At 41.5% G+C, this 144,179-nt stretch overlaps 1 protein-coding gene and 1 pseudogene across 1 annotated transcript; one reads left to right on the forward strand and one right to left on the reverse strand.

Moving 5' to 3' along the window:
- Positions 1-7,197: 7,197 nt before the first annotated feature.
- LOC148033397 (uncharacterized) lies at positions 7,198-118,542 on the forward strand. The gene is made up of 18 exons (XM_087681306.1): positions 7,198-7,392; positions 50,876-51,112; positions 51,343-51,438; positions 52,060-52,112; positions 53,768-53,864; positions 53,991-54,064; positions 54,219-54,291; positions 54,399-54,515; positions 55,228-55,304; positions 58,246-58,312; positions 58,664-58,729; positions 58,834-58,941; positions 59,057-59,187; positions 59,317-59,383; positions 87,706-87,781; positions 87,882-87,964; positions 89,516-89,586; positions 117,570-118,542. The coding sequence occupies exons 1-18, from the start codon at positions 7,246-7,248 to the stop codon at positions 117,922-117,924; spliced, it is 1,995 nt and encodes a 664-aa protein (XP_087537432.1). The 5' UTR covers positions 7,198-7,245; the 3' UTR covers positions 117,925-118,542.
- Positions 110,888-111,460, reverse strand: LOC148033398 (uncharacterized; annotated as a pseudogene).
- Positions 118,543-144,179: the final 25,637 nt, after the last annotated feature.

Genomic DNA, 144,179 nt, shown 5'->3' on the forward strand with positions numbered 1-144,179 from the left:
GAAAAACTGTTCTAGCATTCATTAGTCAGTTTGATGACTATTTCCATGAGGAAACCTATGCAGAAAAAGATAAAATCAAGTGTGTTACTAATCATTTGGTAGACAGAGCATCACTTTGGTGGACTGTAGTACACAAGTCCATAGAATGTCATGCTACTTGGGAAGATTTCAAGAAGAAGTTCATGCAGAATTTCCTTCCACCGCAATTTCATGAGAAAGCTATCAAGCAATGGGATCTACTCCAGCAACAGGATCGTGAGCCTATATTTCAGTATACAGAGCGTTTTTGGAATGCACTCCTACAGTTACGCATGCTTGAAGACGTACCAGAGGCGACACATAAGCGGAAGTATATGTCTGGACTCCTTGGGCATTACTACACTGAAGTTAACATGTTCAAGCCTGCTACTCTTGAAGACGCCATTTCACTAGCTCACGACACTGAAGATAAGCTACACGGTAGAGACAGACGATCACAGCAATTCCAAGCCAATGGTAATTATGGATCTAAACAATTCAATTTCAATTTTAGAAGATTTAATCTAGGTTGTTTTTCTTCATCATCTTTCCGTAAGAATTGGGCAAAACCACCTACATTACCATCCAATGTAAATCAAAATCCTAAGCCTATTCCACAGCCAAATCCAAATGTACCTCGACTTCCTGCCATTGCAAACAATGTAACCAAAGCCAAGCCAATAGTATGCTATAAATGCCACCAGCCTGGACATTTAGCAACAAATTGTCATTCAAAGAAGCCACTAACTCATATCAACTACCTTGGAGCCATGGACGAAGACGAACAGGAGGATATGCCTGATTTCACTGAAGATGAGGACGATACTACTACTACTTCCGATACTTTACTAGGTTTGCCTACTCCACATTCATTATTGACTATGAAATGTTTGGTGCATGGAAAGAAAAAGACTATCTTGTATGATGACGGTAGTACTCATGATTTTATTTCAGCAAAATTGGTAAAGGAATTGAAATTACAGACTGTACCTACGCATTATCGCATAAAAGCTGCATTTTTAGGCACTAGGTATAATGGTACACAGGAAGTACAAGACTTAGAGATTCAAATTGGTTCGTACACTGAAAGAAGAAATTTCTTAGTTGTTCCATTACAGTTGAGTGACATTATTTTAGGTATGCCTTGGCGACACCAGCATAACCCATATATAGATTATTCCACACACACAATGAATATTAATTTTCAAGGAAAATCTATTACATTTTATGGTATGCATGCATCTAATGTTTTTCCACTGCTTTCGCATACTCAAGTTAAACGTGCATTACGCAAGAGTAGTAAATCCTATCTCATTTGGGTGAATGAATTGCAAGTAAAGGAAAATCATATACACCCTAGGCATAAAGAATTTCTTGCATATTTTAAGGACTGTTTTGCAGAAGACCTACCACCAGGTTTACCTCCTTCACGTCCAGAAGACCATAAGATAGATTTGATCCCTGGCACACAACCACCTTGCAAAGCACCATATAGGCAAATAACCAGATAGAGCAAAAAGAAATCCAGAGTCAAGTTGAGGAATTACTAAATAGAGGTTCGATTCGACCTAGCAGTTCTCCATTCGGTGCACCTGTATTGTTAGTCAAGAAAAAGAATAATACCTATCGTATGTGCATTGACTATCGAGCTTTAAATAAGATCACTGTAAAGAATAGGTATCCTATTCCTAGAGTTGATGACCTTATGGACAAACTGCAAGGATCTGCTATATTTAGTAAAATTGACCGTAAGTCTGGTTATCATCAGGTGAGACTAGATAAGTCTGACATATTCAAGACTGCATTTAGAACACAGTTTGGTCATTACGAATTTTTAGTCATGCCATTTGGATTGACTAATGCACCTGCTACCTTTAGTAGAATGATGAACCGTATCTTTTTGAAATATCAGTATTGTGTAATTGTTTTCTTTGATGATATTTTGGTGTTTAGTCAAAATGAGAAAGAACATTATGAGCATTTGTCATTGGTTTTTCAGTTATTGAAAGAAAATCAACTGTATGCAAATCCTGAAAAGAGTGAATTCTTTAAAACAGAAATTGAGTATTTAGGTCATATTGTATCATCTAATGGAATTAAAGTTGATCCTAAGAAAATTGATGCAATATTGAATTGGCCTGTACCTAAAAACGTGCATGAGTTACGCTCATTCCTTGGTCTTGCTAGTTTCTATAGGAAGTTTGTATGTAATTTTTCATTACTTGCTTTACCATTAACCAAACTTCTGAAGAAAGGAATTGTTTATCAATGGACCGAAAATCAACAGAAATCCTTTGACTTACTGAAACATGCATTAACCCATGCCCCTGTTTTACAGTTGCCTGACTTTAATAGACCGTTCTTTCTAGTAGTGACCGATGCTAGTGGATCAGGAATAGGAGCCGTACTTATGCAAGACAATCATCCTATAGCATATTCTAGTTGTAAGCTGAAACCCTCTGAGCTAAAATATTCCACATATGACAAAGAACTATTAGCAGTTGTACAAGCATTAAGACAGTGGAAACACTACTTAATGGGTTCAGAATTTATGATAAAGACCGGTCAGCAAAGTATTAGACATTTACTTAGCCAACCTCAAATCTCTGACCGTCATATCAAATGGGCTTCCTTTATTCAAAGTTTTCATCCTATCATTCAATACCAACCTGGAAAAGAAAATGTAGTGGCTGATGCATTGAGTAGAAGACCTGCCATTCATAATATTTATGTCGTATCTTTTGATTCTTTGATTGCTATGAAAGATACATATCACCAGGATATTACTTTTCATTCTGATTGGAATAAATTAGTTCAAAATAGTTTCATTCCTGTTGATTCATTGTCATATAATGATGGATTTATGTTTTATGAAAAGAGATTGTGTGTTACAATTCCATTTCGATCTTTTGTTTTAAATGAAATTCATTGTCCCCCATATCAAGGTCATAGAGGTATCATATCTACCTTACGTATGTTAACTGAAGATTTTTATTGGGCGCATATGGATGCTGATGTATCTAACTTTGTTTCTGAATGTTTGATTTGTCAAAGAGTTAAGAGATATCATGGTAAACAGTATGGATTACTTATGCCTTTGTCTATTCCATCTAAACCTTGGAAACAAATTTCTATGGATTTCATTACTGGTTTACCAAATACTAAATCTAACCATGATATGATTTGGACAGTTGTAGATAGATTTAGTAAACAAGCATATTTCATTCCATGTAAGAAAACTTTAACAGCATCACAAGCAGCACAATTGTTTTTGAAAACTGTTTTTACTAACCATGGATTGCCAAAAGTTATTATTTCAGATCGTGATTCTAGATTTTGTAACAACTTTTGGATTACTCTGTTTGCTAACCTAGGCACAAAGATTGATTTTTCATCTGCATTTTATCTGAAAACTAATGGACAAACAGAAGCCACAAACAACACAATTCTAGATCTTTTATGTGCATATACTATCTCTAAACCTCAGACATGGGACACTCATTTGCATTTATTACAGTTTGCATATAACAATACACCGCACACATCTACAAAGAAAGCACCGTTTGAAGTCATTTATGGATATAGATTATCTACACCTGTTGCATCTTTGTCTAATAGAATTCAGAGTGCTGATGATATTGCTAGTATGCATAACAATATATTTGATGAAGTTAAAGATATGATTGCTAAAGCCCAGCAATCATATACCAAACAAGCCAACAAGAAAAGACAAGCTATGAATTTCAAAGTTGATGATTATGTTTGGCTGAGAATAGAAAAACATAGACTGCAAAGTGTAGATAGACATCCAGTTGTCAAATTAACTCCCAGATTCTATGGACCATTTAGGATCATTCATAAAATTAATGACAATGCATTCAAGTTAGAATTACCATCTCATTGGAAAATTCACAATACATTTCACATTAGTTTATTGAGACCATTTAGAGGCCAATTACCTGTACATCCTGTTTATGAAAACCCACCTTTATTAGAGGAAGAGACTGAAATACTTGAACCAGAAGCTATTATAGACACTGACTTTATGACCACTAGAACTGGTCGAAGGTATTCTAGATATCTAGTTAAATTTAAGAACCATCCTGTAGAAGAAGCACAATGGATGCACGCTAGAGACTTAAATGCTTTCCCTACTCTACTAGCTCCACATTGAGCTAATAGCAATTGAGGTCAATTGCTATCCCACCCCGGGGGTATGATGCTAGGAGGCATATTTCACGGTGGATTCCATGTCACGGTGGATTCCGTGAGGTTTTATGGTGGATTCCGTAAACTTTGATGACCGGGGCTCATACACAAAGTGGATTCTTTGTGCGAGAAGTTGATGGGGACACCTGTCCTTTTTTGGCGTTTCATTAATTTAGTGTGTACGTGGGTGATTCCATAGCGGGTGATTTCGCAAAATACATATTAAATTAATAAACGTTTATGAGTTTAGAGTGCGCACTCGTAATAAATTAAGGTTAGGATTTATTTCTAACCAGTTGATTTATTTATGTAGCTGAAGACTGCTAGGTATTCACTTTTGTCGGTTTAATTGTATTATTTTACTAACGGTTGTGAATGCTTCAGTTGATGTGTAGAGATAGCAGCAGTGGCGGAGGAAAGCATTGGAGTTTAGCGAGTATTCGATCTATGGATTATATTTTGATAGGCGCCACGCCTATATTTTGTTATGTCTATTGAGTCATCGATTATTTATTATTATTTTGTATGTGCCTATGCGCACGGATATGTTATTTCTATTTAGACATTGTATTGGGCATGCCAGACTCTTTGGGCACCGTCCATTAGCTTTATCTCCTATTTTTGTAAAAGCAAACTCAAAAGCTAAAAGCTTGATATATTTTTGTAAATTGGGCTATTATTGAGCATGAAGATGGAATATACATAAAATACATGCTTTGTGAAGCGCTCACACAAGGCATGGGGGGAGATTGAACCCAATTGGTCTCTTGCTCTTGTCGTTCATGCTTTTTACCTTGTAACTTGTGCAAAAAGTAGAGTTCATTGTTCTTGGGGACCTTCCGGGATTCACTACGCGAGCATACAGCGACCGATCTGCGCACCAACATACCTAAAAGCACTTCAAAATGTACTAATATTGCAAATTGACATTATGTTTACATGCATATTGTCTTTAATAATAGAAAATTGATGGAGTGAGCAACAAAGATTTGCAAGTGTATGTTTGCAGACATGTTGATATAAGATGCACTATTTTTTATGGAACAAAAGGATTAATTATCTTAATGAATCAAACTGCAAGTCTTTTAGTCATAGTAGCATGGGACTCTGAAACATCCATTCCCCTTTGGACCTAGCAACATAGTTCACGAAACTCTAGCGTGACACTAAGCTAAGTTAGTATGGTGCCAAGCATGTGTTGATTAGGGATTTTGACCATGTCACTGATGCGAGCAATGCTTCGAATATGGTGGATACACATAAGCTCTATGGCAATGACATGGAGGTCTTGAAGTCACCAATGCATGACATTGTCTATGGTGACCCTTTGTTCTTTTTGTCGAAAAGAGAGAGTGCATTTTCTCAATAAACAAGTTTTAATTAAAATCATGTCATCACTTAATATATCTATACTAATCTATTATTTTCAATGGAGGTTACCCTCCACAAGCCTCCCTGAACTTGACAAATTTCAAATTTGGATTGACTTATTGTACTAGGACAATATAATGATATTTTGGGAATATCAAAAGGCTTTTTCTTGGTCTACTATAGGGTATTTTACGAATGTATGAGCTGAACAAGTGTAGGGCTGTTCTAATACATGAACATGATTGTTTTTGTTCCATGAAAGCATTGTTTGCTATCCAACACTTGTGTAGTTTTCATATACATGTTGGATTGATTATAGGTAAAATTATGTTAAACAAAGGTATCCAAAGCTTATGTATATGTTGTACATGTATTGGATGCTTGGCTTTATGGAATAGAAGAGGCTACATTCATGCTTTGAACCTTTTCTGAAACCTCTTTCTAATCTCTTGTAGCACAATGGAGGGGGGAACAAATAGGGATCCCGACCGCACCCCCCCCCCCCCCCCCCCCCTCTCTCTCTCTCTCTCTCTCAAAGGCCTAGTTGGATTGCAAAGTAGGGTTGAAGGGCAGGAGGTAGCCAATTCTCTCTCTCTCTCTCTCTCTCTCTCTCTCTCTCTCAGAGGCCTAGTTGGATTGCAAAGTAGGGTTGAAGGGCAGGAGGTAGCCAATTGTCTCTCTCTCTCTCTCTCTCTCTCTCTCTAAGGCCCTTGGCAAAAGGCCAAGAGACAATAGGGCAATAGGCCAAGTTGGAGGGGAGGGAGCTAGTTGTGGTGAGTTCTCTCCCTCTCTCTCTCTCTCTCTCTCTCTCTCTCTCTCAGTTGTGTGAATGTGTGCGGACAATGTGGTGGAGTGTTGGTGACATGGCGGAGCTTGGGTGACATGGGAGAGCAGGGTGATTGTACGAGAGAGAGGAAGAAAAAGAGAGAAAAGAGAAAATTGGAGAGTGCGAGAGAAAAGAAAAGAAAAAAGAGGAGAGATAAGACAAGAAACAAAGACCATGAGAGAGAGAGAGAGAGAGAGAGAGAGAGAGAGAGAGAGAGAGGGAGAGAAAATAGGAGAGAGAAAAGAAAGGAAGAAGAGAGAGAGAGAGAGAGAGAGAGAGAGAGAGAGAGAGGGAGGGAGGGAGGGAGGGAGAGCAACTTTTAACATCCATTACGAAAAAAAAAGAGAGCGCAACTTCACTTGTTGCTTCACGGCAACTTCATGTGACAAAGCTAAGAGACCACATAGCAACTTCGCTTATCGCGTCTCAGCAACTTCACGCGTCACAAAGCGGCCTAACGTTTTGTACGCTAGTGTAATTATGTTGAAACTTGGTTGAGAGAGAGAGCCTCCCCACAAAAGCGGCAAAAGCATTTCAAATGAAGAGCATCATCAAGCATTCTCGTTGTTGTTGTAAGAAAATGAAAAGAAAAAAAGAAAATGCATTTTCTTGGCCAAGGAAATCAAGGGCACCTCAAATAAGGGATTGAGCATTATATTGGTTATTCTAGGCCAAGAAAATCAAGGGCACCTCAAATGAGGGATTAAGGAGCATCATTATTGGTTAATCAAGGATTAAGGTTAAGAAGGTCGACGACTTCACTCCAGTTTCTAAATTTGCGTGGTTTGTTTGTCCATTCACTCTGTGTGCGCGACGCTGCAATGTCCTGGTTAAGATCGGCCATCACCAAGGCTGCGGAGGTCGGGGGCAAGAACATCGGCCCCAACCTCTCTCGCACTGTCAGGAATGTCGCTCAGCAGGCAGGCCACGCCGTCGCTGGTGGCGCCAAACTCGTCCAAGATCGCCTGGTGAGAGGTCTTCCCTGCCTACTTGCTTGCCTAATCCCCATTTTTGAGACATAATCTCACAGAATGAATAGTTAAGAGCGAAAATTTCGGCCAACTTTCTGGAAAAGTTCGACGAATGGCACCAATTTCGCCAGGAGAGGCAGAACGGCGATCAGAATGCTTCAATTTTGACACGAGAGGCAGGATGACGATCAGTAATGGCACATTAAGTTGTTCAATGGAATTACTAACTGTAATCAGGCTGAACGACGATCCATCGTAATCGTCCTTTGCTTGTGCTTAAATTAGGACTCTCAGCTAACAGACTGGGCAAACTTTTATGCAAATGAAACAGAGACACATAGGTTCTCATTCTTGGAATGGCTTGGACCTATAATCTTTGGGATTTCAACATCCATTTTAAGGGGCTCAGAGAAAGCAAAAGCTTGGTTATCACAAATCTCGGCACCAAGAATTGCATGCTGTGCTTCAATAAACGACAATGTAGACACAATCTTTGTTCTCCAGATGTCAGAGGGTACAAAGACATTCTCTTGGGCAGCAAGGCTGATCTAGGGAGCAGCAACAACATTCCACTTCTAACGAGGTTAGGAATGGATAAGACGTGGTGTGGCAGCAGGGTGGTCAAGAGTGGCTCCCCTTGGCTCCCATTAAATAGAGTTGGTAGAGACAAGTATCAACAATTTGCAAAACAGGATTGGGCTGAGCCGTTGAGTGGTGGGCAGCCTGCCTATTTATAGATGTATGGATTCTCCCAAATTAGGGTTTGGCTTATGGGACATGTATGCTCTCTAGGAGTCACGTTTCTTTTTAATAAAGGTTTAGTAATTTTGAGTTTTGGGGTTGTAATTAAGAGCTAATTAAATAATAATATATTAGCTCAACAATCTGAGCGGGATTAGTCATCTCAAAAGTAGTGCTAAATTGGGCCTTTATATATGCTATGATAGCAAAATTTGAGTGTGCGATAAACAAGTCATTAACATAAAAAAAGATTCAGTTGACCCTTTTTGAGGTGGATGTCACATACAAATTTGGGTCATAAGGATTAGAATGGTAGCCATTAGTTCAAAGGAACTCATAGATCTTATGGAACGAGGATTGTAGTACCTGTTTCAAGCCATAAAGAGCTTTGTGTAAATGAAAGACCTTATCTTTATGGTCTACAGGAGAAAATTAGGGAGGTTGCTCCATGTAGACTTCCTCCTTAAAATAACCATTTAAAAAAGTGCTTTTGATACCCTTCTGATAGAATGACCAACCATGGTGAGAGTGGCTAGGGCAATTAGCATGTGGAATGATGTCAATTGTGTTGTGGGGGCAAAGATCTCTTCATAGTCAATACCTTGCTTCTCTTAAAACCCTTGCACGACAAGGCGAGCCTTATATTTATCCAAAGTCCCATTGGCTTTCATTTTGATTCTAAAAATCCACTTAGTCCCAATGACCTTATTGTGGCTTGGATGGTCCATTGAGGTCCAAGTTCTGTTCTGGTCAATGCTCTGAAACTTTTTTACCATGGCCTCATGTCATTGAGGTGCATTAGAGCCTCACAGTAACTCTTCAGCTTAGAGTGCGCTACATAATTTGCTATAAAGACAAACACAAATTTAGCAGTATGTGCTAATTGGGTAGATCTTTTAGATCCCTTTGAGATGTAGTCCTGTGGAAACATCCCTGAATCTTGCATGGTCTGTTGGTACCAGCCTCTAGGTTACGGGTCCCTAGGAGGGGGCTTGGGAGGTAAAGACTCTGCAGGTGGGTCAGGAGTGGGAATTAGACTTGGCTTGGGTGACACTATATCTAATGGAGTAGGTTGAGGAATCCGTTTGAAGGCCGATGTAGTGGACTGCACTATATCCTTCTTATCTAAAACTACATCTCTTTGTGTGATCACCTTATTTGTCCGAGGATAAAATAAGCGATAGGCTTTTGCCTTGAAGGAGTATCCTATAAAAATCAAGAGATCAGCTCAAGGATTGAGCTTTTCTATTTTATCATTAGGAGTATGATGTAAGCACGAGACCTAAAGACTTTGAAGTGGGAAATGAGAGGCCTAGTGTCGCAAAATGCCTTGAAGGAGGCCTTGTGAGTGCTAGGAGTCATGATTTTCATGCCTTCTCATCTCTTGCTTGTGGGCCTTAGTCCAAGTCAGACGAGGAATTTAGTTTGGAGCTATATATAGCTCACCCTATATAGACTAGGTTTCATCTATATATATGTAGATTTTGATCAATATGATATAGTCTTTGGGAGTGTACATGGTGTGTCTCTATATATATTCGCTCTCTACATCTCAACATGATATCAAAGCTATCACGATCGACTACAACCAATTCCTTGAAGAAGACAATCAAGAAGTATACCTATGTAGTATCTCTTCAATTGTTGATTCATGTTCTTTTCATGCTTAAATTTGATGTATTGTGTATGTTATGAGCATCTTATGTTTTGAATTTTAAGCATAGAAGAAGTTCACTCTATCATCATTTAGATTGCAAATATGTTGAGTTGTAGATATGCCTTGCTTGGACACCCTAAAAGTTTCTATTTGGGAAACTCTTAAGGCAATGCCTTTTTTAAGAAAACCAGTTTTTATGATGTGCTAAGACTCACAAGCTTTCTTCATAGTAGCAAATCTGTGCTCAATTTGGAGTTCTGTATCAAAAGTTATGTCAGTTCAGGTAAAATGGACTTGAAAAAGAAAAACAATTAGGACAATAGCTTTTCGTGCAGGCTTCTACGACACAGGTTTTATCACGATTGCTCACTTTGAGTTTGTGCCAAAATTAGCTAGATCATTATCTATTTTGTCAAAAAGTAAAGTGATAATATTTTAAATGTTGTTTATATTTCTTGTCTATGTTGGGCCGATTTATTTTTGCATATGTTTTATCTATTTTGGGTTGTTTTATTCTTAGTTCACTTGTGGCCCTTACGGGATTAGCTCAACTCTAGAGCTTGATCTTTTCTCTTTATGAGCTTACATGATTTTGTCCTAGTGTATGTGTACCGGCCCAGAAAGCAGTGGAGGTGTGGACAAAGCTTGCTTATTTGTACCATCAGAAGAGATTTGCCCACTAGATTACTCTTGAGAAGAAATTACAAATGCTCATTGTTAATGACTCTCCTTCCCAGAAGAATCATATCGACAGGTTGGAGGATATGAGAGATAATCTTGCATCCCTTGGCATGATGATCTCTTTAGAGGATATGGCCATGATTCTTTTGGCTTAGCTGCCATCTCCTCAGTTTGATGTCTTCTATACCAGCCTTCTTACATCAAGGACCCGAGAAAAGCTTCTATGGGAGGAGCTTGTCCCTCTTGTTTTGGAGTATGATGAGAGCGCCAAAGAGGTGGCTGGTGGATCCACCTCCACCAAAGCTTTTGTTGCAAGTTCGAGACGAGAGAAGAAGAAGAAATGGAAGACAAAGGCTAAATGATAGGAGAGTTCTTCAGGCTTTCACTTGGACTCGGAGAAGCCCGAATGCCCATACTGTGGGAAGGGACACAACCAAAGGAGAAATGTGTCGGGATAAAGGCCCGTTTGACCTCCGTGTAAAGTACACACACACCATTTAGGTATACATGTGAATGCACCCTTACGTGCCCTAAGTATAAATACATTTTATTCTTTGTGTACCAACACATTGTTGGTACACTCATATCGAATCGTACTTTCACCCTGCTCTCTCGCTCTCTCTCTCTTTCTCACCAGTCGACACTCATGCTCACTCCTCAAATTTCTATTGTATCCAGCTGAGCTCCAACAACTGGTATCAGAGCTTAAGGTTTTGTGTACGCTTCCCAGTTGACAGACACAACTGATAGGCGATAAGCAGTCAACAAGTGAAGAAGACCAGCAGGCGAGCAGCTGAAGATGGTAGAAAACTACTCATGGCAACCAGGCGGGACCAGTCCAGCAGGTGACGGCAGTATAGCAGGCGGGACGAACTTGAGTCTAGGGCCTGAACTAGCGACGGGAATCTGCAACAGGCGGCGTAAAGGCGGGCAGTTGATGTGACGGGTCCATCGGGTAGGCGTAGCGGTTGCGTGACGGGCAATAGGCAGCGGGCGACGCCGGTGGGCAAGTGATGTGACGTGACAAGGGAGGGTCAATGGACCCCCCCGTCAGTTCCTTTTAATTTTTTTTAAAAAAAATCTCTTCATTACTACTTGTCTTGGCGAGGGTTCACGCGCTGGAGACACAGATCTCAGATTTGTGCAAATTCGAGCTCGAAAATTTAGGGCTTTTCCTAGATTTGACCTCGTTTATGCCTAGCAGTGATTTTCAAGTCAGAAATTGCAGACATTGCTTGTGGTGACCTCAATTAATTTGGGGATTTTGCCAAATTAGTCAGAATTTTACTCTCTTGAGTAAAGTTTCTTGACATTGGATCCTAGAAAATTGGGGCTTTTTATGTATTGATAAAATTCTGCTTAGCTAGGTTAGATTGGTTGACATTTATGCAATTTTGGACCTGAAATTTTGGGGGTTTGTGCAGAATTTGGTAAATTTCTCCATTTTTGCCCGTGTGGTGGCTGGTTCATGTACAAGAGACGCCCTTCGCGGTGTAGCAAGATGGCAATATATGCTACGGGAGATGGTTTTAGCCCTTGGTTACTCTATTTTTTTGATTTGAGGCCATTTTGGGGCCTGCTTTGGAGGCGGAAGTTTTTTGCACGCACTCAGGAAAATGCCCTGTTTTATGCTGTGCGACCACTGTTCTACAGGTCGGTGAAAAGTTACCGTAGAAATTGCATCGTATGCTTGTGTGCAGAGACATTGGGAGTTACAGAATCATCCTTGTTGCCTGTTGATGCAAAATCGTCACTAGGAAGTGACTGTGTGGTCAAATACCACATTCGTTAGTTTTGCAGATTTGTCCTTGTGAGGTTGAAGCTGTGTTTTTTACAGTGACAGAATTTTTTGCAGTGTTCTGTAATGGCGTCTGATTCTCTTTCGCAGATTGTCACTGAAAAGCTTGACAAGAACAACTTTCAAGCATGGAAGTTTAGAATGAGGAGTTTCCTTATGGGAAAAGGATATTGGGAATTTGTTACAGGAAATGAAGAAGAACCAGTTCTTCCTGATGTTCCCAATCAACAACAAATGCAAGCATTTAAAGGATGGCATGAGAGAGCCAGAAAAGTTATGTACTGGCTGTCTATCAGTATTTCAGACTCTATGATTGTTCCAAGAACCTGGTTTCTGTTGGTCAAATGGTTGAGCAGGGCTTGCAGGTCGGATTTAATCCTCATGGATGCTTTGTTGAGGATATGAAAAATAAAGGTCGCTTGATAGCAAAAGGAAAGAAGAAGGGCAGAATGTTTACGTTGGATACAGACATGTCTGAATTGAGTGCAGCAATGTTTGCACATGGGACCGGTGTAGTTGCAGATATTGATATCTAGCATAAATGTATTGGTCATGTTAATGTACAATGACTTAAATGAATGCAGGTCCAAAATATTGTCGCAGGATTGCCTAAATTCAAGGTTGCAGAAATGCATAAGGTATGTGAAGCCTGTCAATTTGAAAAACAGGCAAGGAAATCATTTCCTAGACATTTTCAAGAGAGTAAGAAGCCATTGGAATTAATCCACTCTGATGTGTGGACTACTAAAGTTGCATTTATTGGAGGCTGTCATTATTTTATCACTTTTATTGATGATTATAGTAGAAAAGTTTTGGTGTATTTTATGAAAAAGAAAAGTGAAGTGCTTGGGCATTTCAAAACTCTTAAAGCTATGGTTGAAAAAGAAACAGGCCTGCAAATAAAATGCCTAAGGTCAGATGGAGGGGGAGAGTACCTCTTAAATGAGTTTGCAAGGTTCTTGCCGGAGCATGGCATAAAGCAGCAATATTCATGTAGTCATACCCCACAACAAAATGGAATTGCAGAAAGAAAAAACAGGCATATTGGAGAGGTATCTCGTGCCATGCTCAATGAAAAAGGCATACCAGATTTTTACTGGGCTGAGGTAGTTGCTACAGTAGTCTACATAATGAAGAGGACTCCCACTGCAGCAATATATGGCATAACTCCAGAGGAGAGGTATACTGGTAGGAAACCAGATATTTCTCATTTGAAATTTTTTGGTTGCATTGCCTATGTTCATGTGCCAGATGAGTTGAGATCCAAGTTGGATCCAAAAGCTGAGAAGTGCATCTTTATTGGTTACTCTCTGCAGCAGAAAGGGTATAGATGCTATAACCCTTCTACTCGTAAGTTTACAGTGAGCAGAGATGTTTTTGATGAGATGAGTAGCTGGTATAAACCAGTAAATGTGATTGATAATGTAGATGCACAAAATGGTAATGCTACACAGAATTCACAGCAGCAGTCACAAGATATTAGTGGACTTGGAATGTCCTCTAGCAGTGGTTTACATTCTTCGCCATGGACAGGCAGATTGAGATCATGAAAATCTTCTCAAAGCAATGCAGATAGTGGTATGTAAGTATCACGAAAAGGAAAAGAGAAGGTAGATCAGCCCATGTTTGATGTGAATGCAGGTCACTCTTATGTGGATGGTGAATCCAGTGGCTCAGAACAGAGCATTGATGATGAGTTGGGTATTCCTTCTGTTGTTACACCTGGAGTAAGGAAGACCAGGGATGTTTTGAGAGCATCTGGAAGTGAGCCTACTTTGCGCATGTCTACCAGAGCTAGGTATCCTGTGGATAGACTGAAATATGATGGATTTACAGCCATTCACTATGCCTATATAGTCAAAGTGATACAGGAATCAGAACCCACTTCTTTTGAGCAAGCCATGGAAAAAGAAAAATGGGAGAAAGCCATGGATGAAGAAATGGATGCTTTGGAAGCAAATGCTACATGGGAATTGGTACCTTTGCCTAAAGATAAGAATGCAATTGGTTGTAAATGGGTTTATAAGGTGAAGCACAATGTAGATGGTTTTGTGAACAGATACAAGGCAAGATTAGTAGTCAAGGGGTATGCACAAACATATGGCATTGATTATGAAGAAACATTCAGTCCGGTTGCAAGGATGGCAACCGTAAGAGCAATCATTGCTATGGCTATATCAAAGGGATGGTCTTTACATCAGATGGATGTAAAGAATGCCTTCTTGCATGGTGATTTGCAAGAAGAGGTCTATATGGAGCAGCCACCAGGTTATGTGCATGCTGTTCATCCTGAGTTTGTTTGTAGGTTGAAGAAAGCCTTGTATGGCTTGAAGCAAGCACCTAGAGCATGGTCTGACAAGATAGCACAATATCTTGTCACTATTGGCTTTCAGATTTCCAAGGCAGATTTTTCACTTTATGTGAGAAAAACAGAGAAATGTATTATGCTGCTTGTCATTTATGTTGATGATTTGATTATCATAGGTGATAGTGATGAAGATATCCTTCATGTGAAAATGCTATTGAAGCAGAAGTTTGAGATGAAGGATTTACGAGAGCTGTGTTATTTCTTGGGCATTGAGGTGATTAGATCACCAAGTGGGATATGGCTCTTGCAGAGGCAGTATGGATTGGACATGTTGTCCAAATATGGGATGACAGGCTGTAAGCCTATTTCAGTTCCTTTGGAGCAGAATGTGAAGTTGAGCGCAGATGCAGGTGAGCTTTTCGAAGACCCTACTATGTACAGATGCATAGTAGGAAGTTTGATTTATATGACTATTACCAGGCCAAATTTGAGCTTTGCTGTTGGATTGATAAGTCAGTTTATGCAGGGCTCCAAGGAAACCACATTTGGATGCGGCTAGACGTATACTGAGGTATGTGAAGTCCACATTGCAGTATGGACTATTTTATGAGACTGGGGTTCAGATACAGTTGCATGGATACACTGATGCTAATTGGGCTGGTAGTATTTCTGATAGATGATCTACCAGTGGATATGTGTTCTCTTTTGGAAGTGCTGCAGTCACTTGGAGCAGCAAGAAACAGCCTACAGTTACCTTGTCGAGCATAGAGGCTGAGTACAGTGGGTGTAGCAATGGCTGCATGTGAGGTAGCTTGGTTGCATAAGCTACTTTATGATATGCATCAGCCCTACAGATGGGCCAGTTGTTATTTATTGTGACAACATGAGTAGTATACACTTGGCAAATAACCCAGTCTATCATGCTAGAACAAAGCACATTGAGGTGCATTATCGTTATGTGTGGGAGAGGGTTTTAGTAGGTCTTATTGATCTAGTTTATATCAGCACAGAGGAGACAGGTAGATGACATATTTACGAAGGCATTGGGCGCAGAGAAGCTGCGCAAGTTCAAAGATCTGCTTGGTGTGCAGGAATTGGGATTGAGCTCGAGGGGGAGTGTTGAGATATCGAGCTTCACTCGTGATATGCCAGGGTGACCGTTGTGCATTTATGTCACCGACTTGTTAGTTGCAGATGCGGTTGGTACACCGCCCATGAATAATAGCTAGATGACAGCTATCCTTATCTACTCTAGTTCGTGGCTCAGTTAGTATGCCACCTTAGTTAGTTGAGTTTGGTTTGAGACCCATATATAGGGTTCTTCTATTTCTTTGTATGAGAGTTCTTTTGGCTTACACAATTAAGAAGAGAAAAACTGTTTTCAGCCTCCACCTGTGTGTGTATTCCCCTATTGTGCAAGCAAGAAAGCTACAAGTGAGACTCCTTCCTTCTCTCCCACAATCTTGACATCTGCTAACACCCTCTCTCAGATCAGGGGTGATCTGATACAATACAATAGTACAATGATGGGAAATCATAAACTATACAACATAGAATCACAAGAAGAACGATGGATATCCAAGTAGTGAGTGGCCAGCCCACCACCAAGATGCCTCGGAGAGTATCTGACGTCGATGTCGATCATAATAGCACCACGTGAAAACAGAGAATAATCATAGCAGCTCTTTGTGTTATGTCATATATATCACTCAGGACATACAAGACCAATGTGCCAAACATGTCTCTGAACATGTGACCATGGAATTCTCGCCTTTGGCCAAAACTGCCAAAGTGTCCCCTCATCTGAGCTCAGAGGAAAGCCTCCTCTCTCTGTCAAGTAACGAGCCCATTATGAACCTGGATGTTAATCCCAGCTCTAGGATTTGTCCCTGCCAGACTTCGGTCGATGTATCAGGTATCAAGATTGTGGGAGAGAAGGAAGGAGTCTCACTCGTAGCTTTCTTGCTTGCACAATGGGGGAATACACACAAAGGTGGAGGCTGAAAACAGTTTTCCTCTTCTTAGTTGTGTAAGCAAAAAAGAAGTCAAGTACAAAGAAATAGAAGAACCCTATATATGGGTCTCAAACCAAACTCAACTAACTAAGGTGGCATACTAACTGAGCACGAACTAGAGTAGATAAGGATAGCTGTCATCTAGCTATTATTCATGGGCGGTGTACCAACCACATTTGCAACTGACAAGTCGGTGACATAAATGCACAACGGTCACCCTGGCATATCACGAGTAGAGCTCGATATCTCAACACTCCCCCTCGAGCTCAATCCCAATTCCTGCACACCAAGCAGGTCTCTGAACTTGCGCAGCTTCTCTGCGCCCAATGCCTTCGTAAATATGTCAGCTACCTGATCCTCTGTGCTGACATAAACTAGATCAATAAGACCTAGTAAAACCCTCTCCCGCACATAGTGATAATACATCTGAATGTGCTTTGTTCTAGCATGATAGACTGGGTTATTTGCCAAGTGTATACTACTCATGTTGTCACAATAAATGACAACTAGTCCATCTGTAGGCTGATGCATATCATAAAGTAGCTTATGCAACCAAGCTACCTCACATGCAGCCATTGCTGCACCCCTGTTCTCAGCCTTTGTGCTCGACAAGGCAACTGTAGGCTGTTTCTTGCTGCTCCAAGTGACTGCAGCCCTTCCAAAAGAGAACACATATCCACTGGTAGATCGTCTATCAGAAATACTACCAGCCCAATCAGCCCAATCAGCATCAGTGTATCCATGCAACTGTATCTGAACCCCAGTCTCATAAAATAGTCCATACTGCAATGTGGACTTCACATACCTGAGTATGCGTCTAGCCGCATCTAAATGCGATTTCCTTGGAGCCTGCATAAACTGACTTACCAATCCAACAGCATAGCTCAAATCTGGCCTGGTAATTGTCATATAAATCAAACTTCCTACTATGCGTCTGCACATAGTAGGGTCTTCCAAAAGCTCACCTGCATCTGCGCTCAGCTTCACATTCTGCTCCAAAGGAACTGAAATAGGCTTACAGCTTGTCATCCCATATTTGGACAGCATGTCTAGTCCATACTGCCTCTGCAAGAGCTGTATCCCACTTGGTGATCTAATCACCTCAATGCCCAAGAAATAACGCAGCTCTTCCAAATCCTTCATCTCAAACTTCTGCTTCAATAGCATTTTCACATGAAAGATATCTTCATCACTGTCACCTGTCATAATCAAATCATCAACATAAATGACAAGTAGCATAATACCTTTATCTGTTTTTCTCACATAAAGTGAGAAATCTGCCTTGGAAATCTGAAAGCCAATAGTGACAAGATACTGTTCTATCTTGTCAGACCATGTTTTAGGTGCTTGCTTCAAGCCATACAATGCTTTCTTCAACCTGCAAACAAACTCAGGATGAACAGCATGCACATAACCTGGTGGCTGCTCCATATAGACCTCTTCTTGCAAATCACCATGCAAGAAGGCATTCTTTACATCCATCTGATGTAAAGACCATTCCTTTGATGCAGCCATAGCAATGACTGCTCTTACGGTTGCCATCCTTGTAACCGGATTGAATGTTTCTTCATAATCAATGCCATATGTTTGTGCATATCCCTTGACTACTAATCTTGCCTTGTATCTGCTCACAGAACCATCTGCGTTGTGCTTCACCTTATAAACCCACTTACAGCCAATTGCATTCTTATCTTTAGGCAAAGGTACCAACTCCCATGTAGCATTTGCTTCCAAGGCATCCATTTTTTCATCCATGGCTTTCTCCCATTTTTCTTTTCCCATGGCTTGCTCAAAAGAAGTGGGTTCTGGTTCCTGTATCACTTTGACCATATAGGCATAGTGAATGGCTGTAAATCCATCATATTTCAGCCTATTCACAGGATACCTAGCTCTCATAGACTTGCGCAAAGTAGGTTCACTCCCAGGTGCTCTCAAAACATCCCTCGTCTTCCTTACTCCAGGTGTAACAATAGAAGGAATACCCAACTCATCATCAATGCTCTGTTCTGAGCCACTGGATTCACCATTTACATAAGAGTGACCTGCATTCACATCAAACATGGGCTGATCTACCTTCTCTTTTCCTTTTCGTGAAACCTGCATACCACTATCTGCATTGTTTTGAGGAGATTCTCTTGATCTCAATTTGCCTATTCATGGCGAAGAATATGAACCACTGCTAGAGGACACTCCAAGTCCACTAATATTTTGTGACTGCTATTGTGAATTCTGTGCAGCATTACCATTTTGTGCATCTACATCATCAATCACATTTACTAGTTTATACCAGCTACTCATCTCATCAAAAACATCTCTGCTCACTGTAAACTTACGAGTAGAAGGATTATAGCATCTATACCCTTTCTGCTGCAGAGAGTAACCAATAAAGATGCACTTCTCAGCTTTTGGATCCAACTTGGATCTCAACTCATCTGGCACATGAACATAGGCAATGCAACAAAAAATCTTCAAATAAGAAATATCTGGTTTCCTACCAGTATACCTCTTCTCTGGAGTCATTGCATGTATTGCTATAGTGGGAGTCCTATTCATTATGTAGACTGCTGTAGCAACTGCTTCAGCCCAGTAAAAATCTGGCAAGTCTTTTTCATTGAGCATGGCACGAGATACCTCTTCAATATGTCTGTTTTTCCTTTCTGTAATTCCATTTTGTTATGGGGTATGACTACATGAATATTGCTGCTTTATGCCATGCTCCTGCAAGAACCTTGCAAACTCATTTGAGAGGTACTCTCCCTCTCCATCTGACCTTAGGTATTTTATTTGCAGGCCTGTTTTTTTTTCACCATAGCTTTAAGAGTTTTGAAATGCCCAAGCACTTCACTTTTCTTTTTCATAAAATACACCTAAACTTTTCTGCTATAGTCATCAATAAAAGTGACAAAATAATGATAGTCTCCAAGAGATGCAACTTTAGTAGTCCACACATCACAGTGGATTAATTCCAATGGCTTCTCACTCTCTTGAATATGTCTAGGAAATAGTTTCCTTGCCTGTTTTCCAAATTGGCAGGCTTCACATACCTTATGCATTTCTGCAACCTTGAATTTAGGCAATCCTGCAACAATATTTTGGGCCTGCATTGATTTAAGTCGTTGTACATTAACATGACCAATGCGTTTATGCCAGATATCAATATCTACAACTACACCGGTTCCATGTGCAAACATTGCTGCACTCAATTCAGACATGTCTGTATCCAACATAAACATTCTGCCATTCTTATTTCCTTTTGCTATCAAGCGACCTTTATTTTTCATATCCTCAACAAAGCATCCATGAGGATTAAATCTGACCTGCAAGCCCTGCTCAACCATTTGACCAACAGAAACCAGATTCTTGGTGATATTCGGGACATGAAATACATCCGACAGGTATTTCTTTTTTCCATCCTGCATAGACAAAGGAATTTTTCCAATTTGCACAATAGGATGTGCAGTATCATCACCAGTCTCCACAAATCCTGGTTTTTTCATTTTCCTTGCATCCTCCATCCATTCTGCATGACCTGTCATGTGGTTTGATGCACCTGAGTCAACATACCACACATCGTTGCTTTCTTCTGCACTTGTCACAGAATTGTTCATGTACTGCACCATAAACAAATGCTCATTTCTGTCATCACCTTGTTTACTAGAAGATGCATAATTCCCTTGTTGCAATTTCCCATTCATGATGTCATTCTGCTTTTTATAGCAGTCTTTAGCCATATGGCCCATTTTACCACAGTAGTAGCATTCAACATTGCTGTTTGCATTTTGGCCTCTTTGCCATCCACCACGACCTCTTTGGCTCCCCCTGCCTCTAGAGTTACCACGTCCTCCTCCATAAGACTGGTTTTCTTGAGTTTGCTGCATATTCTGATTTCTACCACGGCCTCCAGATCGGCCTTCTCTACCTTTGCCTCTACCTCTTCCAGCATTTGAGTAGAAGACAGCTTCTTTTGAAGTTCCTCCTGAAGAAGATGCACCACCATTTCTCTGCTCCTCAGAAATTAGAAGAGCAATCAACTCCTCAAAATCAGGAAATCTTTCACGGACGGAAATGGATGTTCGGAACTGTGCATAATCGTTTCCTAGACCATTCAAGGTCACAGAAACTAAATCATCATCTTCCACTGGCGACCCAATGGAAGCAAGTGCATCTGCAATCTTCTTCACCTTCATGTGGTAGTCATTGATGCTCATATTTTCTCTTTGCACATTGTGCAACTCTTGCTTGAGCTGCATTTTCCTGGCTTGCGTATTTGTGCTATACATTTTTGACAAAGTATCCCATGTCTCCTTTGGCGTACTTGCATCTTGAATATACACAATCATAGAGTCTGAAATGCTGATAGACAGCCAGTACATAACTTTCCTGGCTCTCTCATGCCATGCTTTAAATGCCTGCATTTGCTGTTGATTGGGAACATCAGGAAGAACTGGTTCTTCTTCATTTCCTGTAACAAATTCCCAATATCCTTTTCCCATAAGGAAATTCGTCATTCTAAACTTCCATGCTTGGAAGTTGTTCTTGTCAAGCTTTTCAGTGACAATCTGTGAAAGAGAATCAGACGCCATTACAGAACACTGCAAAAAATTCTGTCACTGCAAAGAACACAGCTTCAGCCTCACAAGGGCAAATCTGCAAAACTGACGAAAGTGGTATTTGACCACACAGTCACTTCCTAGTGACGATTTTGCATCAATAGGCAACAAGGATGATTCTGTAACTCCCAATGTCCCTGCGCACAGGCATACGCTGCAATTTCTACAGTAACTTTTCACCGACCTGTAGAACAGTGGCTGCACAGCATAAAACTGTGCCTTTTTCTGAGTGCGTGCAGAAAACTTCCGCCTCCAAAACAGGCCCCGAAATGGCCTTAAATAAAAAAAACAGGGTCACCAAGGGCTAAAGCCCTTTCCCGCAGCATATACTGCCCTCTTGCTTCACCACGAAGGGCGTCTCAACCTCAGACAATGCACTCTTGCAATTTCTGGCTGTGCTACCTGCAGAGATCTGCTCCCAAAATAGAAAATGAAAGCAACACTACTCCTCTTATCAGAACACTGCGAGCTTGGCTTGCTTTCTTGAGCTCCTTATCACGAACAAGGCTCTGATACCATGTCAAGATTGTGGGAGAGAAGGAAGGAGTCTCACTTGTAGTTTTCTTGCTTGCACAATGGGGGAATACACACAAAGGTGGAGGCTGAAAACAGTTTTCCTCTTCTTAGTTGTGTAAGCTAAAAAGAAGTGAAGTATAAAGAAATAGAAGAACCCTATGTATGGGTCTCAATTAAACTCAACTAACTAAGGTGGCATACTAACTGAGCCACGAACTAGAGTAGATAAGGATAGCTGTCATGTAGCTATTATTCATGGGCGTTGTACCAACCGCATCTGCAACTGACAAGTCGGTGACATAAATGCACGACGGTCACCCTGGCATATGACGAGTGGAGCTCGATATCTCAACATCAGGGATGTCTCTCTCTGGATCCTATGCATCTGTATAGACATATAGATGAGCAAGGCTGCCCCATCTCACCACCCTCTCACACTCCCTCTCTAGCACTGGAGAGTCGTGAGGGATATCCTCATTACCACCACTAGAAAGCAGCTGAGGAAGGGGCCACCAAGCCCTTCCCACGATCTGGGAAGAAGAGGAGTCCTTTTGTGCCTTGGACTTCGCCTTGGCCGGAGGATCGAAATCGGAATCTGAGGCAGAGGAGGATTCGCCGGAGGAGTCCACATGCCGCTTCGTCTTCTGCTCTTGTTTCTTCCTGGAGGTCGCTTATTCTTTGCAGTCCTTCCTTAAACGACCCTTCTTGCCACAGTGGTAACACTGGGTCTTCGACTTCTTCTTCGAATCCCTCTCTGAAGTTGCAAGAGCCTCACATGAACCTCCATAATGTGACGGAAGCCTCTCCTGTAGTCACAAAGCAACCTCATGCTCAAGTAGCATGGAGGACATGTGAAGAAAATTGACAGGAGTTGTAGATGTCTGCACCCGTAAAGCATTCGCCACTCCATCAAACTCCCGAGGAAGCTTGTAGAGTACCGTACGAACAAGATGTGCCTCTGATAGGCAGACTGCATAGTGCGAAACTGGTCCTGGAGTTGGGTAACACGAAGTAGGAAGGATTGAATCGTATCTTTGGATTGCTGGAGCTAGCCATAGAGAGTAACGACCCTCATGGTGGAAGGAGCCTTGTACATCAACTGTAACTTCGACCATACGTCTGAAGTGGTCGTGTAGGAGGTGACCACCGGTAGGATTTCTTTGGAAATACACCGAAGCAATGCCGAAGAAGCACGGGCATCATCCAAATCCCATGTAAGCACTGCCTCCTCATGGTTGTCTTCATCAAAAGCAGATGGAATAGGAGAAGGTTGTCGAGGACGTGCCACAACTCTGTTAACCACGTACCATAACCGCTTCTGAATAAACCAAGCCTTCATCACCGCACTCCACGTCTAATAATCAGGTCCATGGAGCTTGCCATCAGTGGATGTGCATCGAGGAGCTATTTGGAGAGGATTTAGAAAAGAAGTAGAGAATAGAAAGGATTGGGAGAGGGAACACAGCCAAACCACGAGCACAGACTGCAAAAAGCAAGAGTTCACATGTAGTATAACCCAAAATCTAATTAAAATAAGACAAAAACTGCTGTAAAAAGTCAAGAAGTTAGTAAAAAACTATCAAAAACAGCAAAAACAGCCTGATGATGTAAGTACGCAGCCAGGAGGAGATGCAGAAACACCAAAATGCAGGCTGAAACAGATGCGCAGGCTGTACGGAGGCTGACATCAGCAAAAAACGCAGGCAAAACTGGTCGCCTGAGTGGAGCAGCAACTGCCTGATCAGCAAGAGGGAAAACAGTTCCATCAGCAAGAAAACACAGCAGAAACACAAATCTTGAAATTTAATACCATGTCAGAAGTGGTGCAGCAATGGAAGCATAAACAACATGCTGAAATAAACTGTTGAAATACAAGACGAGAAAGAATGAATGAATGAACACAAATGCAGATGAGAACTCAGATGTATGTTCGGGAAACGGAATCCATATCGAACATGAGACAGCAGCATACAACAGTGAATCACTGGCTGTGTGGGGACCTTGGCACCGGCTCCTCTCCCCCCTGAAGAATCCACAAGTGATGGTTGAAGTACACAAAGAGGAGGAGGAGCCCAACAATATATAGGCCTAAAATGGGGGGAGTAATAAATGCAGTCGGCGAGCATTTAATGTTGGTTGGCCAGCATTAAATGCTCCCCAGCCCTAGATAGCACTCCAAAAAATACAAGATAAATTCTACATAAAATGATGTAGCCTCTGCAGCACAGACTCACACCTAAGTTGACTAATCTGAAAACGGGGGGAGAGACAACAGCACGGGTATAGCGGGGACAGCAGGGCGGGTATGGCGGGGACAGCAGAGCGGGCGGGGGGAGGGGGGGAAGAGCAGGGCGGGTATGGTGGGGACAGCAGGGCGGGGGGGCGAAACTGTCGGGGTGGGCGGAGGGGATGGAGTAGGTGGAGATAGGTGGCCAAATCCGTTTGGGGGGGGGGGGGGGGGCGAAACTATTGGGGAAGGGGGGGAAAGACGGATAGGTGGGGCGCTGGGCTGTCGCGAGCCATCGAGGCGTGGGGGGGTGAGCTGATGTGGCGGCGCGATCGATTTGGGCGGGCACGATCAGACGTGACGGGGGGGAGCTTGCGACGTGACGGGCGTGAGCCGTTCTTTGACGAGAAAACATAACACATCCTTATTGTGACAATGACATTGTTGTGATGGTTGTTTACCAAATATGGTTGAGATTTGCTCCAAATGGCTAAGAAATATTGAGATCTTTTGAGGAATTACTGGAGAGGGTGAGAGAAAGCCAAGATGAGAGAGAGATCTGATTTTCTTCACAAGAAAATCCTAAAATTTGCTTGCTGTGTGCTCCAGCCTACATTGAATGCAGTCACTTACTATTGAGTACCTCCAAAATGCTATCACCTGATCAACAATGCCATTGCCAGCCCTTGGAAGGTGTCTCCTTGTTGTCCCCTACCTGTTGAGCCTCCCAGATGGCTATCTTCTGTAGCAAATTTCAGTTCTTTGATTAGAAAATGGACCAACTCCTCCCTATCTTTGACCCCTAGTCTGTAAACTAATTGAATGACTGAGACCTAGCCCCCAAAAATGTTTTCTCAGTTTGCATGGGCATTTTCGCTATGAGGTAGCCTTTTTAACCTATTTTTCAGCATTATCCGGCTATTTAATTAATTTTCAAAATTAAATAATCATGAAAAGTGTTTTTAGCCCTTCTGACCTTGCTCAAAATTAAATATGCCCATACATAATTAAATTGGCTAGGCCATTTGCAACTTGGAGTGGTCCCCAACATTTGTTGATCCTTAGACTGACATTAATTAACTAATTAATACTAGTTTCTAGTGTCACCGTTGATATTTATTGGCCAAATAACTGTCCTAGGGTGAAAATTGACACCAACTGAGCCCGAAAGCCTAGCTAGCATAACTTATCAAAACTTTTGCCTTTGACACCCACTACATCCTGGGGGTCTTTGGCCTATTACCATGAAATAATTGCCATGTGCATCACATGTGCTAAACAACCTTGCACATTTGATTAATAACTTAAAAGTTAATCAAATGTTAGCGGCAAGATTGAAGCATCTTAAAATTTCACATCCCAATGATAGGTATCTTCTTCAGATCCTATGATACCCTATCATGCTTCTCTATCATTGGAGGCTTTGAAAAGGCATTATGGTCTCGAGGAGGAGGTAGACACACCTTTACCTTTATCTTTACCATCTTCTTCTTCTTGTTTTAGTCACCTTATAGATGCAAAGTTTGAGGAGTACTTGTGCATCACATATAGTTCGGTTTACACATCTCCAACGAGTGCTGCCACTACATCTGGACCGATCGGTGAGACTGGCCACCTCTTTGATCTTGGAGGAACCACGACATTCGGCACGTTTGGCGATTCATCTCCTTTATCTCAGCTAGGCCTTGTGTCAAGTTTGTATAAGCCAAAACTCTCTCTTGTTTCTTCCTTTGTTGTGCAAGATTTGGATGATTTTCAGTATGTTAACTTTAATCAAGGAGGCTCTTGAAGTAGATACCCTTCATTAGGTATATCTTTGCCATGTGTTTCATTTGAGCAAGTAAACCATACTTCTCAACTCCCTTGCATCCCACCACTATCTTTTCTAGATTTTGATTTACTCACATCTTCATTTCAAAATCTTGGATTATATTCTACTTCCTCTCAAAGCATAGTAGGGGTTGGATCTTCCTTCTCTGCTCCTAACACTTTCTCTTTCTCCATCCTGTTGGGTGTAAAGGTCCTTTACGCACTCTCCCGTGTATATATTACTTCACACATGTGAACCCACCCTAACAGGTGTAAGTGTACCGTACCATAAGTATAAATACATTCTTTTATTCTTTGTGTATACCACATTGGTACACACCTATCCGACGACTCACTCTCACACTATCACTGTCAAACACTGTTCAGCTTTGAGTCATTGAACTCCTCGATTACTGTGCCTGCTCTTAGCTCTCTTTCTCTATTTGCTTCCGCTTCGACTCTACAAACTGGTATCAGAGCCAATGGCTCTCGCAAGTAGGCAATCGGTCTGTTAGGCTGTTGAGGAGTAGACGAGCAGGCATCAGGCAACTAACTGGTTGGGTGCAGCTAATGGGCCAGGCGTCAACAGTTGAACGGTGCAGGCGTAACGGTTAGGGGATTGGTTGGGTACAATCGACGGATCGACGGACATGCGACTACTGCACAACGGAAGATTGCCGCGTGATAGTTGACAAGTCATCACGTCGCACGAATGACGGGTAGAAGGTCAACGGCCCATTTTTCCTTATTTTACTTCATCTTATTTTCCCCTCTCTACTGTGTGTTCACACATACAAGCACAGAGTGCAAATCTGTGCAAATTTGTTTCTTAAAATTTGGGGCTTTTCCTAAATTTGGTGCCTGACACATATTGCAGTGACCTTTGGACCATAAATTGCAGACATTGAGTGCACATGCCTCAGAAATTTTTGGAGATTCTCAAATGCAAGCGAAAATTTTTGCTTGGTTGAGCCAATTTCTTGGAAATTGTGCACTCTTGGACCCTGAAATTTGGGGCTTTTGCAGAAATTCTGAAATTTCTGCAACATTAGCCCACACTTGATGCTCGGGAAGATGCATTTATGCAATTGGAACAGATTCACTGCAGAAATTTTGGGGCTTTTCACATTGGTGATGTATTTTTGAGCCGTTTGAGACTGGACAGTGAAATTTGCAGCAGATTCACTGCTGAGTGGGAGTCTTTAGAGTTTTGGATGCTTCAAATGTTGAAAAAGGGCAGCTTCCCTTGGGACATGTATTGCTGAATACTCGTTATGCAGCGAAACAGTGGTTTTGGGTCATTGCATTTGGGAATTTTGGTGATGTATTACTGAAGTGGGAGGTATCCTTAATGCAAATGTATCAGATTTGATTCGTGCATATGCTGTAATCAGTACTTGCGACTGAAATTTGCAGCTAAACAGCTGCTTCTCGGACACTTGGGACGTACAAGAGTGTGTACCATTTTTACAATTCAGAAATCTTGCTATTGGCTGAAAGCATTCAGCCCTTTATTGCAGTTGTGTATTGCTGAAGATGGCTGGTAGTGCATCTATATCTGACGCAAGGAATCTCTTTGAGATTCGTAAATTTGATGCAAATGGTTTTGATCTTTGGAAAGATCGTATGCAGGTTATACTCTTTTTAAAGGATTGTGATGATACTTTAGAAGAACATAAGCTTGCTGCTTTGTCAGATGAAGATTGGGCTAAAATGAATAAAAAGGCCATTACTTACATTAAAATGGCCGTCACAAATGATATCTTGGTTGATATAAAGGGGTTTGATATTGCCTATGTAGTTTGGGAGGAACTCAAGGCTACTTATGAGAATACAACTCCTGTCAATCAGGTACATCTCATGCGGAAGTTGGTCAACTTGAACGTTGATGAGTCCAAATATGTCTCAGAGCATTTGAATGCTTTCACTGGTATTTTGAGTCAGTTACAGGATGTAGGTTTGCCAGCTTTTGATCCTAAATTGAGGGCTATCTTCTTGCTCATTGTTGGGTATTTCACTTACGTCTCACGCCTATGCTAACATAGGAGTGTCGGTGATCAGTAGGACATTGGGGCACTTTTTACTCTCGGCACGAGAGGTTTTTCCCCCCAGACTTATAGTCTTATTTCGTATGTGCTTATGTCACACACTTACGGACACTTATCATGTTCGGGTGTGAACACCCCTTACAACCCTAAGGTTTAAGTATTGTACCTTGTACTTTCAAATTACACTATTTCAGTCTATTGCATTGGGTGTCGTGCTTCACACTCACACTGTCTACTGCACTTTGTGTTGAGCTTCGATCCTGTCTCCATTTCACATTTGGTATCAGAGCATCGGCTCTGTTCAGCTTAGCTCAGGTTCTGCTTAGCTCCGCTCAGCCTCCGGGAGCTTCTTGCTCTAGTTCAACTCTGCCTTTGCTTTGTTCAGTCAGTGGCAGCTCCTGTCCTTACCCTGCCAGCCAGTGCTAGGTCGTCCACCAGAGCAGCGCCAGATTCACCACGACCTGCAACCTGCTAGGCTTTGTGCTGCGCCACACTAGCTGCCCTGCCAGACTGTTGAACGCCCCGCCAATGCCTACTGAGCATTGCTCGTAAGCAGCGCCACCTGCGTCTGTTGTACGTCACCACCTGTGGCAAACGCCGCTTGCACTTGAGAGCCGCCCCTTGCGCCGCCCGTCATCTGGACTCTGCTATTGCCCACCATGACCTCCTTCAGCGCTTGTACCTGCGCCTGCGATTGTCGCCAGCTCGTCAGGAGTTGCCGCCTGTGCTTGAGCCCACCACACCCTGTGCGACGCTAGCAAGGAGTGCCGTCTGCACCTATACTTGGTCGACTGACATTTCAAAGATATTTAATTTAAAAAAAAAGCCTTTTCATTCCAGAATACATCTCTGGACAAGAGGGCTTTAGGTACAGAATTCTAGACACATGTCAAAGACACAGTTGATGTAAATTTATGAGCAAAATTATCAGAAATTTTGGGGCTTTTGTGTTTTTTTAGGACATTGGCACATGTACTGCAGTCTCAGTCATTAATAGACTGTTTTGGACAAAATTGGGACATGAAATTTTGGGGATTTTGCTAATATAGTGTTGTTGAACACTGAATGCACCTTGGATTTTGTGCATCATAGACAGTTTTGACAGAGTGCACCTGAGTGTACTAATTGCAGCAAGTTATTTGCCGTAATTTTTGGAAATTTTGAGATTTCCAGTTTGGTCCAACTTGGACATTGCTTTTTTGCTTCTTTTGGTCATTGATTACCATGGCAAATCAGGGAGGAGATGCCTTTACCTATTTATCCAAGGAGGACAGATTGGATGGTAACAACTACTCACTTTGGTCCTTCATGATGAAGAATGTGCTTGTGGCGAAAAATCTTTGGGATTATGTCAGTGGAGAAGAAGTTAGGCTCGGAGTTGTGGCTCGAGCTACTCCTCCTCCCTCCAGGAGGACATGGACAACAGGCACCTCAGCCTGCTTCACTTCAGCCACTTCCCCAAAGATCCGCTGCTCAAAAAGCATGGGATATACGGGATGCACAGGCTTTGCCGATGATTGCATTGGCAATTCAGCGGTCCATCATCCCCCACATTCGTTCAACAGCTTCTTCACGAGAAGCTTGGCTAACTTTGGAGCAAATATTTGCAGGCAAGAATGAGACTCGCATCTCTTTCTCAAAGAAAGAGCTAGAGACATTGAAGATGGATGAGGGTGATTCTATTCAAGATCACTTGAATAAAATTCAGGACTTGCGTGAGCAATTTATGAATGTTGATGAGTACTATTCAGACACACAGATGATATCTACTACATTGAACTCATTATCTCCTTCGTACTTGGCTTTTTATACGGCCTTAAACCTTACCATGAGGATTGCTGCACAGTCGATCACTTTTCTTCAGTTAGTCAATTTGCTTCTAGAGGAGGAGCAAACAAGAAGAAATAGTAGTGTGGATGCCATAGCCGCTGAGCAGGCTTTTATGGCTAGATAGAAGGGAATAGGTAGCCAAGTAAAGAATGCTTCACTGAGCTTTGGGACTTCTGGCACTTCACAGCAAAGTAAAAATCAAGGGGGCACGCAAGCCAAAAAAGGTAAATGCCATTATTGTAAGAAGCCAGGCCACTACATCATTGAGTGCAGAAAGCGCATCGCCAAGGAGGAGAAGAAGGAGTCAAGAATGTCTATTTTTGATGCTCCTTCCACTGCTACTGAGTCTGCGTCCTTTGTTGTAGATAGGGACTATTGCTCTTACACATGCAGTTATGACACTTCTTGGGCTGATCGAACATTTAGCTCTATTGAGGATGCAGGCACTTGGTTTTTTGACAGTGGTGCTTCTAGGCATATTACACCTCGCAGAGATTTATTTGCTTTTGTTGGTGTAGCTCCAGTTGGCAAGTTTGTACAGCGTGCCAACAATGCATCATACCGTGTTAGAGGTATTGGGGAGATTGTGCTCACAGCTATTGATGGCTCTATTCTTCGCTTACAGGATTCCTTGTTTGTGCCAGGCATAAAGAAGAATCTGCTCTCTATTTCTTCTTTGGCACATTGTGGATTGTAGGTCACATTTGATGATGAAAGATGCATGGTGAGAGACAAAGAACACATTACTTTGGTCTTGACTAGCACTTTTATGTCATGGGTTATACGAGTTGGATGCTCTTTCAATTGATCAGTCAGCCTAAATGGCATCCATCTTACTCCTGCTATGATACAAACAGAGTTATGGCATGCTCGGATGGGGCATGTGAACTTTGGTAGCTTGATGCTCTTACAGTGTACACAGATGCTAGATGGATTACCTCTTCTGGAGAGACTTCTTGAGCACTTGTGCGAAGGATGTATTTTGGGGAAAATGCATCGGTTTTTGTTTCTTCGTGATGTTTCTTTTAGAGCAAAAACCAGGTTGCATTTAGTGCATTTAGATGTTTGTGGGCCTATGCAGATAAAGTCATTGGTAGAATGTTACTATTTTGTGACTTTTCTTGATGACTTTACATGGTTCTGCTAGGTCTATTCTTTGGTAAAAAAGTCAAAAGTGTATGATGCATTCTTGGCTTTTGTTGGACTTGTTGAGAACCAATCTGGTTGTAAAATTAAGAGTCTTCGTTCGGACTGGGGGGGGGGGTACATGTCCTCCATGCTGAATTCTTTTTTGAAGCAAAAGGGCATTGTCCATCAGTACACTACTGCTTATACTCCACAGTAGAATGGGGTTGCAGAGAGGAAGAATCGGTCACTCATGGAGATGGCCAGATGCATGCTGAAAGCAAAGAGCAAGCTTGCCACACAGTTTTGGGATGGAAGCCGTCATGTGTGCTTGCCATGTTTTGAACAGATGCCCCACCAAAGCATTGAAGAAAATTACACATTTTGAGGCTTGGAACAGCCGGAAACCTTCTGTTGGACACTTTCGTACCTTTGGGTGTCTTGCATATGCACACATTCCACGGGTACTCAGAAAAAAGTTGGATAACAAGGCTGTCAAATGCATGTTTGTGGGATATAGTAGTGAAAGCAAAGGCTACAGACTATATGATCCTGTCTCTAAAAAGGTGTTTGTCAGTAGGGATGTACTATTTGATGAAAAATCAGAATTGTCCCTTTCTGGTTTAGACACATATCAGGCTGCCCATGATGTATTTGAAGGGCTGTTGCCCATTACATTTGGTGATTCAATTGGAGTTTCAGCAAGTGAACTCAATGTTCAGCCAGTTGCTCCATTGGAAAATGCAGAAAATCAGACATTGGCTGATTTGAATATTCAGCAAAGTGCTGAAACTGAAATTCAGCAAGAGCTTATGCACAGTCAGGAGGTAAGACAAATGCCTAGATGGTATTTACAGACTATGAAAGATAGTCATCTGAATGCACCCATGACTGGTCATACTAGAAGGCAAGCTCGTATGCATGATACTGCACATACCATGGCGTTTGTTATGGCAGCAAGCACACTTGATGATGAGGAGCCTGAATGTTTTGAGGATGCACAAAAGAGTGTGCATTGGATGGCAGCAATGCAAGTTGAATTGGATTCTATAACTAAGAATCAAACATGGGATTTAGCGTCTTTGCCATTTGGGAAGAAAGCCATTGGAACAAAATGGGTCTACAAGGTGAAATGAAATGCAGATGGATCCATTGACAAATATAAGGCAAGGCTTGTAGCTAAAGGCTATGCACAAAAGAAAGGCATTAACTACGAGGAGACATTTTCTCATACCTCTCGAATGATGACCATCAGGTCTATGGTTGCTTTGGCTGCCCATTATAGATGGATTGTGCATCAGTTGGATATTAAAACTGCATTTTTACATGGGGAAAATCATGAGGAAGTATATGTACAGCAGCCCATTGGTTTTGCAGTTGAAGGATCGGAACACTTGGTTTGCAAGCTGAAAAAAGCTTTATATGGTTTGAAACAAGCTCCTAGAGCTTGGTATGCAAAGATAGATGCTTTCTTGCTTAGCCAAGGGTTCATAAACAGCTCATCTGAGTCTACCCTTTACGTATGTAAAGAGGGGGGATCCATGTTGATCATTTGTCTATTTGTTGATGATCTCTTGCTTACAGGGACACATGCTGATCAGATTTCAGCATTCAAACAAAATTTGCAGCAAACTTTTGACATGTTAGACTTGGGATCTTTGCATTATTAGTTGGGCATTCAGTCTATACATGATGCTAGAGGTATTGATTTATCACAGTCAAGATACATTGGTAAACTTCTTGAGAAGTTTGGCTTACAGGATTGCAAGCCAGTTTGTACACCAATGGAACGTGGACTAAAACTGTCATTACATGATGAGAGTGATTTGTTTGATATGCATACATATGCTCCAGCAGTTGGATGTCTTATTTACCTATGCAACACTAGGTCGGACATATAGTTTGCAGTTTTAGCTCTGAGCAGATATATGCATCAGCCACGCATGTCACATTGGCAAGTTGTTAAGCGTGTCTTTCGTTACTTGCATGATATTAGATCTCTTGGATTGCTTTATGCCAAGGGGGGACCATTGCAATTACATGCTTACAGTGATTCTGATTGGGCTGGTGATTATGATTCACGTCACTCCACTAGTGGCAATTGTTTTTTTCTTGGCTCATCTTGCATATCTTGGCTTAGCAAGAAACAATCCACTGTTGCCACATCTTCATGTGAAGCTGAATACAAGGCAGCTTTCACTACCATAGTTGAATGCATATGGATTAGACGCTTGCTAGCTTATCTGGATGTATCTGTTACGGCGCCTACTCCTTTGTTCACTGACAGTCAGAGTGCCATTGCAGTGGCACAGAACCCAGTGTTTCATGCACGCACGGAACACACTGAGATACATTATCACTTTGTCAGAGAGAGGCTACATGTAGGTGATATCAGCCTTGTCTATTGTTCTACCACCAGTAATGTGACCAACATTTTTACCAAAGCTCTTCCTCATGAAAAATTTGAAGCATTTCGCAATGCTTTAAATTTGATCTTCTTTGGTGGTGGATGATCCTTGTACTCTTGATTGCTCTTCACTCTAGGGGGGTTTGTGGGTATTTCACTTACGCCTACACTTACATAGAAGTGTCAGTAATCAGTAGGACATTGGGACACTTTTTACTATTGGTACGAGAGGTTTTATTCTCTAGACTTATGGTCTTATTTCGTATGTGCTTATGTTACACATTTACGGGCACTTATCATGTTCGGGTGTGAACATCCCCTATAACCCTAAGGTTTAAGGATTGTACCTTGTACTTTTGGATTACACTATGTCAGTCTATTGCATTGAGTGTCGTGCTTCACACTCACACTATCTATTGCACTTTGTGCTGAGCTTCGATCCTGTCTCCATCTCACACTCATGACCTTGCCCGATTCATGGGAAGCATTGGTTTGTGCCATTGAGCAATAACTCGAACTTGACATTTGATGGTGTGCGTGGTTCTATTTTGAATGAAGAGATTAGATGCAAGGCAAGTAGGAAAAATAGTGGATTAGTCTACAATGTAAGAGGAATAACTAAAAAAAGGTATAATGTTGTAAATTAAAACAAAAATTGCATAAGGAAAAACAACAAGATGTAACTTGTTATCAATGTGGTTGCAAAGGGCATAAAAAGCCCGATTGTAGGTACTTTAAAAGGGAACAAGAATGTAAGAAGTAGGCTAATGCGAAAGGCAAAAAGAATGATAAGGATGGCAGCTCTACCCCTAAGAGATAGAAAAATCAAATGTGGTATCTAGTGTTGTTATTGAGGAAATAGAAGATGATAAAGATACTGGTTTGCTGGTTGCATTTTCAGATCCGCTTGCTATGACAGTGGAGGACATGAATATCACTAAAATAGATGTGATAGATGCTTTGTTGTCAGCTCATGATGGTTTGTCACAATCATGGATTGTTGACAGCAGTGCTTCTTTTCATGTAACTCCATTTTTGGAGTTTTTTTCTACTTATGCAGAAGATAATCTTGGAAAAGTCTACCTTGGCAACAATCATGCATGTGATCCTAGCTCTAGAAGATGGTTAGGAATTGATTCTTCATGATGTTAGGTATGTTCCTAGCATCAAGAAGAGCTTGCTTTCTGTTGGATAACTAGACAACAAAGGTTACTTCACTACTTTTGGTGGTGGTATGTGTAAAATCCAGAAAGGATCTATGCTAGTCACTAGAGGTGGTAAAAAGGGGACTCTATATTATCTCTACTACAAGGCACTGCCTAGAAAGTTTGTTGCAATTGTTGAAGTGCAGTTACACATGGAGTTATGGCACAAGCGTCTTGGACGTATGAGCCAAAAGGGTTTGCTGGCACTCTCTTCACTTGGAAGAGTTGATGTGAAAAGCTCAAAGCTTGACTTTTGTGATGATTGTGTTCTTGGTAAACATGTAAAGATTCCATACTCTCATGGAGTCTCTAGGAAGGCATGTATCTTGGATTTAGTTCATTCTGATGTTTGCACCATGCCAATAAAAACTCATAGTGGTTTCCGTTATTTTGTGTCTTTTATTGATGACCATTCTAGGAAGCTATGGGTCTACTTGCTTAAGCAGAAAAGTGAGTCATTGGATGCTTTAAAAGGTTTTATGCGTTGGTTAATACTAAAAAAGGCTTAAAGTTAAAATGCATAAGAACAAATAATGGGGGAGAGTATGTATCTAAAGAATTCAATAAGTTTTGTGATGACAATGGGATTAAACGAGAGCTTACAGCTGCTTGCAATCCATCATCTAATGGTATGGTTGAGTGAATGAATCGCATGTTATGTGAGAAGATTTGGTGCATGTTGTCCACAACTAATCTCTCACAATCGTTTTGGGTAGAGGCACTTTAAACTGTGGTGCATATTTGCAACCGATCTCCACATCATGCACTTGAAAGTGGCATCCCTAACGAGGTTTGGTTTGGCAAACTTGCTTCATATGACCACTTAAGAGTCTTTGGCTGCGAATGGTATGTACATGTACCTGTTGATAGCAGAACCAAACTTGACATGAAATCTCATAGAGGCATCTTCATGGGTTATGGAGATGAAGGTGAAATGGGCTATCGAGTTTGGGTTTCAAGCATAAAAAAGGTGCTACGCAGCCGGGATGTGGTGGTATTCAATGAGTCCAAGCTGCTGAAAAATGTCACATCTAATGACTCAAATAAAAAGAAAGTTAAATTTCAGCACGATCAGTTACTTGAGCAGCTTTCAGCCACTAAAAATTCAGCTCCTTTTGATGCTGATTATGACAATTAGCGTATCATTATTGAGCCAAATGAAAATGGGCAGCAAGGGGATGCTAAACATTAGCTTGAGCATCAAAATCAGCATGCTGTAAATGAATTACAGCAGCCTGAAATTGTGTTACAGCAACCTGAACATGCAGTTCAGCAGCCAAACAATGAGGTCATTGACATTCCCTTGGATGTGGATCCATTACATGATAACATAGATCATTGGGTAAGAAGGTCTACATGTGTCAGAAGACCTATAGAAAGAATTTGAACCTTCCTTGGATTGCATTTTGCTCACAGATGAAGGTAAGCCTCTTACGTATAAAGAGGCCTTATCATGTGAGTTAAAGAAAAAGTGGAAGCTAGCCATGCAAGAAGAAATTAAATCATTGTATCAGAATGATACTTGGGATTTGGTTACATTGCCCAAGGATAGAAAAGCCATTTCTAACAAATGGGTCTATAAAATCAAATGTGTGGATGGCAAAACCAAATACAAAGCCTTGTGGCTAAGGGCTATACACAAAAGGAGGGCATTGATTTTCAGGAAGTGTTTTCTCCTGTTGTCAAAATGACCACTCTTCGAGTGTTATTTGCCATTGTAGCATCTATGGATCTTGAACTTGATTAGATGGATGTTAGAACTGCATTTCTGCATGGTGATCTAGAAGAAGAGCTGTATATGAAACAATCCGAAGGCTTTGTTATACATGGAAAGGAGCATTTGGTATGTAAGCTTAAGAGAAGTTTGTATGGTTTGAAACAGGCTCCTAGACAATGGTATAAAAAGTTTGATGCCTTCATGCTCTCACATGGTTTTAAAAGGAGTAGTGCAGATCACTGCTTATATATTAAGAAGGCTGATGATGGAAGTCTTATTATACTTGTGCTTTATGTGGATGATATGCTTATTTCTAGTAAGCATAAAAGCCAGATTAATGCATTGAAAAGGCAGCTGAATTCAGCCTTTTCTATGAAGGATTTGGATGCAGTTGAACTATCACAACTCTATAGAAACAGAATTTGTATCATTTTTCATTAATTTGTCTATATAATGATTTATTAAATTTGTTTCCTTTGCACTAGTTAGATATAAAGAAAAGTGCATTGGAGCTGGCCACTGATGAGTGGTCACAGGTTATAGTGGACCCACGCGGTGGGTTAGAGAAAAGATAGTTCACACTTCCACGTATATGGCCCGATTAGGCGCCTGTGACAAGAATTCACGCATATCAGGGTTAGACTCACACACAGAAAGGATTGATGCCTTGAAGTGTGGGTTAGATCCACCAGAACAAACAGCTACAATCAACAAGATGGCATGATCATGAAATGCTTGTACAATGTGCACATGTGGGCTGAAAGCTTGAAATGCACATTTCTTTACATAGGAAAGTCACATGAAGTTTCTGATACCGTTTTCGCGGTGTACACGGAAAAAGCTTTCATATGACACCCATATTGGGGGGTCCCTAAATTTTAGGAGGTCCCTAAATTTTAGGAGCCTCGAATTAGCTTAAAAATGCTAGTCCTAAAAAATAGGGATGTCATTCTAAAAATAGTAAATTCTGTACTCTGACTGTGTTACTAAATTTGGTTGTTTCTATTCTTGACAGTATTCAGCCCAAAAAGGAAGGCCATAGAGAAGAGACAAGTGTCTTGACACTTGTCACACAAGTTTCCAAGTGTCCCACCACTTGTCACATCTCATGACATGTGGCTGGACACTTGTCTTGTGCTACTCGACTTTCCCCTTTTGTACTAGCTCTTCCCTCTCCTATAAATAAGAGCTCGTTTTTTTTCATTCAGCATCATTTTTCTTTGCTATAAACTCATGTACAGCACCCACAGATAGCCAGAAACTGGTCCCATCCATCCCCATCATTATCCCCGACTTCTCCATTATCAAATTCCTCCATATTTCCTCTTCTATTACTGCTGTTTTACAGGACAACAAGCCTGTAAATTCATTACAGTACCTCCTTCTTGAGCTATTTCTTCCATTTTAGCAACAAGAAGCAAGCCCTATCCATGTATTGCCGATCAACGATGGAGAAAGACTGATTTTCCCTCTTTCTTTTCTCATACTGTAAAGAAATCAGTTCTTATCATTGCATAATAGATAATGCATGTGTGTTTGTACATCTTTGCATGATCTTGTGAGAGTGAGAATTACTTCTCCTCACTCTCAGGTTGATTGTAACTAAGCTCTTCCCTAAGGGACTTGGGTTGAGCAGAAATACATTCCTATTTTTTAGGACTAGCATTTTTAGGCTAATTCGAGGCTCCTAAAATTTAGGGACCTCCTAAAATTTAGGGACCCCCCAATATGGGTGTCATATGAAAGCTTTTTCTATGTACATCGCAAAAACGGTATCAGAATCTTCATGTGACTTTCCTATGCAAAGAAATGTGCATTTCAAGCTTTCAGCCCACACATGCACATTGTATAAGCATTTCATGATCATGCCATCTTGTTGATTGTAACTGTCTGTTCTGGCAGATCTAGCCCACACTTCTAGGCATCAATCCTTTCTGTGTGCGAGTCTAACCCTGATATGCGTGAATTCTGGTCACAAGCGCCCAATCGGGCCATATAGGTGGAAGTGTGAACTATCTTTTCTCTAACCCACCGCGTGGGTCCACCATAACCTGTGACTACTCATCAGTGGCCAGCTCCAATGCAGTTTTCTTTACATCTAATTAGTGCAAAGGAAACAAATTTAATAAATCATTATATAGATAAATTAATGAAAAGGGATACAAACTCTGTTTCTATAGAGTTGTGAAATGAACATATTTTGGGCATGCGTGTAACATGTGATAGAGAGCAACAACTCTTATTTCTCTCACAAGAAAAGTACATCAGCAAAGTATTTGATCGTTTTTCTATGGCTAATGCTAAGCCTCTTGGTGTACCTTTTCCACCCTATCTTAAGCTTAGCAAAGCAGATTGCCCAAAAGATGATAAGGTAGCTAGTACTATGAAGGGTGTTCCTTATGCTTTAGCTTGTGGTTCACTCATGTATGCTATAATTGCCACTAGACCTGACATTGCTTATGCAGTGGGAGTTGTAAGCATGTTCATGTCAAATCCTAGCAAAGCACATTGAAAAGCAGTGAAATGTATCTTACGGTACCTTAAGGGCACACCATAGAAACATGAAACATGAAACAGGAATGGGGAACGGGGACGGGGACGGGAATGCCAAACCTAGGGAACCGGGACGTGGGAACGGGAACAACATTTAAAAAATTAAAATGCATGAAAAAAAATTAATATTTCACTCATAATCCATGTGGACTCTGGAGTGTTAAAACCAAGGCATATAATCCACAAGGACAAATCATTTTAAGTTTTAACTTTAAGATATCATGCATCATTCTAAAACTACTCATTAGAAATTGAATTGCAACTTACAAGGCTCAAGAGGTAAGCTATTCAATTAAAAATAATAAAATACATAATACATATATCATAAATGATAAAACAATGAGCAATGAACTAAACTTTAAAGTCTAAGCTGAAAGAACATGTCTATGGTTCCATTGCCAAAAAACTTAAAAGATTACAAATATGAAATTGAAGTCTAATCTTTGAAAGAACATGCTCATTGCCCCAAAAAAGACTACAAATATAAAGTCTAATCTCTAGACTGAAGCAAAATGCGGCATGCCAAAATAGCCCAAAGGGCAACTGCAAGACTGTAAGAAGTACAAATATAATATCGGCATGGCACAACTGTCAACAGCCCAAGTGTCACACTGTCATCAATGATCATAATATCATATACAATGTATATGTGTCATGTATCATGAGACTCATGATAAGTAAACTAAATCAAAGATCATGATCATGATCTGAGGCTGCTCTAGCTACTCCTGAAGTGCCAGCCTCATCATCATGTGTACCATGAATTGCTTCATCTTCCTCAATATCAACATGTGTCTTCTCTTCTTGCTACATCTCCCACTCTGTGAATGGATCGGGCTTTGTTGTCATACTGTTACATAACATCCTCAAATTAGCACTAACGAATACTAGATCGTTTGCCCTCTCCATACAAAGACGGTTCCTCTTCATTAAAGCAATGTGAGAGTATGTACTACACAATTGCTCCAAACAAGAGGAGTAACTGGCTGACTCAAAATACGGATGGCTAGTTGCTGCAACTCAGGACCATCCGAACCATAGTCCTCCCACCACAAAGCTGCCCCAATCTTATAGCGATCCTCCTGTGCATTCCTACAACCAAAAGAACCCCAAAAGGTCCTATAACATGAAAGCTAATCTCTGATCCTTCGTCTAGTGCCATGATCAGGCACTAGACGAGACAATATAAGTCTGGATGTATCCATAACCTCAGTGTCATTCTCCTGACCCTTGCCTTGGAACTCAGGATCCACAATAAATGCAGTTGCATATAGGGTGAGCTATAGGAGTTCCGCTTGTCACAACTAAATGGCGTATCTCCTTATACGCCTCATCATTTGGTGCCAACTCTTGCAACTTTTCATTCAGCCTATCCACAGCCTCAACGCGTCCCATGACGGCTTCGTGCCGGGGACGGCGATTCCGCGTGCCGGGGAGACCGTTGCCGTTTCCTGTCGCTATTGGGCACACAAACAAAATGTACTTTCTATGGCAAGGGTATGTTGGATCTGCAGGGGTATTGTGATGCAAACATGGCATGTGACTTGGATACTCGCAAGTCTACTAGCGGGTATATCTTTACCTTGACAAGTGGCGCCGTTTCTTGGTGCTCTAGATTGCAAAAAATAGTAGCACTCTCTACCACTGAGGCTGAATATATTTCAGCCACTGAAGCTTCAAAATAAGTAGTTTGGCTTGGTCGTTTGGTCAAGGATTTTGGGCTGCCCACCAAGACAATTGTACTTGGATGTGATAGCCAGAGCACTGGATGCCTGGCTAAGAATGCCATGCTTCATGCACATACCAAACATATTGATGTTCAGTATCATTTTATCAGATAGGTTTTGGATGATGGTCTAGTCACCCTGACTAAGATCAAATCATAGGATGTTCTCATTAAAAACCTTGCAAAGGCTCAACATGAGCATTGCATTAGACTTGTGGGAGTTGGTTAAAGGTTCGCTTAGGACCTTTAAGTGGGAGGTTGTTGGGTGTAAAGGTCCTTTATGTGCTCTCGCGTGTATATTACTTCACACATGTAAACCCACCCTAACGGGTGTAAGTGTACCGTACCCTAAGTATAAATACATTCGTTTATTCTTTGTGTGTACCACACTGGTACACATCTATCCGACGACTCACTCTCACACTGTCACTGTCAAACATTATTCAGCTCTGAGTCATTGAACTCCTCGATTACTGTGCCTGCTCTCAACTCTCTTTCTCTATTTGCTTCTGCTTCGACTCTGCACATCCCACCATCTACCTACCCTCCATTCACTACACCTCGTGGTGTATCGTTAGGGGGAATGCCACCCTTTACATTGTACCTTCCATATACTCCCACTTTACCACATTCTTTCACTTTGGGCCGATTGTGATAGGTATTCCCCTTACTACCCTAGGATACTCAGAAGCTATCAGACGACCTTTTAGACGCAAGGATATCCATCCTTTGCTTAGGGACTGTCACCACACGTCTCTTGGGTCACTCCTATGCAGGGATTTCTTTCCTCTGCTCCTTGTGTCCATATCCCTCCACCTTGGGCTCCACAAGTAATTACCATGCCCATACCTAGTCCGTCCTTGTCCACATTTGGATCCGCTAAGCATACTTCCCATATGCATGGTGGCACTTTGGGATTCCTTTCCAAGTGTACTCTACTCCCCCACCCTATTCCCCCTATTCACCCCACCCCCATTACATACCTTCTCCATCTCCTAGTACTACCACTCTTGTTGCCATGACAAAAAATGCCTTTACATATAAGACACGTTTTAACATGTTGAAATTCACCACTTGGTCGAACTCCATATAACAAGTGCTTGAATCTCAAGGATTTTGGAACCTCGTCATTGGTACTGATGTTGGACCCTCGATTAGCTCACCCTGATCACATCCGTCAATGGAGATCCTGCAATGCCACAGCTAATGCTGAGTTAATGCAGGGATTGCTTCTTGAATTTCACTCTCAATTATAACATTTCCCCCTTGCAACTTGAGTGTTGGAGTCATCTCATTGACCACTATGCGGCTCGAGATCGAGCTCCATGTATCAATCTCGATTTTGAGCTCCAAGAGTTTTTCATTAAGGAAGGGGATGATCTGAAAGTCAAGCTAGGTGAATATCGGTGGTTCCTTGCCAAGTTGTCTAGCAAGCCATCTATATCAGCAAACACCTTTCCTATTGTCACTTGATAGTTCTCTACCTTGTGTGATCAGTTTCAGCCTTCCTCTGGTGGCACATTGCTGAGTTTACTAGATTCCAGCCTTCAATTGCTGTGTTTTGGTGACCAGCCTAGTGTCCTTCATTATTCAGCACTCTCTCATCTCCAACTGGTGGTACTGCACTTCGGATCTGTCTCTGACATATGTCACTCTCTGACACTGCATTGCTCTGCCCTTGGGCATTTTGTACTCTCTTACATTCATATACTTTACAGTTTCTTCTCTCTGTATTAATCTCTATGTTTAAGTTTTGAGTTTTTGTGTTTTGTGTTTTGCATTTTGCATTTAGGGTTTGAGTTTTGCTTGTCTACATGATATGTTTCCTTAGTGCAAAACCTAGCATATCTTCATATTTATCTTTGCTATAGCAGTAGAATCAGAGTTGGTGATAAGTAAATAATCTACATAGAGTAGGATGTAGCTGATCCCCTCTAAAGTAGTACAGAAATATAAAGTTCGGGTTGTAAGGTGTAGAATGATATTCGTGAGTCTTATAAGGAACTCATCTATCCTCTAGAACCAAGACCGCGGTGCTTGCTTCAGCCCATAAAGAGTTTTCCACAAACGAAAGGCCATATCCTTCCGGTCAGCAAAAGAAAATCCGAGAGGCTGCTCCACATAGACTTCCTCCTTCAAATAATTGTTTAGAAAGGCACTCTTGATGTTCATCTGATAGATCAATCAACCATGGTGAGCAGCTAGCGCAACCAATAGACGAAATGAAGTCAACCGCGCGGTAGAAGCAAAGGTCTCTTCATAGTCAATACCTTGCTTCAAGGGAAACCCTTGCACCACAAGGCAATCCTTGTATTTGTCTAAAGTCCCATCAGCTTTTAGCTTAGTTCTAAAAATCCACCTTGTCTTGATGACTTTCTTGTGGCTCAGATGATGCACCAAGGTCCAAGTCTCATTTGGGTCAATAGTTTTAAGCTCCTTTTTCATGGCTACTTGCCATTGGGAGTGTTGAAGAGCCTCTTGTCAACTATTTGGCTCAGAATGCACTATATAATCAGTTTTGTAAACGATGACGTAAATGAGGCCTGAGGTATAAGTTGGACAGATCTTCTAGGGCCCGCTAGAGTGGAATCCGGTGTAAGGATCCTTGAATCTTGCATGGTCTGCTTGTACTAGTGAGGTAACAGGTCTCATGAAGGGGGCCAGGGAGGTGAAGAATTTGCAGGTGGGTCAGGAGTGAGTAGTAGATCCGGCTTAGAAGTCACTATCTCAGTAGGAACAATGTGAGGAAAGGGCACAAAATTTGGTATAGAAGACTGCATAATGTCTCTCTCATCAAACACGACTCCCGAAATCAAGAGATCAATCTGTTTGAGTTTTTGTCATTAGGGGTGTGTGTGTAAGCTACAGTTGAGAGCCAAAGAATACCTCATACAGAGCTCTTTGAGAAATGGTCGCATTCAAGCATCGGTTGAGGATGTACATTGAAGTGTTAATAGCCTTGACTCAAAGACGCCCAGGGAGCTGTGTTATGAATAGCATAGAGTGTGCCATGTTTGTGATGATCTGGCTCCTATGCTCTACGATTCTATTCTAGGAGGGGGAGTTATAGAGATGAGTTGGCGAGAAACATCATGCTATTGTAGAAACTTGGAAAACTCGTGGGAGGCGAACTTGCATCCACTATCACTCCTTATGCATCCGACACGATGATGAGTCTGGTTATGTACCAATACCACCTAAGTAGAAAAATATGTGAATATAATGAACTTATGCCTGAGAAAGTATACCCATATGTAATGAGAATGATCATCCACTATAAAAAAGTAGTACAATGCACCGTTCAAGGCATTGGTGGATGTCGAACCACAAAGATCAATCTAAGAGGTGTTGAGAAACCCTTCGCCCGCAGTTTGCGTTTTTGCGTTTAGGGTTTGCAGCCCCAAAAGGGGCGCCACCCTAGACTGACTTTGCCTGTTTATAGGCCACTCTCTCATTTATTCCTCATGACTGATTCATTCAGTCTGTCACCTCTTCTCTTCAGTCTCTCCACTATCCTCACACCCCTTCACGAGGACATTGCGGTTCGTGGTTCATAGCTGTCTTCATCATCTTCCTTGTGCTACAACACCCTTGTTCCCTTGTATCACAATCATTCCATTAATCAAAGTTTCTTCTCTCTTCTCTTCTCTTCTCAGTGTTTACCGAGTTCACTCCGTGTTCCTCTCTGCAAACCATACTGTCTTGTTGGTATGTCATCTTTTGACATGGTATCAGAGTTGGATCTGCTCAAATAGTGGCAAAGATCCTCTACTCCAGTGATGGCAAAGACCAGTGGCAGGTTTGGCATCCACTTTTATTCTTCCACTGCATCAAAATCTCGTTTTTGCAGGTTTCAGGTGTTTTCAGCTTTTTGTCCACACCCCTTTCGCAAAGGACATCGCAGTCTCAGCTATCCCTTGCTGTCATCTACAGTCTGGTGCCTGTTTCCAGCCTTCCACCCGCAGTTTGCAGCTGTTTATAGCAGAGTGGCTGTTGCTGATCATTCTCCATTCAAAAAAACAATCTCATTTTTGCAGATTTTAGGTATTTTAGCTTGCTGCCCACACCCGGGACGCAGAGGACATCGCGGTCCAAGCCGGCCATTGTTGTCTACAACAGTTTGGTGCCTGTTTCCAGCCTATCACACACTGTTCGGAGTTGATTTCAGCATATTGACTGCTGCTGTTGGTTTTTTCTGCGTTTTTGCCTTTCTCTCTCAGATTGGGATTCAGAGGGGGATTTTCTTACTTCACCCTCGGAGGGGTTCTTCCAATTCTTCTTTGGTTTCAAAGGGGGCCCTTGCTTCTACTCCTTCCAATTCAGAGAGGGACCCTATGTGCCATGAAGTTCTTCACACACCACCATCTTTCACTTTCGAGGAGTGCTCTCCTTTGAGCAGTCATTTCCTCTACTCATACCCAAGATCTAGAGGATCTACCTAGATTGAGGCCCTTGGGTCTTCAGCAACGACTTGGTGGCTAGGCCTTCATATTCCTTCCAACATGGAGTCAGGGAGCTAGTACCTTCTTTCCTAAGGTTGAGTTTTGGGTTCTACTACTCCTGTCTCTTGACTATCTTCAAAGGTCTCCTTTCAAGTGGTATTCTCAAATTACAGGGTGGATCTTCTTCGTTCCTTGGTCAGCATGGAGCCAACTCCCGAGATCGAGTACGGGCATATCCTTATGGTTCTCGGCACCACACAAAGTCTAACATTCCTCTTATGTATTGCATGATTTCATCATCTTTGTACTAGGGCGCTTGGGCAAGTGAACAATTTTCCCACGAGGGATACTGTCCAAGTGGCACCTGCTGCTGCATGAGCATTCTTTAGCATATAGCATTGCATCTCCACCTCACTCTTCTCTTGTTCCCCTTTTTGGGCTTGAGAGGGAGTGTTAAGAAACCCTTCGCCCGCACTTTACTTTTTTGCATTTCTGTGTTTTGCATTTAGGATTTGCGTTTAGGGTTTGCAGCCCAAAAAAGGGGTGCCACCCTAGACTGACTCTGCCTATTTATAGGCCACTCTCTCATTCATTCCTCATGGCTGATTCATTCACTCTATCACCTCTTCTCTCTAGCCTCTCCACTACCCTCACACCCCTTCAAGAGGACATTGCGGTTCGTGGTTCGTGATTGTCTTCATCATCTTCCTTGTGCTACAACACCCTTGTTCTCTCGTATCACAATCATTCCATTCATCAGAGTTTCTTCTCTCTTTTCTTCTCTTCTCTTCTCAGTGTTTACCGAGTTTACTCTGTGTTCCTCTCTGCAAACTCTACTGTCTCGCTGGTACATCATCTTTTGATAAGAGGTGCCTCAGCTCTATGTATAGACTGTTGAGGAAATGGGGTATAATGTTGTTTCTTGAGTTGATAGGCTTTATAGACATCCCGCGATAGCTTCAAGTAGGGGAGGCCATTAGCCATCTGTTGACGTGGCAACTCACAAAGAGAGTTGTATTCGAGGTGTCTTAAGCAAAAATGCTAAAGACGCTAAGTGTTTATAGGCTCTCGTGTATCAGCTAAAGTTTGGAAGCGGTGGATCTCAGAGTCCTTGGCAATTGGCTTAGAAAGAAATTGTGTCATAGGCCACTAGGCTGTGTCTCACCGTGAGCAATTACTAAACATGTTAGAGAGTCAAGGACCTTGACTGTGATCACTATGAAGAAGATTGCTTGACCCAACCAGTAAAGTTGCTAAACAGATAACAAGTTTACCTCGAGTTGGGGGACATAGTATACATCATCCGACATAGCTCGATCCAGGTCCTAGTTAGTGGGAAAACTGACATGACTATGAGTATGAATCGTGATTGAGGAGTTGTTCCCAACTCGGACATGCTCGGCTGCTGGGGCTCAGGAAATGAAAATGTTCACGATGGGGGTCATATGATGAGTAGCTCCACTCTCAACAATCCAAGGGGTAGCTGAAGTACTTGGCTGTGACGAGTGGGCCCTTGAGGGTCATCTTGTTAGGAGGCAACTCGCAAATGTGGACGAGACTCGTATCCTCAAATGTCTCCATGGAGACGATGTGAGCATTTGTAGACCAGATAGACAAGCCCTATGGCATTGAGAATGTTGTGAGCTGTGATGGTTGACCAATAGTAGTGTGGGTTTGGCCTTGCCACTGCCAATGTTGAAGGTTGCCACTACCCTACCTCCCTTATTGGGGGTTATCCGACTAAGGGGCGGAGGTCTAATTTTTAGCTTTTGGTGTTGTACCTCTTGCCTTGGTTCAACACTCCTCATAAAAATGACTAGCCTTGCGACAATATTGATAATATTGATTTTTATGTGGCCAATACTTAGCCAACTTGACTTTCAAGTTACCACAGTCCGTGATTTTAAAGTTTTGGAGCTCATGATGCAAATTGATGCAATGGGTTCTATCTTGAGCCACATAGTGGTCAGTCAAGTGTGTCCAACGCTCACATGCTAAGTCAAAATGCTAAAGCCGTGGATGAAATTCAGGTAATAGATCTTGCATTAGCTTGACAATAGCAAAGGCATTTCTAGCCTTCTATGAGTGGACAACCTCGTATGGGATAAGTGCGGGATTAGTTTGGGGTTCCAACCCTTGTACAAGATCCCATAGGTTCTCGGAGTCAAGGACATGCTTCATAAGATTTGACCAAGTACTGAAGTTCGACTCATTAAAACGAGTCTCATCATTAAACACATGTTTAGCCAATGAGGACGAAGAACCATGAGGTGTTGGATAAGCGGAATAGATAGGAGGTGGAGGAGGATAAGTAGGAGGTGAGATGGGTAGGTAAAAATAGAATAATAGTGTCCAATGGGTGCCGATTGATGCGGAGGCATTGGAACATGAGTGTTTCCATAAAGTACTGGTGAAGGTGGAGGCACTGGGACATGAAAGCCTTGTTGAGTAAATGGCTGGGACATAGCAATATGACTAGAAGGCTCACTAGGTAATGTCATGGAGGTAAACTATGGTACCAATTGGTACACACTCAGTGGTGGTTGGGTGGCATTTCCAAGCCATGAAAAACCCGAAAGTTGAGGATGGAAGGACGAATCTCCATCATGGAGACACCACGCGGTTGGGGAAAAGACGAGGTCCAAAGAGGCATGCCTATGGGTGAAGGACCTTCCGATGTGTTGTGAGAAGACGTGTGGTGTACTTAATATAGGCTGAAAGGAAGATGCAGTTGAACTAATGGGTGGGAGATTAAAAGGATTTGTCATGTGAGTTGTTGTAAGAAAAGTGTTAGGTTTCTTTTGTCCCTTAAATGCAAATGAAGAAATAATTGGATCACCAAATTCATATTGACCGTGAGATGGAAAAATTGAAGAAAAGATGAAGGAGCACTCACCATAGATTCTTGCAAATTTTGTTTACCTTTTCTTGAGTGCAATTTGAAAGCCTATCTTGTTCATGGCTAATGTACTAAAACTTTGTGTAAATAGTTCCTTTATCATGAGCATCTCCAATATCTTGCAGAAAAGAGGGAGTAAAATTAAAAGATTGAGAAGTATCATGCATACCTAACATGGGAGTGAATGAAGGTGGAACAGAAACTGGCTTAGACTCCATGCTAGTTTCCACGTAAGGGTGATTAGTCCTTTGTGGAACTTGCATCCTTTCTACAAAATTTATAGACCGGTGCACTGAATCTAAAGGGAAAATCTAAGATTTACCTTCAATTTGCTATTTAGCTCAATACATGAGAATGAGGTCATATTTGGCTCATGAAATCTTGTATGATCTGTGGAGTCCATGGTAGTCCGGTCATGTTGGATGGAGGAGCAAGTTGTGAAGCCCACTCCGTTGCATGTCTTGATGTGCTAGGCTCGAGAGCATCATGATGATGTGGTGAATTTGTGTTTGAAGTCATCTTGCCCTCTTGTTGTTCTTGCTTCTTGCAAAGGGCTTCACAATCAAAGGCCGAGGTTTTGTGGAAGAGAACCTTGCTTTGATACTATGGGAAGAAATACCCTAATGCAAAAAGATAAACTAAAGTGTACGACAAAGCATAAACTCAGAAGAACACAATTAGGGATAGGGTAACACAGAGACAATGAACACAATGGATTGGAATGAATGAATGACTACTACATATACAATGCTCATGTAGCAAGCAAACTGTGTAGGAATGAAAACTGTACCTTGAACGCTTATGTCTCAAGGACCGGGGTAGAGGTGCTGAGTGGGAGAGTGTGTCGTACTCTTGACGGATCTCGAAATGTAGCAAAGGCGGCCTCTAAGAGCCAAACACTAGCTAATGCAGCCATAGAAGACTGGATTTGTAGACATGTAGTGAGGATAGAGAAAGACAAAAAACGCAGGTACCTGAGGAGAGAGAAAACCTGGGCGATAGTTGGAGATTGAAGGGGATTGTGTAGGGAGTGTAGGTGAGAGCTGGAGGAGAGAGAAACTCAACAAATGCAAAATCTAGATGATGGCGATAGTGTCTAGATGATGGCAATAGCTCCGGTAGGTGAGGTTAGCAATAAACACAGCTCTAGAGGACTAGGAGACAGCTCTAGGGTAATGGCGACAACCAACAGGGGGAGACAGAGACGAATCAAGCACCGGATTATGGCATGCAGCAAGGGGAAGGTTTGACCCTGATGTCCTTTGTGAATGGGGTGTGGGCAGCGATACATCACCTGAAACCTACAAAGACGAGATTGAGGCTGAATGGAGGGTAGGCGACCTATTTATAGGAAGTTTCGAGACCTCATACCACGCACCATTTTAAATCTTAGTTTGAAAATATGGATTAGAAAATCACTAGTTCATGATGTCAATCACAAGAGCATGTGCCCTTTGCCCAAAAAGTAAATCCCTCAGAGAAGCCAAACTATCTACATTCCTAGAAATAGAAGCAAAACTACAAAGAGGGTCTGCTGAAAGAAACACCTAGGCTAGCCAGGTCCACGCCAAGACCTAGAGAACCGCTTGCTTGCCATTCCTAGAAAGGCACAATATTTTTAGTACATTGTTTGACATACAATGCAAAGGCAAGTTCTTTCAGACTAAAATGCATTGACTTATGCATGTAGGTTTCTACACATATACATGCTCTATTATTGAATGCGTATTTGTGAAAATAGACATTACCCAGTGCACTCCAACATTCTCATTTTAGGATAACACGATCCATTTTCATGCACCAAATTAGAGATTTAATTAATTAACCATTATTGGGGTTGTTTAAGAGGCTAATCTCGACTAATTTGCCTGGTGGTGAGTCTTTAGTGTCTTGTGATGATGGCTCTAATCAGGCTATGGTGTGGCCTCCTAAGACGTTGTCCTAGTAGACAAGGTCATGGTGCTTGGCAAAGCAAAATGACTTTGTCCAATGTGACTCTACGGCGTGGAGTGGAAGGTGTCTGGCAAGGTGGCTTTGTCTTTGCTAGGCTAGTAGTATCGATAGGGTTTGATTATGAAAATAGTTGATACTACTCTGTGTGTGGGTCCCTTTGGGTGAGCTGGCCTCTAGAGAGAGACAGAGGACTCTTGCAAGTACACAAATTGAAATAATAAATTGATAAGATACATGAAAGCACAAGAACTAGGGCCTCCTTTAAAGGTCAAGCATTTCCCCCAAACCTTTGACCCTTGTTTAATTCTAGGTGGTATAAAAGGTCTTCACATCAACACACACACTTATATACCCAAGGTGTTTTCATACATAGGATGAATAACTAACAAATCTCCCTTCGGTTCATGGGCAATTAAACTCATGACATGAAACAGAAAGAAAGGAAATATGGGAAGGTCTTACCTTGAAGAGGTAGTGTGTAATCCCATACAATTGATTTTGGAAAGGAGATATACATGATGGGAAGATATTTGCAACTAATGCTAGAAGATGGTGTATTGGAGACATGGGCAGCAAAGGTCCAAGCCCATGTGGCAAAATCCCATCAAAATTCTCGATCCTTTGTATTTGTCTAGTCCCGGGGTGCCTCTTGCACTCTTGTCCTTTTGTATTGACTGAATCTATTGTATCTCATTCATATTTGATGGTCTAGAGTCACTTTGCATTTTGCAATCTTGCTATTGTATACTTTTTTCGTAATTAATATAATTACCCATTATGAGAGAGAGAGAGAGAGAGAGAGAGAGAGAGAGAGAGAGAGAGAGAGAGAATGTGTGTGTGTGTGTGTGTGTTTTCCTCCAAATCTTTGACCCTAACTGACAGAACCCAGATTGTCTAACTCATTATTATCTTGTTTCAAGCTGATCTCACAATATTCCCTCAATTTCTGTTTGTACTTGCTGGTGAGGGAAGTTTAGGCTGTTGCCTTTAATTTTGTCTAGAGAATTCAGGTCAAGAAGATCAATAGTATGAGCTGAAAAGCATGCATTGTGTGATTGGAGAGTTTGATGATTTTCTTAATGTTTTTCCCTTGGTTCCTTAACCATGCTATCAATCTTGTTTATGCTGGTTGTAATGATTGTGTGAAAATTAACTCCTGTTTCATCAATAATTATCGAACATGGGCTCCTAAGCTTATGTGCATTATGTTCAGGTTGGTCGTAATCTCAACAACTCTAGGGTTGCAATCAAGAGGCTCAATGAAGTTGCCTTAAATGCTCGAGGCAGTGAAAGAGTTCAAGCTTTGACTAGATGGCTTGGTGCTCTCAAAGAGATTGGCAAGGAGACCAAACCTGCATGGATAGTAGAAGAGCCGCATAATGGAGGAAGTGAAGAAATTCAGGTCCCTTCATCTCAAGATGATCTCTCTTCACCCAGAAAAATATCAAAGGTATCTCAATGTGCTTCCTTTTACTTTTGACCCAGCTCCTCAAAATAAGTATGGTTCTTACTGAGAAGAGAACATATGCTGCATGTTGTAACGTGTGTTTTGGGTAACTCTCTTAAAGATCAGTTGTTCATATGTATGCTCAGGAGAAACTCTTTAGAAGACTTAGTAGACTGCATTCTGATCTAAATTTCTATTTTCATTTTCTTTCTAACTTCAACACTTCATTACAGGTCCTGTTTTATGACTTTGAGGGTGATGGAGAACCCATGAACTTTCGGGAGATATTTCTACGCAGTCGTGCAATTGAAAATATAGTATTGTCAATGGTATGCACAGATTAAGATTTCTTTGATGGGAGCTTTATTGTATGATTGCCATGCAATTAATTGAATGCTTTCTAGATGTGAGTTGTTTTCAACCACTACTAGTTAGCTTCATGGCTCAGTTTTTCTAAAGAATAAAGGCATTTGCAGTGCCTCCTTCCCCCCAGTGCAACAAACCAAGAAAAGGCATTTGCAGTTTCTCTTCAGTTTGTTTGGAATGTGTTACTCTTTTACTTTTCTGAAAACATCTTCAGTTTGTTTGGAATGTGTGCAGTGTATGTGGTGAACCATCTGCTTGTTGGAGTTTCTACATTGTGCTCGTGTGGTCATCAATGCATGCATCCATTTACTTAGCTGTAAAATCCAGCTGTGACTTGAGTTTCTATGCTCTGCTTTGTGTTTTTTAATATAAGTATTAGTTAATTTATATGTGTTCATGCATATTTGCATGCTGGTGCTTGTCTTTAGATGTGGCTAGTAAGTAGCTATGAACCTCTGTCTTGGCATAACAAATAAATGTTGACTTTGCTTCATCTACATTTGATGTTTTGCTCTTCTGTTTCTCACACTTTGTGCAAATTCCCCCTTTTTTTGGGGGGGGGGGGGGGGGGGAATAAAATTCAGATTCTGGAAGCTCCAGCAGACGAGGAAGTTAGTCTCTTGCTAGATATTTTTGGGTAGGTTTTTCCTTTCACTGCTCTTTGATATACTGTTTGTGCTGTTACTTTCCAAGATGTCTCAACATTGCTTTTGGTCTGCATCTTGCTTTGTGTGGTTGCTGAAGAATGATGCTCTATGTTTTTCTGGTATGTTTAATGATACACTCTTTTTATGGATGTGAACTTTTCATGGATAGTGTTCTACATTGTGATGACATTCTGATTATTTTGTTGAATTATAGTCTCGTTCAGTTGTCCCACTTGTTGTATAAGCTGTTGTATATGAAGTTGATGTGTAGTGATCACATCATGATAATTTTTTATGATTGATTGGTAGGTTGGAAACACTTTGAATACCCCATCATTGAGCCGCTCAGTGTAATTGAGAAACCCATTATTACCCTCACACACATACTTCAAAAAATTTGTAATTCTTGAGAAAGGTGGAGGTTTATTGGTTAGGGGATCAATTGGGTAGATTCTCCCATCAACCCACAAGTTTACGTGCTTCAATCCCATTTGTCTGTAACTCTGTAGAACTTGAGGGTTGTCACTGGTATGCGGGGTCCTTTTAAACAATGGGACATATTCGACCTCTACCTTGAGATATGCAACTCCTTTTTTCTAGTATTTATTTTACTTATTGCTTGTGCCCCAATTGTAGGTATATGAATTGATTCCATAGAGATGCTATTTTTATTAAATTTGATTTTACTTTCAAAAACATCTCCAAAAAAGGAAAAAATTGACCAACATGTTTGAAATATCAATTACTTCATATCCACTAATCATCTTGTATTGAAAACTAAGCACCACACTTCTGTAGCTAACTCTTTTCTTAATATAAGATTTGGTTGAAAAAGGGTCCGTGAATGAGGAGAGAGAAGGAATTAGAGCAAATTATTTGTGAATAACATAAAAAAGGCAAAACAAGATTGCAAAAGTGGAGAAAAAAGAGGATTATTGTACTATTCTTCTCTCCTTTTTCCTTATTTTAAAGAGAAGAGAGGGGGTGCTAAAAGGCTCATTTTTGAGTTCATTTTTTAATGGGTGGAAGTTTGCTTTCAGCCTCATTCAACCTGGTTTTTTCTTATTACAATGGGTTGATGATAATGACTTAGGCAAAGTTTAATGTGTTCAATTTGGTTTTCTCTAATTACAATGAGTTGATCATAACAACTTAGGCAAAATTTAATCTGTTGTGGAATCTGGAATGGTATTTACCGCCTTTTGCAAGCACTGGAACAGTTGTTTTTCTAGGATGTGCTATGTTTGCATCGTCAGCTCTTGCTATGTTTGTTGCCTTGCTTGCCTTGATGATGCTTCCGGTTTGGATTTTTCTAGCCTTCATAATGTTGAAGATAGGGCAAAGATGATGGCAGAAAACTATGCACTTTGTTGATTTGTGTTGTCAAACAGATGCATTATGGTATTATAAAGTCAATTGAATGGCTTAGCTTCATGTGAATGGGTTGTGAAGCCTTAATAGCAGAAACTAAAGCCAGTCATATTTTCTGAAGTTCATATCAGGTGGCCCGTGGGAGGGCTGTAGCTGTTTACACACTGTTCTTTTGTGTTTTTTCTGTCCAAGCATTTTTCAAATAGTAGCATTAACCTCTTTTGTCTCTGACTAAGAATGTAGCTGTCCCTTGAATCTCATTTGTGAGTTACAGATTGTGTTTGACTGGAGGCAAAGAACTACATATTGCCATTATCAGCAGCATCCAGGACTTGGCAAAGGCCTTTTCGAATTATCCTGAGGATATAATGGTGTATTAACTGTCTTGATCATTGTTGCATTTTTGTTCTGCAATTCTTAAGTTTAGTATTATGAGCTGTATAGCCTGCTAAGTGCATTTCACTAGCCATGTTTTAGTGACATGACAATCCTTTCAGGGCAAAAGGGAGGACTTACTTGGATATGCTCAGAATGCTATAGGTGATCTAAAACTGAATGCGGAATTTGAAAGGTATGTCATGTTCTTAATCCGTGTGGTATAGTACAGTGCATAAGGTCCATCATTAACGAGAATACACAAATCTTACCAGCAGCAGGACATGCATGTAGATTTCAATATTCTGAACATCCTAAGAAGTAGTACTATGTTGGACTGATGTAAACAGGTTAGAAGTTGATATTACCACCCTCATGCAGCTTACTCATGAAAAGCAAGGTCGTGTGGCTGTAAAGGAAGATGTAAGAATTCTAATCAAATGACCCTTTTTTATGTTGTTCCTGTTTTATTTGAAGAACTTATTGCAAGTGCAAAACCTGCAAAACGTTGTTGTCATTGAAATTCTTAGGGATTGAACAAGACAAAGGAGCTTATTCAGTTGGACATTCAACTTCGCAATCTGCTGCAAAGAAAGGCAACAGTTATTTCTCAAGCAGTGAATGGGCAAGCAGCTAGAACAGAGAAGGTTGTGCAACAGTTCTGGAACACTTTGTATCATGTTTTAAGTGTGGAGTTGCTTTTCTTTACCAATTATGGGTCTAGTGAATCAATCATCTTGGCTGACTAAAAAAGATACTGGCCAAATCCAGGTTTTTCTATGGGGAACATTTTGGTGAAGGAGGTTGGGCAAAGTGTATAACATAACTCGTGTGTTAGTGGGTGTAAGAACAAATTCCAAGTGCTGGCCCAAAACCAGTTTCATTAGTTCAGATTGTGAAACTTCTGAATTACCAGTTTTCTGGTATCTATATATCTTTTGTAGGATTGGAACTCATTAAGGTTGGTTTCTGTAGGTGAGGATATGTTCTAAAAAGTCTGCAGGGTTGGTCAAAACTTGTCTTTATCTAGGGAGGACTGTTCTGGAAAGAGAGAGATGATCATCTTTTAAGTTTTAGCTCCCTGTTGACCATTAACGAGCAGTCCAAAAAGAATTGGATCTGTTCTTTCAACTTATTGTTTTACAGGATCACAGTAGAAGTAAGAGTGCTTACTTAGCATGGTAAAAGACTCTGGTTGACTTTGTTGATTGTCTTGTTTTACTGTCTTACACAAATGCTGTGGAAATAAGAACGCTTACTTCTTGCACTAAATGAGGACTCTTGTTGACTCTGTCAATTGTCATGTAGATCTGCATGACATTAATATCACATTCATGCCATATTTTTTGTGTTGAAAAGGTTGAACAATTAAGAAACCTTTCAAAGTCCTTGGAGCAAGCAGTGATGGTTGCAGAGCAGCAGATTAGTGAGAACAGGTCTTTTCTCACTCCTGAAACATGATTTGTCTCTAAACACGATCTGTACATATATGTGAATATCTGCATATATATATCTAGGGCATCACAAGTGTAGTAATGTACAAGCATATCACTACTAGTTTATATATATGTCTAAACATGATCTGTACAAAATGGATATCTAGGGCATCACAAGTTTAGTAATGTGCAAGCATAGCGGTACTAGTCTATGTATATGTACATGGCTTTTCCAAGCTGTCATGTAAATAATTTGAGCTTCATTGTAAGCTGTACAAAGCAATGGGCTCCGAAGGAAATTATTTGCTAGATTGTGATGGCCTGTAATGAATTGCTTTTGTCTTTCCTACTTTAGCATCTAGGTTCCAACTTCCCTTACTTGAAGTGTGGAGCTTGAGAGGGTCCATCTGTTTGTTGCTGGCTTCCAGGTTCTCGGATTGTTTAATTAGTTTCCAGAATTAATAATTCTGAAAATTAATTTAACCCTTTTTCCCTGCTGAAAAATTAAAAGTGCCCATCCGCAATCAAATTGGTCCTTGAATTAGCATTAATTAATTAATCACCGTAGTTCCTAATGTCGCCACTTACATTTATTGATCAAGTAAATGCCCTAGGCCGAAATAGACACTAGGCATCCACCAATACCTGACGAGTATCACTTATTACAAATTTTGTGTTTGACACCCAATGCAAACTTAGGGTCCTTGGCCTGCCATTATGACTTAATTGAGTTACACACCACATGTGCACCTTTGTGCACATTTGATGCATGCCTAAGCCAAATGCTAAGCAAAGCATTAAAAATACATGGCCTTGTGACATAAGGTGGCCATGAATGGAGCCACATAGCTTTGTGAAGCTAGGCAATCCTGCCTTCCCAGTGGCATTTGCCATTTGTGAGACTATTTGAGGGTCTAGGCTATCATATCCTGGTCATTTTTGGACGTTCTTAAGGACGCTCACTTCAAGACTTGACACACACTGCCTTAGATGTGCTAAGATCCCTCTAGCATAACCCAATGCTAGATCTTTTAGGATAGTAGCAGAGCTATGTCCTATTGTACACATATACGATAATACTTCTTTTCCTTATTTTATCTAGCCATGATATGTCTATTTTATCTAGCCATGTCAAGACATATCATGGATTACTTGTGTTCACCATTTCGGTCTCACAGGGCTTTAGTAGATGTTAATATGACTTTCTTTCTTTCTTTCTTTTTTTTAAAGTGTTTTATTTTCTTGCCTTAATGGGCACTTTTCTTCTTAGACTTTCCCTTTATAGGGAGGAGGATGGTGAATTGTGATCTAGAGTATTTTATGAGAAAAAGCAAAAAACAGGAAGGAAGGAACATACCCTCAAAATTAACAAGGCAAAACATAGAAGTCAAGGGGAGATGTGAAATGCAGAAGACACAAAACCAATTGTATGACAAAGCACAAACTGATAACATAGAACACTGTTAGGGTTAGGGTAACTCAAAGACAATGAACACAATGAATAATGAAGTGAATGACTATTGAATATATAGTGCTCATGCAACAAACACACTATGTAGTGAATATTGAACCTCGAACTCTTGTATCTCTGGGATCAAGGCAGAGGTTATGAGCAGGAGAGTGTGTCATACTCCAAACGGATCCCAAAATGCAGCAAGGCAGCCTCCGTATGTTGAACACCAGCAAACGTAGCCACAAAAAACTAAATTTGATGCAGCAAGTAGTAGGAGAGAGAATATGCAGCAAATGCAAATTGCAAAGAAGAGAGAAAACTTGGTGATTGTGCGAAATAGGCAAACACAAGCTAACTGATACTGGGCGACATATGGAAATTGATGGCGATAGTGCAGATGTTGATGACGATTGTTGGAGGAGAAAGATTGATTGCAAACGCAAGCAGGATGATGATGGCGATAGTGAGTGAAGGCCTTGATAGCAGCAAACACAAGTTTCTTGATGATGCCGACAACTCCAGGAGGTAGGCGATAGGTGGAAGAGGTTGGAATCGGTGCCAAATAGGTGCAGTCTGCGATGGGAAGCTTTGACCACAATGTCCTCTATGAACGGGGTGTGGGCAATAGAGATATGGCTCTTGAAACTTGCAAAAACAAGATTGAGGGAGAGTGATGGGCTGCATGCCTATTTATAGAAAGTTTGGGGTACCCAAATGAGGGTTTTGCATGTGGGACACAATAATTCTCTAGGATCGCATTTCTTTGTAAAATTATAAGGTTTCTTCATTAATTAAACGTGTTTTGGGGCTGTTTTAAGTTAGGCAAATGCAAGTTTAGCTCAACAAGATGGGCAATCAAATAATGGTGAGATGAGAATAGTTTGCATTGTTGGCATTTATGCACAATCAGGGCACAACTACTATTGGGGTAGAACTTTGTGGTGTGCATGTGCTAGGCTAGATGTCATGTTGAGTCACCAACCGGTACCCACTTAGGGTTTTGCACTCCTTCAAGATGAAAGAAAGGGGAAAAGGAAGTTTTTTTTTGGGGGGTGGGGTTTTTGTGGGGGCGCGCTGCAGTGAGTATCGACCCCGTGCTTTTGAGTAGTTTATCAACTATGCACTCATTGTGCTTTAGCTTTGCTGTTCCAAAAGTGTGCTTGGAAGCAAAGTAATTAGGCAAAATAATTTATGTGTATATGCTGGTCACACTTTTCTCCACTAAAGCTGCAGTTATCCTCACATGTACACCTCCACCTAAGAATTGATCATACTGGAAACCACATCCTGATGTAAATATTTGAACACTCCAGCAAACTCAAAATCTTGATACATGATTATCAATCTTGTGTACTTCAAAAATCTGACAGTTGACTCCCGCATTCAGCTTTTGCTAAATCCATGCATGAATGTGACCAAGTATTTGACAATTGAGAAACATGGCACCCTTTATAGGTCCTTTTTGATGTCTGATGTTTTGACCTGCAGGAATCAAAAAGAAGAAGCCCTCAAATACCGTGTAACAAAGGCTCAGGAAGTGAGTGAACTTGAGAAGGTAAGAAGTTCTGTGAGCTAGGATCCAAAGTACTCCAAATATTTCAAGGCACACAGTGCAATCTTAGTTACAATTTCCCTGCTTTCCATAGATTTGTCGTTCTCTCTTTAGAGTGCATAGGAGTATATTTGTTGTAGAACTGTCAGTATGTAAATATGAGCAGAGGGTTCTAGAGGTAGAATGGCAGGTAACACCTCAAATTCACATGCATTTTTAATTTTAAAAACAGAAAAATTTACACTTTGTTTTAGCCTGTTAGTCTTAGTTGAGAGGATTATAGATCTATTAGAGGTCCCATATAGCAGTGTCAAAAATTTTTCATCCCTCAATAAGTATGTAAAGCTGATGCAGGCGGTTGCTGCTGAAGTGAAAGTATTGGAGCAGAAACGAAGTGAACTTGAGGCTCAACTCAAAGAGGTGTCAGTCCTTGGTACATTTATATGGTTTTTGTGACTTCAGATTGCATATTGACCTTTTCTCACATAGTTTTTTTTGGCATTTTTCTGTTACACTATCTGCAGGTCAAAGCATCTCTAGTTGCTGCAATGAATCGACACATAAACATACAAGAAGAAAAAGAGCAATTTGATGAGGCCAGTACGAAACTCGTAGCACACCTGGCAATTCAGGTCTGCGTGGAGATTTACCAATGTTTTTCTTTTTGGAGCGTTGTGGAACTTTGTAACACCAATCCTGAAAGAACGATGATGTCATCTGTGATAAGACACTGGCTTGCAATTGCAGGAGGAAGACTTAACCCGATCAGTGGTCAGTCACAGAGCTGAAGTTAGTGTTTTGGGGACATGGATTAGTTTTCTTGAAGACACATGGCAGCTTAAAGCTTCATGTACTCAACAGCATGACAAAAATATCTGGTAGATGAAATGTTCTCAAGGCTTTTGAAACCAACTACTACTGTGTTTGTAATTTGACTATTATATATATGCAATTCATTTTCTTTGAAACTAAGTAATTGACTGCTTATGGTGCACTGATATGTCAAGGGATGCACTAAATGGGCTTAAGGAGCAGTTTTTTCATACTATTGTCACAAATCTCTCCTATCATCATGTAAGTCTTTCAAACAGTACTCAACATAAATCTCTTAGATGTTGCAGAAGTTTATGTGGTACAGAGAGAGGTTCCTTTTACAGTTGTCACCAGAAATCTAGTACATGAAGTGTAAATAAGTTCAATAGCAGTTTCAGCTAGTTCAAGAAATGTTCTTTTCCCAGTCTACAAAATTATCGTGGTCTGCCTTGGTTGATTTTTATTTCTTAAAGATTTGTAAGACACTCAATAGAATTACTTACTTGAATATATTTGTTGTCTATAAAAGATTAAATGCATTGATCATATTAATGGCAGTCTTAATCTGTAGCTGGTGTGAAGAGGTGTGCAGGTAGCCAATAACACATCTGATCTGGTAAGAAAGGTGGGCATCCATTTATCTCAGGTGAACAATAAAGCCATTGTCTGTAGTGTGGAGAAGATGCTTTCAATAGAAAGCTTTCGTTGTCCCCAAGTCATATCTACTGGTGTTGGCCATGTCCTCCTAGTATCCAGCTGAATAAGATCCTATTTGATGATATTGCCAATCTCTTAGTGGCTCAATGTGAGAGATTGTGCATCAAGGGAATATTGAAAGGGTGGTAGTGTGTCCATGCTAAAGCGATGTAACTCAAACATAGATGTGGGAAATGCCCCGAAATGCCTCTCAGGAGTACCCAAAATGCTGAAACATAAGGAGATGGCCCGAAACGTGATTCTCCAGTCGAAATGTTTTCCCTTTGGGGAAACATCTGCCATGTGGTGTTTCGGCTTGGGGGAGAGACCACCCAGTTTTGTATACCTTGGTAACAAGCTTGTCTATTTTAGTCATGTCAATTAGTCATCTCTTGGTTATGAGCCATAGCCACATGGAACGGGGAATGGGAAATGGTAATTGGAACGGGAAACGTGGTTGGAATGGGGGAGGCCCATTCTAGGAACGGGGGGAACGGGAAATTAAAATATAGATAAATTTTAACATTTTTTAAACAATTATGCATTAAACAACTTCACGAGTGTTCAAAGACACCTTAAAGCACACTTTAAACATCATATTGCATGAATGGTGTGAGATATGTTAAGACCAATCAATGCTGCAAATAAGACTTGAGCACACTGTACAGAACCAACAAAGTTAAAACTCTAATGATTAAACTTTAAAGACTCAACAGCCATAATTTATAAAATTTTGAAGGTTGAGTAACATATAAGCATCATGAAAGAATGAATGCTCAAATGGCAAGGCCAATTGTCATGGGGACGTGAAATTTTGAGATGCTTTAATCTTGCTAGTAACATTTGATTAAGTTATTAATAAAATGTGCAAGGTTGTTTAGCACATGTGATGCACATTGCAGTTATTTCATGGGAACGGGCCAAGGACCCCGAGGATGCAGTGGGTGTTAAAGGCAAAAGTTGTGTTAAGTTATGCCAACTGGGTTTTGGTGGTCAGTTGGTGCCAAGTTGGACCCTAGGACAATTGTTTGGCCATTAAGTGTCAGTGGTGACACTAGGGACTAGCATTAATTAATTAATTAATGCTAGTCTAAGGGTCAACAGAGGTTGGGAACCACTCCAAGTTGCAAATGGCCTAGCCAATTTCATTACAGATGGGCATGTTTAATTTTGGGCAGGGTCTAAAGGGCTGAAATTAATTTTCAGAATTAATTAATTCTGAAAAATTAATTTAATGGCTGAAAATGCATTAGGAAGGCTGCCTCTTGGCAAAGCTTTTCCATGCAACTAGGGAGAAGGTTGTTGGAGGGTGGTGGAAGTGGAATTGCAGCGGTTCGGAGCTTGGTAGAGAGAAGAGGAGGTGATCAGATTGAAATCTGAGAGGCGACGATGACTGATCGTGCGCCGCGACAAGACAGGGGGCAGTAGGATTTCTCTTCCGCCTCAAGAGAGGCGGCGGCAGAAGAGGAGGGCTCCCTAGCTGAGCTAAGCTGGTGTTTTACCTCCCTTTTGAAGCTGTTGGTGCCATCAGATTTGTCATTAGAGCTACGAATCAAAAGATACATTTCAGCTGATTTTCTCTCTCTCTATAACATTCTCTCATCTCCTCTAGTCTATGCTCAAGCATTCTCAGTAATTCTCAGCCATTGGTAGCAGAGTACAGTCAAATTTGGTGGACAGCAGAGAGTTTACTGCTGTAAACCCTAAATTACAGCAGTAATTAGGGTTTAGCAGCCACCTTGGGACCCATGCCATCAGTCAAAGGCATTGTACACTGAAATCAGCACCGGAAATTCGTGGAATTGTGAGGATTTCAGATGCCAGCCCATCTATTGTGAATTTGGGGCAGCATTTGACCAGTTGGGGTTCCATTAGAGCAAGTCCTGGGTGAAAATCAAGGGGCAATTTGCCCGAATGCTTTGCTGATTGTTGGAACAGCAAGGGGCTTTTGAATCAGCCAAGGAGATCGTGAAATCTCGGCTTGTAATTTATCCATCAGCAATTGAAATTAAAGAAATACCGAAAGGGGCGCCAGTTTTGGGGCCAACAGGGTGTCCACTGTCCACGTTTATGAAAGTAAGTGAGCATTTCAGTTTATGTTCATTTGCTAATTGCTGTAATTAAGTGCTTAATGAGGTTAAATCACCCTATCCGAGAAGGAATGTTGGTTTCATGGTTTCATTGCCCGGATAATCACTCAATCTCTTGATTTGGTGAGCCCGAGGCACCTGATTGCAAGGCAAAGCTTTGTGCTAGTGCTGATTTTTGTGCTCAGCTGAGAAATTACAGTAACATGCCTTCATACAGTGAGATGGAATCAAGCAATGATGATGCCTCTTAGTATGGATATTCTCATGGGAATGAAGGAAATGCAATGCCTAATCTTGGACAAGGCTCTCATGATGGACAACAAGCTAAAAATGTTGCTGTTGGACAAGATGCAGGGACTTCAAGCCGTCATGAGGTAGATGACCAGCAAAGTGAAGAGGAATTTGATGACCAGTTCAAGAATCGGATGAGAACAGCAGCAAATCTCTTTGCTGAATTGGCAAAGGATCCTTAGTTCACCCGATTTTTGAATGCTCTGAAGAAGGACAACAAGGGCAAGAAGAAAAAGTCAATTTCTACACCTTCGGGACAGCAAGGTGCACCAAAGCTAGTGCCGAATCCTTCACTTGAAGCTCCTAAAGAGGCCGATGAAGCTAAATAGTTGGTACCTATGGGGCAACAAATGCAAATGCAAGGCCATTATGGAAGTGCCAATCCAATGGATTTTGGACAGCCGGGCATGCATGCTATGATGGAGCAGCCAGGATACTTTGGTGGTAGTACGATTTTTCATGCAATGGTTGGTCAAGGGCTGCATACGGGAATGCATGGCACAAATCCCTATGGTATGCAGCAGCCAATGCATGGTATGCAAGGCCCATTGTATTCGGGTATGGCTGGAAATGTGCAAAACCCTATGTATGGTAGCATTGGCTTGATGCCTGGGGCACAAAGTGGAATGTTTGGCAATGCATCTGCACCCCCGAATGCTTATGGGGCTCAAGGAATGGCTGCTGGTCATCCAAATGCTTCATTTGGGCTTGGTCATGATGTAAATACAACAAATGCACCCTTTTTGCAGCAGCCAGTGTATGACGACTTGACTCCCAAAGGGGAAGCAAAGGACTATGATGAGGGTGGAAAAGCAGTGAAGTTTGAGTCCTTCGGTGGTGCACAAGATAGGTTGAAAGCTTTGACCTTCATTCAGTAGTTTGATGCAGCCTATTGAGAGAGAAACTTCACCGAATCCTCTAAGATTCGAAAGGCAGCCACTTTCTTGAAGGGGAATGCATTGCAGTGGTGGTTCACGCTCTTGATGCAAGGTAGAGCACCGTCAACATGGGAACAATTCAAGCAAATGTTTGCATCGAATTGGTTGACTAGTACCTTTGAGGTGGACATCATGACAGCTTGGAACAAGCTTGATGCAAAGGAATGCAATAATTTAGATCAATACAATAAGAAGTTTTGGGATGCATTGCTGCCCGTCACTTCTTATCGTGCCATACCCCTTCATGAGCAAGTGGAAAAATATGTGTGTGGGCTGCTCAAAGGAATCAGGGATTTTTGCATAAAATCCACTGTGTTTAGCATGTCTTAGCTCATAGAGACTGCTGCTACAGCCGATGCTTTGCTGCGTGGAAAGGATTCGGGCTTCCAAGAGAGCGGGAAGAAGCCGAATAAAAAGTTGTTTAAGACTGAGAAAAGGGGCATATCTGAAAACCAGCCTGAAAAGAGGCTAAAACAACAAAGGAAGGGCTCGAAAACATTGGCACAATGTAGGGAATTGATGGCTGTAAATAAATACTTTATTTGTGAATAGGAGGGTCATATTGCAAAGAACTGTCCCAATAGGCAGCAAGCTACAAAATTAGAAAATCAGGGAGATCCTAAGGGTAAAAGGCCCAAAACATCAGTGGGATTGGTGCTCGATGTTGTTAGTGATCAACCCAACGATGATGCTACTGAGTTGTGTAGAGCATGGGGCAAAATTAGAGATCAACATGCATTGATCTTCTTTGATAATGGTGCACGAGCCAACTTCATCTCTACTGACATGGCAGCCCGTCTAGGCATCAAAGAGGATGAGATGGGAGCCATGGGGGAAGTTGGAATGGCATGTAAGGGTCATGCAGAACCTGTCACACCACTCATTGGAAAGCTTTGGTTGCACATACAGGGATATGTGGACAACGAAGAGTTTTTACATTGCTCCACTTGAGGGTTGTGATGTGCTGCTTGGTATGCCATGGTGCCACCGTATGCATGCAGTGATTGATTCATATGCAAAAGGGATCACTATTCAACATAAGGGAAAGACACTCACACTTGATGTAAAGTTGAAAGGGGAATCTGTCCCTGTTGTATCTGTAGTTGCTATTTCTAAAGTAATGAAAAATCATCTTTTAGCGTATTTAGTTTTTGCTAAGGATAAGAATGATAGTGAGAATGTTGGGAATATGTCTAAATTAGAGAAGGATCGCATGCCATTTCTGAAAATGTATGCTGATTGCTTCTCTCAGTCACTTTCAGGGCAGCTACCGCTTGAAAGACTCGAAGATCATGGCATAGACCTTATCCTTGGAAGTAGCCCTCCCAATAAACCACCCTATGGAGTTAGTGCAGCCCAACAGGGGGAGATTATGAGTCAGGTAAATGAGCTGTTAGAAAAAGGGCTAATTCAGCCTAGCTCATCTCCTTTCTGTTCTCCAGTGCTTTTGTTGCAGAAAAAGGATGGTTCATTGCGTATGTGCATTGACTATCGTGCTCTGAACAAGATCACGATAAAGAACCTCTTTCTGATCCCTCGGATTGATGATGTTATGGATAGATTGAAGGGGACAACAATATTCAGCCGTATAGATTTGAAAAGTGGGTATCATCAGATACGCATTAGACCGGAGGATGTGCCTAAGACAGCTTTTAGGACATCTTTTGGGTTATATGAATTTCTTGTCATGCCTTCTGATCTTACGAATGCTCCTGCCACTTTTAATCGGATGATGGATCGCATCTTTCGCCCGCATAGAGCATTTATGGGTACTTTCTTTGATGACATGATTATCTATTCAAAGAATGAGACGGAGCATCGAAAGCACTTGGACATTGTTTTCAATGAGGTACGTAAGCATAGGCTAGTTATCAATGACAAGAAGAGTGAATTCTTTTTGCATGAAATCCACTTCTTGGGACATATTGTATCGATTGATGGTATTCGTATGGACCTTGCTAAGGTTAAAGCAATATGTTCATGGCCAGCTTTGAAGAATGTTCATAAGATCCGCAGCTTCTTGGGTTTATGTTCTTACTATAGGAAGTATGTACGCGGGTTTGTTGAAATTGCATCTCCATTGCATGCTTTGCAAAAGAAAGATGTACCATTTAGATGGATAGCAATGGAAATTTCAACATTTGAAAAGTTAAAGGAAAAGATGACTTTAGATCCTGTGCTTGTGTTGCCTGATCTAAGGAAGTCATTTGTGGTTCAGTGTGATGCATGTGGTAACAGCATTGGGGCTGTCCTTATGCAAGATGGTCGAGTTGTGGCTTGTGAGAGCCAAATTCTCCATGGTGCAGAGAACAATTTACAGGTCTATGAGAAAGAGCTCTTGGCTGTAATTCATGCACTATCTACGTGGAAACATTATTTGTTGGGTGCTGATTTTACAGTGTAGACAGACCATCAGACTTTGAGGTATTTTCGGACGCAAACAAAGTTGTCAGAGAAGCATATGAGATGGGCAATTTTTCTCTCTATGTTTCATTTTCAGATTGTACACAGTGATGGTAAAAAGAATGTTGTGGCTAATGCACTGTCACGTAAGTCACAAATTTCAGCTGTCACTATGGTTTATCACACTGAGTTGGATGCCATGAAAGAGCAATATGCTTCTGATTCAGACTTTGCTAATGTTTATGATCAGCTTTGCAATGGCCAAAGGAATGAGCATTTTATGCTAAGAGATGGATTTTTGTTGATGCATGGACGACTGTGTGTCACAAAGTAGTTGAGGCCTAGAGTGATCATTGAAAGTCATGCTCCTCCGTATGTAGGACATAGAGGTATTGATGCCACAATCAAGGCAGTGGAGCATTTCTTTTATTGGCAAGCTTTGAGGCATGATGTAGAGCAGTATGTTAGGGCATGCATCATATGTCAGAAGGTAAAGCATGATAGGCAAAAGATGTCGGGCTTGTTGCAGCCCTTGCCTATTCCAGATAGGCCTTGGCAGAGCATTGCTATGGACTTTATCTTTGAGCTTCCTAGGACACCTACAAGCCCATTTCATTCTGGTGAGGAAGAAGATAAAGGCTGATCATATGGCACGATTATTTATGCAACACATTTTCAAGTATCATGGTATGCCTGAGTCGAGCATCAGTGTGATCAAGACCCTCGGATGGCCAGTCTATTCTGGAAGGGGTTATTTGAGAATATGGGTACCACGTTGAAATTCTTATCATTCTTCCATCCGCAAACAGATGGTTAGTCTGAGGAAGCAAATTCCACAGTGTTGGATCTTTTGAGGTGCTATGTTTCAGACCACAAGACACAGTGGGAGCAGTATTTGCCATTGGTTGAGTTTGCATACAATAATACGGTGCATAGTTCCACTGGCAAGGCTTCATTTGACGTGGTTGAGGGTGGCAAGAAGGTTCCACCTATTTTGCACACTAAGGATAAGATCTTTGAGGTTGATCGCTTTGTGGAAAGCTTGGATGCAGCCTATGCAAAGATAAAGTATGCACTTCAAAGATCACATGACAAGCAAAAGCGGGCAGCTGATCGCCATAGATGTGCTTTGTAGTTTGCAGAGGGTGATTATGTATTGCTGCGTTTCGAAAAGGCAAGGCTGAAAAAGATGAAGGGAAGAGAGAGGTTGTATCCGAAGTTAAGCATGAGATACTATGGGTCCTTTTAAGTGTTGGAAAAGATAGGCGATGTTGCATATTGGCTGAAATTACCTCCACATTGGCGGATACACAATGCCTTTCATGTCAGTTTGTTGAGACCTTTTCGTGGTGATGTGCCAGAAGATGCATTTGTTGAAATTCAGCCAGAGGTTGACGAACTAGATGAGATCTTGGTACCCGAGCAGATTTTGGCACATAAGGAAAGGAAGGTCAGAGGTAAAGTTTCCAGAAGATATTTGATGAAGTTTCAAAACTATTCACCAATGGATGCAAAATGGATGGAAGAGGATGACTTGGCAGACCATCCTCAGTTGTTGCAACTTTATCTCGATGCCTTTCAGTTAGAGCCGACTTTGGATCGGGCTTACTCAGGTTCAGCAGAGTGGGGGTCCAGAGCATTGCCTGATGCTCAAGGGGGAGGTAGCATTTCCACTCCACCGGTTTTGGACAGCTCTTGTATGTAGTGGATCTTGGATGTACACACCGATGGCACGAATGTCCACTATTCAAGCTATCTTGGCTTTGACCACCTATCACCATTGGCCCATTTATCAGATGGATGTGAAGTGGGCTTTTCTGAATGGCATCTTGGAGGAGGAGATTTATATCTCATAGCCTTTTGGTTTTCTTGTGCACTAATGGCATGGATGTCCACTATTCAAGCTATTTTGGCTTTGGCTGCCCATCACCATTGGCCCGTTTATTAGATGGATATGAAGTGGGCGTTTCTGAATGGTGTCTTGGAGGAGGAGATTTATGTCTCACAGCCTCCTGGTTTTCTTGTGCAAGGGAAGGAAAATCATGTTTACTGGTTGTAAAAGGCCCTCTATGGCCTGAAGCAAGCTCCTAGGGCTTAGTATCAGTGGATTGATTGATACTTCTTGGACCCAACCTTTATTACAAGGTTGTGGAGGACATGTGTATCTTGGTCATCTTGTATGTTGATGATCTCATCAATATAGGGAGCAACACATAGTATTGGGCAAGGAGTTCGACATGACGGATCTTGGGATCCTACATTTCTTCCTTGGATTAGAGATCTATCAGATGGCACAGGGCATTTTTATTTCCCAGAACAGGTATGTCTTTGAGCTTCTTTCAGAGTTTGATATGGCTGAGTGTCGGCCTATTTCTTGCCCCATGGACCTAGAGTCCAAGCTTTTAGTAGCAGCAGATTTCCTCAGCAATGCTACCTATTATAGGTACCTTGTTGGTTCTTCGAATTGGCTGATCCACACTCAGTTAGATATCTCTTTTGCGGTGGCTTTGTTGTCTTTTATAAAGACTCCTATTGAGGCTCACCTGCGAACCACTCTACGCGTTTTGCACTATCTACAGGGGACTTGATCCTACAGGATCATGTATGGAGAGGAGGCCACTCTTTCAGGATGGAATGACTTTGATTGGGAAGGTGATGTGGACTCATAGCTGTCCACTATTGGTTATGCCTTTTCCCTTGGATTGGGAGCTATCTCTTGGAACAGTAAGAAGCAATCTATTGTGACTCTTTCATCTATAGAGGCTGAGTACCGTGCCTTTTGTTCTCTAGCTATGGAGGTAGTTTGGCTCCATCACTTGTTGGTGGATGTCACCAGTCTATGACTCACATAAAGCAGTAGTTCTTTCAATTAATACATGGTCTTTTCACACACACACACACACACACACACATACACACACAAATAGAGACCTCACTCCCTCGCTTAACACCACATTGGTGCCGAAGACCGGCTCTCCTCTCGGTATTTCTTTATCAATTAAAAGATGGAATGTTACAAAAATGAAATGTTCCAAAATACATAATTTGTGAACAGTTGGTTTTCATCTTTTTTGAGTAAATCCGAGCTGCATAAGGACAATACAGCATGACCAGAACAACATCCCTTTTAGGAAAGCATTTTTTGTGACCATTAATACAAATCATTGGGTAAGAAGGTCTACATGTGTCAAAAGGCAGCCACAGAGGTTTCAATCATCTTTGGATTGCATTTTATTGACTAATGAAGGTGAGCCTTTGACATTTAAAGAGGTATAGTCATGTGAAAACAAGAGAAAGTGGAAGCTTGCTATGCGGGAAGAGATGAAGTCTTTGTATGCGAACAACACATGGGAGCTTGTACCTTTGCTGAAGGATAGAAAAGCTATTCCTAATAAATGGGTTTATAAGGTGAATTGTATTGATGGGAAGCCCAAATACAAAGCACGTTTGGTTGCTAAGGGCTATACACAGAAGGAAGGCATAGACTTCCAAGAGGTTTTTTCACCGGTGGTGAAGATGACTACGCTCCATGTTTTGTTTGCTCTCACTACATTCTTGGATTTAGAGTTGGATTAGATGGATGTGAAGACTGCTTTTTTTCATGGTGACCTAGATGACGAGCTATACATGAAACAGCCCAAAGGTTTTGCTATTCCAAGGTAAGAGCATTCAGTTTGTAAGCTGAAACGCAGCTTATATGGGCTGAAACAAGCCCCTAGACAATGGTATAAAAAGTTTGATACTTTTATACTTAGCCATGGATTCAAATGCAGCCATGCAGATCACTGCTTATACACTAAAAAGGTTGATGATAAAAGTCTTGGAAACCTTGGGCAAAGGCTTCATGAATAGATCCGATGCATTGTCCTTAGTAGGAAAGTAGGCCAATGCTAACTTGGAATCCACAATCTACTCTTGAACATAGCGGTACTAAACCTCAATGTGCTTTGTGCAAGCATGAAACACGAGGTTCTTCGCCAAAACAAGAGCACTCTTGTTGTCCACGTGAGCTCCGTGGATCCCAACTATGGAAAGCCAATCTCCACTGTCACCAGGTGGTGATACTTTTTTTACAGTTACTTTTCTCATTTACTTATATAATATTTTAATTTTCTTTTTTTTTTGTTATTGTTGCTTTTTACCCCTAGAGTTATCTTGGATTAAGCCGGGATCTTTGCATGGCCAGAGGAGGCAGCCATTGGGACAAATTGGACTAATGGTCTGTCTAAGCCTTATGACCGGTTCCATATTGAATGGGCGCTGAAGAATAGAATGTCAGTGGTTTGGGATTGTGTGCTCAGCCCACTGGAGATGGTGCAGGACAATGAGCTTGGCCAAGACAGAAGATGCACATGTGAGAATACTCACGGAATAAAAGTCACCGTAACTAAGCCACATTACACTTTGTGATGTGGTTGCAATGATAAAAGTTGCTCAGAACAACTTGAGGGATGTAGGGAGTCACCATTTCTAAAATTTAGGGAGCTACTATTTTTGGACCCCAGAATCTGTTCGCGTCATTATCTTCGTTTTTGCACCCAGATTAATTCTTTGGTCTGTGCCGAAGTCAAATTTTGCATTGATCATGGAAAATTTTAGACCGGAAGGTTTAAACGGGAAAATTGTTACATGTATGCCATGTGGCACAAATTCCCAAAAGAGAGAGAGAGAGCATTCAAAAAAACGTAATAGGCATAAGCGACAGATCTGAGAATGAAGTTTGGAGAAGCTGAGGGTAGATTGCTGCAAGTTTGTCAGCTATGGAGAGTACTTATTCGTCTCCAACTCGTGTACGGAGGTAGAGCTTGCTCCCTCTGGTCAACTCTCTCTCTATTCTTAGAGGAAATGCTTTGCATGATGGGTTGATTCCATCGAAGGTACAGTTTTATGTTTTCTTTGCATTTCTGCTAAGGCAAGCAAGAGCCTCACTGTCCAGGTTTAGGAACAGCTGTTGGCTTCTCCAATGTAGGAACTAAAGAAAGTGATGACCATGCCACACAGGAATGGGGTTTTCAGCTCTGATTTAGTGCTGTTTGTGGGACTATTTTACTGCTGGAATGAAGCCAGGGTAAAAGGGATGTTCTAGATATGCTGGACAATAAGAACAGTAAATACAGAGTTCTGCAGACTGCAATTCTGCACATAAATCATTGAGTTATGTTCACAGAAAATGCTTTCCTAAAAGGGATGTTGTTCTGGATATACTGGACAGTAAGAACAGTAAATACACAGTTCTGCAGACTGCAATTCTGCACATGAATCATTGAGTTATGGTCACAGAAAATGCTTTCCTAAAAGGGATGTTGTTCTGGTCATGCTATATTGTCCTTATGCAGCTGGGATTTACTCAAAAAAGATGAAAACCAATTGTTCATAGGTTATGTATTTTGGAACATTTCATTTTTGTAACTTTCCATCTTTTAATTGATAAAGAAATATCGAGAGGGGCGCTGGTCTTCGGGGCCAATGTGGTGTTGAGCGAGGGAGTGAGGTCTCTGTTTGTGTGTGTGTGTGAAAAGACCATGTATTAATTGAAGGAACTAGCGCTTTATGTGAGTCATAGACCGGTTACATGGTTCCATCCCCGGGATTTGAAATCTTTTCTGTAAGACTTTAAGCTTGGACAGTTTTGGGTGAAAAGGCTATATACACAGGTTTTATAGAGATTACAGGACTAGAGAGATAGCAGACATGGATAAAGGCAAAGGAAAACTCCCCTATGAAGAAGAGAGTTCTTCTTTTGCTCATAGACACCGAAGAGAGAGTATTGGTGCACAGGTGTCAGTACCTTCTAGAACCGAGATTGAACCACAGGATGAGGAGCAAGAATAGGATTTGTGTATGGCACAACTCCTCAGTATGGTTGGCTCTTTCCAACAGCTTGTAAAGAATCCTCGAATGCAAAAAATTTTGAAGTCACATAATGAGGATTCTCAAGCTAAGTCATCACATCATACCATGGAGCGCTCGAAAAGGCAAACCTCTAATGTGCGTGAGCATGTGGAAAAGACACCAAACATGGAGACAGGTCCAGTGCAACAAGAAGTACAAGCACAGGATTAGGGAGTGAATGGTCAAGGTAGTTATGCACAAGTGGCATAGCAAACTATTCCTCCTCAGTTTGCTACTTATCTTGGTTACTTTGGTGATGGGTCAGTTTTTCAAGCAATGACTAGATTACCCACGGGTTATCAGGGAAACTTGCCCAGAGGACCACCAAGAATGATGCCTATTGAGACAGTGAATCCACTTTATGCTAATATTGGTCTACAGCCCGGTTATCATACTTTGCAGAGTTCTTATTTGATGCTTGGAGTACAAAATGCAGTGGCTGGTTTTTTTCAGCCCACTAGCACAATAGGCTGCTGCTGATTTTCAGCATAAAAAGGGATAGAATCTTCAGCCAATGGTTGCTAAATGGCTGGCTGTTCATGCTGAAATTTGACCTTCTTCTTGTAAAGGTCACCATGTGTAGCATTTTTCATCAACTTTGCCTCATTAAATACTACGTCTCGATTGCGTACTATCTTCCTATCCTGAGAAAGCCAAACTCTATATCCCATCTCTCCCTCATCTCCATATCCCATGAAGATGCCCTTAATGGATTTCATGTCTAGTTTAGTCCTCTAATTTATAAGAATATGTACAAAAGAATCACAACCAAAGACACAGAAATGGTCACATGAAGCAGGTTTGCCAAATCAAACCTCTTCAAGAATGCCATTTTCCAATGCACGATTGGGAGAGAGTGATTGCACACATGAATTGCAGTTTTAAGAGCCTCTTCCCAAAACTGCTGCGGGAGATTAGCTGTGGAGAGCATGCATCTGACTCTCTCACAAAGTTTGTGATTATATCTTTCAGCCATGCCATTTGATGCAGGATTGTAAGGGGCTATCAACTCCCTCTTAATGCCATGTATCTCACAAAACTTTTTGAACTCATTAGAAACATACTTGCCCCCATTATTCGTTCTTATAGCTTTTAACTTAAGCCCTTTTCTGTGTGGTAACAAAAGCATGAAACTTTTTAAAAGCATCCATCACTTCCTTTTTGCTCTTTCATATATACACCCATGACTTTCTACTGAAATCATCAATAAAAGTGACAAAGTACCGTGCACCCCCATGTGAATTAACAGGTATAGTGCACACATCAGAATGTATTAAGTCAAGAGCATTGGACTTCTTAACGACACTAGGGTAATAAGGAGACTTCACATGTTTTCCATGTATGCAATCATTACAAAAGTCGAGACGAGAGCCTTTTACATCAAATCTCTTTGAAGAGGAGAGAACCGGAAGATCTTTTCTGGCTCATATGGCCAAGTCTTTTGTGCCAAAGTTCCATCTGTGAATGAACTTCAGCCACATTTTGAAAAACTTGCCAAGTAATTCTTTACAATGCAAATAATACAAAGTCCCCTTTGTGCTACCTTTAACAATCAGCATAGAGCCTTTGTGGACCTTTCATGACCCACCACCAAAGGTAGTAAAATACCCTCTTGCATCAAGCTGCCCAACTGATAGTAGACTCTTCTTTATGCCAAGTACGTATCTAACATCATGCAAAATCAGCTCTTGGTCATTTTCAAGGACTAAGTGAATAGTATCTACACCCTCTATTTTACAAGCATAATTGTTATCCAAGTAAACCTTGCCTAGGCAACCTGTAGTGTATTTAGAAAATGACTCCAAAGAGGGAGTAGCATGAAAAGAGGCACCACTGTCCACTATCCATAATTTAGACAGCCCATCATGAGCTGAAAGCAAGGCATCAATTATCTCCTTTTTAGTGATGTGCATATCACTTGCTGCTGCCATAACATTTACATCATTACATTGCAATAAGTATCTCTCTAGTGTCAGAGAGCTCTTCAATGACCATACTAGATGCAACATTTGCCTTTGCAACTTATGAGGGAGAGTTGTCATCATCTTTCTTGTTATCCTTCTTTTTCTTTCCTTGCTGTGTCTTTCTTTCTTTCTTTTTCTTGTAGTAGTGACAATCGGGCTTTTTATGCCCTTTATGTCCACATTGATAGCAAGTGACATCCTGCTGTTTGCCCTTGCTTTTACTCCTGATTTTGCCTTTGTTTCTTGCATTATCCCTCTTTTCTGACCTGCCTCTAAGATGATAGGCTGAACCATTGCTTTCTCCACTAGACTTTCTTCGAATCTCCTCATTGAGAATAGAGTCTCTAACACCATCGAAAGTTAAAGTAGGGTTGTTGCTCAATGAAACAACCAAAGACTCCCAACTATTAGGCAAAGTGATTAAAAAAAAAGGCCGTTAATTTGTCATTGAAGGGTTGCAAACTAGAGTCTTGCAACTGGCTCAAAATTCTTGTGAAAGTACTCAAATGCTTCGATGTTGGCTTAGACTCATTCAACTCCATGTTTACAAGCTTGCGTATGAGATGCACTTGATTTACCGGAGTTGTATTTTCATAAGTGTCCATAAACTTTTTCCATATGGCATAAGCTGTATAAAAACACTTAATGTCTGTAAGTACATCATCAGATACAACCATTTTAATGTATGCAATGGCCTTCTTGTTGAGTCTAGCCCAATCCTCATCGGTCCTAATTGTAGACTTGACTTCCAAAAGAGCATCATCACAATCCTTGAGAAACAAAATGCCTTGCGTCTTGTCCTTTCACAAGTTGAAACCATTGCCATCAAACCTATTGATTTCAAGAAGGGATTTAGTGTCATTGCTGCTAGAAGCATTTGCAACCATTTTCAGCAATGTACCCAAAGATCAATACTACAATTATGACAGCAAATAATGAGATGAATATTCAGCTAATATCAGCCCAAATTTTCAGTCAATGAGAGCAAGGTTCAGTCCAAGTACATGTACAACAGTAGAATGGATGACTTTTAGCAGTATAACTGAAATTTCAGCATATATTCAAAGCATAGATCACTGCTAGGTGACTCCCACTTCAGGAGTATCACCAAAAGTACATCTGCAACAATCCCATATCTGCAAGTGATCACTAAGATTGTTGCAACATGACTATTCAGCAATACATCAACTCAATGGGAGCTGCCCAACATATGTACTGCATACATATGACCCAGTACTTCTGATACACAAAAGAAAACAAGATTCTCTACAATTTCTTCAAAATCTCACAAGTGGGAGATAAGTCTCATTGCTTATAGCACCAAGATTGCATCAACGATGTTCCCAATGTACATTTCAAACATCATTTTTGCCAAAATTCTCAAATTTCAGCAAAAGCCTCAAAATTTTACTGACCAATCTGCACCGATTGCATTAATACATGAACCCGAGAGCATAAAACGGGAAAAATTAGCAAAATTTGCTAAAATCTTGCAAAAGCCCCAAATTCTCAGGTCAAAATGTACACCAATGTCAACAAATTTGACTCAATCAAGCAAAATTTTACTGATATGAGAAAAGCCCCAAAATTTTGGAGCCTATGTGTGCAATTTCTGCAATTTCCTGGTCAGATTGTCTTGTTTTGAATCACGGTTCTTGTATCGGGGAAACCCCCCAAAATTTTCAACCAAAATGGTGTTGTGTGCATGTGCATGTGAAGACCCGATAGAGAAGGGGGAGAAACAAAATTCCAGATTAAAAAAAATTCGTTGACTTGCACGTCTGCCGCCTGGCCTGGTTGGCCTGTCACACGCAGTTTATCTGGCCTCTCGGCCCGTTGCGCTGGTCAATCTGGTCGCCGTGTTGGTCAGCCCTATTGCCTATCTAATGTTGGGCCCATCAGAACCTGGTCGCCTGCTGGCCGGAGTGTTGCACGAGACCTGTGCTGGTCGCCTTCACCCCAACTCCATCTGCTGCAAGCTGTGATTGCCTTGCCTCATGTGTAGAGTGCTGCCTGTCGACTGCTGTCAGTCCTATGATCTCATACTTGTTGACTACTACTTGTCTTGCAACTTGGCACACTCTTGGGAAGCGCGAACGCTGTAATCAACACTTTGATACCAGTTTGTTGAGCGCGAGTGCCATGGAGTGCGAGACTGGAATGAGGAGGGATAGAGTTAAGAGCTGAGAGAATCGAATGTGAGTATAGCAGTGTGTTGCACGATAGTAGTAAGGTTGTCCACGTCCGATGGACGGGTCAACCTGTCTGACCCATCCTGTCCTGTCTGCTGGGTCTGGTGCCATTCAGACCCATACTCTGAAGTGGGAAACAAGAGGCCGAGAGCCAAAAAATGTCTCATACAGGGTCTTTTGAGGAAAAGCCGTAGTCGGGCACTGGTTGAGGATGTACACCGAAGTGTTAACAGCCTCGACCCAAAGGCGCTCAGGAAGCTCTGTTACGAACAACATAGAGCGTGTCATTTCCATGACTGTGCGGTTCCTACGCTCTACGACTCCATTCTAAGAGGGGGAGTTGGTAGAGGTGAGTTGGCGAGAAATGCCAATGTTTTGTAGAAACTCGGGAGATAAACTCACCACCGCTATCACTCCTCATGCACCCAATACGACGACCAGTCTGGTTATGAACCAGCAGCACCCAAGCAGAAAAATATGTGAAAGCATCTGACTTATGCTTGAGGAAGTACACCCACATGTATCGAGAATGATCATCCACTATCAAAAAGAAGTACAGCACGCTGTTCGAAGTAGTAGTGGATGTTGGCCCACAAAGATCAACGTGAATCAATCTAAGAGGCTCCTCAGCTCTATGTGTAGACTGCTGAGGAAATGGGGTACGGTACTGCTTCCCGAGCTGACAGGCTTTACAGACATCTTGAGCTAGCTTCAGGTGTGGAAGGCCTTCAACTAGCTCACGGCGTGACAACTCATAAAGTGAGTCATAACCAAGATGCCCTAAGCGAAAATGCCAAAGACGCTCATTGTGCGTAGGCTCCCGAGATGTGGCTAAGGCCTGGAAGCTATGGAACACGGAGCCTTCGGCGGTCGGCTCGGTCAGAAAGTGTGTGATGTGGTATAGGCCATTAGGCTGTGCCTCACCGCGAGCAATTACTAAACCAGTCAGAGAGTCAAGGACCTCGACTGTGGTCACTGTAAAGAAAACTGCTCACCCCAACCGGCAAAGTTGCCGAACAGATAACAAGTTCACCCCAAGCTGAGGGACATGATATACATTGTCCAGCGAAGCTAGATCCAGACCCTTGTTAGTGACAAAACTTACGCAACCTTGAGCCTGAATCTTGACTGAGGAGTTGTTTTCTATACGGACTCGCCCAGCTGCAAGGGCTCGGGTACAGAAAATGTCCTCTATAGGAGTCATATGATATATAGCTCCACTGTCCACAATTCAAACTGGAGTTGAACTGCTCGGCTGTGACGAGTGGGCCTCTGTAGTAACCTCGTCGGGAGGCAACTCACAGATGTGGACGAGACTCGCATCTGATGTCTCTATGGGGCCAGGTAACTCTTCTTCTGTCCTTCCTTCTTTTCCGTCTACTTTACATAATCAGAATGAATTTGGTGTTCCTTTCACTTCATTACATGGTGTATCATTATCTTCACAGTTTCATTTTCAGTCTTTAAATGATAAAAATTAACAAAAAGAATCTACACCTCATACATCTCACTTTCAAAACCCACCCATCCCACCACATTATTTCGCTGCTTCACCACTTCCATTTACACCATTTACATTTCCATTTCAGACACCTCATGTCGCACCGAATATCACACCGGGGATTATGGAAACATAGGCACATCCTTTAGGAACTCATCCTTCCCTCAGCCGGGTGGTGTTTCACCTACCTCATACACACTTTCGGAATCATTGCAGCCTGGGTATCCCACTCAGTCTCTCCCGAGTGTGAATCAATTGCCTCCACAGTTTGCCTCCGTGGCATTGCCTAGTGGACCTTCTGGTCATAATGTTGTGTCCCAGCCTTACTTTGGACAAGGCTACTGTGTCCCAGTGCCTCCATCTACACCGGCATCTTATGGAAACATTCATGTTCCAGTGCCTCCGCATCAATTGGCACTCATTGGACACTCACAGTCTACTTCTGCCTACCCTCCTCTTCCCCCTCCTTACTCTTATTAGACACTCTCACCTCCACCATCTTTCCCACCATCATCTTACTCCACCCACCCGAGACCTCATAAGTCTAGCTCATCTTCTGCCAAGAATGCATTTAATGACAAGACTCGTTTTAACGGGTCAAACTTTACTACTTGGTCGAAATTGATGAGATATGTTCTTGATTCACAGAACCTATGGGATCTAGTACAGGGGTTGGAACCCCAACCCGATCCTGCATTTGCTCCATACAAGGTTGTCCACTCCTGAAAGGCTAGGAAAGCCTCCGCTATTGTCAAGCTGATGCAGGGCTTATTGCCAGAGTTTCATTCTCAGCTTCAACATTTTGACTTAGCATCAGAGCGATGGGCACACTTGACTGAACGCTATGCAGCTCGAGATAGAGGACCTTTTCCGTAGTCAACAGACTGGACTCTTTCTTCCACATGATCTCTCCAATATATTGCAAAACAGAAGAGGTAAAAGAAGAAGCACAAAAGACGAATCAAAAGTACATTGCACCGGAGAGGACGGAAGAGTCTGAAAAAATGGAACATACTCCGGATCTTACTCTCCAAGAGGGGGGCCCATCCTTGATGGAGGTCTCGACAGCCCTATAACATCTTCAGACTTACGCGCAACATCTGAAGAGAGAAATCCATGCATACCTTCATTTAGAAGCTTTTCTTGAAGGGCAATCCTTCAAGTCGAGCTCCTCAATCTTCTTTTGTCGATAGGCTATGATCAGTTTATATTCCTTAGAGGTCAGCTTGCCTATCTTTTCTTCCATGTACTCAGATGTTTCTCCCACCATGTCGGAACTTTGTGGAGCAAGCTGATCGGCCCACTCTCGCTCGGTTCTCGGCATAGGCTGATCTGGAGACTGAATCGATGTTGATGTGTTCGAAGTCATTTGAACCTACTGTTGTTCTTGCTTGTTGCAAAGAGCTTTCAGATCAAAGGCCTACGTTTCTTAGAGAGTACCAGGCTTTGATACCATGTAAAGAAAAATACCCTAACACAAAAACATAAACAGAAACCGTACGACAAAGCATAGATTGATAAAAAGAACACAGTTAGGGTTGGGGTTAGAGTAACTAAGAGACAATGAATATAGTGAATAAATGAAATGATATGACTACTAATAATACGATGCTCATGTAGCAAACACACTATGCAATGAATGAATACTGAACCTCAAACTCCTGTATCTCTAGGATCAGGGCAAGGGTAATGAGCTGGTGAGTATGCCGTACTCCGAATGGATCCCGAATTGCAGCAAGGCAGCCTTCAGCTGTCGAACACCAGCAAACGCAGCAGTGAGAAGCTGGATCTGATGCAGATAGTAGTGAGGAAAGAGAAAGACTAAAAAACGGAGCTTGTAGGAAAGAGAAAGACTAAAAACGCAAGTAGGACAGCTTGCAAGAGAGAGAAAGACTAAAAACGGAGCATGTAGGAGAGAGAAAGACTGAAAACGCAGGTAGGACAGCTTGTAGGAGAGAGAAAGACTGAAAATGCAGGCATGACAGCTTGTAGGAGAGAGAAATACTGCAACGGCTACAGACAGGAGAGAGAAAACTGTCAGGGCGGCAGCTGGAGCGTGCAAACGCAGCAGTTTGCTAGTGTGGCAGGCTGTACGACAGCAGTGCAGATGGACAATAGTCAGTCGCCAGGCAGAAACAACAACAATCAGTGTGTGGAGGGCTGGAAACAGACGCTAGATTGTAGGGAACAGTGATGGACAGCAAGGGTTGAGATGTCCTCCGTGACTGGGGTGTGGGCAGCAAGCTGGTAACACCTGAAACCTGCAAAAACGAGATTGTAAAAGAGTGGAGGGCTGGCTGCCAATTTATAGAAAATTAGGGTTCTAGATCCTCTTCTGCTTAACTTTCTCGATCCTCTCCCCGTTTTAGGGTTTTGGTTAAAATAAGCCTAAAATAAGTATGTTTTGGGGCTATTTAAGTGGCTAAGTGCATTTCTTAGCACAACAGAGTCCACATTAAGCCAAGAGGAAGCAAAGGCCGTTCAAAGGCTTTGCTTAAAGGAGGAATTTTGGATGGATGTGAGGGGCATTATCATTGCCATCACTCCCATCTACAAGGTGCTTCGCATGACGCACATTGAGGGGGCTACTATTGGCCTCCTCTATCATCTTATGGTGGATGCGATGGAGGAGATATAATCATTGACCATCTTGGATGGGAAGGTCTCTTCTTCATGGTATTGTTTTTATTTTTATTTTTTAAAAACGATTCATGCTTCTTTTTAGTTTTAGAATCTATATTACATATTGTCTCACACTTTCTTTTCAAATTTCACCTCTAAATCTCTCTCTAAATCTCTATCATCTTACACCTACTGTAGTGATATCTTGGATATCACCCTTAAAAGAGATGACATTCTCTTTTTGATAAAGAAAAGATGGGAGTGGATGAAGTGACCCATACATGGGTTTGCGGCACTCTTGCATCCCGCCTTTAAAAAACCCTCTCTCTTCATGGATGCCAATGTCCTTGCCGATCGCGATGCCTTTCTTCCAAAGGCTTTGGCGGAAGAGCACCATGGTACCTTTCTCCAAGAGCTCATTAATTATAGTCATCAAAGGGGTACCGCTTTCGTATTTACCATTTGTTGGAAGCGAGAATCGTTGGTGAAGCCCTTTTTTTGGTGGGAGTCATTTGGCTATCAATTGCCTCACCTCCAAAGAGTAGCCTTACACATTCTTGGACAGGTTTGAAAATCTCTTCTCTTTTTTCATTTAATTCTAGTTAAACTTACTTTAAGCTTACTTTTTCTTCATCTGGTTTAGGATTGTTCGTCGGGTGCATGTGAGAGAAATTGGTCCGCGTATTTTCTTGTGTATAACAAAATTCGTAACAAGCTTAGTACACGACAATTGGAGCGACTAATTTATTGTCGCTCCAATTTACGCATGCTATGTAATATGCATGAGATGCCTATGGTAAGATAGGTATTATATACCTAATTTTTAGTTCATAACTTCATTCATAGATTATGAAATATATTTAAAGAAGTTTCATTTGTTTAATCTAAGTTCTTCATTGTTTAAATGTATAGATAAATGTGGATTCACTTAAGCTCTCCGCTATTACACTTAAAAGTGTGACTCGCGAGAGAGACTTGGAGGAGGATCAAATCTTTAGGGAGCTTTACTTGGAGCTCGAGGAGATAGAGTGGCGGGTCTCTCGTACTCGTGCATGGCGTGCCCGTGTTGTTATTCGTTCTCGTGCCAGTAGCAATGGAACTCACCTAGAGCTTAGAGAGGCCGAGTATGATGACGAGGAAAATGTCATTAGTGAGGGTGATTTTGTTGAGGAGGGTGATGGCTCCTCAAGCGGTGACGAGGATGCTTCCACCTTCGATGCCAAGAGTGATATGAGCACCTAGAGTAATCATGTAGCTTGATTCAAATTGAGCCATGGATGATGGCTTTTATCTCAATCCATTTTTGTACACTTTTTATATGAGATTACACATCTGGCTCATAATAAAGTTGTTGGTTTCATTATTCATGCTACATAGTACACTCTTGAGTCTTGTTTCAACTCTCTTTTGCACTTTTGACTTGAATCTCTAAGTTTATGTTTTAACTTGTAAGTCCAAACATTAAGCATAGACTTAAAATTATATGTATTTTTTCTTTCATCGGAGGTAATATCGGACGCAGGTCCAAGATTTATTAGTCCGATTAGTACCGTACTAGCATCAGATTGTACTAATCGGACATCATCGGACGTGACAACCATGCACGGTACACAAAGAATAAATATGTATTTATATGTTAGGTTACAAGTAAAGGGTGTGTTTACACCTTTAAGTTTATACACACGGGATGAATGGGAGTTTACACCCAAAGGGGCTTTACACCCAACAGTCATCAGCTTCAAGAGACCTAGAAATACCCACATTGTGGTCTGAATCAACATTATCATCTTGCTGTCCATGCTCTAAGCCCGTTCCAAGATTAGACATTGCATTTTCCCCTTCATTATGCATATTTTCAAAATGAGATGCATCATCACTACTTGATCCCATCTCACTATTTGAAGACATGCTTGTTGTAATTGCTCAGATGAATACAATTTCAGCACTAAAGCAATGCTTTTGACTTTCAATCTAGTGCCTTGGATCCACCAATACAAGGGATTTGATGGTATCCCAACGATGGAATCTTGAAACCAGCCTCCCTTGTCGCAAAGGGGGGTAATGACCTGATTTAACAGTAATTACAGCAAGCATAAAATTCATATAAACCAAAAATGCAAATGGTACCACTTGAATCTTGGGCAATGGATAGCTTGTTGGTCCCAAAATTGGCGCCTCTTGTGGTATTTCTTTAACTTTTATTGCAAATGGATGGAGTATAAGTGAGATCCATTAACATCCTACTAATCCAAGTGCCATTTGCTGCCAAAACTGACCAGCAAGCCTCTAAATCAATTTGGCCCTTGGTTTGCTCAAGGATTGGCCTTCACCTTGCTCCTTGAAAAACAAATTCAGTCCCAAATCTAATATTGGTTGGATGGCCTTTTGAATCTTCATAAAATTTCTCAATTTAAGTTATTGGAATTCAAGTCCTATGCCCTTCATTTTAAGCACACATTCCAAGGTGGCTATCAAGCCCAAGTTTTTGCTGCAAGTTAGGATTTATAGCAGAGATTTTCCAATATCTTTACTTTTAATGACTCGAATGGTTGGATTCTATTAAGATAACTTAAGAGATGATTGGGAGATGAGAGAGAATGGTGAAAATATTGAAATTTCAGAGCTTCATTGCCAAAAATGCTGAAAAACTGCTGCTGCCTTGCTCAAACAGCCATGGAAGCTATCATGTACAGCTTAGGGCCACCAGAAAGCTTGCTGCCTCCTCTTGTATGCTATCGCCTGCACTAGAAGGACCTTAGGCTACTATCATCTAGTCCTTGAGGACTCCAAGCTGTTGTCATTACTGTAGGAATGGTTTGTGGTGGTTGCAAATCACATTAGCAGTATCTCCTTGCTCCCTAACAGTCTCCTTCTCTCTCACAATGGTTGCAATAGACTTTCATTAGCCCTCAAAAAAGTTTTTTCCACTTGCATGGGCAAGTTTTGCCAAGTGACAACCTTGTAATCCCATTTTCTAGCATTATCCAACTTATGAAATTAATATTTAGAATATTACTTTTAAAAATTAATTAAATAATTACTCTAGTGCTTAGAAAAATAATTCCATAAGCCAATAATTAAATTGGCTAGGCCAATTTATCTTCCAAGTATTCTTAAGTAGTTATTGATCTTTAGTATGATATTAATTGAATAATTAATGCTTAGTCTCTAGTGTCACCACTGACATTAGTGGCCAATAAATTAGTCTAGACCAAAATTTAACATGAGGTACCACCTAGTACTTGTCAATCATAATTGTAACTTTTGCGTTTGACATCAATCGATATTTCAGGATCCTGGGTTCCACATTGTGAAATAATTAACTTATATCTCAAGATGTGAAAGTCACATTAACACATTTGATTAACTTTTAATCAAATGCTGAGTAAAGCAATAAAAGTTTCCATCCTCGTGATAGAGGCTAGAGCATCGAACAAAGGGTGTGCGGCGTTGGCTTCCTAGTGGCCTACTAAGTCCTACAAAGGTGGATGAAAACACAATGGACTATCGTTTAAAAAGGTAAAAAAAAAGGGGGAGGGGGGGCTTTTGTTTTGCTTTTAAATTTTTTTATCAATAAGTGAGGATTGTCCCTAAGTTTTTGGCCTATTGAGTAACTATGTCCCAAAGGGAAAATGAGAAGGGATGGTCACTTCCAAGACTATCACAAAATGAACAAGCTATCCTTACTACTATTGGATGTCAATGACGAGGAATAGGGAAATATGTGGTAGAGGCAAAAAAGATAAGTGGAAGCAAGCTAGCCAAGTTGAGCAAGCAAAGCAAGGGAGACTAGTCTTGGAGACTGCCATGTGTAATGCCACGACTATGGTGGATCTAGAGTCCACTACTCGAAAGATTGAAAATGGATAAATGTGCACAGATGCATGTTTATAAGAATAGATGTTGATGCATTGGAGTTATGTAAGAGGTAAGGCAAGTAGTCATGCTCATGCAAAATGCTATGCAATAGTGCTCTCACAGGGGAATTATTCACTTGCTTAAGTATCCTTTTACAATCATGGTTATCTTGATGATGCAAATGAAGATACAAAGTACAAGAGAAATAGATAATGTCTAAATCAATATGTAAGCAACACCTTGTCACCATCAAGAGAAAAGCTGTCTTCTCTGAAAGTGGAAGGGAAAACTAGAGGGGGTCACTCTCTTCTAATCAGTTCAAAGTATTAGGGGAGGATGTACCCAAGTCGATCTTGGGAAGGAGGTACTATGGAACTGGTCGATTGAGTGCCTTTTATAAATATATTTGCAAAATTGTCATTGGAAATCATAAATTCTAGGGGAATAGTGCCTCAATTTGCTCTCTGGTGAAGTGAAAGTGTACTCCAATGTGTCTCATCTGCGGGCTGATGGTGGGGCTACCAGCTAGTGCAACCGCACTTTAGTTGTTAGAGCAGATGACAGTTGGAGTAAGACAAGGAAATTGAAGCGTCCCCAGTAGGCTCCTTAGGTAGATGGGCTCTATGGTATTATTGTAGAGAGTCCTACACTCAGCCTTGGCTGTGAAAGTTGCCATCATCTCTTATCTATGGCTTGACCACAAGATGGGAGCTATCGTAGAATGATATTTTGAGTCCTAAGGAACTCACCCATTCTTTGGAACCAAGACTGCGGTGCTTGCTTTAGCCCATCAAGAGCTTTTTGCAAACTAAAGACCTTATCTTTTTAGTTAGCAAAAGAAAATCCAGAAGGCTGCTCCACATAGACTTTCTCCTCCACATAACTGTTCATAAGGGCACATTTGATATCCATCTAATAGATCAGCCAACCATGAAGAGTGGCTAATGCAACTAATAGATATCTCTTCATAGTCAATACCTTGCTTCTATTGAAACCCTTGCACTACAAGGCGAGCCTTGTACTTGTCTAAAGTCCCATTAGCTTTTTACTTGATCCTAAAATCCCACTTGGTTCCGATGACTTTCTTATGACTTAGAGGATCCACCAAGGTTCAAGTCTCATTCCGATCAATACTTTGTAGCTAAGAGCCTCTTGCCAACTTTTTGGCTAAGAATGCCCTATATCAATGATGCAAATGAAGCTTGAGGGGAATACTAGGCCGACCTTCTAGGGCCCTGTGAATTTGACATGGTACATAATGGGTCTTGTGAAGAGGGCTTGGGAGCTGAATAAGTCATCCTTGAGCTACTGTACCCTATATGTTAGATTTATGCTTTAGGAAATACACTCATATATACTTAGAGAAATCATTGTACTCAAGATGCCCCAAGTGATAATGCCAAAGACATTCATTGTTCGCAAGCTCCCATGCGGTGTAAAATCGTGGAAGTAGTGGGACTTTGAGCCCTTAGCTGTTAGCTTGTAGTCATGTACTATAGGCCATTAGGCTGTGTCTCATTACGAGCAATCACTAGTCTAGTTTGGGAGTCAGGAACCTTGAGTAAAGTAACTATAAAGAAGACTGCTCACCCCAACAGGCAAAGCTACTAAATAGAAATCAAGATCACTCCAAACTGGGGGACATAATAGATATCATCCAGTGTAGTGAGATTCGGACCCTGATCAATAGCAAAGTTGACGTGACCTTAAGCTTGAATCTTGACTGAGGAGTTATTCTTGACCAAACATGCTTAGTTGTAGGGGCTTAGGTGAGAAAAATGTCTTGAATAGAGGTCATGTAATGTGTCGCTTCACAGTCCACAATTCAAACAAGAGAAAAAGTGCTCGGCTACAAAGAGTGAGCCTTTGCAGTCACCTCATAAGGAGATAACTCGCAGATGTGAATGAGACTTGAGTCCTTGGATGTCTGTAAAGAGACAAGGCGAGCCTCAATAGACCAGTTAGACAGCCCTCTAGCATTGAGAACGAAGTCGATTGTGATGGGTTGACCAGTGGAAGTGTGGGTTTGACCACGCCATTATCCTTGATTTGGCTGCCACTACTTTGCCTTGGTTTTATCGAGGGTTATCGGATTGAGGGGCAGGGGTAGAGTCTTTGATTTTGGTTGTGTGTCTCTTGCCTTTGATTGACACTTCTTGTCAAAATGGCCAACCTTTTGATAATGTTGACAATGCTTGTTCTTTTTAGGTATATTTTGCCACTCGGGTTTGAGAGATGATTGGGAGATACCTTGTGACTCACCAGCTTGGTTTTGATGTGCATTTTGTTTTTGGTTTGGTTTTGTTTACCCTTTCCTTGCTGCTCCTCTTCAAAAGTGGTAGTGAGGGTCCCCTCTAAAGATGGACTATGAAATTGATTGAATAGTCAAACGTAACATAGTAGCTGAGTCCTGACACTCAAATTCATAGGAGGTGGGCATGGTAGGATGTGAGATCACGTGCTGCACAAAATGGAAGTATTTCCTTGTTAGCTCATGTCATCAAAGGACTTAGGAGGCCCTGTGGTAAAGAACTTAGCGAGGAGGGGTCGATACTTAGCCGACTTGACCTTAAGGTCACCTTGGTCATTGATTTTGGAGTTTTGAAGTTGATGGGCAGGTCACTTGGATGCTAGGTTAAAGTGTTGTAACTGTAAGTGAAACTTAGGGAGAAGACCTTGCATCAACTTGACTATGGCAGAGACACTCCTAGCCTTCCATGAAATTACAAGTTTGTATGGAACAAGCGTAGGATTGGGTTGGGGTCCCAACCCTTGTAGAAGGTCCCATAGGTTTTTGAGAGTCGAATACATGCCTCGTTAGATTCATTCAAGTGGTGTAATTAGACCCGTTGAAATGAATCTTGTTAGAGAAAGTGTGCTTGGTCGAAAAGGAAGATGAACCATGAGGTGTCAAGTAAGAAGGATACAGGTAGAAGCGAGGGGGATAACTTATAATTAGGAAGAGGTGGTGGGAACGCAGAAATAGACTTTGAGTGTCCATATGGTGCCAAATGGTGAAGGCACTGGAATGTGAATGTTTCCATAAGGTGCCGACGGAGATGGATGCATTTGAGCAAGGAATCCTTGTCCAAATGTTGGTTGGGGCACGGCGGAGTGACCCATAGGTCCACTAGGTAAAGCCATGAAGGCAAACTATGGTACTGGCTGATTGATGCTTGGGTAAGGAGGGGTAGGGACTCAATGTTGGGTGTAATGCAAAGGTGTATAGGATGAAAGATGAGCCTCCCCTAAAGGTGCATGAGCACCACCTAGAATTGGAGATGAAGAGTTCCTAAAGGTTGTGCCTATGTTTGATAGACCCCCCAGTGTGGTGTGTGCAAAACCATGTGGTGACTGATATGCAAAAGTGAATGGTATGAAAGGTGATGGTGATGCAGCGGAAGAAGTGGTTGGGATGGGTGGGTTTGAAAATTGTAGTGATACATTGAATTGATTTTGATTAGTTGAATGAGATTGAAATGATGGTGAGGATGCTGTATGCAAAGTAGATGATGCACCAAACTTATTCTGACTATTACAAGCATAATGAAATGAAGAAAGGGAAGAAGAAGAGATACCAGACTTTTTCTTGTAATCACCCCCTTCTTGTATTGACATACGTGAGTGGGTCTTCAATGGGAAATTTGCCATGATCGGTATATGGCACTCTTGCTTCAACTTGTTCTTTACCAACATGTTGCAAAAGCGGTGAAGAAAAAGAGATAGATGAAGGAACAGAAGTAGAGACTTGTGTACCTTGCACCGAAGTAGTAGAGAGCTGTAAAAGAAGGCATGATGGGAGGCAAGGATGCATGATAATGGAAGATTATGCACAATGGTGGGGGAGGGGAGGATGTGTGCTGGCTAGTAGTCAATCAAAGTCTGCAATCAAGAGGATTCATGGTATATCAAAGTCTGCAATCAAGAGGATTCATGGTATTGAGGCTTGTTGGTATTTTCATGCTGGTTAAACTTGTTTGGTGATAGGGTTCATTTGCATCACTCAAGCTTGTTTAGTGAGACAGTTTTTGTGCACAGTCCACTATGTAGATTCTTAAGAAAAAAATAAATACTTTTTAAAGTTAATTTATGTTTTGGGTTCACCATGCTCCTTATTTCATGTTGTTTTGGTGCAGGAAGAACTCTGTGTGTTACTAAAACAACTAGAATCCTGCTTTAATGAACTTAAAGACATGGAAGAGCAAAGGCAAGGTTTTTAGTTCACAAGTTTTTAAGACAAAACGCTAGCATACCTTAGCTTTGTGGGTTAATGTTTTCTGTTGTATGAATTTGGTGGCATCAAGCAGGAAAGTTGCTGAAGTTGAAGAAGAAGGTTCAGCAGCTGATAGATCAAAGCAGAAGATTCAGGAGAAATACTTGGATATTGAAGGGCAGGTATAACTTGAAGACTATTATTGAAGTTCTGTTTCTCAGGAGTAAGAAAATTTAAGTACATTTTCTGTAGTTCGTAAGCACTTATTTGAGTTCTCAAATCTGCCTGTTTGAAAGTCTCTCTTCTAAAACATTTTCTGGAGGAGGTTCAGAATTGTGAAGACAAGTTTCTGCTACATTAGAGGTTAATACCTTCTTTAGGTGGAATTGCTTGTGGTGATCCCCCTTTTATTGCAGTTATTCAAACACAACTTTGGTATATGTCATTTTCATATTTCTTTGGGTGTGATCTTCCTTAAATGAGACTTTTTATTTCAGGTATGAAAAGTCACATGGTAACCTGCTAGACACATTAAGGTGATTAGTTATGTTCAGTGCACATTGTGTACATTCCTAGAGCCTAGAATCCTGAATGTATTCAGCCTGCGTATGCTGCAAGTACATTTATAAACAATCCTAGAGCTTGATGCACTATATTAAATCTTGATCACAAGTGAGTTGCTCACAAAATGCAAAACACGGGTGCTTGGAAGGTATGTTTAGGCCATAGTGGCTGAGACCTCCAAACAGAGCATGATTGTTCTTCCCACACAAAATAAACGCTCTTCAGATCTCTCTGCTTGTTGAATAACTGTGCCCTGAAGGCTGCAATCTGTCCAAAACCGCTATAACCTGCTATAGGTGGAATTGCTTGTGATGTGATCCCTTGTATTGCAGCCATATGACCACAACTTTGGTAGATGCCATTTTCATATTTCTCTGCGTATGAGATGCCACTCTTTTTCTTCCTATAAGCGAGACTTGTTTTCAAAGTTTGAAATAGTCACATGGTAACCCTCCAGACATATTAAGGTGATTGGTTGTGTTTAGCGCACATTGTGTCCACATGTTACATTATCCTACTGCTGGGAATCGTGAATGTGCTCAGCATGTGTTCGCTGCAAGTACATTATACACAATCCTAGAGCTTAATGCACTATATTAAATCTTCATTACGAGTGAGTTGCACATAAAATGCAAAGCATGGGTTCTTAGAAGATATGTTTGGGCCACATGGCTGAGACCTCCAAATAGAGCACAATTCTTCCAGCACAACATAAGACTCTTTGAATCTCTGTGCTCATTGAATACATGGCCCCCTTCTTCGCGAGTGCTGTAGGTGGAATTGTTTGTGATGTGCTCCCTTGTATTGCAGCTATTCAGTTGTGCTTTCTGTACTTCTGTGGGGGTGAGATGCCATTCTTTTTCTTCCTTAAATGAGACTTTTTTCAAGTATGAAATAGTCACAACCGTAACTCTCTACGCACATAAAGTGATTGGTTATGTTTAGTACACATTGTACACACATTACATTACCCTAAAGCCTGGACAATGAATGTTTCAGTATGTGTATGCTGCAAGTACCTTATACACAATCCTAGAGATTTGAATGATGATGGATTTGTGCATGTCTCTGTTTAGACTTTTGTTAGGGTGCCATGGGTATCTGAGTGTTGCTTACCTCTCTTATGATTGCCAAATTGTTTGCATCTGATCCGGGAATTGACACTGCAGGTCATAAATATATTTCGAACTGTAGAACTTCTGAAAGATGAAGTCCAATCCTTTGCCTCTTTAGCCTCAGGGTACGTGGACACTTACCTAGAGTTAATGTCGGTATACTGCCTGGTTATAAGGACGGTTTAATAACACCAAATTCAGAGCCTTTATTCCTGAATCTACACTGTCAATCATTTTTCTGATTCTCATTATTGTGTTCGCAATACGAATTGTATGTACTGTTGTATGGTTGAATAATAATGGAAGAGAACGAAATTGTTGAAAAATTCAGTGTGTTGCTTTGGTGGATGGCTATTTCCTGATCTTGGCCAGTTCTTGGAGATCTTTTATTATTTTGCAGGCAGTATGCCTGGTAGTTCCATCTGCTTATTCAGGGAGGACAGCTGCAAACTCAAGGAGGAGAATGTGACATACTTGGGCTGTGGCCCACATGACAGATGGTACTAATTGTAAATAGTATGAAAGATGGAGGAGGTGATTGGGCAAGCAAGGAGGGTGGAAAAAATGCTAATTGTAAAAGAAAAACAGCCCTCATATTCTTTTAAATAAGTCAAAAGCCTTAATTAAAAAAAAATTTTGCAAAAGTTTTTTTGGCACCTTATTTTGCAAAACGAAACGAAACGTTTCACATGTTTCAAGGTTTCGTGTTTCGCTAGGATGAACTGCGTTTTTTGGTTACTATGGTCCATACGTATATTGTGGTGAGACAAGAAATCCATTGTTAGAGAGATGTATGAAGTGGCTCTAGTGAAACTCCATCTATGGTCCTAGAGGGAGGGACAGTTGGATCCAAGTCCTTCCTATCTCAACTCTCAGAACGTCGGCCCTAATGATTGAATTCAGCTCAGATCAGCTTGGGGGAAGTGGAGGACAGTCCAGGCTATAGTCAAAAGGCGGGACCTGGACCCTGGTCAATATCCAGCCCATGTAAGCTTATCCGTGTCACCACCTTTGAGTTCCAATGTTCCTTCTCACTTGCCGTAGTTATCTAGAGGATGTCAATACTAGTCTCGGATATTTCTAACATGGGAGCTCCTATAACTTGTGTAAGAAGATCACTACTCTAAAGAGTGCCTCCACGACCATAGGTGTTGCCCCTAAATCTGCTATGATGATAGGGCTCTTTTCCAAGTCACCATCTTTGAGTACCAACATTCCTTTTCACTTGCCTCTTCTAGCTACTTGGAGGTGGTCAATGCCAGTGTCAGATTTCTCTAGCACGGGAGCTCCTGTAAATTGTGTAAGGTGGTCATTGCTCAAAGAGTGCCTCCACAACCATAGATGTTGCTCGTACCTCTTTTATGATGATAGGATGTGAGGTGGAGGCCTTACTCCTAATCATGCATGATATCATCATTGTCAGTGGCCTCTCTATGCAGACCTAGCTATTTTAATGGTCTTTCTCTAAGCATGTTTGATTAGTGAGTGGGCTCAATCATTTGTGGTATAGGCTGCAACCCCAAATCGCAGTTCCATATTGAAGAGTAGGTGGAGTTTCAAACAACCATAGCTTGGTGTGAGGTTCTTGAAAATGTAGTGGACAGTGGGCACTTTGACTCTCAAGGTCCCCTAGTGCTGCATATCCTCATGCCAACTAAGGCTCAACTGCCCCCTTCAGTGAAAATCTTGGGCCAAAGGAAGGGACTCCCATGTATACTCACTCTCTCACATGTTCCACTCTACCTCCCCTGAATGTGAATTGATACATAGATCGGGGCACTCATGTTGTTGAAGTGTCAAATAGTACAACCTTGCTTTCTAAGATCCATTGCGAGATCTCTATTTGTGCAAAAGGCATGTAGTGTATCCAAGTGATGCTACAAGCCCTTTAGTGAGCTCACTTCCACATTTGGAGATAGAGACATTGGTCGAGTAGCAGAAACAAAACTTCGGAAGCTATGACAAGGTAACTGCCCTGCCTTTGGTTATGTATCTGAATTTAGGCAATTAATATGTGACCTCACCTGGCATGAGGAGTATTTTATCAGCCAATTCAAATGGGGTCTTCGAGATGACTTCAAGAATCTCATGCTCACTATGCTTGAGTATCATACAAGCCATCCGGTGTGATAATAGATTGTTTGAGAGGAAGTAAGAAAAGCGAGAAGAATTAAGGCCTCGCCAATGGAACCCAGCCCCAATCAGAGATCCAATAAGAGAAAAAACCAAGCCCAAACCGATGCAAATAGAAAATACCAAATTCCAAGCCTTGATCCCACAAGAAAAGCAAAGACAAAGAGAGAATCATCTATGCCTATATTACGGAAACCCTGGACACATCCCCCTAAATTGCCCAAATAAGAGGGCAAGAAACCCAAGAGTTGCTGCAACCATTCTCGAGCAGGAAAACAAGGATGTTCGATTGTAAATGAGACAGTACAACCGGACCTTGATATAAGAAAGAGTCTCTTGATTCCAACCACACCCATGGAAACTTTTCTTGTCACACTCCAGATGATCCTGTCGAGGAAGACCCTTTGCCTCAAAGCCTTGATCAACTCCGGGGCCTCCGCATGTTTCATTGATGATGGCTTTGTGAATAGATACCAAATTTTAGTACTCCAAAAGACCAATCTTGCATCGGCTGAAGTTGTGGAGAGAAGACCTCTAGCATCTAGAGATATTACCAAGGAAACCCAACCACTCATGGTAACTCTTGGCGATCACAAATCTTGTGTATGCTTTAATGTCATATCCAGTCCCACAAATCCAATCATCCTTGGAATGCCTTGGCTAAAGAAACACAATCCAAAAATTGATTGGATTAAGCAAAAGATTGTACGTCATGAGAATCAAGGAAAGTCGCTATATCTAGGAGTCAAAGCCCTTATGCACACAGCAAGGCAGGAACCGACCTACATGATATACCATATAACAAGCAAATATCAAGATTTCCGAGATGTTTTTGAAAAATAGAATGCAAATCTCTTGGCCAACTTTAGAACATATGATTGTGCTATAGAACTCCATGAGAAGGCTCAACCATCTTTTAGACCCATCCATCTACAAGCTATCCCCTAATGAACTAGCTGAACTATGCAAAACATTGATGAGAACTTAGCCAAGGGATTCATTAGGCACTTGAAGTCCCCTACTGGAGCCCCAATTTTGTTCGTGAAGAAGAAAGATGGGTCACTTTGAATGTATGTGGATTATCGAGGACTCAACAAGATATCGGCCAAGAATCGATACCCTTTGCCGTTGATACGAGAGCTCTTGGAACGCCTTGGAAAAGCCAAGATCTTCACAAAGATTGATCTACAAGGGGCTTACAATCTTGTATGGATTAGAGGAGATAAATGGAAGACAGCCTTCCGCACAAGGTATGGTAACTTTGAGTATATTGAGTTGATGACCGAACAAATGGATCGTCCAATGATTAAGGATCCCAAAACACTTTTTACTTCCAAGAAAGCTAATTTGGGGAAAGCCCAAGCACATTGAGATATGTTGAATGCTCAGATCCACTCTTTCATATTTCTCTTGCACACTGGTAATCATTTGCACATTTCAAGCATATGATGGGTGTGTGTCATATATGGTTGCACTTGGAGTAGCTTTACAACAGGATGATGCCCATGGAAAGGGTATCAATGAAAGTATAGACGCAAACCATGGATCCCAAGAAGTTTGCATCCATTGAGGATTACATTAACAGGCTGCAACAGCTGCAGCACAAGATCCTCAATGCAAGGAAGGTGATCTCCTCAAAGACATGGCTATTTTTCTAGAGAGTGTCTATGTCCTATAGGCACAAACCCCATTTGGAAGGACCTGAACTTTCTGTAAATAGACAAGCTGCCCATCATTCAGCTTCAATCTTGTTTTTGCAACGTGCATGTTCCTTCTCACTACTGTCCACACCTCATTTGTGAAGGATATCTCAGCTGGAGCTGTCCATCATTACTTTCTACCATCTAGCGCCTGCTGCCCAGCCTTCCACTGCTGTTGGCGATTGTTTTCAGCCTATGTTTGCTGTCATCTCACCTCCTGGAGTTGCCATACAGCTGTTCCTGTTGTCATCCTGTGCTGGCATTGGCATTTATGCTATGTTTGTACCTTTCTGCTGCTGTATTGCTGAAAACGCAGCTCCAGCCTACTGCGATTCGACCTGCATGCTGCCACCTTGACTGCTGCAAGCTCAACTGTGTTTGCAGATTTTGCACTGTCCACCCACTGTTGTCAGCTTCATGCAATTGCATTTGCTGTTGCCAGACACATCCGAAGGCTGCCTACTCGTTTCGGGATCTGTCAAAGTACAACACACTCTTTTGCTCATACTCTTTGCCCCGGCCCTCGAGACACGGGAGTTTGGGGGTCAATTTTCACCTTGTGTGGTGTGTTTGCTGCACGGAGCATTGTATCTATTCATTCATTATTTAGTCTCATAGTCTTCCGTGTTCACCGTCTTTGTGTTAACCCTAACCCTAATTATGTTTGTTTATCAATCTATGTGTTTGTATTTCTTTGCACTGCCCACCTGGTACAATGGGTTTTATTCTTCTTTAATCACTTTCGTTCAATTTGACACCATCACATGGAAAGGGTGGATGCCCATGGTGTTAGATCGACGAACCATGATAAAGCTTGACCACAAAGCAAAGTCCCAGTGAATCCCACCTTGGAAGCGTCATTTGGATACCTATCCGGTTGCATGCGGATATAGAGCTTTACTTGTTGCAAGAATCCCTTGAACTTCGAATAGTCACCATTGAACTTCTCTGGCATGCTGACCTTGGGTTTTCTTGTTGGGGATTAATAAACACGTAGAATCATCTAATCACTTCCTTTGTTGTTCTGCAAGTCTCGGATCTAGTCTTGCATCTCTTGAAGCCCAAGGCTTAGATGAATAGGGTGTTCTATTTGACGTTGTGCTTGTCGTTCATTCAAGTCTTGAATTTGTTGTTGCGGGTTTTGAAGGGAGGCCACGATTCTTTCAAGGGTCCCCTCCATGGTGCTTAGTAGGGGTTGAAAGTAGTCTTGCTGAACTGTTATGGGAGTGCTAGACTGTGCTCGAGAGACTAGACTAGATGCAAGATTTGTTACAAGAATTTCGATGACAAGATAATTCCACATAGGGGTACAAGGTACCATGAAACTTAATAGGATATGGAAAATCCCACAATGCAGGACCGTAGATATAGACAATAAGACTCAATAGGATATGAAGGATCCCACAACCCGGGACCCTAAATATGGATACAAGATATCAGAATTACAAGATCTTCCTCAATGGGGATGAACAAGATACAAGATAGTACTAGACAATATCTCGTACTGTGAGATTACAAAGTGACAAGACAACAGGAGTATAATGGAAGTCAAGACAAGACTAGATACCATGACTAGATAAGAACTAGAACTGGAACTCGAAGTTACTTACTTGGAGATCTCAACTCCTTGAGCTCCTGAGACTGGCATTGGCAAGACTAAGGAGCTCTATGGCGAGTCCCTCCTTTTATAGGTGTTGGAGAGTGGCCAAAGATCTTCTAGAATGTTCCATGATGACATTATCGATGATGCAATTCATGACATGGCATATCTTCTAGAAGGTTCTATGATGATATGGCAAGGTTGGGTTCTCATGGTTGACTAGAGGATGTCCTGTTAAGGGTGCATTTGCATGGGGTGTGGATTCATATGGCATGAACAAGAATTAATCTGTATACTTGATCATGATATGTCTATGACAAAAAATATGATTCACCTGTTAGATATGCTCAATGTCCCACCCTCGTAAGGTGCCACCAATGATCAATGGTGCTCAAAGTTGTAAGGCCCCCATTATGAGGAGAAGCCATATGTGAGCCTGGACATTGATTGAGTCCTGACTTGTATGTCAGATGAGGTCTATGTGACCAGATGGCAAAAAGTGACCGTTGTGGGTCTAATCTTTGGATTAGACAGAGTAGTTAAGCTGGTAGCAACTCGAGGCATATTGCATCGAGTTGTGGGGTAAGAGAGATCAGGGGCCCTAGCCAATGGTAAAGGGAATATTCCCTTGCCAACTAGTGGAGGTGCATATGGAAGGTCAACAGACACATGTGCATATGGAAGGTCAACAGACACATGGGCACATGGAAGGTCAATAGACACAGGTACATATGGAAGGTCATACATCATGACCCTCTTCACAAGCTATAAAAGCTAAACCCCTTCATAGCCATCTATTATCTATCCTTCAACCAGTCAGATTGTTCCAGCTAGTCTTAAGCACTTCACCTATCTTCTGTCTAGATCGCCATCTAAGCTTCATAGTGGAAGCGCATGGGTGGACAGAGCCATCTTTGTATCAATTGTTTGGAGATAAAGAAATTTTGTTATTCTCCTCTTATCTATTGTGTATTCTCTATCTCTTTCTCAGATTCTATTCGCTGCGCCGTGTAATTTTTACATGGTATCAGAGCCCAGGGGGCTCTAGGGATCGAAGAGTGCGCAAGAGGCAAAGGCTTCAACAACAAAGAGGAACAATGTCGTCTTCCGGAAGCGGTTTTGGCGCATCAGGAAGTGGTGCAGGACGTGGTGCTGCTGTACCAGCTATTCAAACAACATTGAGGATTCGTCCACCAACCTTTAACGAAGGCAAGTTAGATGGTACAAACTACACCTTGTGAAAGTTCAAAATTACAACTATCCTTGATTTTTATAAGCTTTTGGAAACTGTGCTGGGGACTGACACAGAATCATAGCCAACCCTCGACCCATCAAATTCTAGTGTGATGATTCCTCCGAATGCAGATCTTCTACGAGCTTGGAAACGAAGGAATGCATATGCATTGTGTGCCTTAGTTACAAGCTGTTCTGACAGTGTTCTGACTTTAATTCAGCATACAACCAAAGTATTAGAGGCTTGGAATGTACTGAGGAGTCAGTATGAAACACGAAACCAAACAAGGATTCAAAACTTGGAGAATCAACTAGCAGCGGAGAAGTTTGTTGAAGGAGAGATGGTTGAAGCATTCATCACTCGGATTAAGAATCTGTGCGATCAGATGGCTGGCGTTGGGATACAAAAGACTAGCAAAGAGGTAACTCGGAGGTGTCTTCGGATTTATTCACAAAAGTTTGATGGACTAGTAACTACCCTTAATACTCAAGTGAGACCTCAAGCTTTGGCTTTTGAGGAGTTTTGTGCATTATTGATGGAGGAGGAGTTGAGGCTGAAAGCTCGAGAAGGAAGCAACAATGGAGATGTTGCATTCTTTGCCAATGCAAAAGGCAAAGGTGGTTCCTCCATAAAAAATGATGGGAATAAAAAGAAGAAGGGCGGTAATAAGAAGTTTCAAGGAGAGTGCTTCTACTGCAAGAAGAAATGACATGCAATCGCAGATTGTCGTGTCAAGAAGGCAGATGAAAAGAATGGTACCCTTAAAAATAAAGGGAAAGAGACAGCCAATACGGCTGAAGCAGAGTTGGAGTTATTCATGGCGACCATTGAGGAAGTGTGCTCCTCAGCGCAAGAAGAATCTACCACTGACTCATGGATGTTGGATAGTGGGGCCTCTCGTCATATGACCAACAAGAAAGATCTATATAGTTTTATGCAGCCTCTATAAGAATCCATCATTGTGACGGTTGGAAATGATGCAAAATGCCCTGCTGCGGGCACATGTACTATTTCTTTTGTTGCTGCAAATGGTGAAGTTAAAAAGCTTTCAAATGTGTTGTATGTTTGTGAAATTAGGAGAAATCTATTATCAGTTTGCTGCCATAACTGATCTTGGTCATGAAGTGAGGTTCAAGAAGACAGGTGTAGAAATTCTTGACAGTGCTGGCAAAATTGTTGGCAAAGGAGAAAGAAAGAACAACCTGTGTGAGCTAAGTACTCTTATAGCCACCGCTAGAGTGGGCACAAGTAAGCTTTGGCATGAAAGGTTTGGACACATCGGATTTGCAGTGTTGAAGGAGATGCAAAAGCAAGGTATGGTTGCTCACCTACCTACAGTGACTGAATTGAAGGAACCATGTGAAGCTTGTATGATGGGCAAGCAACAGAGAAAGGCATTTCCACAGGAAAGAAAGAATAGAGCACAAGCTCCTCTAGAGTTGGTGCATGTTGACTTGTGCGGTAAGATGCCTACAGTTGATTGTTGATGACTACAGTAGGAAGATTTGTTGATTGTCTTCTTATTTTATGTTGATTGTCGATGACTACAGTAGGAAGATGTGGGTGTACTTCCTTCGTGATAAGGCTCAAGCTTTTGGTAAGTTTAAAGAATGGCTAAAACTTGTTGAGAATGAAACAGGAAAAGTGTGAAGAAATTTAGAACAGATGGTGGTGGTGAGTTCAACTCAAAGGAGTTTGAAGACTTTTGCAAGAGCAAAGGGATCAAGCGTCAATTGACGACGCCTCACATACCTCAGCAGAACGGTGTTGTGGAACGCAAGAATCGCACCATTGTGGAGATGGCAAGATGCATGCTAAAGGGCAAGGGATTGCCTAACCATTTTTGGATTGAAGCTGTTAATACTGGAGTCTACATTCTAAATCGGAACTACACAAAGGCTCTCAAGGAAAAAATAGGAATAACCACTATTCGCACAGTACTTGCAGTGGCCGCCCACAAGTAGTGGCCAGTTTACCAAATGGATGTTAAATCAGCGTTCTTAAATGGTGACCTCAAGGAGGAGGTGTACGCCACTAGAATTTGAGACCCCCCATTCTGAGAACAAAGTGTGTAAGCTGAAGAAGGCATTGTATGGGCTAAAACAAGCCCCCAGAGCATGGTACCAATGGATAGATAAGTTCTTTTTAAGCTTAAACTTCAAAAGATGTGCCTCAGATGCTAATTTGTATGTTTACAGGGATGATAAAAAGTCTGTAGTGATTGTCCTATATGTGGACGACCTTCTTATTACAAGTGACTATAAACATATGATAAACCAAACTCCAAAGGCTTTGAGTTCTGAGTTTGAAATGACAGACTTAGGCTTGCTGCACTATTGTTTGGGGATTGAAGTCTGACAAGAGCCAGGAAAGATCTTCATCTCTCAGAAGAAGTATGCATGGGAGATCTTAAAGGCGTTTGGCATGATCGAGTGCAAGGAGAAAGCTATACCTATGGAGGTGAATGCAAAGTTATCCATTGAGGATACATCAGTACTAGTAGACATTGGGAGGTACAGGAGGTTGCTGATCTACTTGTGTAACACCAGACCTGATATCAGTTTTGTTGTTGGTATTTTGAGCAGTTCTCAAACAAACCTCATGAGAGTCATTGGAAAGCTGGGATGCGGGTGCTTAGATACTTGAAGGAAACTCTTCACCATGGTATCACATACAGTTCCGGAACTTCTCTTGTGGGGAATTGTGACTCAGATTGGATAGGAGACAGTGATTCCAGGAAGTCTGTTTCTGGTTATTGTTTCTCTTTAGGTTCACGAATTTTCTCTTGGATTAGTAAGAAGCAGCCAACAGTGGCATTGTCTTCTACTGAAGCAGAGTACAAGGCAGCATGTTTAGCTGCATGTGAAGTAGTATGGTTGAGAAGGATCCTATGGCATATGGGAGTGCAGGATGAAGAACCAACTGTGCTGAGATGTGACAATCAGAGTTGCATCGCCATTGCCAAAAATCCAGTGTTTCATGTGCACACCAAACATATAGAGATCCAATATCTCTATATTTTGATCAAGGATGAGATAGTGGAATTGGTCTACTGTCCAACAGAGGAGAATGGAGCGGATATCTTCACCAAAGCACTTACGAAGGATCTGCTTCAAGTTCATCTTTAGAGACTTGGCATTGGGCCGAGGATATAGTTCACCTGCGGGTGGACATTGAGGGGGGGCGGGTGTTAGATATGCTCAATGCCCCACCCTCATAAGGTGCCACCAATGATCCATGGTGCTCAAAGTTGTAAGACCCCCATTATGAGGAGAAGCCATATGTGAGCCTGGACATTGGTTGAGTCCTGACTTGTATGTCAGATGAGGTCTATGTGACCGGATGGCAAAAAGTGACTGTTGTGGATCTAATCTTTGGGTTAGACAGAGTAGTTAAGCTGGTAGCAACTCGAGGCACATTGCATCGAGTTGCGGGGTAAGAGAGTTATCAGGTGCCCTAGCGAATGGTAAAGGGAATATTCCCTAGAATATTCCTTGGCCAACTAGTGGAGGTGCACATGGAAGGTCAACAGACACATGTGCATATGGAAGGTCAACAGACACATGGGCACATGGAAGGTCAATATACACAGGTGCATATGGAAGGTCATCCATCATGACCCCCTTCACAAGCTATAAAAGCTAAACTTCTTCACAGCCATCTATTATCTATCTTTCACCCAGCCAGAGTTGTTCCAGCTAGCCTTAAGCTCTTCACCTATCTTCTGTCTAGATCGCCATCTAAGCTTCATAGTGGAAGCGCACGGGTGGACAGAGCCATCTTTGTATCGGTTGTTTGGAGATAAAGAAATTTTGTTATTCTCCTCTTATCTGTTGTGTACTCTCTATCTCTTTCTCAGATTCTGTTCGCTACACCGTGTAATTTTTGCATCACCAAAGAAGACTCAAGGGTTAAACGCCTTGCAAGGTCCCAATTGTGCCAAGGACAATCAAAATTGAGAACTAGAAAGAGCTTTGGTCCTGTAGAAGATTGAAGACCTTGCTCCAAGGCTTATGGTATCTATGAGGGACTTAAAAAACTTGCTTGATAGTACTAACAGAAATCAATGTGTCTCGAGGCAAGAGAGTGGCATCAGCCATAGAGACCAATCCAAGATGCACCATTCATTTAAACTTAGGTCTCTCCTCCAGTTAGCCCTCCCACAAAGGTAGGTGAGATACCGCTAGAATTTCCATCTGCAATGAATTGGTAGTGAGTCTATCCTTTGCTGGATGCCATTAGACTTTTGAACACCATTTTCCATGAGCACACCAAAGGATCGAGAAGAACTAAAACAAATGAAGAGAATTGAACCTCATTATTAAGCACATGCCACCACTATCTTTGAATCTTTGTGTTACCATGCTGAAGACCCCAATCCTCAAGAAAAGCACAGACACTCACAGTCTAGGATTGTTAGCGAGCACACATTGCTTGAAAAAGAGACCAACAAAGGGTTGTCATATGGTTCTCAATATTCAGAATAGATTCACTACCCATTGATTTCAGGGTGCAAACATGAGTCTAAGATATCCAGGAAATGCTAATATGCATAGAGTCATCTTGCTATCACAACTCTATAGAAACAGAATTTGTATCCTTTTTCATTAATTTGTCTATATAATGATTTATTAAATTTGTTTCCTTTGCACTAGTTAGATATAAAGAAAAGTGCATTGGAGCTGGCTACTGATGAGTGGTCATAGGTTATGGTGGACCCACGCGGTGGGTTAGAGAAAAGATAGTTCACACTTCCACGTATATGGCCCGATTAGGCGCCTGTGACCAGAATTCACGCATATCAGGGTTAGACTCACACACAGAAAGGATTGATGCCTTGAAGTGTGGGTTAGATCCACCAGAACAAACAGCTACAATCAACAAGATGGCATGATCATGAAATGCTTGTACAATGTGCACATGTGGGCTGAAAGCTTGAAATGCACATTTCTTTACATAGGAAAGTCACATGAAGTTTCTGATACCGTTTTCGCGATGTACACGGAAAAAGCTTTCATATGACACCCATATTGGGGGGTCCCTAAATTTTAGGAGGTCCCTAAATTTTAGGAGCCTCGAATTAGCTTAAAAATGCTAGTCCTAAAAAATAGGGATGTCATTCTAAAAATAGTAAATTCTGTACTCTGACTGTGTTACTAAATTTGGTTGTTTCTATTCTTGACAGTATTCAGCCCAAAAAGGAAGGCCATAGAGAAGAGACAAGTGTCTTGACACTTGTCACACAAGTTTCCAAGTGTCCCACCACTTGTCACATCTCATGACATGTGGCTGGACACTTGTCTTGTGCTACTCGACTTTCCCCTTTTGTACTAGCTCTTCCCTCTCCTATAAATAAGAGCTCGTTTTTTTTCATTCAGCATCATTTTTCTTTGCTATAAACTCATGTACAGCACCCACAGATAGCCAGAAACAGAAACTGGCCCCATCCATCCCCATCATCATCCCCGACTTTTCCATTATGAAATTCCTCCATATTTCCTCTTCTATTACTGCTGTTTTACAGGACAACAAGCCTGTAAATTCATTACAGTACCTCCTTCTTGAGCTCTTTCTTCCATTTTAGCAACAAGAAGCAAGCCCTATCCATGTATTGCTGATTAACGATGGAGAAAGGCTGATTTTCCCTCTTTCTTTTCTCATACTGTAAAGAAATCAGTTCTTATCATTGCATAATAGATAATGCATGTGTGTTTGTACATCTTTGCATGATCTTGTGAGAGTGAGAATTACTTCTCCTCACTCTCAGGTTGATTGTAACTGAGCTCTTCCCTAAGGGACTTGGGTTGAGCAGAAATACATTCCTTCGGGGAGGGGGGGTCGCCCATCTTCAACCCTCAATCTTGTCTCCATTACTTTACATTTTCATGGCTGTAATTTTGTGAGTAATTTTCATTTTCAGCTTTAAGTGTTCATTCTCTTTCATATTAAATCTTGAAAATAAGCAAATATCATAATTGTTAAGCATACTATGTTGTTTGGGGCGTTTGTACTTTCATAGTGTAAAATGGAAGTGCCGGGTGAGATTCTTTAAGGTAGCATTAGTCCAAGGCAGCAATGGCAAAAAGTAAGTGAGCTTGGGGACCATAATGATTGGTGCCACTTTCAAGCGCACATGAACTAGCCAAGCTTGAGATTTCCAATAAACACCCTTGGCTTCCAACTTTTGTGATATCCATTTCAACAAGAGTCTGGGTTGCACACCAAGATGCTTGACAATGTCTCCCGCAAGTGATACAGAGACCGGACGCAACCATTCCCAAACATCTAAGACTTTGCGAAAAGTAGAGGCATTTGCTTGTAGAATCATTGTATCATTTGCCAGCGCTTGACCAATAAAATGTTGTTTTGAAGGGAGAGAGAAACCAGCCAGCTGTCTTGTATCCATAAGATAGGTTAACATGAAAGAATGGGGGGAGTAGCCAACACAAAAAAGGGAGTGCTCAAAGGGCAGCCTTGTCAAACTGAGCATGCAAGGGAAAATGGATTAGTGACTCCACCTTTTAGCATAGCATGAGAAATAGCACCCATACTGATGGTGTAGATTGACTTGGATATACAATGCTCAAAGCCCATGGCTTATTTTTGAGATTAGTAGTAAAATACCATTCTAGGAAATCAAATGGCTTCTCAAGTCTTATTGCACCAAAACAACCTCTTGCTACATGTGTTGTGTATAATCTATGGCCATTTGTGCATTAAAGATACTGTGGAGAATTTTCTGTCCTTAATAAACCCATATCGGTGGGGATGCACAAGAGCAAGTAAATGTTTGTGTATACGATTTGCCAACACCTTTGCAAAGATCTTATACATGGTGCTCATTAGTGAAAGTGGTCTCCACTGTGTGAGCTTGGGAGGGGAGGGAACTTTGGGAATCAACTTAATGACCCCTTCTTTCCTTGATAAATGCATGTTGCTCGAAGCCCAAACGTGTTGGCTCATGGCTGTGATAGGTTTCGCCAAAAGAGCAGCATGGTTTGCAAAGAATTCATTCGTAATACCATTCAAGCTAGGGCTTTTATCATGAGGCAAATGCAATAGGAGGTCCATAACTTCACCCTCAGGGATGTGAACTTCTAGAGAGTCTTACATATCTCGGGGAACTTGATCTTGGACCAAGGCATAAAAGGTTGCACAGGCCTGAGCAACATGAGGAGGGTATGCTTGCATCGAACCTAGAAGCTTTGCAAAATAGACTTGACACATACAAACAATGGATTAGAGGTTAGTGACCATGTGACCATCTGCATTTTGCAATTTGACCACATTCTCCCACATAGGGGGTGCATGCAAAGCCCGAAAAAATTTGAGTATGACAAGAACTATCTTGAAGACCATTGGTCACATCCTTGAGCGTAGCTTGCTAATAAGAGTGCATCTTAAAGACTTAAATAAGTTTACCTAGTTTTGCAGATAATGAGATAAAAAAAGCATCTTGTGGAGAATCAAGCAATAATAGTCGAACCAATGCCAATATATCATCCGTAGCATGCAAATGTTGCCTAGTAAGCGATGCATGATAAATCCCATATCGCCTTGACACCCTTTGCACATTATGAACCTGTCTATCAAACGAGTCCAAGCCTTGCAGTGGAAAGTCGCATAGAAACCTTTCAAGTAGGTGAACCTGTCTATCAAACGAGTACAAGCCTTGCAGTGGAAAGTTGCATAGAAACCTTTCAAGCAGGTGGCTCATGTATCCTTTGAAGACAACATGGCTCAGAAAAGAAGAATTAAATTGCAAGGGCAGCCTACCCAACAGGCCCACAAGAGCATCCACAGGCTGCCTAATCATATCAAACTACAAAGAGAAATGACCAAACAAAGCATATTGTTGTAACATCCGCATTTTCTAAACTTTTGGTAAAGAGGAGTACTCATGCATAGCATAGATATGGTCCATTTGAGACCACATGGCCAAGTACTGGACTGAATGATATGTAAACCCTAAAGCCGACAGAGAATGCCATGAACAGAGATCCTATTTGAGAACATCCATTGCAAAGGCATGCCAAGCCTAGCATTCTAGGTTGTCCATGAGAGAGTGTTCCGAAGTAATTTGGGAAGAGTCAACACACATGTTTAAATCACCTGTGAGAAAAGTCGGTCTGCCTACGGAAAGAGAATCATGAAGATGGCTCCACAAGGCCTAACAATGCAATGAGTCATTAGGTGAATGAAGGCCAATTAGCCATAAAATTTGCCCTTCAAAAATGATTTCAACCACTAGAAAGCATCAATGAAGATCATTTTTAATAAGGATTGATTGGAATTTCTCATGTATTACCATAAGGATACTCGAATAGTGCTGTGTTGTGTAACCAGTATAAAAAAGATGGAATTTGTCACAGGGACGTGAAATTTTAGGATGCTTTAATCTTGCCGATAACATTTGATTAAGTTATTAATCAAACGTGCAAGGTTATTTAGCACATGTGATACACATGACAATTATTTCATGGTTAGAGGACAAGGACGTGGAGGATGTAGTGGGTATCAAAGGAAAAAGTTGAGATAAGCTATGCCAACTAAGTTTTGGTGGTTAGTTGGTATCAGTTTTGACCCTAGGATAGTTGTTTGGCCAATAAGTGCCAGTGGTGACACTAGAGACTATCATTAATTAATTAATTAATTACTCGTCTAAGGATTAATAGCGGTTAGGGACTACTCCAGGTTGCAAATGGCCTAGCCAATTTAATTATGGATAGGCACGTTTAATTTTGAGGAGGGTCAGAAGGATTGAAATTATTTTTTGATAATTAATTAAATGGTTGGATAATGCTGAAAAATGGGTTTAGAAGGTTGCCACTTGTTAAAAATGTCCATGCGAGATAAAAAAACGTGTTTGGGAATGAGAAAGAGGATTCAGTTGATTCAGCCTGCGAGAGAGAGGAAAGAGATGCTGCTAGTCTGATTTGCAGCCATTGGAGGACCATCCGAGGCAGCTAGGGGCATGAGAAGACCAAATTGGAGCAGGTGACAGCAGTTTTAGCCCTTGTAAGAGCTGGGGACAGCAAATTGGGGCAGAAAAGGGACACATCTCACCAAATTGTCCAAACCTTAGAAGGTCCATGGACTACAAGCCCTTATGCAATCAATGCAAAGGAGAAGGCCACACTACAAAAGATTGTCCCAATCCAACTCTTGTAAAGGCCAACACCGATGTGATAACCAATAGAAGACCGAAGAACTTGCCTCCAACTTGGTGGAAGTGGAAGTTGTTGCAATAACGCATGCCAAAAAAACAGAACCCATAGTTCCAAAAGAGAACATTTCTTCTAACAAAACTGTGAAGTTTCAATGTGCTAAAGGAGAAATAGAATAGTACATAATAGAACAGCGCAATACAGAGCAGCCCAATACTACAAAAGGATACATGGACAATTATAGAGGCAGGATCAGAGGTCCAAGAGATTCGTTGAATCCCACAATAACCATCATCATCATCGAGAGTCGTACACCCTTGCCAACTGGTATTATTGCTGTGTTATTCTTCTTCTACGAATCATATTTCCGTCATGACCTTGAAGAAAAAGAATTCAAAAGTAGAAATTGCGAATGACCCTACTAACGTGAAAGCAACAGTTGGAGTTGCAAGCACAGGAGCCACTAACGGAGTCATGGGCGCGGATAACAACCCTTTACCAATTTCGATACCACGTGTTTTTTCTAAAAAATTCTATTCAAATTCAATAGAAATAAGATAAGTCTCTTAAGAAATACTACGATCTTAGAGTATTTACTTGGTAAATTATTAGAACATCTTATAGGCTAGAAACTGTTAGGGAAACTACGAAATTCTAGAACTCAAGAGAAATCATAAGGAATTTTTCAAGACGGATTTATTAAGAACGAACCCCGAAGAAATTAGTCAAGGATATAGTTTAATCTAGAAGCTTTGATAGAAGGTTTTAAGACCGGAAATATCTCTAAGTTGAAGAAATGGACTTAAGGCCAAGAAACTTGGTTACAAGAATGTCATTATAGACCTTAAATTGAGAGGTTAGAGATCCCAAAATCTAGATACCCTAGGGGAAGAGCTCACTGGGTGAATTTCAAAGGTCGATTGCTACGAGATTAATCGTCACTCGAAAGTTGCATGAGTGTTTGAAGTCATAATTTCTTGAAGACATCAATCTTTTTTGTAAATTTCTAGATTAGATCCTGATTGACTTAAGTATTGGAACAGATATAAATTGAGGAGCCCTATATCTCCCCCAAGGATAGGTCCTGAATCCCCATACCAAGAGGGGATGTTTTTACCGCCACGGAAGCATGGACCAACTTTGATGGCGAGAGGTCTCCCAACAGGGATCGTATTAAGTAGGAGGTGGTTAAGGTGCCAGGGGGGCTCTGGCTAGTAAATCCTTTACGTACCTAGGAACTACTTGGTCCTTTGTATGGCCCAAGTTCTACTTGGGACACCTAAAAATGCTAGCTATAGGTGGATTTGATCTTGGTGACGTGCAGATGTGCCGGATGAGGCAGCACGTGAAATTGTAATTTTTCTCCTGTATGGGCAGGAGAACATACATTATGGAACATAATCAATGAATTTGTTTTATTCTGATTGTACGTCCAAATTGTTTTTTATATATTTCATGTAATGTGGTAGATAATTAGATAACTAAGAACTTCTATAGAGGGAAGTGGGTGGATGGATTTCTGACGAATCCAGTCGTATGGCAAAGTGGTCTCGGTTAGCCGAGAGGTTTTCCCAAAAACAAACGCTAGGAAGAAACTCTAGGAAGGGCCGATTCGTTGACTTACCTAGGGTTTGGTCTCGGAACCCGAACTGTAAATTATTTTAGGGGAAAGGTACGGCGGTTGTGCTAGAGCATTGCGAGGGATTTCATAAATCCTCAGTCTGCTACTGGAAAAAAGCCTTGTACTCCATGAACGAAGGGTAATGACAGTCGCTCCTTTCGGACAAGAAGCCTCTTGAAGGACATCTCCAGATGTGAGCTAGTTGTTGATAGGTGATTGTTAGGTCAATTAGGAACCTTCAGGTCGGTCCTCCGTGGGTAACGGCATGATGCTTCCCCTGCGGGGTAGACCTAGGATTATAGAGCTGGACAAAATCCGATCATTTTGGTTAGAGTATGGATGGCAACGGGTGGAAGGTAAACTCTGGGCGACTACTAAAACATTACTCGTCACGTAATAAAGGCGGGTGCGTTACATTTCTCGTGTGAAAATTAGAAGTTCTCTCTTCTGGCATTCTCTCACCTTCTCCAGCTTGTGCTCAGCCATTTGTAGCAGGTCTCAGCCATTTGTAGCAGGTCTTAGCCATGTTTGGTACACAACAGGAGGTTTCCTACTGAAAACCCTAAATCTTTGCAGAAATTAGGGTTTGACAGTCACCTTGGGATCCGTACCAATAGGGATAGGCATCATACACTAAAATCAGCACCTGAAATTCGTATAATTAATAGGGATTTTAGATGCGAGGTGATCCAATGTAAATTGTGGTATCATTTGGCCAGTTGGTGGTTCCATTTGTGCAATTTGTGGGTGAAAATCTGTACACTCTCCATTAGGAATCAAAGTTACAAATTTTTTTTAAGGGTGGGGCCAACCAGGTGTCTATTGTCCAAAGCGAAGTGTTTAGTGCTTGGCAATGCCATTGCAAGTGGTCAATATCGAATGCATTGTCTTGGAGATTACCATGGAGGGGGGATTTTAATCCTGTTAATTTTTAAAAAATAAAATAAGAATAATTTAAAAAGTAATAAAAATATAAAATATAAAAGCAAAAAATTAAAATATGAAAATGTGTTTGGAATTAGACATTGGCGATATTTACACATGCATTAAGACCTTTCCATCACATAAATGTAAAATTATTGTATGGGATTTTGTGCTCGGATTTTAATCCAGAAGGAGTTGTATTTCTTTCTATTTTCTTTCATTTAGATTCACAAAGGTGCTATATTTCAAGGGGGATTGTAACCACTTTATGCATGACCTCTGAGTTGAGCCCAAAAAACTACACCCACGTATTCAGCCTATCGAGTGCCTCTGAGTCATGTTGACTTTTGATTAGCCTTTGAGCCATGCACATGCACCTTTGAACTCCTACTTCAGGTCCTTGAGCTTCTTTGTAGACTACATCATGACCATCCTCGTGTTGCACCTCTCCCATTTACGTATCTTCTTTTTTGAAATTATTATAGGGGATTAGACATTGCCTCTTCGAGGTAAGACTCTCCATTTTCTTTTTTGTATGTTTTGTGTCATGGGTTTAGTCACCCATGACCGAAGGAGGAAAGTGTTAGTTATTATTCATCAGTGTGTGTGAACACACATTATTGTGTATAAAAGTGTGTTTAGGTGTAAACACCACCACACACATGCCACCTACATAGAGAGGGGTGATAGTCCAGAGAGTTGAGGAGATCAGAGTAGCACACCACCCTCAAATTCAGAGTTACTGGACACACATGCTATGTTAGAGAGAGATGAGGGGGATCCGCCAGTGACATGAACAACAATTGATAGAGTTGAGGGCCCTGTCTAGATGCTACTCTCATACTATTTCATCTAGGATGTATGACCCACCAGTGACACAAGTAGCAACTGATAGAGTTGAGGGCCTAGTCCAGATGCTACCCTCATACTATTTCATCTAGGATGTATGACATACTCTACCCACCGATTGTGATTGGGCGAAACTAGATATACGAGTATCATTCAGCCACACAGCTAGACATGTACTATCTCATCCCTCCATTGTCTCATAGGCTGATTTTGGCCTCAGAAACGTTAATCTCTCTCTCTCTCTCTCCACCCTTTCTCTCACCTTGTGCATCCGCTTTTGCAAGGCTTCATTGTAACATGGAATTTAAGCAATGAAGGGTTGTGTCAAGGTGGACGGATCTAAAGAGGAGCTTTCAACGTGTCAAAGGAGCTGTATTTTCAGCATAGGAGTGGGAGTAGGAGGGCTGCATATCAAGCTACGGCTAGAGCCATTTGAAGAGAGCATCAACGTGTTGGGTATGGAACTCGCTTGTGTGACTAGCAGGCTATAGCAGAGGTGAGAAGAGAGTGAGTGAGTGAGAAGCAAGGTGTGACTAACAGCCCCCTCTTTGTGTAGTACCGGTTCGTAGTAGTGATGTACGGAGCCTTTGAATCTCAACTAGGAATTGGCCCAAGTGGCACTATTGTGGGGACTCCATAACTAGTTTGAGCGAGGTGTCTTCTCCAAATAGCGTGGGGTATCTAGCTTGAATTGTACTATATGCTTTGCATTTGCAGATGTAGTGCTCATCTCTCTCTCTCCTCTTCTTGGCATAATTTGTAGATCTGCTCAGTTTTGGGGATGTGGGTGGCTCTCTCGATCTTGATCTCAAGTTGGTGAGAGGATACCCTAAGTTGGCCAATGGCTACCCACCTCTCATGTGGCACGTATACATCTAGGTATCCAAGTCTCTCAATGAAGCCATCCATGGTAGTCTTCATAAAGTGGTCTTTGTAGTAAGACATCTTTGGGGGAAGGGATTGCTTGGGTGATAGCCATGTATGGTGTGTGTACCATTGGTAAAGATCCTGTTGCATAACCAAGTTCCTCTTTGTGTGGAAGAGGTATATAAAGGGAGAGTCAGGATCATACAGAAAAGAGGGAGATGGTCCATGTCGATCCCATATCTTATAATCCATTGCTTGACTGTGCATACCATGTAGTCTCCCATCTTGCTCAAGCTAGCTATCTAGAGGCCTTGAAGGCCCTCCTAGATAGTCTATCTGGATGCATGCCACATACTCTGTGTATGAAGCACAAGGTTTGAAACAGGGCCTCCATCATCATGGCGGGTGCAACAAACTTGTCTCTATTAATCTCATGTGGTATTGATGGGTTGTTGCAAATCATCCGTGAGAGTATAATGATTTGTGGTCTCTCGATCTATGTTCACAGGTATGTAGCCAAGGCAAGGGGCAAAATAGGTACACCATACATCATGGATGGTGTGACTAGTGTGTCAAATAGCCATCTTCATGTGCGAGGCTCTTGGAAGCGTGCGTAGTGGCACTGTCTCTCCATCATGGCCAATGCTACATGCACTCATGTGAGTCTTTGGGTGCTTGTGCCATGGTGAATCTCTGAGTAGATGTAGTGAAAGTGATGCCTAAGTAGACATATGAGTCCACAACCTCCATTTTTCGGGCTCCTAGAGTGAAGATTGATCTCCTCCTCATCGGGGTTGATGTATGGAGAATCAAGATCTTGGTTTTCCCAAGCTTAACTGCCAATCCATGCTGTGTAAAAGTTGAAGGGTGTCGAGATATTGTTGTAGACCCTCCTATGATTCAGAGACCGGAACAATATCATCAGCATAAAGCATAACGGAGACAAGTCTACTTGCTATCTCCCCTCTATCACCACCTTGTCCTGTGATGTGATCTTCTATCTCATTGATATAGAGACCAAAGAGTGTAGGGGAGAGAGGACATCCGTGCTTCACTCCAATGGTGCCAGAGACCATGTTTGAACTTCCTCTTGGGCATCTCACTTGGCATATCACTCTCTCATACGGAGCATAGATGCCCTGAATGAGGTCTAAGAGGATCCCTAGTGTTTGCAGCCTTTGTAATAGTCTATCTTGTGGGACTATATCAAAGGCTTTGTGGAAATCCACAAAGCAACAACAAAGTTTCTTCTTTCTCATTTTTGTTTGCTCAATCATGCTCCTTAAGGTGTAGATGTGGCCGAGTGTAGAGAACCCTTTTCGAAAACTAGCCTATTCTACTACTCTCAATCTCCCTCTCTTTGCATATGCATTGAGCCATGTCTCTATCACTGCTCCATATATCTTTGCCAATGTGTGGCCCACCATGATGGTTTTGTAGTTTACTTGGATCTAGGGGGTCTCTAGACTTGTGGATGTGCATGATGGTATGCATGGTCCACGCATTTGGGAAGCCTTTTGCTAGAGCCCTATTGAACAAAAAAGCAAGGATAGGAGCCAAAATGTCCACTGCATAAATGAAGTGCTCACCCTATATACTTGTGTGATCCATCGATTTTCCATTTTGTAGATGCTTGATCACTCTCCTCACCATATCATGTGCTAAGAAGGTGGATGTGATAGGAAGGGCTTTGGTGGGTGGGGAATCGGGGGCTGGTGTGGTACATCATATACTCCCTTTGCATAGGAGTGCCATGTCTCTCGGTCACTGATGGGTGTAGGGAAACATGGCTCTGGCAATTTGGGCCATGCTGTGGCTACTTCTCTGGTCATGAATAAATGGTATAGATCCCAATATTGTGCCTCCTCATATACTTGTCATTTATGACGAGTCAAGGTCTTCATTTGCGTGTGGGCTTCTCTCTCTGTAATGGTCCCTAATCCTTTTTGAATCTAGACCTGTCTATATAGCTCTTTGCACTTATCATTGTACCATCTATTTTGAGGCATGGTGCCCGATTGGCTGGATTTGCTAGTATATGTGGAGTGTGGAAAGCTTTGGAGAGCGATTGAGTGGAGGATGGAGGTGAGCTTGGAGATGAGTGTCCCTAGGGGGCATTATGCTGAAACTATGTGAGCCCATCATATATATGATGGCTACATAAGTCCGCTAGCTCATGTCTGGAATAGAAAGTGGTGGTGAGGGTATGGCCAGTGGCTGGAATATGTGGATGTGATGAGGATAGGTTGAGGGATAGGTAGATATGATCTGCTCCGATCAGACATGGGGATTATGAAGGATTTAACGAGTTCCATCATCTCGATGGAGCCTAGTACATAGTCTACTGTGCTGGGGCCGATGGGTTGCAAGCAAGTCAGTGCTTCGGATCTAGGCCATTTCTTCATTCTATTGTAAATGATGAGATGGTGTCATGACCCTAGTTCTAGCAAGTAGTGGCCATAGCGAGTACTATCTCCTTGAGTATCAGTGGATATCCTGCATGTGCTTGCCTTCTCTATATCCATTACTTGTAGCCTCCTTGGATCCTCAAAATTATGTGTGTCACACTGTCTGCTCTGCCTTGGCTTAAAATCTTCTATTAGGAGTGTATAATCTCATCTGATAAGTCTATGAAAGGCGCTTCTTCTCCTCCATCCCCCTCTCGCTCTTGCTGTTGGGGCGGGCTCCCCAGTAGCATATCTTGACCCTTGTGGGGAAAAGTAACAGAGGGAAATATATAGCATCTAGCTGCGGGAGATCTCCACTCTGATCCACATGTATTGCATGTTGGGATCTTGTGCCATGATGTGGACTCTATCTTGTAGCTCTTGCCTGATTAGTATCACCACTCCTCATCCTTGGGTGGTGCCCTAATGTCTTCTGCAACTCTATATTTTGACTCCCATACATATCTTCTCTTCTTTTAATGTGGCATTCACAATGTGTACTCCTTTCGATTGTCTTTTTCCACCTCCCATATATATATATATATATGTGTGTGTGTGTGTGTGTGTGTGTGTGTGTGTGTGTGTGTGTGCACAGAGAGAGAGAGAGAGAGAGAGAGAGAGAGAGAGAGAGAGAGAGAGGCACATTGATATCTTTTCGTACTATCAGACAGGTCTTTTGGGTCCCTTGTGGCTGTTGTGGTTCGTGAGCTTTTGGGCAAGGCATCAATCTTTTGTAGGATCAGCAGTCCTTGTTTTAGATTTTGATTGTCCCTAGTAGGATTGGGACCTTGCAGGGTATTTGATTCTCGAGTCTTCTTCAGTTAATCAAATTTTCATCTCATGATCTGAGATTGCTCATGGTTGACCATCAAAGTCATTGCTCCTTGGGATTGCACAAATCTCAGGCTTGTTGGAAATTAACAGTGATGGAAGGATGGATCTACAAGATGCCATTCAAATGTAAGGTATTTATCTGGAGAATATTGGTGGGCAGCTTTCCCTTGCATTGGCTCTTTACCATAGGGGTATCTCCAATGGGAATGGTTTCTTTTGTACTAGTGCAATAGAGTTCCCTAGTCATATGAAGATCCTATTTCGCTTTCTCCAATTTTGGGGTTACTGGCATTTTGGGTCACTTGCAATGCCTTCATTTTTCATGTCACTTAGGGGCATCTATCATGTGGTGAAGCTTAAGGGACTTCTTGAGTGGTAGCTTGATCTTATCTAGCATGTTGATATCTTGACTAGAGGTGATTTAGTTTCTTGGTGTCAAACAATCTCTTTGGTGACCTTGCCCTAACTTTTGCTTTTGTACTGTGATATGATATAATATAACAACTCATCACGAAAAAAGAGATTTATTTGGATTCCTTTGGATACTGTGACTTGTGGGGCCAGATTGAGAGGATGTTGCAGCCTATGCAGCCCTTTTTTGCATCTGGTTCTGATTGTCCTTCGCAAGATTGGGATCTTGCTGGCCGTCTTAACCTTCAAAAGGCTCCAGGTAACCAAGTGTACCATCTATTGATTAAGGATTAAGGATCATCATTGGCTGGTCACCAAAGCCAATGCAGTTTGGGGCATGCATAAATCTAAGACTTGGTTGAAAATGACTATGAGGAAGGATGGATGAACAAGACACTGTTCAAATGCAAGGCTTTTTTTTTTGGAGAGTGCTTATTGGTGGACTTCCCCTTGCCTCGGCTCTTTCAAGAATCAAAGCACCGAATATTAAATGGTAGTTGCTTTTTTGCACGATCAGTGTGGAATCCTTGCATCATAGATTTATTGCTTGTCTTTTGGCTAGGAAAATCTAGACTCTCTTGTCAGATATTTGAAGAGTTGTGGCTGGCCTGTGCTGCATCCCTCTGATCGGGTTTTTGCTAGGCCAAAATACCCCACCCCCCTGCAGCCACATATGAAGATTTTGTCCCACATTTTTAGATTTTGGGGTTGGTGGCATAATTGGGTCACCCGGAATGTTTTTCGTATTCGGCTTTGCTATAGGCATCCAAGGATATATTGTCAGACTCAAGTTAGATCTTATTTAGCATGCTGATCTTCTCCCTAAGGAGGATTTAGTTCCTTTGCATATGGCAATCTCTTTTGCTTCTTTGCCGTGACTCTGTATCGTTTTTGTGATTTGACTCTTGTACTCCTTTTGTGATTTGATATAATACTACTCATTATGAGAGAGAGAGAGAGAGAGAGAGAGAGAGAGAGAGAGAGAGAGAGAGAGAGAGAGAAGTGAATGAATGCTGAAGACTTAATCTAAAAGTAGAGTATGTACATGGTGAGAGATGGAAGTGTGCACTCAGCTTGCCCTCACAATCTCTCCGACAAAGTGTACCTGGCAACACGGTCCTGTGAAGGAAACTGCTAGGGTTTGCACTGAGGACACACAGAGTACGACCATGACAGAAACACAAAGAGACAGACACAGACACAGAGGGCAAAACTCAAACCCTAAATGCAAAACTCAAAACTCAAACACAGAAACTCAAACACAAACAGAAGAAGGGAGAGAGAGAACACAACTCTGAAGTGAATGAATGTTGTAAATGAATGTAAGAGTGTACAGTGTGCTCAAGGGCAGAGCAATGTCGAAGTGTGATGTCCACCGAAGACGGATCCCAAGTCTGTGACCACCAGTCGGAGTGTAGGAGTGCTGAATAGTGAATGTAAGCAGGTTGGTCACCAAAATGCAGCAGTCTGGAGGCTGGAAATTGGTAAACGCAGCAGTGTACCACCGATTGGAGGCTGGAAATTGTGCACACTCTGCTGTAAACAGCAGGCTGAAACAGTGTCTGAGAGTGTCAGGGCCTGCAATGCTGAAAACGCAGGCTGGCTGGCCCTGGAGATGATGGACAGCAGGTTGAATAGCAGTTCGGGAAGGCCTGGAGTAGTCGCCAGCAGCTGAGAGCTGTCGCCTACAGCAATGGACAGGCTGAAGATAGTGTGGCTGCAGTCGATGATGGCTGGACAACAGATGGAGGTGGGCTGCAGGCTGGAAACTGGGTGCCAACAGCAGCAGAGAGTGTGTGGGTTGGTGTAACCTACAAACAAGGATAATGGCTGAACGGGGGCAGCCTGTCTATTTATAGTGTGGAAGGGTGCCCCAAAAATTAGGGTTTCCACTGAACTCTCTCGAACCGCTCCCGTTTTAGGGTTTCCATTGAACTCTCTCGAACTGCTCCCCATTTTAGGGTTTTACTCTAAAAGAGCATTTTTAGTGTGTTTTGGGGCTATTTAAGAGGCTAATCAGCAAGTAATGCATATTTTAGCTCAACAGGTCCAGATGGCTATAAATAGTTTGCAGAAAAGATACAAAATGAGCAACTTGAGACCAGGCTGAAAAGGGCTGACCTGCTGCAATAAATGTGCAGCCATTTTTCTGATTTGCTTGCCTAGATGCTGCCAATAAGCCTGTCCATGCTGCCTCTGCCCAACTGCATTGCCTGCCCACGCTGCCCCTGCCTGACTGTCCCCGACCTCTGCCTGCCCAGCAGGCTGTTCGACTGCCCTACTGCTCAACCTTGTGATGATCCTCTGTTAATGGGGACCATGATGGAGCTTACTATGGAGTATCATCAAAGTGGAGGATTGCTACATACACCTCTTGGGCCTGGATTGGTCCCTTTCTCAAAGGACATATTCTTCTTGCAGTGGTTGCCACCAGTGGAGGGTCTTTACCTTTTCAGTGTAAGAGGATTGCAGGTGCCTTGAGACAAGATTTGGATCAGTCAGAGTTCACATGATGTGCTCACCAGAGCATTAGCAGACTGGCTCATTGTGATGTCGTTGGGACTGACATTTGGATCTAGTGACATCCATTAGGGATGGTTGGAAGGTATTGGGCATTTTGGAGTGGGCTGACCCAAAGATTGCAGTGGGACCTAGGGGTGTTGCCCTTACTGGATACATCACCATTCGGGAAGATCTAAATGAGTAGGAATAGGGTGGTCCTAATTGCTACATAGCTTTGGATTGGACAGGGTATCTCATTGGCCTTCTTGATTCACTTTCAGAGATTGGATGATAACTTTAGATCTGTGAAGTTTTCACTCTTTCCATGGTTGTTGACCCACGTGAGCTTAGTAATTGGCACTTGGTCTGGTTATGGCAAGTACCCAGTCACTTGTGCTAGATGTGGAGAGCCAGTGGAGATGCAAAGGCATTGGTTATGGGCTGGCCCCAAGGCTTCGGAAGTTTTGTTTATGGGCTTGCCACAAGGCTTAGCATTGGACAGGGTATCTCATCGGCCTTCTTGGCTCACTTTCAGAGATTGGATGATAACTTTAGATCTGTGAAGTTTTCACTCTTTCTATGGTTGTTGATCCACGTGAGCCTAGTAATTGGCACTTGGTCTGGTTATGGCAAGTACCCAGTGACTTGTGCTAGATGTGGAGAGCCAGTGGAGATGCAAAGGCATTGGTTATGGGCTGGCCCCAAGGCTTAGGAAGTTTTGTTTATGGGCTTGCCACAAGGCTTAGGAGGTTTGTAGGGGGGCCCTATGATGGTATTTTATGCCACAATAGAGACTATGATCATGGCCTAATGACTGTAGCTTGGGTCAGGAATAGAGGCTTGGCTTGGGTCTACAAGGATGTTCAGGGGACTCACTGCAAGTTATTTTGGTTCACTCTTTGAGAAGAATAGCCATGCTAGACTTTTTGCAGACAAAGTGGACTGAGTGAGATTGTCACTGATGGGAGCTGATAGACAATAGCATTGCTTGGTTTATTTGGATGGCCAAATGTAGTTATGCTATAGATTTGCTGGATATGTGGACTATACAAACTTTTTCCAGGTTTTGGACAGTGATTATCCAGTCTGTGGGAGATAGGGAGAGGTTAGAGAAGTCTTGAAGACTGAGTAGGGGAGATGCTGTTCTCAAGATCTGGGATGTTTGCACTTTTTCATTTTGTCACACATGGTCTGGCATTATAGACCTCAGGATTGATTATTTGCTCAGGCCTTGTACTAGATTTCCCTTCTAGTTTACATTTGTTATACCTTGGGAGTCCCTCACAAAGATAATCTTGTACTATGCCTCAGCATATTTTTTCTTGAAGGGATTATTAATAGACGTGTTCTTTTTTTTGCAAAAGAAAAAAAAACTCAGAAAAGAAATCCAGGCTGTGCGACCATAGCTAAGCAACCACTAAAACAAGAAAGGAAAAATGTGCACATGCAGGCATGTGCATTTGAAAACCACATCATTGGTTTGGTCTTTCATATCTTGCTAGAGTGTGCCCTTAGGATGTCATGACTTGTTGATATTTTTGCATGTATCTTTCAGGCATCATTCTTTTGGTCCATCTTTCCTCTCATGAAAGTTTTAAAGTCAGTCCGATATCTCCCAAGTAGCTCACTATGTTTCCTGTATGAAAGGGTATATGCTGTCAGGCTGTCCATAAAGCTGTCATGAGGAAAGTATGTTATACACAAAGCTCTCAATTTATAATGTTAGTCAAAATAGTCATAATCAGATATAATTACATTTCAAGTGTTTGAAATGAATGGAACATTGTTTTCCAGTTTCTAATTTACATTTTCTTCTCAGGGATACCATTGAACTTGACAAAAGTGTAATGGATGCCTTTGACTCTATCGCACAAAAGCAAAAAGAGTTTGAGGCTATGCAGCGGCCAGATTTGGAGATTGTGGATTTTCCAATCAAAGCACCTAAAGCCAAACCATCTTTGCAATGGGCTGATCCTGTTGAGCAGCCAGGATATGAAGAACTGCCTCCTGATGCAAATTTTGATGACGAAACATTTTTAAGTGAAATAGCAAACACTGCAGATAATGGAGGTTCAGAGAAGTTCAATGAAGTTCATAATGTGTCCAAGGAAGACACAGAAGGATGGGAATTTGATGAATTCGAGGAAGAGCTTAAAAGGGACTTGGAGTCATGATTAATTGTCTGTCTTCATGGTAATCCAAATCCTCAGATGTCTCATGTCCACCTGGCCCATTTGCAAGCTGTGGCAGCATTAGGGAGGGTGACATGAAGCAGATTGCAAATATGTATCGAGTATACTGGGGCATGCATATGGTTCCGGATAGCTGCTCCACTTCAATCTTTGTAGATACAAGTTGGTAAAAGTTTGATCCCACCAGATCTTGAGCAAAGGACTCACTCTTTCTACCCCAAAGAGTATCTCCTCGTCTTGTTGATAGTGTTTATCCCTCTTGTAATAGGGAAGGCCCTACTATGAGGTCTGACTGGCATAGTCACCCTATATTGTGTCCATATGAAAGCATCCGAATGGAGCATTCTTGTACAGCTCTCAACCCTCTGTAATGCAATGTGCTATATGAGAGCATTTTTTAATCATGGCCACATGGAAGCTTGATATGATTTCTTCCATAACACGCTCTCTCCTATGTTCAGGTAGCATGGCAGTCTCTAATGATTGTCAACATGTCATCAATGTTGGAAAGCATTGTGAAATCTGTACAATAGGACGTATACAAGTCAGTTGGGTATTCAGTTTTGGAGAAATATAGCTACAATATTGTTCCAATGGACCACCTTGTGCTGTTCAAATGTGCATAGATAGAATGTTGACATTAGTTTGTTGTCAAGTGTGCAACTTTTGGAAAAGTTTTCTTTGTGATTATGGCACGTATGATGTTCAACATCAAGGGCCTTGCGTGTATACTTGTACATGGATTAATGGTTCATGAGGGTTGACCCTCGTCCTGTATTATCTCCACAGCTTGTCTAGCCGAAGAGGAACATCTTGTCTAGCTGCCATGCTGTACTTTTGTCACTCACATGGAACTTTATGGTGGATATCTTTTTACCATGCACACAATACAATGATCTCTCTCTGAGTTGAAATCAATAGGACAAGCATGAATATGTGAATAACAGAAAAGGACAAAGTGAACACATTTGCTTATGTGCTTGCTTGGAAGACGGATCGTTTTCTAAGGATAATATTGAGGGGCCTTAATTTGCGCACATGAAAAATTGCCTCATGTTTACATGATGCAAGATCAAACATACCAACCAATGTTGGGATCCCTTCTACAGTAGTAAATGGACCATTATTATCTTTGAGTAAAGCACATATCTCATATCTTCAAGAGCTATGGTAATAGGCAATGTAGTTGAAAGGCCTTGCCCAAACGAAGGTCTTATCGGATGGTACTCAGGTAAAAGAACTGAGAGAGATTAGAAAACTGCATTATCCAACCTATAGTTGCACAAAGGGCTTAATTAGAGGCAAGTAGCTCTTTTGACAAGCTCATTCGGTTAACATTATGAAGATTGGTATTGAGGAGCATAAAGTTTTTGTTGAAGGCATAACCATGTAAACACAACCTTCTAGAGACGGCCAATTGGAATAATGTGTTTGAGATTGTTGTGAGCAATTGCAAAGACAGTGGGAAGGATGAAAAATTATAGTGAAGCTGCCATCCTTTACCCAATCACTTGCCATATTGTTGTCTGTGCCTAGCTCAAAACGATCAAAAGGGAGTCATTCAAGTGCCATAATGTCTCTTCTTACACAATACTTGTACAATATGTTGTTGATGGGCGCGCTCACACGCACACACACACACACACACACACTCTCTCTCTCTCTCTCTCTCTCTCTCTCTCTCTCTCAACATGCGTGTGCACACTTTCTCTCACAACGTAGATTGGATTATGTAGAAAAGGGTTCTATAATTACAACTTATAAAAACTCAACATTCATTAAAACTTGTGATCCAAGAGTCTCAACCTTACAATATTTCTTATGTTCCTATTTTTATATGTAGCCATGATCTATTGGAGTAGGAAGGCCAACTCCCTCCATGTATAGATTTTAGATAGGACTGCCACATATGATAAACAAAAGCTTCTTGTGATCATTGTTTATGTAGTTTAGAGGGTTGAAACCATGGTGTTCTAGAACTATGGTGAGTTGTAGAGGATAGACAATGAAACAGATGCAATTAAGTACTTAAAGTCAAAAGAATTAACTCTAAAACATTGACGAGTTGGAGCATAAAGAAAGCTTGACATTGATCATTGCATTGAAGTTTCAACAAGTACATGTTACAAGTTTGTGGATTGTCACTCTTCGTTACTTTGCTTATTATGGGTGTTTGAGTCAAGTGTTTAGGATGATATTATTACTTTCTTATATTTTTAACCACCTACCCTCAAATGATAAGTTCATACACTTGCTTTTGCTATACTGCAGCAGACTCAACAACAACAAATCCAAATGTTACAACAACAAAAACGAAGGCAAGAAGAAGAGAAGATTGATTCCACAGCTATCAAGGCCCTAGAAGAAGTTGGGCGTGAATTAAAAAAATTTAATGGTCAAAATATCTTTGTTTTCATTTGTTTGTATGTTGAGAAAATGCTCTTCTTTGGTGTACTGCAACATGCATAGAGCCATTATTTTGCTAGACTAGCCAAGCATGGTCTTCAAGAAAGAATCCATGGTCTTTTCCCCAACAAGATGCGGATTGGGCTGCATTCAAAAAATCCCTACGTGAAGAATTTTTCTTAGAAGACTCTGGCCTTATGACGAAGAAAAGTTTCACTGAATGGGTTGAAAAACCCAACAAAGGTTTAGCTGCAACAGCTCTATACCATGAATTTGAAAGTAAATTTGGACAACTTGATGCTAAAGACCAACAAAGTATGGAAGGCCAGAAGATTAAATTATTCCTTAAGGCTGTAGATCCCATTCTGCAAGAAAAGCTAGCTAATCGTTTATATAAGCATGGTCTAAGGGATTTCCTTTAGGCATCGTGGATAGCTTATAGCTTGAAACTATTGCACTAGTTGCACAATTTTTAATAGGAGATGTAACATTCATTGAAAATACAATATCTACAAAGTAAAATTGGAAGAAAGTATCGATTTTGATAGTATTGATTCTAGACTTCTTTCATGGTGGTAGCATTTAAAAATAGGGCTCTTAGCTCTAAACTAAATGCATCAAGTTGTGACCCATACCTCGTGCATATATAGCAAGAGGCGTACGCATAACATGTCGTCTGACCAACCTATGGGTCTAAGATAATAGTGGTAGATGAGTCTAGGCTACTCTTTGCATTACCCATATCAACCATTGCCTGCCATATAATGTGTGATCTGATAACATTCCCCACAAGCGACCAGGTCTTGTCTCATTATCAAGAGCAATATCTAGACTAGGACCACAGTTGAAGAAGAGGTCCTCTTCATAAGAAAAATTGGTTAGTGAATCCGCAAACTGATTTCAAGAACGTGGAATCAGCTGAAGAGATACACTCTCAAATTCATCAAGTAGGGTTATAGCAGTTCGATGATATATACGAAGGATAGGATTTTGGACTGTATATGTCTCATTAAGTTGATTTAAGATCAGCTGGGAACCCCCTTTTACGAACAACCGTCGAATACTACATTTCTTGGCAATATTCAGTCCCATAATCAAGGCTTTATACTTCGCCATGTTGTTAGTGAATTCTACCTCGAGATAAGTAGCTAATTTCATTGTAACTCCACATCGGGAATCTCAGATAACTACTCCAACACTCCCTTTTTTATTAGGGTCCCTGGATGCCCCATCAAAATATAATGTGTATGTTCACGATGGATTTATACAGCCAGCCATCCAGGCCTCCCCTATTCGTAATTATGATAGTTAAAATTCAACATATTGAGAGGATGAATTGATGGCTCCATTCCACCTTCATCATTAAAGAATACATGGACGCTTGTCAAAATCTGCAAACAGCGATGACAGAAGACTTTAATCTCCCAAACAAATTTTTTTTCATCTTTCTCAGTCACTTTATAGCCTTTACTTCACTAGATGAGCTTTCCCTGATGATATCGCTGCTCTAAGTATGGATGCTCCAAATAAGGGATCAGTCGATCCATCAACCTCTATCGTTGTTTTCTTGTAGATGTTTGATCAATCTCACATAGACCTGCAAGGTACTTATGTCATTAGCGCAGTCAGAAATAATAAGGTTTAATCTTATTAAGATTAACCTTATTCTTAAACTCCACACCCTCAAGATCTGCCAATAATGCTATGGATTTATTATTCCTGATCCTGACAATCCTATAAGGACCGTCCCATTTAGGCTCCTATTGTTAAATATGCTCAATGTCCCACTCTCATAAGGTGCCACAAATGATCCTTGGTACTCCAAGTTGTAAGGCTCCCATTATGAGAAGAAGCCATGTGTGACCTCGGTCCTAACTTGTATGGTAGATGAGATCTATGTCACACGATAGCCAAAAGGGGACCTTTGTGGGTCTAGCCATTGGGTTATAGAGTAATTATGTTGGTAGCAACTCGAGGCACAATGCATTGAGTTACGATATGTGGGAGTTATCAAGGATCCCTATTTTGGGGTTTGGGGGTCATAGAAGCGGCCCTTTGTTTGGGGGGGGGGGGGGGGGTCTAAAGAGGGGCATAGAGCCACCTTTGCATCGGATTTTTGGAATTAAAGAAGTTTCTATTCTTCCCATATGTGATGTGTATTATCTACTCCTTGCTCAGATTCTATTTGTTGTACCATATGTTTGGTTTTACCACAATGGTTACATATGACTTTCTTGTTGCTATCTATCTTTGTTTCTTGTTTTCTTCCTTTGGTTGTAAAGCCTTTGTTTGAGAAAGTAAGACTGTATAAATAGGATTAGCCACTTTTGACTCATTTTTCTTTCTTTGAGTTTCTTTATCAAACAAAGAGTACTTAATTGATTTAAGTGACAAATTTGGAACATTTTTAAGATGATACAAGGGTGTCATAAAGGCTCAAAAGTATAGTAGCTAACAAAAGTGTAATGGTTTCATGTTTATCAATGTTCTTGATAATTGGAAGTTGAGTTTAAATACTTTTTAACTTGTTTATGTGTATAGTTATAGATAGACTACATCAAATATCTAACTTCTAAAATTTTGTAATAATAGAAATTTTAACGTTGTGTACTAAACAATTCCTTTCCATGTAGTCTTGGTATCTCAACTTCTTAAGATGTCATCAGGTAATTCCTAAGCATGGATGTCTAAGTTTCTATTATTCATCCTCTTCCATGCTTGATTTTTTAAAAAGTGATCCTTCCAACTCTCCTTCATTTCTGATTGTTCTTTATTTTCAATGATCCTCCTTCACCAGATCCTTAAAACTCTCTTTCTTTATTTTCTTCATAATCTTTAAATAGATTTCACAAAGCTTTGTGCATTCCATGATATATAGTCTTTCCTTTACTCTTTATTAAGCTTGATAATTCATTCAATATTACGTATTTTAGATGAGAAGGTCTATTCTAAAATTATAAGCACAAAAAATCCCACTTTTAATTTATTTTATAAGTAATAATTGCAAAAACTTGAACAGAGCAAGTACTAGGATGCTTACACGAGGAGAGAACATGGTGTGAGTGTTGGGGTTTTCACTCAATAGTAAGACTTGATGGAACTATGATTTATTCAAGAGCTTCAACTGTGTTGGCAACATTGCCTCTCACCTAGCTACAAATACTCCTTGTCTATCCAAGAAAGTATCCATCGATGCATGAAGAAGACAAATACATGACTAGATTTGAGTTATAGAGAGCTCATTGACGTATCTATTGTTGAAATTCTCCTTCATTGATGGGATTGCAAGTGGCTCCATGATCCAAGTGTTATGCCTCCTAATACACTACTCCATAGGTCTACTCAATCCATAGATACTCCAAGCAATTGCAAATGAAGAGATGAAGAAGAGTTGGAGAAGAGCTTCTCCAATTGTCCCTCGCTCTCCCTCACACTCATTGTAGAGGCGAGCACAAGCTCAACCGCCAAGACCCATGGATCGCTTATTGTTCAAGCATTTCAAGCCGAGCACTAATGGTTACCTCTCACACACATAGCCAATGCACTATCCATCTCTATGAATGTAGTGAGCTTATCTCCATGTTCGATCGAGTTGCCTCCTCTACCGAGCACTCCGGTAGCTCCACGATCCAAGTGCAAGATTCAAGTGAGCTGTTGCCTCCTCTACCGAGCACTCCGGTAGCTCCACGATCCAAGTGCAAGATTCAAGTGAGCTCCATCCTCAAGCTCCATGCTCCAAGCTCCATTGTCGCGAGCAAGAAAAGAGAATAGAAGAGAAGAGAAGAAGATAAGAGAAGATGGAGAGCTTCTCTACCATGGTTCCTCACCCTCACACACTTACTCCCTCACACTCACACTTCCTCTCTCAAGCACAAGCACAAGCAAGCAAGCAAGAAGAAGAAGAAGAAGAATAAGAAGAAGAGGAGAGCTACTTTTGGCCACACACAAGAATGAGCTTCTCATTCACTTTTCAACTTTATATACAAAACCCCAAATCCCTTTTGGGCGGTCATCCCCTTATCTCCCTTTTTACATGGCCGGTCGTGGCATACCCTTTTTCCCATTGTCCTCCTATCTTCATAGCTTTCTTTCCATTGCCCATCTACCTTTACAATTTGCACGAATGAGAGCCCGGAACTCTTAAAATAAATCTTGGTGCACCTTGCGCTCTTTTACAAAAGTATTGACTTATGCTTTTTCTTGTGTGTCTTTCTCCTTGATTTGGGACTATTTTGCACTTTTTGTGTTTCTGGAGTTTTCTTTGGTGCATCTTCATCTTCCGTTTCACTTTTTCCTTAACCTTGTCTTTTGCTTTAGATTTTTCGAAGTTTTCACCTTGTTTGTTTGAGGGTTAGCATTATCCCCTCCTAGATGAGTGGCAGTCCCATGGCACTCACTGCCGCAGGTAGCAGGCTTTGGCATGCACTGAAGTCGTGGGTGGAAGGGACATCTGTGGTTTGCCTTGGAGGAGTTTTGGTGGTGGTGCGGATGGTCGTTGGGGGCATGTTGTTGGCTCGGTTGGCTAGTGGTCGATTGTTGGAGTTGGGGATAGGGTTGTTCATTGTTGGGAATTGCATGGAGGGCTGGCACAAGTGTTGATTTGTGGGGATTCTGCACATGACGGTTCTTGGTTGCTTGATGAGGAAGGACAAGAGTTCAAAGTTGAGTGGTGATGAAGAGCTGTTGGTACTTTTGTTGGAGTCGTCAATGCCTGCAATTAAAAACCTCTCATATGGTCTCTCCCTAGGGGTTGGTGCTGGTCTTCTTATTGTGTGCACAAGACGTAGTTTGATTAGTTTGGGAGACAAGTCAAACTCTAAGAAAACTCTAAGCAAGCTGAGAGTAATGGCCTGCAGTTGAGGACCCAAACTATGTATAGGTTGTGGTTTAGATATTATGTGAGTGCTCGTGCATACTTAGATATTACGCAGTTAGAAGACTGCTGGTCTGGTTCCTTGTAGCAATGTGTTGATGAAGCAAGGGTTTAATGGGGTGGAAAAAGTTTTCGATGTTGAGGAGAAGTACAGATGAAGGTTTGTTGAGGCATCATTTGTGATGTTGACAACACGATGTAGCATAATTGAGCTTATTGACACCTTAACTTTTGGTAGCTAGTGGCTAGTTGCGTTGTTTAAAGAGTACGGTGCACTTGATATGGTCTTTCATGCCTTGCTTACCATGATTGATTGCAATGGTACTGAGATGGAGTGTGAAAACATAAGCATGGAAATGGGTCAGGGTGATAGGCGAGATAAGCTCCCTAGCTTAGGCTGATAGGTCTAACGATAGGCGAGACAAGCTCCCTAGATATGTCTTGCCCTTGATGTGCCTTGAATAATTGTGGGGGATGTGTAAGAGGTTAGGGGGCTAGGGACGGAGCCAGCTGACCAAGGCCACTAGATGTACCTAATTTAAGGACCTCTAGGTGCTGTGCTGTGATCGTGAGTGCTTTTTTCTTTTCTTTTCTTTTCATTTTTTCTCCCTCTTTTTTTTGATAAAGTGAATACAACCAATGCAATACATTGAGGCAATCAGCGTTTCATTTGGACTGAGAAATGTCGAGATCCAAAGGCTGTGGAAAATGGATATTACAAGGATGATTGTGTTGCTAGCCTCGCTACTAGAGGAACAATCGTTGAGATGGAGAGATACACTTGAGATTTTGCAGGCCTCTTTGTAACAGATGAGACACTGCAATGAGCCAGATGTAGAGTTTGACCAAGAAAGAGAGAGTAGCCATTGACTATGCTGTGGGCCATGTTTAAATGCAATGTGTACTTTATTTGTAGGGGTGATTTTCTTTCAGCAACGGGTTTTCTATCATGGCTCTTTGTTCTTGGTATTTTTGTTGCTTTTTCGGTAATGGCTCTTTGTGGGGTTGGTGGTTGTGTGGTGACTTGGACATTGAACACTTTTGTACAAATATATGTGTCGTCCTGCATCCACTTGACAACTCGTGAGAGTACATGCAAGTCATACGCTTCAATCATAATCTACAGTGTTGACTTCGATGTGTATATCACTGCGGCTTGATTATCTTTTCTGTTAAAGACGTGAAATATATTAGAAGTAGATAAGGAAAGATTGTACAGTTGGGAAACCTACCCCTTTTAACCATCTAAAGACAAAAAGTCATGGCAAGATAGCAATTGGTAGAATCTTATAGAAAATAGGGTCTATTCTATTTGTATGAGGCGGTGTGAGTTCGGGGGACTAGATGATTGGGGCATTGCTGGTGGTGAGCTTCTATTAGGCAAGGCTGGGAAGACATTGGCTGGAACCCAAATGGTGTAGTGCTTGGCCGTTGCCGTATCAAGAATCCTTTGAAACAGTTCAGCAAATTGATTCTTGATAGCTTCAATTTCCTCTTTTGAGCATCTGGTGCTTGAGTATCTGGGGAGGGCCTGCATGTTAGGGGTCTCTACCCTCCGGGCGTTTGCTTGAGCCTTCCTCTTCCTAGTTTGGGGAGTGTTTGACCTACATCCTGGGCGGTGCCGCTTTGGGCCTCGTCTCGATGAATACCTCTTTAGGGTGGGCACGTATCGTTCCGATGGCGGAGCTTGCACCATCTGCTCCCTTCTGCCGCTGCGGAGGAGAGCTTCCTTGTAGGCCAGCGGGATGGGGTGCTCCATGTCGGGTTATTGTTGAGAAACCTGCAAAATGTTAACCAAGGGTTAGGCCCTGAGAGGCAGGACAAAGCTACTCGCATGAAAGGGATTAAACATCGGATTATCAAGTGCATATGACCGGGGGGGGGGGGGGGTGAGGCGAGACATGCAATATTTGCTATAGAGGGACAATCTCTGTGATGATATTCATCCTACCTCAAATGTGGGGCGGATTCCAACCAGTAGTAGATCTTTTCTTATGCCAAGTTGCATGGACTAGCTGTGATGGGATGGAGTAAGGCTTGTCCCTAGAAGAATAGATTAAAAAGGGGGAAAGCCTGCAGGAGGGGACGATGCCCCGTCTACACCCTCAGAGGTGTTGGCCAGGGCTTCCCATGGTGGCAATGAGGGATTCGTGCCCTCCACTTGGAGGCGGGAGTAGTCACACAACTTCTAGACGTGTGGTGAGAGGAGAATCTGAGGAGCCCATCTTGTCAAACCCAAAATTTTCTTCCTACGCTTGACTATCATTGCTTGTGTGTGTTGGTATTATCTATACACAGTTACAAAAGTCATTGTTTATTTGTGTACACATTTATGAAATCATGTCACTTTGTGAGGATAAAAACCAATTGTAGAACTTAGGATTGTATTAGAGTGTGGCACACACATCCAGTACTCGTGGCAGCCTACTCAATAACAACATATATTTTGCAACATCAAGTAACATGGTACCTTGTCCGAGTCTACTCACAACATGTAGCTCCTCCTCACTGAGAATCTTATCAACCAGGGAGTTCTCTTGGATAGTTCCTTCTAAGCAACCAGTACTTGAAATGAAGTTGGCGCCACATAGGTTGGGTCTCTTTGAGACCGCCATTTGGCCAATCGTTCCTCTAAGACTATCATAATCTGGGAAGAGCTGAGAAGAAAGGAAGATGAGGACATGGCCGAGGCCATACACAGGTCAGTGGAGAAGATCTTGGGCATGGAAGGACCAACCACCCTGATCCCTCGAGGGGAAAGAGAGCCACGAAGCAGTGCTAAGGCCTCAAAAGTCAAAGCAGTCCCAATAGTAACATGCAAGGGTAAGGCCCCAATGCACCCTCTCCCCCAATCTTCATGTCCCACACTCCGATCGTCTCGACCGCCCAAGAAACTACAACCGTTATGGACACGAGCAAGTTGATGTCCATGATGCAGTTTTTGGTGACAAAGATGCAAGAGATAGCTCCAGATTCGAAAGCAAGGCCCCCCCTTGTAGAAGCCAAAAGATTGGCCGTGGTCGATGCTGAATCAAGGCAAGATCCCAAGAGGCAAAAGCCAGAGGCCTCCATGACTATAACATCCCCTACAATACCTTCTACCACAACGTACAATGACTATGTCAAAGAGCTCCTAACGCAGCTAGAGAAGACAAAGGAGGAGAGGAGAGCAGCAACAGAGCCGAGTTGGAGATCAAAAGAGAAGCCTTAGTTGCACTTAGATTGGAAGCAAGCAGCAAAGCATCAATAAGAAATCCAAGAACTGAAAGAGCAGCTCAAAGCCAAGAAAGGAGAAGGAGAGTGGGAAACAAAGTTGGACGAGGAGAAACGGAGCCGCATAACCCTACAACAGCTCAATGAGGAACTAGCAAAGTTGGACGAGGAGCTGTAAGGGAATATGAACAACATCCTGGAGGCTACGGAAGAGCTAGAGGCCGCAACAGAGGAGAGGGCATGGAGATACCAAAAGGAAATAGAAGACTTGAAAAGGAAGATTTCCCTAGAGTGGGTGGAGCAAGGCAGATTGGAAAGGGAGATCAAACACTTTGAGAAAGAGAGGGAAGAAGCCATCAAGCAAGCAATGCAAAGGCTGCAGGAGGAGCTGGAAGATTTGAAATAGGAGGTGGAGGAGATAAAAGCCGTGGTCGAATCCGAAAGACAACAGCAGGAAGGAAACCAAGACGCCCGCTAAGCCCCCACACAACATTCGGTGACTTGTCACACAATATGACTAGTAGACGAGGATAGCACACCATGGGAGACCAGTAGCCGATGTCATAGCTGATCTTGAGGAAGAAAGGAGACTGGAAAAGATAGCATTGTAGCGCATTACAAGTTATAGCTAGGAGAAATGGGCTCATAGGTTGCATCAGGAGAGAGAGCTCAATAAGATCCATAGGATCCTAGCCTTCTCAGGTAGGAACAAAATGGGAGGTAATGTCAATATAGGGAGAGCCGACCATAGAGTAAGTGAGCTACTTACAAAAAGATTGTTGGACAATACCAGCATTGAGCAAAGTGGGGTGCCTTGGCGGCATCATTTCTAGCCGAGTTGGGAGTCACCCCAAATGCTAGGAGCCAAATCAAAATACCCATCGTTGTAAAGCAACTTGATAAATATCGGGCCGATAATGACCCCTATAGCTTCGTTGAGTAGTTTGAGCAGATGCGAGGCTAATAACCTCATGAATCGCTTTAGTTGCTCTATCTCTAAGAGATTTGGTTGGCAAAGCATTTCGTTGAATGTCACAGTTAAGCATGTCATAGTGGTCGTTGAATGTAGGAGTGTGTCATAGTGGTCGTTAAGATATTCTTGCTCTTCCCAAGATAGAGGACATGGCAAGTATTCTTCAAGCTGCTCCTGCCATAGGGGGAAGGAAAACTGCCAAGATCAGCATCATAGCAAGATGATGGCTAAGATGGACTTGCTCGTAGAGCGCATGGGCACCATCATCTCCACCCTCTCACCCTCCTCGGCTCAGCCCAAGGAGCATGGTCCCCCCTGTGAGACCAACTGCCCTCTCCCCTTGGAGACGAGACGTGGCTAGCAAGGTTTTGGTAGCACCCATGGTTTTCCGCATAGCACCTGTGAGCTAGGCGAGCCCTCTATGCAACATGATGAGCCCATCCTTCCCTCACCCATGACGAACCCTTCCAGCCCATCCTTGGAACAATAGCTCCTTCGTAGTGGAAGCTATATGCAAGGGCAAAATGCAAATTTTGGGTAGCAAGGCCCTAATGGAGGTGCACATGGGCAGCATGCACATGGCAGTTTTGGGCAGCAAGGCCCTAATGTTCAGTTTGGTTCGCATGTATTGCATGTGCAGCATGGAAATTTTGGGCAGCAAGGCCCTAATGCAGGTGCACATGGGCAGCAAGACCCTAATAATCAGTTTGGCCCACATGTGATGCATGGGCAGCATGGCACCCAGGGATATTTTGGTCAGCAAGGCATGTATGGGCATTCTCATGGACATTATGAGTACCATGACCATTGGTATGGGTTCGATGTGCAAAGGCAAGTGCATGCGCCTACTTATGGTCAACATGCATATGATGATTGTGAATATTTTGTGTAGCATGCATTTGATGACTATGTATGTTTTTATGAGCTACATTCTAGTCACATACATGGACAACCATCTAGATAGCACTATGTACATGGACAACATCATGGAAATGTATATGAGTATGTACATGGGGAGCAACATCATTATCAATAATGGAGTACTTGATATCATCAACCACTTGATCATTACTATAAGCAACATGCACATCTTATGAGCCACATGATACTTCTCAAGAACGATGCCATGATGAGAGCATCTCACTGCTGCAAGCTCATGAACAGGTGCCCCATCATCCCAAGGCCCTTAACTTTGAATGCTGAGTAGTAGCCACGCATGTGAAACTCATGGACATGAAATGCCTAGGGATTGATGCAGTGAATGTTGTAGTGATTGCAGTCTCATATGCTCCAGCCTGACTTGACCTAGTGGTTCCCAATGAGCTTATGGACAAGTCAATGCATGCTAGCGTATGGGTCGGTAAGGATCTTGTGCCACCATTAGTGCTTAAAGATGACACCATGAATTACTTCTATGATACATTGGATGCATTGGATCACAATTATCCTTTTGACCTTGGTGGTATTATGGTGACCCATGCTTGTATGGATAACCCTTGTGCTCTTAATGCTTATTATGCAGGTTATCCATTTGATCCCAGGGAATGGAATGGTCTTGGAAAAGCCCTATCTTGATCAGCATTTCACTAGTGCAGTTCTTTTCCTACTTCAAGGATGCAATTTTGACTGAGCAGTAGCTAAATTTTCCCCAGTCTAAAATGCAGACAACTTATAGACATCACACTATTTCAGAATAGTTTTTTCCCTATATTAATGATAGTCAAGTGTCACCCATATGGCTTGAAAGTACGCTTCATGAGCTTCGTTTTGACATGTCATACGCCTCAATCGGAGCTACCCATAGGATGTTATGACCAGTTTTCTCTAGAAGGCCTATCATGGATAGCATGTTGTCCACTGTTTGTCAGCCCCAAATTGTCAAGAATTAGAGGCGAAACTCATATGCTATCAACTTGCACATGTCATATACATCATATACAAATTTGTATGTCCCAATTCCACATGAGATTGTACTTCCCCATACCTATATTCTCATCTGTAATGCTGAGCAGGGTAGTACTCTGCAACCCTCTCCTTCTGTTGTGAGCCATAAGTCATTTTTTTATTTTTGAGGGTAAAAACCTTCAGGGTCAGGATGGAATATAAAAGAGTGGGGATAGACGGGTAGGACACAGGTTAGCATGGGAATACCTAGTTACACTAACGGGGTATACAAGGTGTTGAGAGACCCAATTAGGGGGAGAGTTTTATCAATAATCAAGTCTCTTTTCTCCTTCCTTTCAGCTTTCATGGCTTCCCTCCTCTTTCTCTCTTTTTCTTTCTCTCTCCTTCTCTCATCTTCTTTCTCTTTCTCTCTCCTCTCTACAGTCTCTTCCTTCTCTCCTTCTCTCTCCTAGGTCTCTTTCATTACAATGTAGGTCCTCCAGAGGGCTTTCTGAACCTGCAACCTTTTCCCAAACCTCTCTTTTTTTAATTAAAACCCCCTCCCCTCCCCTTTCTCTCATGTGTAATCTCTCCTTTTCTCTTCCCCCTCCCCTTTTTAATTAAAAGCCCTTCCCTCCCTCCCTTCTCTTTCTCATCGTAGGGCTTAGGCTCTCTCTCTCTCTCTCTCTCTCTCTCTCTCTCTCTCTCTCTCTCAAATTAAAATCCCCTCCCCTCTCTCTCACTTATAATCTCTCTCTTTCTTTCCCCCCTTTTTAATTGAATCCCTCCCCCTCTCTCTCTATCTCATGTGTAGGGCCTAGGTTCTCTCTCTCTCTCTCTCTCTCTCACTTAGGTTAAAATTTTCTTTTAAATAAGTATTTTAAAAAGATTTTTAATTTAAAAAAGGAGAGAGAGAGAGAAGAAGAAGATTGACAAAAGAGGAAGAAGAAGAAGAAGAAAGAGAAAAAGATGGAGAGGGGGGGAAAGAGGAAAGATAATAGTCTTTTTTAAGTTAAACCTTTTTTTTCCTCCCCTCTCCCCCCTCTCTCTCTCTCTCTCATGTGTAGGGCCTAGGTTCTCTCTCTCCCTCCTTTAATTAAATCAAACTTCTTTTTAAATTAAAAGTTTCTCTCTCTCTCTCTCTCTCAGTTAGATTAACATTTTTAATTTAATTTTTCCTTTTAATTAAATATTTTTTGGGCATAGTTTTTCATACATTTTGAGAGGGAGATAGAAAAAGAAGAACAAGAAGAAGAAAAAGAAGAAAGAGAAGAAGAAGAAGAAGAAGAAGAAGAAAGAGAAAAAGATAGAGAGAGGGAGAAAAAGAGAAAAGAGAATAGTCTTTATTAAATTAAATCTTTTATGATATAGTTTTTGACTTAGAGAGAGAGACATGAATGAAATATATAATTTGAAAGAGAGAGAAAATAGGGGGAGAGAAAGGGAGAGGAAAGAGAAAAATAGAGAGAGAGAAAATGTAGAGAGAAAAGAGAGCGAGAGAAAAAAACTTGAAAGAGAAAGAGAGGAAAAGAAAAATAAAGAGAGAGAGAGAGAGAGAGAGAGAGAGAGAGAGAGAGAGAGAGAGAGAGAGAGAGAGAGAGAGAGAGAGAGAGAGAGAGCAAAAAGGAAAGAAGGGGAGAAAGAGGGGGAACAGAGAGAGAGAATTATAGAGAGAGGAAATATAAATTTAAGAGAGAGGAAAAGAAAAAAGGAAAAGAGGGGGAGAAGAAAAGGGGAAGAGAGACAGAGAGAAGAAAAGCAGGGAGAGAAGAAAAGGAGAGAGAAAATAAGAAGAAAAATATAGAAAATTTAAACACTGAGAGAGAGAATTATAGAGAGAGCAAATATAAATTTAAAAGAAAGAGAAAATAAATAAATTCAAAGAGAGAATGAAGAGAGAGAAGAAGAAAAAAAGAGGAGAGGGAGAGAGATAGAAAAGAGAGGAGAGAGGAGAAAGAGGGAGAGAAAAGCGAGGAGAGAGATACAGAGAGAGAGGAAGAAGAAGAAAAAGAGAGAGAATATGAATATAAAGAGAGAGAAATATATATAGAAAAAAGATAAAATTTACATACTTTAAGAGAGACCGAGGAGGGAAAAGAAAGTGAAATAAGAAGAAGAAGAAGGGGAGAGAGAGAGAGAGAGAGAGAGAGAGAGAGAGAACATGGAGAGAGAATTATAAAGAGAGGAAATATAAAATTTAAAGAGAGAGACAGAAGGAAAAATAGAGGAGAGAGAGAAGAAAAAGAGAGGAGAGAGGAGAGAGAGAGAGAAGAATAAGAAAAAGAAGAGAGAATATAAACATAGAGAGAGAGAACAATACAAAGAGCAAATACAAAATTTAAGAGAGAGAGAGAAAGAGAGAGAAAATAAAAAAATAAAAAAGAGAATGAAAAGAGAGAAGAAGAAGAAAAAAAGGAAAAAAAGGAAAGGGAGAGAGGAGGAAAAGAGAGGAGAGAGAGGGAAGAATAAAAGAGGAGAGAGATAGAGAGAGAAACTAAAATAGAAAGCTCTGAACCTCCAAAGGGCTTCCGAAACTTGCAATCTTTTTCCAACCCTCTCTTTTTTAATTAAAACCCCCTCCCCTCCCCTTTCTCTCACGTGTAATCTCTTCTTTTCTCTTTCCCCTCCCCCTTTTTATTAAAAGCTCCCCTTCTCTCTCTCTTTGTAGAGCCAAAACTTTATGCTTACACCCTCACACACTCACTCCCTCTCACACTCTTACACTCCCTCTCTCAAGCACAAGCACAAGCAAGCAAGAGTAAGAAGAAGAAGAAGAAGAAGAAGAAGAAGAAGAAGAAGAAGAAGCTCTCCTTCTCTCTCTCTTTGTAGAGCCAAAACTTTATGCTTACACCCTCACACACTCACTTCCTCTCACACTCTCACACTCCCCCTCTCAAGCACAAGCACAAGCAAGCAAGAGTAAGAAGAAGAAGAAGAAGAAGAAGAAGAAGAGGAGAGCTACTTTTGGCCACACATAATAATGAGCTTCTTCATTCACTTTTTATCTTTTATACAAAACCCTAACCCTAATCCCCTTTGGGCACCCATCCCTTTTTTTACATACCCGACTATTTTAGCATAGGTCCTGTTTTTGTATTCCCTTCCTAATTGCATTGTGCCTTCACCCATGCCCGTCTACATTTATAAATTACACTTTTACAAGGATTGAGAGTGAGATTTTATATTTAAAATACACCCTTTATCTTTTGTGCTTGCCTTGAACTTTTAAGGTTGTTCTTGCACTTTTGGTATTTTTTCCTCTTATTTTTCAGTTAGGGCCACCTTTTTCACTTTGCCTTGTGTCTTCTTGATTTTCTTTTTGCTTACTGGGGTTAATAGCCAATGATATTATGCACATTTGTGAACAAGGTCTATGAGAATACCCAATTGGAAAAGCTTGTTTCACATGCCTTTTGATCAAGAGCAGGCCATACTAGAATTGATTGTTGGTCAAATGTATCGATTAGGACATGATGATGTCCTCAAAAGGTATATGTGTGAGCATGAAATTAAAGATTTATTTCAAGAAGCACATGGTGGCATTGGAGGGCACTTTGATGCTATTGCCACCGCTAGAAAATTGCTTCAAGCCCAAATTTGGTGGCTAACACTATTTAAGAATGCTCGTTGCTTCGTCACACTATGATGAGTGCCATCACACTAAACTACCTATTTGAAAGGTCAAGATGGAGCTTAGACATGTAATTTCTCACCAACCTTTTGAAAAATAGGGGATAGATTTTATGGGGTCAATCATCCAAGCCACACAATACTCGTAGGCTCGATACATTATCATAGCCACAAACTATATGATTAAATGGGTAGAGGCAAGGGCAACCTGCAAGAATGGTGTAAGAATCACGGCTTGCTTTCTTTAGGATCAAGTTATTTCATGCTTTAGATACCCCATAGAGATCATAAGTGATAAAGGAAGCCGCTTCCTCAATGAAGTGATATAGTACCTTTTTTCCACATTCAAGGTCATTCAACCCCTACTACCCTCAAGCAAATGCCCATACAGAAGCTACCAACAAGGCCCTCATTAGTGCCTTGACCAAAATAGTCTTAGCATCATAATATGACAATTGGGATAATAAACTTATGGCAGTCCTTCGGGCCTATCACACGGCCTATAAAATTACCGTAGGTCAAACCCGTTCCCTTTAACATATGGCATTGATGTTATGATGCTAGTAGAATTTTTGGTTCCTAGTTTACATATCACTATTCAAGAGTTTTATGAAGGCAGTAAAGAATGGAAAATTTGCCTAGTTGACATAAAGTAATTGACTGAAACACACCTATTAGCCACTTATGTTGTGGGATAGTAGGTTTGCACTCTGCATGTGACCTTTCTTCCTCGAGTCCAACCTATCTCTATTCATGTCATGGAAGGAGTATTTCGCTAGTAGAGGATGTCTTCTTTATTCACTCAAAACAGTCACTGAGTAAAGGACCTATTAAGTTGTAAGCTTGACCCACAAAAAAAAAAGAAAAAAAGGGGGGGGGGGGAAGAGAGAGAGAGAGCACAGTAAACACTACATTGCACCTGGAGGTTCCCCTCTAGTCCCTTCCCTTGCACCACAACATTAGGGCACCTCAAGAATAGGATGGTTCAGGCTTGCTCGATAGATATGTCTCCCTGAAATTGGCATAGCACCATAACCTTTCGCAAAGTGGGTTCTCAGGTGTGGGACAACGTTCCAAGTTTACTTGGAAATCAACAACCCATCTCCTAGTTCCACTGCACAAGCATTTTGCACCATAAAGACAGGTAGTCATTCCCCCAAGGAGAGCACAACAATAGTACATGACATACACAAGAACCCAATGACATCAATGAACATATCTCCAAATCCCACAACTCCTTTGTCACTAGCTTCCTTTAGAGCCATCCCCACAACACATTCAAGAAAGCATAGCCTCGAGATCTTTGGTTCTAGCACCTTGCACCAACTCTATCATGCTCCTTATGCGTAAGTGCCATGGGACTGGCACTCTACTGGGAGGGGGGAAATGTTAATAGGTCTTGCAGTTGGAGGACACAAGGATAGGAAGAAGGAGAAATCCTCAAATTTTTTGTAAATTTCATGAAATTATTGTTGTAAAAGAGAGCCGGGCTCCCTCCCATGAAAATTGTAACAAGAATGGATAGGCACTCAGTGTGGCTGTGAGAGCTAGCCAATTAGGTATGTGTCCAAGCTCTTGAAGGAATAAGAGCGTTCCCAAGGGTCTGGACATATTGAGCATGAAGCCCAGCACAAAGAATCTTGGCAAACAAACCAAGAGACCCAAATCTCCAAGGCCCAATGCAAAGTCTTGAAGGAAGGGTGGAATTGCACAAGGAGCAATCCAATGGACTCTCTCCCTTAAGGCATAGCACACCATGGTAACAACCAAGTTATCACACCTTAATCCCAAAGGCTAAAGCCATTGTGAACCATTTCACTAAGTGATTGCCTCGCTTGGGGATGCTCATGGATTTTGCAAGCATGACTCAACAACAATTGGGATAGGGACCACTTGATCCTATTGTTGGATCATCACAAATTGTACTTTTCCCTCAAGAAGGCACCTCTACTATCTTCTGCATGTCATCTAATGGTTGCACACACACACACACACACACACACACACACACACACACACACACACACACACACACACACACACACACACACACACACACACACACACACACACACACACACACACACACACACACACACACACACATGTATGTATGTATGTATGTATGTATGTATGTATGTATAGTCAAGGGACTAGATGAGGAGGATGAAGCTAAATTTTTGATGGGCTAGTGGCAACCTAGTATCTCTCTACCTAATATATTCATTTCAAAATAGCCAATATTTCTTAGGTAAGTGTAATATTCCCCCCTCCCTTCGCATAGAAATCCCCATTTTTAATTAAAGTTAGTTGAAAATTTTACCCTGTTGTTGCGGGGGGAGGAAGAAGGTGATGGCAACGAGGGAGAAGGAGTGGATGAAAACGAGGGGGAAGAACTAGAGGATGATGTCGATGAAGAAGGCAGAGAAGACGATGACGAAGATGAAGTCGAGGGGGAAGCTATGTGGCCTACCCCCCAACCTCTCGCAGCCCGCGGCCAGTTGGGAGGCCCAAAACTCCCTCCACCATGCATCACTCCATTTCCTCCCCACCTCCCACCATAATAAACCCCCCTCCCCCCCCCCATCAAAGGAAAGGAAGAGGCCTAAACGACATGCTAAGAGAGAGAGAGAGAGAGAGAGAGAGAGAGAGAGAGAGAGAGAGAGAGAGAGAGAGAGAGAGAGAGAGAGAGAGAGAGAGAGAGAGAGAGAGAGAGAGAGAGAGAGAGAGAGAGAAGCTAGAAGTATGGCCCCAAAACGAAGGGTGACACGCACCAATGGTAATCCCATGTCCAACAATAGAGCCACCAGCTAGGGCATTACCATTAATACGAATACAATGTTGGGTATGGATAATTTATCTCCAAATACCCAGGTACTAATTGCCACATCCTCTATTCATAAGGCCTAGATGATATCGCTTTGGCATGTGCATGAATTCATTTAAATGAGTAGCTTGAATTTATGCTATTGTTATGATTTGGCATTTGATTTTTCCTTTTAACCCAACTTAGTTGCATATGTCTTATTTGTTGATAGAGCAATTACAAGGAAGAATTAGCCAAGGGTTATGAATGGCATAAGTGTTAAAAGAATGAGATTAATAATTGTGCATACAAAGTGCTAGGTTAAAGCATAGTCAAGGGTTACCAATAGCATAATTGCTAAAAGAATATGACATTAAGAATCATAAATACAAGTGTAAGAATATGACATTAAGAATCATAAATACAAGTGTAAGGTTAAAGCATATATACATGCACTTAAAAGCATAGTTACTTCAGAGTGTTTAGAGTCCAAATACAATTGCTAAAAGAATCACATCAAGAATCAAGGGTAGAAAGTCCTAGTTTAAAGTTTAGATACTTCAAAAGTACTTAGTCTAAGAGCCCAAATATTAAGAAAAAATTAGATTCTAGCTGAATGCAAGTGTTGTTGGAGTCTAGTTACTTGAGATCATCTCACACTTACCTTATCAAGTATTTATACAATATGCCTATAACATGTTTGATATATGAGAATAATTTCATGATTGCTTTATGGATTTGATTAAGAGTTAGTACAATAAATTAATCATAAGGGTTAAAACTAAGATGTATTGAGATCCATATGATAACTACAACTTTCATCAATCCAATTCGGGGTTAGGCTAGGTACAAACAACAACTCCAAGCCTCAAAGGCAAGTGGAGAGCTCTAGAGATAAGAAACCCTAAGTCAAAGAGAAGACCAATACTTTTATACTTGTTGGGAAGAAGGTGGGTTTATCAATCAATGCTTTTATACTTGTTGGGAAAAAGGTGGGGTTATCGATCAATGTGAGTGATCTATAGAACTTACGTCTTGTACGGCTTTTGAAATCTTAACATATACCCTAGCCGAAGGAAGGGAGTGTTAGGTAAAATTTTGCATAGTATTGCTCTTAGATACCAAGGGGGAGAGCAAATATGCGGATGGAAATGTTATCACGACTATTCTTGCATTGTTTGGACAAAATACAATTGGTTTTATTGGTTGACCAAATAACATCCTAAATGCTTTTACATTCAGTTGATTGTTGGATTGTCATTTGGATGATTATTCCAAGTGCTAGAGTTTGATGGTAAATTCATGGTAGGGGTCTGCGATGTCAAATTGCTATGGGGATAAAGGAATGTTTTCCCAGAAGATGATATTAGGGATGACTGCCTTGACTGTGCATGATTCTTAAATGACTTAATTAAGAAAAGGTTGTTTGCATGAGTGGATCACCTCCAAGGTTGCACTGCGGATCAACCCGAGAAGGGCACTGTTCGATTCATGGGTCGAAGCTTGAGTGGTGAAAAGGCCAACCACATGAATAATCTTTCACTCCTAGGCAGCTTGTGGGTCAGGTGGGGCTCTGGATACCCCTTGCCAAGTCCGGAACGGAGTTGAAAGACCTTAGTGGCCCCAACATCTGTGGCATTGGAAGATCCTATTCTAGATAAAGGATGGAAATTGTGGTGCCATGTGATTTGGACTAGTTACTTTTGTAAGGAAGAAGGGATATATAATTTCTCTTGTATGGATAGGAGACAAAGATTAACGTGAAGATAAGTTAAGGAACTTGAACTTGTTTGTCAAAGAATTACTTGCTCTGTATTCATGTTTGTGCCGTAAATTATGTGAACAAACCATGTTCCCTAAAAGTCTTAATTAAGGAAGCTGATTCTAAATGTCACTCATAAATGTGATAGGACCTAATTAAATAACTAAAGAATTCCTATTGAGAGAAGTGGCTGGGCAGACTGGGTCTATCCTATGGTAGGGTGGTCCTAGAGAACTAGGAGGCTTCTCATAAGGTTTTACCGACGTCCCGCCCTTAGGAATTGTTAGATTAGAACCTTGATTCATGCCATTTTAGGGGACTAGAATGGGACTATGCCCTATGGGTAGAGAGGTTGAGCAACACATCCCCCTCATTTCCCATTCTCTTTGATCCAAGTGCGGCATGGATCTACTTTAGCTTGGTCTTTGCATAAAGTAGGATGTCCAGGATCTGATGCTAGAATGCTGTCAGGAGACCTTGACCACTAGGAATCCAAATTTTAGGTCAATCCCAGTGGGTCCAAATCGAGAAACCCCAGGCGACAAACCTTGTAACATTCCATGGGAGTTCCGGGTGGCGTCGCTTAGATTTTTCTCTCGATGAACCACTAAAAACGTGTCTGGACCCGATAGGCGGGCATGTTACAGTAATGATCTAGATTTTGAATTTTCTCTCACTAATAGATAAAGATGTGGAAAATGTAAAGGATGATGCAATTGTAGTGCCATGGTAGCATCACATTTAGTTGAAGTTTTAGAGCAAGAGTGGAAAATTGAGGTGCATTTGCCAAAAGTCACTAAGGTCACAAAATATGAATTGGCTAGCATGTACTTGGTAAAGGGAATTGAGTGAGTCAAGATTAGTACTAATTTGGATTTCAAATTCACAGAGAAACTTATTTTCTCATCAATGGAGTTTAAGGACATTTTTTCATGGGATCATGAAGATATGCAAGGCTTGGATCCAAGATTTTATCAACCTTGTATTTTGTTAAAGCCAACACATACTCGATCTGGATATAGTGGTATTAGATGAATCCTCACATGGCAAAGGTAGTGATGGATGAATTGGACAAATTATTACAATTAGTTTCTTTGGTGGATAGGGACGAATGGATCTCATCATTTGTGATTATTTCTAAAAAGAATAAAAAGCTTCAGATTTATGTGGATTGAAAGAAATTGAATGAAGCAACAATTCTTGACCCATTTCCTCTCCTATTCTTGGATAGCATTTAGGATGAGGTGATGGGGCATGAAATGTATTCCTTTTTAGATAGGTTCAATGGATATAACAAGGTCCAATTGGATCCAATATTTTAGTTGAAGGAATTATTTATCACCATTGTATGGATTATGGTATGGTCTGGTTGAAAACTGCACCTGGCTCTTTTTTAATGAGACATGCAAGAGACCTTTGGGCCCTATTTAACAAACTTCATGCAAGTATTCTTGGGAAATTTTAGCGTGCTTAGAGCCATGGTGCTTCACCTTCATCATCTTCGGTTATGTCTCACTGAAGGTTGGGAGATTAGCTTAAGTTTGAACTCGATGAAAAGTATATTTGTTTTGTAAAAGGAGGGATGCTATTTGGACATCTCATTTCTTGGGATGGGAATTAAGTGGATTTTCACAAGCTGAAAATTGTACTGCAAGCATCAATTTTCACTTGTCCCTCTATTGTTCAAAGATTCTTGGGGCAAGTTTAATGACATGGTTGCTATATCCACTTTTGGGTTCATGTTGCAATTTTGCTAAATAAAATGGCATGTGTTTGAAAGTTGGCATTGCAATGGAATGAGGAGTCAGATTTGGCATTTTGATGGCGTCACTTGATGTTATCTAAATTCCCAATTTCAATTTCCCTTGATTGGAATAAAGAATTCCATATCTTTGTTGATGCTTCAAATAGTGCAATCAAAAGTGTCCTAATGCTGGAGGATTCTAAGGGTTGGTTTAGGCCAATTCACTATGCTAGCCTAGCAATTATCTCTAGTTGAGAAGAATTACTTAGTCATTAAATGGGATTGTGTAGGAATGGTTTGTTTTGTGGAAGAATTCTTGCAATTATCTTTTGAATAATACATTTTTATTCCATGTTGATCATTCTACTTTGATGTACTAGATTCAACAATAGAATGTGTCAAATGCCTTGCATGTTGGATTCTACAATTATAAGAGTTAGTATCAAGAGGTAAATAGGCAAGGAATCTAGTATATGGTCATTGATTTCTTTCCATTTGGACAATGGAAAATTTGTGGGTGGTGTGGATAATGGATTTTTGAATGCACAACTTTTTTCAGTTTTTGTTTTGCACTCTAATGATTATTTTTGGCCTACTTTGCCCTAGACTTGGTATAAAGAAATGGTGACTTTCTTGACTACTAGAGAGGTACTTGATCATCTTACCATGGATTAGCAGAAGTAGTTGGCCCTTCAAAGTCAATGTTTTGAAGTGATTTTGGGGCACCTCTATCATCAAACCTTGTCAAGAGTTTTGTAGTTGGGTGATGCTACTCATGGAGTAGGAAGTTGTGATGGCTAAAGCTCATCAAGGGCTATCAAGAGAACATTTCTTTGGTGAATTGACTATCTTTGTAAAGTCCAAGAATCACACTTGTGTTGGTTGACTACTGTAATGTCCCCATTACTTAGTTTATATTAATATACAATGTGCGTATACATTCCAAAAATTGATATATGTTGAAAATAAAATTGCACATTTTTAAAACTAGCTTCCCAAGACTTGGGAAACCTTGGGAAACTTTCCCAAGGCTAGCTTATTAAAACTATGTTTGTAGTATAGAACAACAAAAAGAACTAGCCTAGTGACTTGGGGGCTGATCATATGCACTCTTGGGAAAGTTTGTTAAGGCTCCAATTTCTATCGAGTCTGAAAGCATGCTGACGATCTTCTATGTATCGCCCAACACTAAAGATGCAGGCACGGAGTCGCTGTTAGGATGAACCTTTAAAAAGAAAGCTCATTGTAATGTTGACTACGAGTCGCAATGTATCCACCTAGCCATGGGCAACACCCGCATAATTACAGCTTTCAGCATGGGCTGCGTGGCTCCTTCCAAGTCCGCAAAGCCACCGGTAGAGAAACCTGCCACCAAGTCTAAGGAGGGGGGTAGTGCTTTGTCACAACCCACCAAGCCTGAAGACTAGAAAATCACTGAAGTCAAAGCTAAGGCCTATGAGCCAAAGCTTCAATGGATGCCTAAATGGCAACAACCACCGCCTAGGGGTAGACACCCATAATGCCACAAGGCTAAGAACCCCACCTCGCGCCCTAGGAGGCCAAGACGCAACTATAGACATCGATGTAAGGTCAAGTTGCAATGGGTCCCCCCAAGACCCTATTATGAGCACAAGGCTATTATGAGGGTAATGCCTAGATATGGATTCCTAAGGCCAAAAAGGCCCAAGGCACTAATTGAATGCTGCCCTCAAACTTGACCACACAAACCCACATGCCACATCCAAGGCCAATGCCACAAATGCCTCTAGATTCAAAGCCTTCAGAATTACCAACACACAAATTAGTGAAAAGACAGAGTGAATCTATCAGCCCAAACCATAGCCTCCTACTCACACTCATACCATGACTAGTCCTACAGCTCATCGAACATCAAACGAGTGTCACAGTGCACCGTCCACACCCACAACCCAATCTATTGTACAAAAGGCTTAACTGCAAGCTCAAGAACAACCAAAGTGGCCATCATCAGCTCTGAACTCTCTATTTTTGTCAAACCCCAATCCCCTGCCAACCTTAGACCCTCTTATGAGTGATGATTGATTCTAATTGTAGCCCTGGACTTAGCGGAGAACACAAGGGATGACTTGGTTGCCTGTCTTAGACGCTTAGATGCCACCTTCATGTCACTCGCTAAAAGCTATGACTGCTTAGACTTGGGACTCTTGGATGAGCCTATAGCAATGGAAGTAAGGACAATTCCTTGTTCTTGGAAAGAATCCGAATTTGTGTTTATCAAGGCTTCCAAGGCAACTGAGGAGCACATGTTTATCAAACGAAGTAAGGCCATCGATGTTTCCCGCAAACAAGCACAAAAGCAATGCATCATCACCTCACATGATAAGTGCATAGCTTATGCCAACGATCAAGATATAGAAGACTTGAAATAGCTTGCTAATAGCAACTCCTCTTTCTTGAGGAAATGGTACTCTTCCCCTTCAATGGGAGCTCGAGGGATGTCAGATCATGACAAATGCTGACTAACGACGTGCAATCAAAACATCAAAGTATGTCCCAACTTATGTCGCTCCAACCTCTTGTAGGGTGTTAATGACCATTCATGACCAACCCATGGAAGAACACATTCAGGGACACCCCTACTTAGATTGCATCCTCATTGAGGAGAAACTGCACATTGCTAGTTGTGTAGACTCCGGTGACTTCACTCTAACCTTCAATCCTAGGAAGGATTCTTCTCGATTTTGAGGAGGTAGGGGTAAGGGGGTATGGTGAATCAAAATCAAATCAAACACATAAGGAAACAAGAAAAGAAGAAACATACCTTAAAAGCCTCAATCCACACCTAAGAACAAAAAGGAAGGAAAACATTAACTCGAGATTGAGGAAAATGTCACAAAATTTTGAAATAAAGCTTGAAGAAAAAGTCCATTTCTATACTAAAAATGTTTCAGCAAGTAACTGTTTTGG

This window comes from Lygodium microphyllum, chromosome 7 (genome assembly GCF_053477565.2).
Source record: "Lygodium microphyllum isolate KBCC chromosome 7, Lygodium_microphyllum_v1.1.10, whole genome shotgun sequence".
Lineage (NCBI taxonomy): Eukaryota > Viridiplantae > Streptophyta > Polypodiopsida > Schizaeales > Lygodiaceae > Lygodium > Lygodium microphyllum.

Excerpts from the sequence above, each read along its gene's own strand:
- LOC148033397 (XM_087681306.1), top strand. The coding sequence starts at position 7,246 with ATGTCCTGGTTAAGATCGGCCATCACCAAGGCTGCGGAGGTCGGGGGC. Across the intron at positions 54,292-54,398 it reads GTGTGGCTGTAAAGGAAGAT|GGATTGAACAAGACAAAGGA; the intron begins GTAAGAATTCTA and ends TGAAATTCTTAG. Across the intron at positions 89,587-117,569 it reads TTTGCCTCTTTAGCCTCAGG|GGATACCATTGAACTTGACA; the intron begins GTACGTGGACAC and ends TTTTCTTCTCAG.